This window comes from Paroedura picta, chromosome 6 (genome assembly GCF_049243985.1).
Source record: "Paroedura picta isolate Pp20150507F chromosome 6, Ppicta_v3.0, whole genome shotgun sequence".
Taxonomy (NCBI): Eukaryota; Metazoa; Chordata; class Lepidosauria; order Squamata; family Gekkonidae; genus Paroedura; species Paroedura picta.
In genome coordinates this window covers 66,317,613-66,461,791 of record NC_135374.1, presented here as the reverse complement: position 1 = coordinate 66,461,791, position 144,179 = coordinate 66,317,613, and the positions used below count along the sequence as shown (strand labels likewise).

At 42.3% G+C, this 144,179-nt stretch overlaps 3 protein-coding genes across 6 annotated transcripts; 1 reads left to right on the top strand and 2 right to left on the bottom strand.

The window, feature by feature from the left end:
* Window positions 1-51,693: 51,693 nt before the first annotated feature.
* ATP6AP2 (ATPase H+ transporting accessory protein 2) lies at window positions 51,694-66,407 on the top strand. The gene is made up of 9 exons (XM_077342906.1): window positions 51,694-51,861; window positions 54,886-55,016; window positions 55,597-55,725; window positions 57,879-57,974; window positions 58,164-58,301; window positions 58,753-58,806; window positions 60,889-61,038; window positions 63,016-63,132; window positions 63,928-66,407. The coding sequence occupies exons 1-9, from the start codon at window positions 51,807-51,809 to the stop codon at window positions 64,120-64,122; spliced, it is 1,065 nt and encodes a 354-aa protein (XP_077199021.1). The 5' UTR covers window positions 51,694-51,806; the 3' UTR covers window positions 64,123-66,407.
* Window positions 66,408-68,284: 1,877 nt separating this feature from the next.
* On the bottom strand, window positions 68,285-83,906 carry C6HXorf38 (chromosome 6 CXorf38 homolog). 3 transcript variants are annotated; one of them, XM_077342909.1, is made up of 7 exons: window positions 83,359-83,906; window positions 81,015-81,149; window positions 78,848-78,961; window positions 74,686-74,835; window positions 71,789-71,956; window positions 69,998-70,166; window positions 68,285-68,835 (listed from the first exon to the last, which is right to left on the bottom strand). In XM_077342909.1, the coding sequence occupies exons 1-7, from the start codon at window positions 83,572-83,574 to the stop codon at window positions 68,795-68,797; spliced, it is 993 nt and encodes a 330-aa protein (XP_077199024.1). In that variant the 5' UTR covers window positions 83,575-83,906; the 3' UTR covers window positions 68,285-68,794. The 3 variants fall into 3 exon arrangements, with proteins under 3 accessions (XP_077199024.1, XP_077199023.1, XP_077199022.1); XM_077342908.1 differs by having other exon boundaries at window positions 68,285-68,829; window positions 78,839-78,961; window positions 83,359-83,903; XM_077342907.1 differs by having other exon boundaries at window positions 78,839-78,961; window positions 83,359-83,902.
* A 4,323-nt stretch (window positions 83,907-88,229) lies between these two features.
* Window positions 88,230-141,516, bottom strand: MED14 (mediator complex subunit 14). 2 transcript variants are annotated; one of them, XM_077342904.1, is made up of 31 exons: window positions 141,127-141,516; window positions 137,784-137,810; window positions 135,797-135,902; window positions 133,575-133,748; window positions 132,578-132,707; window positions 130,205-130,333; window positions 128,219-128,326; window positions 126,878-127,010; window positions 124,979-125,129; window positions 124,067-124,178; window positions 122,227-122,352; window positions 121,088-121,166; window positions 119,575-119,734; window positions 118,135-118,329; window positions 115,070-115,204; window positions 111,584-111,660; window positions 109,851-110,011; window positions 109,613-109,759; window positions 109,413-109,504; window positions 107,814-107,966; window positions 106,544-106,813; window positions 105,848-105,982; window positions 105,248-105,359; window positions 104,459-104,590; window positions 100,747-100,932; window positions 99,804-100,039; window positions 99,298-99,477; window positions 92,599-92,706; window positions 92,368-92,493; window positions 91,565-91,754; window positions 88,230-88,808 (listed from the first exon to the last, which is right to left on the bottom strand). In XM_077342904.1, the coding sequence occupies exons 1-31, from the start codon at window positions 141,306-141,308 to the stop codon at window positions 88,735-88,737; spliced, it is 4,326 nt and encodes a 1,441-aa protein (XP_077199019.1). In that variant the 5' UTR covers window positions 141,309-141,516; the 3' UTR covers window positions 88,230-88,734. The 2 variants fall into 2 exon arrangements, with proteins under 2 accessions (XP_077199019.1, XP_077199020.1); XM_077342905.1 differs by having other exon boundaries at window positions 105,248-105,344.
* Window positions 141,517-144,179: the final 2,663 nt, after the last annotated feature.

The following is a 144,179-nucleotide window of genomic DNA, read 5'->3' as shown; positions in this document are numbered from 1 at the left end:
GCCAGCAGTAAAGAATAGATGCTTCTTGCCCTTCATATTCTTTTGCAGGAAAACAGTAGCTGCACATTAATGGACTGAGCTGACGAACTTGCAGTGGTGATTCTTGTCTGAAATAATCTCTTTGGCACTACTTGTACGCCAGTCCATTCAATGCAATCAATACAGAGTTTTTGTGAGCCCAGTTGAATGGACACCTGTTTGAACCAGTTGCCTGAGCTCAATGCCTTACCTGCAAATACCTATGGTTGTGCCATCAGGAAACAATGTTACTGAGAGACTGCAGCTTTTGTGTTTCCATCCCAGCATTGCCCTTGATTCACTTCGTAAACTTTCGTGCAAAATGCCTTTGTGAATCTCTTCAAGAAACAAGGATGGCAGCCCTTTTCCAAGGATTCCTCTGCAGATCGTCTAACTTGTTTCCATTTGTTAATGCTTTGCTAAACACCATTGTTTTGAGAAGATGGATTGAATCCCTCAGTAATTCAAAACAAGTAGATTATTGGATGTATAAAGCCACGTTGTTTTTTTTTAAGGGACTGTTTATCGAACTGCAAATCAACCTGATCAGGTCGCGTGGGAATGTGCTCCGAAGTCCCACTGATTCCAATGTCTTGTTTCATAGGGATCCAGACAATGTGAGCTTTGACTCACAAAAGCTTAATACCCTGGAAAGTTTGTGGGTCCTGGGCTCAAATTAAGTCCCCTTTCACCTAATGAGGCTTGGGCCTATAACTTGGGAAGGAACTCTTCCTGCAAAGACAACACTTTCTAATTGTAACTTGGTAGTTTTCGGGTATTAGTATAATGCTATGATGTTCTATCGACGTATTTTATTTGTTTTTTTATTGAGTGTAAAGTGCCATGAGCCAGCTGTTCTGGGAGTGGCGGTATAAAAATAGAACAAATAAATAAATAACTAATATTGAAACTGCTTACTTCTAATTCACGCACGTTCTATTTCCTGGCATTTCGGCAGTTCACAGTGAGAAGGATGAAGAATATTTTCTCTTTGGGATTTCTGTCTATTTCTAGCCAGTGTTCTCATTGCAGCTTCCCTCCTCCAACTCCAGGAGACTAGAGACATCTAATGGGAAAGCTGCATATTGCAAGATTCAGGTATGTAGCCGTATTGGTCTGTTTCTGAAAAAAATTAAAGCGGTTAACCATGTTGCCCTGAAGCAGTAGAACAAATTGCTAGATTGCTAGAACAGCATGGAAAATTCTCTTCTCCGTTTCCTCTAGGCCAGTGGTCCCCAACCCCCGGTCCGGAGACCAGTACCAGTACTGGTCCGTAGATCAGTCAGTACCAGACCACGGCTCCTTCTCGTCCTCCTCCCCGGCTGCTGTCTCAGGGGCTGCCTTGGTACTCTGCCACTGGCTCAGCTTTGGTACTCTCCAGCGGCCGCCATGGCTGGGACTCCGCCTCGGCATGGCACTGCGCAGCTGCTGCTGGCAGCGCCCCCCAGCGGGCAGCGGGAAGTCAGGGGCACCAGCGGGAAAGCAAGTGAAACAGAGGCTCAGGTGGTGGCGGCGACGTCCCTCGGCAAAAGACTACCCCCCCCCGGACCTCAGTAAAATTGTCAAGCACTGACCGGTCCCCAGTGATAAAAAGGTTGGGGACCACTGCTCTAGGCCACTCCAAGGGACTTAAGCCTAAATGGGCAATTATAGGGAGCACAATAGGACCATTGCCCATCCCAGCCAGAACCATCAGACTGTCCAGGGAAGGGAGTCGTCCCCCCAGAACTAACCAGACTTCCATTTGCTCAATTCATTTCCTGTCTCCTCACCTTAAACTGTCTATTTGTTCAGTGTAGCTGCTGGCTAGCATAAGCTGCCCATCCGTCCTGAAGATCCCGGGACACACCCGCTTCCCTGGTCTTCACCCCGGGTTCCGTCCGGGTCCTCAAATGTCCCGCCAGTGGCCAGTCAGCCGGAGCTGACGCCACACAGGCGCACAAAAGGCGTGCAGGCATGCGGGAGGCTCAAGGGAGAGGCATGTGGGAAGTGAGGAGTGGCCAGAGAGAGAGAGGGAGGGAGGAGGCTGCTGCCGCCACCCCACATCGCCGCCGCACGCACCACGCTGCTGCCTCATGCACCACCGCCTCATGCACTGAGCTGCCGCACACACCGCACTGCTGCCACCGCATGCACCCTGCCGCTGCCGTGGCAGCGGTAGAGGCGGCAGCAGCAGCGCATCCTGCCTTACAGCCCCAAAATTTTGGTCACCTTAGGCTAACAGTATCTCATGCCCCCAAAGGATTCCTTTTGTGTTTTCCAAGAGTCTTTCCTGATTAAACAATACAAGGCCATTAAGACACATTCTTCAGATGAGATATGCTTCACAACTAGCCAAGGTATTGTTCAGTGTGATAGGCTTACGTGATACAACTCCATACCTCCCACTCTAGTGACCTCATATACCAACCACCCTATCAGATTCATCCATAGCTCATAACCAGTCACTTACATCATATCATACCGCCCTGAGAGCCAGACTGTGGGCTGGCCCGGGAATTTCAAACTATTTATCTGTCAGATCTGCTCAGTGTATGTGTGTTGACCTCTCCACACCTGGTGTCCTTTCCACCCCCACCCTCCCCATGTTGTCAGCCCCATTTCTTTGCTTCTTGGACTCACTCAGGTGCAGTATTTCCCTATTTAGCTAACCTTTCCCTCCTGTAGAATTTAGTGTGTATGTTTTTGTTTGTGTATGAATTTTGAATGTATCCCAATATTTTCCCCAAATAAATCCCCTCGAGTGTAAGTTTAATTATAATAATTATTTAAGAAGGGGTTCTCCTAGGGAACAGATCCCATAAAAATTGATAGATCTTGAGTTACCCAGCCTCTTGCAATATTCATATATCCCCATAATTCCCTTTGGGGGATCCTTTTTGGGTAATATTTCCATGACATTCTATCTGGGAAAGTGTGTGTGCACACAAAAGCTTATTGAATAAAACTTTGCATATTGCAAGTTGGTTATGATTCCAAATCTAGCTGTCCTCTCTATGGAACATGTTTCAGTCTTCAGGTCCTTTATTAAAATGTTCTAAGAGCAGTTCCACATTTCCTCCATATGTAAAGTGTGTCTCAACCTACACTGACTTAACTGAACAGTAGATCTCTCTTCTGCTCTTTTCTCTTCAACAATTGGTGAATGAACTACAGATCAAGACTGCCCATTTGGATATTTCCCATAAACGAAGTTCTCTTGCCTTTGCCATGAAATAGGCCACTGTTCTCGAGCAAACCAGTCCCTTGCAGTCTTAGCTCATCCTTTGGAATATGGGAACAATAATACTGATGTATATTGGAACAAAGATCCTAATTTTATGCTGTTGGGGTCTGAACTGACAGACACTAAAAGAGACTTTGCGGTTGTGGAAACCGCAATGAAACTATTGGCAGTGGTGAACAAGCAAACTTAATTATTATTGGGTAAAAAAGGTAAAGGTAAAGGTATCCCCTGTGCAAGCACCGAGTCATGTCTGACCCTTGGGGTGACGCCCTCTAGCGTTTTCATGGCAGACTCAATACGGGGTGGTTTGCCAGTGCCTTCCCCAGTCATTACCGTTTACCCCCCAGCAAGCTGGGTACTCATTTTACCGTCCTCGGAAGGATGGAAGGCTGAGTAAACCTTGAGCCAGCTGCTGGGATTGAACTCCCAGCCTCATGGGCAGACAGCTTCAGACAGCATTTCTGCTGCCTTACCACTCTGCGCCACAAGAAGCTCTTTATTATTGGGTAGGTGACAGAAAATAAAATGTCCAATATTGTATTGCCCTTGTATAGAGGTATGGTGCATCCTCATTTGGAATACTGTGCACATTTCTTGGTGCCATATCTTCACAAGATTCTCAAAAAGGATATGGCAGATCTGGAAAAAGTTGAAAAAATGGCAACTAGGATGATTAGGAGGTTTCCTGTTGGAACAGACTGGAGTATCCGGGACTAAAGTCTAGAATTAAGATGGGTAAGGGAAAACATGATAGAGGCTTATACAATTATGCTTTAGGTGAGGAAAGTAGTTAGAGGGAGCTTTTTCTCTCTCTTCCATAATACTAAAACCCCAGGACACACAATGGAATTGCTGGGAAATAGGTCCAGGACCTAGTGGAGGCCCTCCTGGCCTCCACTAGGGCACCTCTGTCCTTCTAAGTGTACTGCATCTTTGCAACCATCCAGTCTAGGAAAAGGCACTTCAGTGCCTCCCATGGACACATCCCACCTCCTGTGCTTGCCTAGGCCCTCGCATGGAGTTGTGCCCCTGCTAGGAACAGGGTGCATTATAGAGTTGGGGGTGGAGTGTTCCAATGGGCCTCCATTTGGAGGGATGAGTTTGTCAGGAATCAGTGTGCTTGGCACAAACAGTAAACAGGAATTGACAACAATGTGATTACAACTGCTACAAATCTGACCAACCCACTGATAGCTAGTTTGGTATAGTGGTTAGGAGCGTGGGCTTCTAATCTGGTTAGCCGGGTTCAATTCTGCGCTCCCCCACATGCAACTAGGTGGGTGACCTTGGGCTTGCCACGGTGCTGATAAAGCTGTTCTGACTGAGCAGTGATATCAGGGCTCTCTCAGCCTCACCCACCTCACAGGGTGTCTGTTGTGGGGAGAGGAAAGGGAAGGCGACTGTAAGCTGTTTTGAGACTCCTTCAGGGAGAGAAAAGCAGCATATAAGAACCAACTCTTCTTCTTCTTCTTCTTCTTCTTCTGGGTCTCAGTAAGAGTTGAGCTGAGGCTCCTTGCAGTTTAATGTTATTATTGTTATTATGTTAATGTTATTGTTGTTATCACCTTGTAACTATAAATGATGTTACCTGTATCATTTTCCTGTACATTTCATGTAAACTGCCGCGAGCCTTCAGGGAGGGCGGTGAATGAATGAATGAATGAATGAATGAATAATGTTTCAAGGGGAAGATGGTGATTTTCAGAATGGAAAAAAGGTTAGAAAACAATGACAGCCTATTCAGAGCAAGCTGCCAGCCTGCGGGAAGGGGAGGCTGAGTGGGAGCCTGGTTTTCAGGGCAAGGGGGAAGTGTTCCTTGGCAGCAATGAAGCTTCTCTGGGGGCATGAAATTGACCAGAGGTGAGAAAGAGCACAGTGAAGCAGGTCTGTATGGTGGAGAGGCCAGCTGTCAAGTGTGTGTTTGTGGGGGGGGGGGATAATGTGGCGGTAACTGTAGATTTCCAGTTGGCTAAGAAAATATTAAAAACTTTTAATACATTTTTGCCAATAATGGGGAGGAGAAAGGCTGTTGGTGCGGGGGTGAAAGATTGATGAAAATTCAATCTCTTTGGAGATGGGCTAGTTTGAAAAGAAAGTCTGTCAGCATTGTGGAGGGGAATTTTTCTTGTTGGCAATACAGCATTGAAAGTATTCCTTGGAGGAGACTGAGCGGTTAGATATCGTAAGTATTAATGGCTGTGTTACCATAAAGGTGGTCCATAATGGAAGGGTGCCTCACACAGAGACACCTTCATGCACAGAAGCCCTTGACTGGACCCTGAGCAGGTTGGTACACACAGAAACCAGCCTGGCAGAGACTGCCTATGGCAGGGGTAGTCAAACTGCGGCCCTCCAGATGTCCATGGACTACAATTCCCAGGAGCCCCTGCCAGCAAATGCTGGCAGGGGCTTCTGGGAATTGTAGTCCATGGACATCTGGAGGGCCGCAGTTTGACTACCCCTAGCCTATGGAGTCAGTAGGGCCCCTTAACAAACCTAGGAAGCCAGGCCAGGTCTCCATCTTGTTTTGGCTTCACTAGCTTTCTTTCTCTTGCCTAGAAAAGCCAGGCCAGATTTCCATCTGGTTTGAGCTGGACTAGAACCTTTTCTTCCATTTTCTGCTTGCCCAACTGACTGAGCTAAATGTGCATATTATCCAAATCACCCCCTCCCAGCCAAAGACCATTAGACTATCAATAGGAAAGGATTGTCCATTCCAGGTACTAACTGCAACTTCTTTTGTCTCTTTTGTCCATTGCAATTTCTGCCTAGCAGCATCTCTTACCCCTAAATGTCTCCCATTGGACTCTCCCCAGAGCCCTTCCTGATTAAACAAGACAAGGCCATTGGTGACACATTACACCCAGCCAAGGCAGTATTTTGCTTGATGAGCTTACTCCATACCTCCCACTCTAGTGACCTCACAGTTCAAACTCACTTATCAGGTACTCAAGATATCAGAAACCAATCATCAATCACATACCTCCTAGTGGGCAGTCACTGGGGCTGGCCCGGGTATTTTAAATTCTGTATCAAACCTTGCACACACCCGAATGTGTGTGTGTGTTGTGCTGATCCTTCCACACCCAGCATCCTGTCCACCACCGGATCTCATCAACCCTGTGTCTTGGCTGCTTGGATTCAAGTATCTTGAACTTTCCACCCTGTAGAACTCATTGTATGCATGTTTTTGCTTCTGTGTGTGTTTTGAATGTACACCAATATTGCCCCCCAAATAAGCGTAAGCTTAATTGTTGTCTTCATATAAGAAGGGTTTCTTCCAGGAAATGGACCCTGTAAAAATTGGTAGAAAAGATCCTGCAATACCTAGCCTCTTGCTATATTCAGGATTCCCCAGTGATTTGGGTAACAGCTGGTCATTATACATGTGTATACACAAACCCAAAAGGAAAGAGCCCATCAGCCCATTCCTTATTGTTTTGGATATTTGGGTTGTTGGTTTAGATCAAATTATCAGGGAGGAGACTCCGAGGTCCTTGAGGAAAATGGCCCTCCAGTTGACTCCTCCCAGAGGTGGCCTCTGGCATGATTGATGGAGGAGTTGCCCTCCATTCCTTCACACTCTTTGCATGCATCACTGTCATTAGATACAGTTTAATAGACTCCATCTTTTATTGCTAGGCCTGTACCTAGTTGGCTTGAGGGGAAATGAATCAATTTTTACCCAGATGGGCCTACATAAGTCAAAGCAGGAAACAGTATATGAGTATGATCTCTGTGGATACACAAATACTGGGGAATCCTCTGCTCAATAAGCAGCATACCAAAGAATGGGTGCCAAGCAGAGGAGTTTTCAAAATTTGCCACCTTCCAACTAGCCTCAGGCACCTATACTTTTAAGACAAAGAGATTTCAGTCAGGGACTCTTCCCTAAGAGATTGCCTTGGGCTATGTGCAGATGACAGGTTTTCAGAGACTTGGAAGTGATGTTGTAGGGCAGCCATTGCCTGAGGTACATACATTCCCTTTTCACATTCTGCCATGGTCACCGGTCAAAACGATTGTGGAGGTTTTCATAGGACTTCAGGCTGCATCCTGCAAAAGGTGAAGATGGCCTTCTCCTGATACATAACCAATGCCACAGCAACAGACTTGTGTACCTTTTGGTTTGACTGTAAGGAATGTTCTCCTGTATGTGCAAAGTACATCTCAACTGGTGTGCATGGTGCTTTCACTTTTCAGAATGTGCAGCTTGCTGCTGTGTTGAGAGAACCTGGGCTCCCTGTTGCTGCTTGCCAGGGGGAGTGAGTAGGTTCCAGCCAGGGTTGAGTAAGGCCAGCCATTCTGCCTTGCCCTCCACTATGCCGGAATTATTATAAGGATTCTTGCTATTGCTGATTCCATAGGAAGATTTTTTATTATAAGTTTCATTGTGGGGTCATGCCTGCTGGATGCGACTTCTTATGAGCCACCCTGGGTCTTGCTTGATGGGAGAAAGAGAGGATAGCAGCACTTTAAAATAAAAGCTATAAAAGTTAATATTCTCAGGAACTCAAATGCTGCATTAGATGGCCCATTCTTTGCAGATTTCCTTGGATGCAGAATCACTGAATAGCAGCACGGATCGCAGCCCCTTGAGTCTTCTTAAGTGTGTGAATGCTTTGAGAAGTCTCCTTTCCTCTTTCCAGTTCAATTGATTTTACATGCAACACTTGACATACATTTCTACTTTGAAAAACAACAATTAATGCTTAAACAGTTGTGAGGACATCCTTTTTGGTACACAGAGAAAATGTTTAGGCCAAAGGTATTACTATTGATTCAGAAGTGAACACACCAGAATTAACTGACAACATAACTCAAGTTTTAAAGGTCTAACTCTGCCTGCAATGCCATCCCTTTAAGTCTGGCAGCCATCTCTAGGTACTGCTGCATACAAATAAGGAAATAATGCGATCCCTCCCCGTGACAGTTCTCTTACTGGTGGCTACGCAGGAGAAGAATAATTCCACTCAGTGTTCTATACAGTCAGTGAAAACAAGACCAGGAGCTGATTGTGGTTCAGATCATAAGCTTCTTGTTGCAAAATTTAGGCTCAAATTGAAGAAAGTAGGGAAAAGCACTAGGCCACTCAGGTATGAACTAAATCATATCCCTGATGAATATACAGTTGAGGTGACAAATAGATTTAAGGAATTAGATCTGATAGACAGAGTGCCTGAAGAACTATGGACGGAGGTTCGCGACATTGTACAAGAGGTAGCAACTAAAACCATCCCAAAGAAAAAGAAATGCAAGAAAGCAAAATGGCTGTCTGAGAAAGCTTTACAAATAGCTAAGGAGAGGAGGGAAGCGAAAGGCAAGGGAGAAAGAGAAAGATACACCCAACTGAATGCAGAATTCCAGGGAATAGCTAGAAGAGATAAGAATGCCTTCTTAAATGAACAGTGCAAACAAATAGAAGAAAACAATAGAATGGGGAAGACCGGAGATCTTTTCAAGAAAATTGGAGATTTGCTTGAAGACTGACAGTGAGGGGGAGTTCACCACCTCCTTAGGCAGCCTATTCCACTGCTGAACAACTATGACTGTGAAAAATCTTTTCCTGATATCTAGCCTATATCATTTGTACTTGTAGTTTAAACCCATTACTGCATGTCCTCTCCTCTGCAGCCAACAGAAACAGCATCCTGCCCTCCTCCAAGTGACAACCTTTCAAATACTTAAAGAGGGCTATCATGTCCCCTCTCAACCTCCTTTTCTCCACGTTGAAGATTCCCAAGTCCCTCAACCTATCTTCATAGGGCTTGGTCCCTTGGCCCCAGATTATCTTTGTCGCTCTCCTCTGTACCCTTTCAATTTTATCTATGTCCTTCTTGAAGTGAGGCCTCCAGAACTGCACACAGTACTCCAGGTGTGGTCTGACCAGTGCCGTATACAATGGGACTATGACATCTTGTGATTTTGATGTGATGCCCCTGTTGATACAGCCCAAAATGGCATTCGCCTTTTTTACCGCTGCATCACACTGCCTGCTCATGTTTAGTTTACAATCCACAAGTACCCCAAGGTCTCGTTCACACACAGTGTTACCTAGAAGCGTATCCCCCATCCAGTAGGCATGCTTTTCATTTTTCTGACCCAGATGCAGAACTTTACACTTATCTTTATTAAATTGCATCTTGTTCTCATTTGCCCATTTTCCATTGTTCCATTGTGAGAAGGGCGAGGTTAGATGAGTCACAAATTGGGATCAAGATTGCAGGGAGAAATATCAACAACCTTAGATATGCAGATGATACCACTCTAATGGCAGAAAGTGAAGAGGAACTAAAGAGCCTTTTGATGTGGGTGAAAACTAAGATCATGGCATTCGGCCCTCTCAATTACTGGCAAATAGATGGGGAAGAATTGAAGGTAGTGACAGATTTCATTTTCCTGGGCTCCAAGATCACTGCGGAAGGGGAATGTAGCAAAGAAATTAAAAGACTTGCTCCTGGGGAGGAAAGCTATGGCAAATCTAGACAGCATCCTAAAAGGCAGAGACATCACCCTGCCAACAAAAGTGCGTCTAGTCAAGGCTATAGTATTCCCAGTTGCAATGTATGGCTGTGAAAGTTGGACCATAAGGAAGGCTGAACGTCAAAGAATTGAGGCTTTTGAACTCTGGTGCTGGAGAAGACTCTTGCGAGTCCCTTGGACTGCAAGGCGAACAAACCGGTCAGTCCTAGAGGAGATCAGCCCAGACTGCTCCTTAGAAGGCCAGATCCTGAAGATGAAACTCAAATACTTTGGCCACCTCATGAGAAGGAAGGACTCCCTGGAGAAGAGCCTAATGCTGGGAGCGATCGAGGGCAAAAGAAGAAGGGGACGACAGAGAATGAGGTGGCTGGATGGAGACACTGAGGCAGTAGGTGCAAACTTAAATGGACTCCGGGGAATGGTAGAGGACAGGAAGGCCTGGAGGATCATTGTCCATGGGGTTGCAATGTGTCCGACACGACTTCACACCTAACAACCCTAGATGGTGAATTGCTATGACTCTAATCCAGCCTTTCCCAACTTTTTAATGTTTCAGAAATCCCTGAAATATTTTTCAGGCTTTGGGAAACCTCCAGAGTGGTGCAGTCGTGCAGAATACAGTTAGGAAGCATAGTTGTGCACATGCCGACCTGGAGCCCCACCCCTTCCCACATCCTTCAGGTCCATCATTGGCCATTTTGGGAGGGGAGGGCAGGTAAACATGACCATATATGGTAATTTCACCTGATCAATGTTTAACACATTTCAAAAATATATTAAAATTAACTCATTCAGGAAACCCTTTCGAGGTCATTAAGAAACCTCAGGGCTTCACAAAACCCTGGTCAAGAAAACCTACCTAATCTAAGCAGGATGGTTCCTTGCCTACTCTCAAATCAAAATCCTAATATAACTGCAGATATTGCAAAGATTTTTTTTTATTCCTTTTGACTTTTGGGAAATACATGGAGAGTATAAATGAAATTTCAGATAGTTACACTGCTCAAAGCCCTGAGCCACAGAGCTTTTATTGGGAAAAGGAAAGAAACAGTCCAAAGAAAGCCACAGGTTTTCTCCAGCCCTACTGTCCAAGACCCTTTCAATGGAAATGCCAGAGATCTGCCAACCTGGGACCTCATGCTTATGAATCATGTGCCCTGCATTCCCATCCTTCAGGGCTGTCATGTATTTGATCTTCAACTGATAGAGGAATCTGAATAAACAAGTAAGTCGCTAAATAACCTGAGGTACACATCCTTAAATATATCTCTAAAACAAACAATGAGCAGCAAAAGTGGCTTTCTGAGAGCTGTTTCACCTTGGACAAAAGTATTTTGGATGAAGGCTTTTAGGTAGCTTGTATGATACATGTGAGCAGAGAGGCACTGAAACAGTCTTACATATTCACAAGAGAGTAAAGATGGCAAAGGATCCTGGTAAAACAAATATTTTATAAACAACTATATATATACTAAGAACAAAGAGGGACCAAGATCTCAGCAGCTGCAGACTTAAGGCCAAGAATCAAGTATGTAAATACTACAATCTGTATTCCATAAATTAGGTGGGCTTATATTACTTCAAGAGCCTCTTGTGGCGCAGAGTGGTAAGGCAGCAGTCTGAAAGCTTTGCCCATGAGGCTGGGAGTTCGATCCCAGCAGCCGGCTCAAGGTTGACTCAGCCTTCCATCCTTCCGAGGTCGGTAAAATGAGTACCCAGCTTGCTGGGGGGTAAACGGTGATGACTGGGGAAGGCACTGGCAAACCACCCCGTATTGAGTCTGCCATGAAAACGCTGGAGGGCGTCACCCCAAGGGTCAGACATGACCCAGTGCTTGCACAGGGGATACCTTTACCTTTACCTTTTATATTACTTCATTTTTATTGTACAAAGTCACTTCCAAGTTATATTCAAAACTTGATGTGTGGCAGGGTTCATCTTTAGAAGACTTGAAATAATACTGAAAAGATAATACCCTTGTGCATTTTCAAAGCACATTATTATATTTATATTTATATTTATATTTATATTTATATTTATATTTATATTTATATTTATATTTATATTTATATTTATATTTATATTTATATTTATATTTATATTTATATTTATATTTATATCTATATCTATATCTATATCTATATCTATATCTATATCATCTATATCATCTATATCTATATCTATATCTATATCTATATCTATATTTATATTTATATTTATATTTATACCCCGCCTCCCCCCGAAGGCTCGAGGCGGCTCATTTCTCTGAGTAGCCAATACTCATTTCTAGAGATCAGCTGCTGGGGTAAAGTTTTTGAGGTCAGAAAATATGGCGCCCTAGCAGCATCCCTTATCTTAGAAGTTAAGCAACGGTGATATGTCCAAGGCATCATAAATCTGGAAAACCTGCTGTGATACCAGATGTACAGCAGGCTACAGCATACATGTAATTTTTTGGGAAATGGTATTCTCTGCATGTATCTTGTTGAATGATAAAGAACTACAATTTCATCTTTATTCTTTCAAATGGCATATTTAAGCTAGTAGAGAGCCAATGATGTCTTCTGCAGTTTTCAAGGTGATGGCCCTCCAGTACTTCCTTTGGGGGCTGTCTACAGGGCCACTGAGACCAGAGACTGGGGAGCAACACACTGAGGGACATAGCAGCTTTGGAGGGTAGACATCCACACTGAACTCCACCCTGCCGAAGCACTGCCCCAAATCTCAAGGAATTTATGAAGCCAGAGTTGGCAACTGTAGGAGCCAGGGGAATCATGCAGTTTGTTTTCACATGATACTTGGTTTAGATCTGGATGGTGTGAAGGGATGGAATTTTCATCTTGGGACCCAAAGTGCCTCTCAGCTGCCTTGCTTGTCAACTTCCAGATCTCGTTCTGTACACCGGCATTCTGATGATGACGCTATCTGGTTTTGGAATCAGAAAAGCTTCTTAGCCCACAATTGCTTTCTCAAACTGCAGAGGGAAATTAAACCTGTGGTTAGAATGCAAGAAGAGATTTTTATAACATGGAAAAGCCCTGAGCAGGAACAATTTCAGCGTCACTTCAATAATAGAGTATGGGGGACTAGGGGGAAACTTACAATGAAAATAAACAAAGCATGCATTACATATTTCCCTAGGCTTCTAGGAAGGGGAGAAACACCAACAGGCTTCCCCACCCACACACATGCATTTCCATAAAACGTTCTTGTGGGATGGCCAGGAGGACTGGCTCCTGCTTAATTGTGCGTCATCATTGCACCACAAGAACTCATTGAGATGGGAAGTTTGACTATTGGTTTTTAATTCTGATGTTGTTTTTCATCCTGATGGCTCTTTTGCCTGACACTAAATTACCTTCCTGCAAATTAAATACAATAAAATTGCTAATAAGCCTATTAGAAGATGCTGACAGCGTGGAATCTGCTAGACGGAGAATGCTAGTCCCCTCCAATGCCTTTTGCACTAAACCTGTTTGATAAAATCAATGTATTTGTAAACATGAACACACATGTGGATGTGAACAGCCAGATCATCTACTACATAATACTACATACAGACTTGGTCAAAAAGATCTGTACCTACAGATTGATATACTACTCTCAAACTGGTTCAAATTCTCCTATAAAGAACCTTGAGAATGTTAATTTTAGGAGGTTGCAGATGTTATTTCTTCATGGAATACTTTGATCTACAGAACTGTGGCTTCTTGAGTTTTGGGGAATCATAACAGTTGAGCCAATCTGAAAATGTTTGAAATGTGTACTGGAGAGCTGTTCTAACCAAGTACCTATAAGGAAGAAGGATGTGCTTAGAATGATAATTCCCATAATTCTAGATGTAATGTTAGTTGTGCACTTGAAAAATGTTGGTATTTTTAAACTTCAGATTTTGGGAAAGGGTTCTTTATTGGTATTCCAAAGTATTCTCCATACCATTTCAGAATTCAGATTTTGTTAAAAACAATTTTAATCATTTGTTTTGAATTCTGAAATTTTTCAGTTATATTATTCAAGGAAACCAGAGTAGTTGTTTTTCAAGCAAATAACACCACTAAATATCTCACAAGTTTCAAGAAAATTATATCAAGGGTTCTAATTCAAGAAGCATCTGAACAAGGTGTCCTCCAGTCACCCCACTTGTCATCAATGCTTCCCATAGGGAAAAATTCCAAGCTTTCTTCAGGGTAAAGAGGCCAATAGCCAAACACAAGAGCAAACACAAACAAAACCAATAAAACCAAAGAACCAACATCAACAGAGAATAACAGCAGAACCACATGTCAGGGTGGCAAGTCCAACAGAACCAATGCAAATCAGGAAATACTGTCAAGTCTCCAGGCCTGGCAGGAAGAGATGGACAAGCAGCCAGCAGTCCTGAAGGGAGTATGAAAAGCATGGTCACAGAAACCAAGGTCAATAGCCAGAAAAACTAACATCACAAGTCAAATCCAATCAGGGCAAGAAGAAGATCTGTAGTCCGGAGTCAAGACGAAGGTCAGTCAGGGAAGGAGGATCCACAAAGTCCAAAAACAGGATCTGGGGATGCAAGTCTAGTAGGAAAGATGTTTCCAGCACGATTGACCTCTGCCTTCCACCTTTTAAAAAGTATAAAGGTAAAGGTAAAGGTATCCCCTGTGCAAGCACCGAGTCATGTCTGACCCTTGGGGTGACGCCCTCTAGCGTTTTCATGGCAGACTCAATGCGGGGTGGTTTGCCAGTGCCTTCCCCAATCATTACCGTTTACCCCCCAGCAAGCTGGGTACTCATTTTACCGACCTCCGAAGGATGGAAGGCTGAGTCAACCTTGAGCCGGCTGCTGGGATCAAACTCCCAACCTCATGGGCAGACAGCTTCAGACAGCAATTCTGCCGCTTACCACTCTGCGCTACAAGAGGCTCTTGTGTAATGCACAGCTGTCCCATCCTTCCAACTGGACTCTGAGATCAGTTCTGTTTTGTGCAGTTAGCCTTGCATTCCTGCCCCTTTCCTGAAAGACAAAGTGCTACTTCCTGTGCCACTGTTCTTCCAGCTTGGGAGACAAGGGTGGGGAGCAAGCTGCTGCCAGGGTTTCTACCGTAGGGTTGGTGTGTAAAGGCTGGAGGTGCTGGGTGCTTATGCCCGGTTGTGGTTCGGGTTCTGGGCTGGGTTTCCTAGGCCGTTCTGGGGCTTCTGAGTCTGTTGGCATTGGCTGAAACTCAGGGGCTGATCCTGGCAAGACTCACAAATCTGTCTCTTCCTCAGAGTCAGACACAGTTGCAGCTGGCTAGGGCCTGATAAATCTAATCATCATGACTGGGCAGGTAGGTCTAGCACTCTTCCTAACCGCTGATCCTGGGAGAGCTGCCTCCCTCTCCTGCTCCTTCCCATTTCCTGGGAAATCTGTGAAATGGGGAGGGGGAAACAGGCCTGGAAGGCTTAAAATGCCTACCTCAAATATTTCTGGGAATATTCAATATTTAGATATTGATATCCTGAGAATCCTGAATACTAGTGCAGATACATGAATATACCTGAAAAATACTTAGAAGTTATTTTTGGATGCATGTGTATTTCTACTGGAAATATATGAACACACATTCCTAGTTGGTTGTACTCACTGATTTGGGCTCATGCAAAATGAGGCACTCTTTTTATCATTCAAGTCTTCCAAGGATGAGCCCTAGCACCAAAATAAGTTCTTTATTCTTCCATAATTTTTACTCTCATGGCACAAATAAGTGCAGTTCAGTAAAATGACCTTCAGATGCTATCACTATAATTATTACCTCTCCCGATCTTTAGTCACACATTTAAAATGTGGAATAGCAACATTTAGCAATTTCTTAGCTACTGAAAAAGATAATGAACTTTGAATGTAAAAGCCGACCTCCAGTTTAACTCAGCAAGCAGAGAGTCTCTTTTGTGATGGGAGGACTGTGGCTCTCATCTTCTTTTCCCCTTCTGCAAAGACAAGCTAATTGGCAAACAATAATTCCTGTAGTCACAAGTAGTCAGTCTCTATCTGTAGTAACCAGAGATCCTCTGATATGACAGGCCAAATAATAATGCATTATCAAGGTGCTTTTAAAATTATTTGAAAAAATCCCCTTGATAAATGACATTTTAATGACGTTATTAGTGGAAAAAACATAATGCAGCCTGGGGAACTTACATCCAACCCATATGTCATTAATATTCCTAAAATAGCCAAGAGTAAGGAGCAGAAGTCTTAAAGATATTTTATAGGGCATTTTGCTATGTATGTATCAATGTCTTACTATTATTCTAAATAGCAGGAATACCAACTCAGTGGAACTATGGCTGTTTTCAGATGCCTGTTATTGACCAAAACTCAACATGTAAGGTTGGATTTTTTGGAACCACTCTGCTAATTGAGGTGCTTCCTAATTCACTTCTAGAGGACGTGGTGATGGCCAAAGGCATAGCTAGCTTTAAAAGGGGATTGGATAGAATCATTGAGAATAGTCTATCAGCAACTACTAGCCATGGTGACTAAAGAGAACCTCCCAACTCAGAGGAAATGAACCAGAGGAAGGCCTCAGCCTTGGCCTCTATGCCATTATTGGACCTCCAGAGAAACTGGCTAATAAAGGCTTAGTGGGCAATGACTTATTTATTTATCTTATTAATCTTCATGCCATTAAAAACTTCAGCTCTGCATTTCCATTAATTAAACCTCAATTAAAGAGACAGGACATTTTCTTCCAGGCCTGTTAACAACTCTACAAAGAGGTCCATGCAGAGCAGTCTAATATGCTGAAACTATATCTGTGTTTCTCCTTAGCCTAAGTACATGTCACATATCTGCTTATGAAAAGCAGCATGCATGTTTAAAAAAAATAAAAATAAACTAGAGCTCCCCCCCCCACCCTTATTCTTGAAGAGCACTTTCTGAAGCGCCATACAGGCTGCCCTTCTTGTCAGGAGCTCAGAATGAGATTTTGGCAGCACAGCAATCCTATAATAAGGTCTTCAACAGAGGGACATTGACTTTCCCAAGGCCAAATCAATCAATCAATCAATTATATTTATATACTGCCCTCAGGGCAGTTTACATTGAAACTTTCATAATGTGGTACAATATAATGTTTTGATTTGAATACATTGATTTGAATACATTTTTAACAGTGAGAACAATAAAAAACAGTAAGATAACACAATGTAATATAGGACATCTTACTATTGTTGCTCCAGATTGACACTGAACAATGAATATTTGATTCAGTTTTGCTTCACTGTGGGTTTTGTTCTTCTTTTGTGGATGCAGTTGATGGTGGGAGAGGCCTCTGGACTCTGCTGGTGGTAGGTTCATTTGCCTCGATTGAAAGCCTGGCGGAAGAGCTCCATTTTGCAGACCCTGCAGAATTGTTTTAGGCCCAGCAGGGCCCTGATGTCATCTGGGACCTCCTTCCACCAGGTGGGAGCCAGGACAGAGAAAGCTCTGGCTCTGGTCGAGGTCAAATGAGCTTCCCTAGGGCCAGGGATCACCAGCTTGTTGATGTTAACTGAGCGTAATGCTCTCTGGGGGGCATAGGTAGAGAGGCGGCCCCTCAGGTATTCAGGGCCCAGACTGTGTATGGTCTTGGAGGTTATTACCAGAACCCTAAGCCTGATCCGGTAGTCAACTGGTAGCCAGTGCAGCTTCAGCTTCGGAATCATAGATGTGCATATATTTGAAGCTTAGCTTCCTGTATCCTCTTTCATATGAACTGTTTTGTATACTGAAAATAATATTGTGTCTCTCAGTTCAGAATTTGGGTGGTTGCAGGGTTCTCCAACATGGAGTCCTTGGGCACCATATCACCTGTCAGTGCCTCCCCTGGTCCCCACCAAGCTTTGCAGAAACTGGGTAGGGCCAATGTAAAGCAGAGCTTGCTACTGGCTATTCTCTTTCAGATTAAACGATTCCCCACTACAGTGACAGAGGATCTAGAAGAGTGGTAAGCACCAATTCTCCTCCAGTCTTTCTTTTTAATTTTTATTATTCTGCCTTCTCTTTCTCCACCAGGCTTTCCTTCATTCACCAGATCAGTGAAGCCCAAAACTGCCTACTTCTGTGGGATGTTGCAGGGGGGAGGTTCACCTGGCTTGTTTAATGGAAACATGGCTTGAAGAAAACAACATGGTGCGTCTTTCCCAACTAACACTCCCTAGATATCTTGTCTTCCACCAACTCTGTTCAACTGGCCAAGAGGGAAGTGTGGCTAGTATTCTCCATGAGTCATTCAACTTTTACAGACTTACAGTGCAAACTATTGCTGGCATTGACTATGTACTCAGAAGAAGAAGAAGAAGAAGAGTTGGTTCTTATATGCCTCTTTTCTCTATCCGAAGGAGTCTCAAAGCAACTTTCCTCTCCCCACAATAGACACCCTGTGAGGGAGGTGAGGCTGAGAGAACCCTGATATTACTGCTTGGTCAGAAGATTTTTATCAGTGCTGTGGTGAGCCCAAGGTCTCCCAGCTGGTTGCAAGTGGGGGAGCGCGGAATCAAACTCGGCTCGCAAGATTAGAAGTCCGCACTTTAGACTAGGGATTCTTCTTTAGACTACTGGCCTTCCCAGGGGTACCATCTGTGAGTTAGCAGAAATAGTGTCAGATATTGTATTGGAGACTCCTAGACTGATTATTCTGGGATATACTTTAATAATATCTTTGTAAGATAGGCTCTGGATTTTAAAGCCTTTTTGACTGCTTTGGTCCTCTATCAATTTGTGATGAGCTCAACACATGAAAGATGCCAAACATTAAATTAAATTGTTGCATTGAGAATTTAAAGGAAGGCCTGGTTTCAGGATTAGAAATTCAACCTGCAGCGTGATCTGACCACTACTTACTTAAAGCCAATGTGAATGAGGCTCTGTTATCCCATATGAGAGGGGACCCAGTAAAAATGATCTGCCCATAGAGGCTTATGAATCATAGTGAATTCTAGAATGCTCTGAGGGATTTTGTTGGAATATGCAAGATCTATGATCTGCATGATTCAACAGCATCTGAAAAATACCCTACAGTGGGCATTGGAAGAGATGTGTAGTTTGCCTGTTTAGTCTAGGAACTTCCTGGTATTTTCAAAACATCTCCTGTGTCCTAATTCAGGGGTCGTCAACCCCCAATCTGTGGCCCGCTACCGCCAGCGGCTGTGTCTACCTCTCCCCCCCCCCCCCGCAGAGAGAAGCTCACCAGGCCACTCGCGGCTTGGCTAGCTTTTTTGCTGTGAGGGCGGAAGAGGTAGACACGGCCGCCGGCACACCAGCGGGCACAAACGCACATGCACGGAGCTAATTCAGGGGTCGTCAACCCCCAATCTGTGGCCCGCTACCGCCAGCGGCTGTGTCTACCTCTCCCCCCCCCCCCCGCAGAGAGAAGCTCACCAGGCCACTCGCGGCTTGGCTAGCTTTTTTGCTGTGAGGGCGGAAGAGGTAGACACGGCCGCCGGCACACCAGCGGGCACAAACGCACATGCACGGAGCTTCTGCGCATGCGTGTTAGCGCCCTCTGGTGGTGAAAATGCGCATGCACGGTAGCTCAACGCATGCACGCTTTCACCACCAGGGGGCGCTGACGCACATGCGCGGCACCCGGGCCACCGGCTCTTCGCCACCCCCGGGGGTGGTCCTCAACCTTAAAAAGGTTGGGGACCGCTATCCTAACTGACTCAACTGGAGACTTCTTTCTGTTTTGAGCACACCTCTTCCCTGATTGCATCCAGAAGAATAGGCTTTCTCAACCAGGGTGTCATGAAACTCTGGGTTTTTTTTGATGACCTTGAAAGCATTTCCCAAATGGGTGAGAGTTAATTAATTTTTACTACATTTCTTAGGTGATATCAGTAAACCTTATAAAACCCAAACTGATGTTACCCACTCTTAACCCTCATCCAGGAATGGTCAGCCCAGGTAATTTAGACCCAATCAGGAATCAGCACTCAGCCGGGAAGCTTAATAAGGGTTCAGCTCTCCATCTCCAACTTCCTGCCGGTCTCAGAAGTTTGCTTGATGGAAGAGGAGCCATCCTCAGAGAATGTCCTGCTGCCATGAAGTTCTCCTGGTCTCTTTCAACTTGGAGGACATGGGGGATCTGGGGCAGCCTCTGTGGGCTTTCTAGAGGTGGGGGTCTGCAGAAGGCCCAGAAACAACCCCCAGCCAGCCCTCTAGGATCCAAGGTTCTGCAGTCTTCCCAAGACCATCAAAACAAAGCAGATTTGAGACCAATGGCATGGAAGATGGGGAAAATGTAGAGGGGGCACAAAAGCACCATGAGGCCATGGGGCTATGTAGAGAGGGGAGACACTGGGCCATTCTGAACTTCTAAAAACATAGTGTTAAGCCAGCGCAATTGCTTAACGCTATTAAAAATTGCACCCCCACCATTTCTCACCTCCTCGCTCTCTCACGTTCTTCTCCCAGCTTCCCATCCTTCCAGGCACTCTGCACGGCTGATTAAAATGGCTACAGAGAGGGACTCGCAATACCATTGAGTTTCCCCCCTGCCTGTTAATCATGGCAGCCAGCCAATCAGCTTTCTCCTAGCTTTAAAGAGAAAGCAACCTTTTTTTTTTAAGTAGAAATTCTCAGTTGCTATGCCACCCCGTTTTGGAATTATGAAGCTTGAAAATCCACAAAAGTAATTTTTCCCCTGATTTTGGAGGGGGGGGGGGTTGAGAGGCATGCTTTGTGCAGCAATTGGTGGGTTGAAATGTATTTTACTCTGCCTGGCTTAAGCAACGCATATTCATTGCTCCAGGCATCTTGCTACAAAATATTTTTAAAAGCCCCATTCCAGGGAGAAGGGAAAGGGAGGCGGTGACGAGGGTGGGCGCTGGAGAAGAAAACTGCGCTACTTCTGGCCACTTTGGTTACGCACAGCTATTTCGCTAGTGGTTGCTGGTTGCTCTCCTTCTGTTCACACTGCAAGGCTGGGGGAATCCAGTTTTGTGGATTCCCCAGCTAGCGCTTTAAAATGGATGATGTAGCTGCCAGTTAGCTGCTGTAACAATAAATGCTGATGGCGTCATGTAAATTCTAAACATAAAAAAAAAAAGCATCTGCAAGAGGCAACCCTTTCACTTCATTTTCTGGGTGCGGAATGGGCCACTGTTTCCCAGTAGGAACTTCCCAGTAGCACCTTCTCAGTAGAAAAGTTGTTTTTTATACCCTGCTTTTCATTGCCTAAAAGTGTCTCAGTGGCTTATAATTGCCTTCCCATCCATTCCCCACAACAAACACCCTGTGAGGTAGGTGGGGCTGAGAGAAACTGCTCTGTGAGAACAGAGGAATATTTTTGTCTTCTGTATTACCTTGGTGTGTATATGGAGGGGAGTGCCACGCAGCCCCCATCCCCATCCCAAGCAGCCCTTTCCTCCAGGGGAACTGATCTCTGCAATCTGGAGAGGACCTGGAGATCCCACTTCTGGGGTTTCTTGAAACCTACGCCAGAGGAGTAGAAGCCTCAAGGGTTTCTCAATGGTAAAAAAGTTGAGAAAAGTTGACATAGAGGCAGTAATTGAGAAATCCTCTGTAAGTTCTTTGCCAACCAATGTTTTCATGTTTGATTGTAACATACAACTGTTTTTATTTACTCTGATATTGAACTGAAGAACATACTGAATGAAAGGTGTTCAGTTCTTTAAGCAAATGTTGCTAGCAATTAAATATTTTCAAAAAAGGAAGAAATTGTGACAAGTTTATGAATTATTTGATGTTTATTGTTATTAGCAATTACTGCCACCCACCATTTCTTTTTGTTTCCCACCTCCAAAACAGCCATTTTCCCCTGGGGAGCTGATCTCTATAGTCTAGTTCCAGATTTCCAGGCCACAGCTGGAGGTTGGTGACCCCTGGGTCAGGAATGTTCCTTGAGGATTGGAGGCAAGGCCTCAAGAGTCAAAGAGTGGGCAGCTTTTGCCATGTAGCCAGACCCCAGGAAGGCCACAGTACAGGTTTGCATCCTCGTGCCCATTATATTCCTGGGTACTACGGACTTTGCCTCTAGTGACTATATATGGTCATGTCAACCTCCCTTCTCCTCCTGCTATTAACTAATGATGGGCCAGAAGGGGAGGGGAGCCAGTTTTGCCCACTCAACCGGAAGTGGCATAATGGCATTTGCAGAGATGTTCCCCCTATTTTTCCTTCCTGCTGCTCCATAGAGTGAGGACAGGAGCCAGAGTATGAGGACAGGCAACCTGGAAGCTGTATCTCCATAACATTCTTAAAGCAATGCACAGAAATATACAAAATTTGAAAGCAGCTAAAAATAACAAACTTCATCAGCACAGCAGACTCAAATCACCAATGGCAGAATATAACAATCCACATCCTTAATTTGTCTCTGAAAGGGTAAGATAAATCTCCAATGGAAGGCCATTCAAGAATTCTGGGGCTGTGATAGAAAAGCCCAGTATTCAATCCAACTTCCATATTTATTTATGGTCTGTTTTTTTCACTTGGATGGAGGATTACACAGTGTGAGTCAATATAACGGACAGATGGGACATTCAGTAAACAATGCAACAGAATAAGGGTTGCAGAACCAACCAGAAATCTAAAAACAGAACTGAAACAAAGCATAAATATTTACATATTTATCCATGAAGCAAAATTCTATAGTAGGAACCTATGCACAGTAGTATAGACCATAATCCCTTAATATTTTTCCCTGTAATTCTGTAAATCATTTAGCACAATGTAACCACTGTTGTGTAGAAAAGTCCTCTTGGATAATTCAGCATTGCATAGTTTGGAGAAAGCCAGAGGAGTAGAAGCCTCCCTGACTTCCTCAGCCTGTTCATCAGGGAAGAGGTGCCTGAGGTGGATTTGAAAGGCTGTGGCCAATGGCTAAGTGAGGAGCTGGACCTCTCTGGGGCAGAATAAACTGTCCTCCCTTTGCTAGAAGCCTTGAGCCCAACCACAGTTTCTTCTTCCTCATGTCCTTGGCACCTAAAAGAAAGCAATGTAGGCACTAGGCAAGCCTCAAGGAGAAGAGCTTTCCTCAGAGATGGAACATTACTGGAAAAAAATCTGTCTTTAGTTGCCATCCACCTTGCTTCTATGGGAGCAGACAGTCCTTCGAGTACCCTGGCCCAAGCCCTTCAGGATTTCAACAGTAAGATCCTGCCTTTTGAATTGTGCTCAGAAACAAATGACCAGCTGATTCAGGTTTGAGTGCTGCTGGGGTGCACTGGGCTGCCCCTTGGAGGGTGTGAAAACACCACACGCTGCCCCAGCCCGGGTGGTACCAGTATTCACAGGCCTCTCTCAGGGCCACCCCGGCACTGGCTGGGGCGTTGCATGCCATTTGCAGAGCCTCTGAGGGTCGCCCCAGGGCACAGCAGCCCTTGGAGAAGCCTGTGAATGCCAGCGCTGCTTCGGTCAGGGAAGCACACGGCATTTAAGGGGCCTTCCCCCCCGCTCGGGGTGGGTGGTGCCAAGGCCTGTACAGGTCGCAGCTGGACCATTCAGGCTACGGGAGGGCAGTTGCGGAGCCTTCCTGGGTCCCCTAAAGCAGTGGTCCCCAACCTTTTTATCACCGGGGACCACTCAATGCTTGACAATTTTACTGAGGCCCGGTGGGGGGGGGGGTAGTTTACTCCTCTACTCTCAACCACTGCCCTAACGCTCTCTGATCGCTATGGTAATGTTTAAACATCCCTTCAAAATAAGATACAGACACGCCACAACAATGAACATAAGGAACATTTTATTTTCATGGAAATTTTAACTCATGACAATGACAAATCAATGGGAACCCTGAGCTTGTTTCTCTGCAACGAGATAGTCCCATCTGGGAGTCATGGGAGACAATGACACCCGAAGTGTAAAGGGCCGGGGGGGGGGGGGGAGAAGGCGTCCTTCGCGGCCCACCTCCAATTAGTCGATGGACCACATGTGGTCCGCAGCCCACAGGTTGGGGATCACTACCCTAAAGTCATGGGCCTTGCCCAGGCCACTGTGGGCTGTATTCTGCTGGTGGGTAGCCAATTCCTGTCCTCCTGCCCCCAGCCCCAGAATCTAGGCCAGACAGATGGCCTTAAAGGCCGCACTGGCCTCCCTGGGGCTGGCCTGCAACCCAGCCTCTTCTTCCCAGCCACCGCTTGGGCCATCTGACTTACAGCTGCTGACTCTTTGTGCAGGTGGTAGGAGGAGGTCGGGGCCTCCCCTACACAAATGGTCCTCCAGTGTGAGTGATACATCGGAGAGCCAAGGAGGAGGCAGAGGCAGTTGGAGACAATGCACACCCCACCTGATTAATCCTTCGAGGTGAGTGATGTCCCCGAGGGCCAATCAGGTAGGCTGTGAGTCATCTGAGCTTATCTTTTTTTCCTTCTTTATTATGTTTTATTATTTGGCAAGATGCCAATGAACACACTTCTGGACTTGGACCGGAGAGTCTTGGATCCCAATGCCTTCCTTCTTGGGCACAAACTGAACACAGGCTTAACAGCTATGTTTCTCAGCTGAGTTGCCCCCCATTTGCAAACACTGACGTGCCTCCAAACTACCTCCTTGCTTGCTCTGCGAACAAACAACATGCAATTTGCCATACATTATAAACAGCAACTGAAGGTGACTCAGGTTTTGATTTGCATCCAGAGTGAAAATGTGTTTGCCAAGAATCAACCCAATGAGCTTTCCAGCAGCCGATATATTAAATGCACCAAAACAAAAACATCATAGGAATGCTGACAGGTTTTTAATTATTGCTCTGTGTGGGGGCAGTAATATAATTTCTGAGGGAATTGTATGTCGTGTCTTTCTTTTTGAAAAAAAACTGATGAAATCTTCAATAACATCCTTTTGAGGTCCTTCTCTCTTCACTTTTTAAAACATTTTTATTTCTGCACGAACTAAATTGCAGAACTCCTATCCCTCAATCTCCCTATATGTAATGCTATCCTTTAGACAAGGATTTTCACTGCAAGTCATGGGCTTATTCCAGTTCTTGTTTATGAATGCTTTCTCCTGACTACTGTGTGAGTTGTGGTAGATGCTTTTAAAAAACCGCAGATATTGGGGGCCTGATGGATTCTGCAGCCACCACGTCACCCTCCTATAACGGGTAGGAGGAATCCTCATTAAGGAAGAGTCACGGCTGAGGCAGAGCTTCAGGCTCTCCCATAGCTGTGCCTTTGATAGGGTCAGCTGGCGTCCCAGCAGAAGAGCCATCTGAATGGGGCACAGATGCTCCCGCTTCCCATGCCCAGATGCTCTACAGACAGACACCACACACTCAGTATTTCTCCCCCTGCAAAGGGAAATAATGTAAAGTTCCAGAAACTCAGTGGATTGCTGCAGATTTTGACTAACGTAGCCTCTTTGTTCAGGGAGCATGAGGAAGAGGAGGATAATCACCCAGATAATTTCTGCCATTCAGTATGAGCTCAGCAGCAGAAGTTAAACAGGATCTGCAGATAGTCTGACCCCATCATCTCTGGGGCACGGAAAACAAGACGCTTGTCAAAGGCATGTATTTAATTGGACTCCCGTCTTGCAGATTGACACGTCAACACTTGCTCCAGGCAGTTATTCTCTTGCAGGAAATGCCTTCCCTGCCTGCCATTATATTACGTCTTTGCGTCCCAAGTCACTGACTTATTGCTGCCTTTTGAAGGTTGATGAAATCATTCCCAACTTCTACTACACTCCATGCACCCATTCTGCTAATCAGTGCAATATGGTTTTTAAAAACATGGCACCAATGGATTCTACTTGCCTCTTCGGGCCTGTTAATTAAAGCTGCCCTGTGTTCAGGCTCCATGTATGCAGCTCATGGCATTATGGTGGTAACAAGAGTAGACTTTGGGCAAGAAGTTGGTACAAGCATTCCAGGCAGCTCTCTAGTTCTAAACAAAGCCCCCTCCCTTAAGACAAAGCAGTGTTTCAGTAGTACAGAAAGGATCTTTCATTGAGACAGAGGGGCAGGGACATGAATAAGAGGCAGGAGAGTCCAACTGGGGGAGGGAATTTATACCCTAAGGGTGTGTAGCAAATCAGTTATGTACCACTCACTTCTTGCCCATGATGTTGCTGTAGTGAGACTTACTGCTACTGCCACACTATATATGTCTGTTCTTAGTGGAAAGGAACATGTCATTTCATTCATATATGTATAAATACAGGGCTCTAAACCAGCTTCTTTTGCAGTTGTAACCAGTTCTTCTTTGGGCAAAATAGAGATCTATAGTTTGGTGCTGCTCAAGTCCAAACCCACCCAGCTTTGATGACTCCTGTTGTAGGACAGCCAGTTGCCTCCTATTGGTATTCATGCTGTAGCGGCTAGATTACTTTGGACCTAAATGTCCATTGAAACAAACAATCCATGTTCTTTAGACATGATGACTAATGACTTCCATGGGAAGTTGGAGAGCTCATTACAACGTAAAGCATGTCATAACTATATCTAAGGTTTATGTCAGCTTTTCAGCCTTGTCATTATCTTATTTCATGGGAAAAGACACATGTACGTATTTCTCAGCACATTGCAAATACAATACTATGAAGCACTTTTTAAAATCCAATATCCTAGAACTATGACTATACTTGGTAAGATCTGGAAGAGGTGAGAATTAAGAATGAGCAAGAAGGATATAGTAAAAGAGGAAAAAATGAGTGTAAGACAAAGGTGAATCAAGAAAGGCATCATGAAGGAAGCAAATCTTGATCAGGAACAAGAGCTGATCTGTATGTGGTTCATCCCTTTGATAAGTTGCCTCTGCATCACCATCAACACAGGATTGCAAGATGGATCCCCCAAGTTTTGTGGAGAATGTTTATGCCAACAACAGCAATCTCTAGAACACCCAGAACCAATGATGGCATGGAAATGTGCCATGTGATCAGGAGATTTATTTATCTATTTATCGTATGACATGTGTAATGTAGCCAGGAGCTCCAAGGATTGTCTGGCAACCAGGCAAGGGCATTTGGAGATGGTTTACCATTGCCTGCCTCCACATCATGACCTCTAGTGTTCCTTGGAGGAACTACTGTCCAAATCTTTGGAGGTCTCCCACCCAAATACTAGCCAGGGTTGACCATGCTCAGCTTCCCAGATCTGATGGGATCAGGACTATTCAGGACAGGGCATTCATCAGGAGAATCTTCATGGCACACCACACAAATGTAACAGGAATGGAAGCAGAGTTGACATGCAGACCATTCCTTTCAAAGGAGTGAAGGAATTGAAAAGTATAAAGGAATTCTAGGTTACAAGAATAGCATAGAGATGGGAAGTTAGAGGACAAGACAAAAGTGCAAGAGGGATAGATGATGGATAACTATTGATTATGTATATAGTCATTTCTTTCATAGTCCAAGAGTGCTTTAAATTTTAATATTTGTCTATGTCTGCAATAATCTGCAAGGAAGGTCAGCATTAGCAGTTGACATTTTGCAGATGGGGAACACAAACGAAGTTACACATGCCAAAGGGCATCTGAGGAGTTTAAACAGAGATTTAGATGGAGGCCTTGAATATTTAACATGTTGTGCACCTGACAAGACTGACTCTCAGATGATATGTCACAGTGTAGTAAAACAGCTTGTTAATACTGACTTCATTTCACAGAATGAAATCATGAACATAAGAAAATCCAGCCATAACGTGATTATTATGCACAATTGATACTAACTCTACATCCGTATTATAAGGACTGAGTATGTCAGTGAACAATAATAAAAGATATTAATGCTATTAATATGGGACAAGTAGGAAGCAACAAACACATAATTTATAATGTTGATTTCTTTAGACCTCTTCTACTGTTAGTTTTTCACTCCAAAAATTCATGATTAGCTAGCAAGACTGTAGCAGGCACTGGGGAACCATTTAACCCACCAAAAGAGAAATACGTAACTTCATAAGTAGTGGGGTATAGAAGTAATAGTAAACAAATGGGCTTTGGATAACTTTGCATAGGGAGTAACCTAGGAGTATGCTTGAACAGATGACATGAAAATTTTTATATAGAACCAATGATGTATTTTTAGGTATGTTTGGAAAGATATAACAGTTAATATCAGATATTTTTCAGGGGGAAGGTTATACATTTATTATATATCTCATATTTAATGGGAAATACATACATTTTAATAATTTGATTAATTTACTCTTGCAGCATTTTTTTTTCCAAAATGTGTTTAGACACAAAGTCAGTTTCCACATTCTTGTTCACAGTGATTTAGTACTCATGGTTTTGGGACTGAATTTACGAACTTTCTCCATGGAAAAGCACCGTGTCTATATTGCCAAGAGGTAACGTAAAACTGGCACTGTGTAGTGGTTTAGAGTGCTGGACTAGGGTCTGGAAATTCCCCATGGCACTACAGAAGCTTGATGGGTCTCCTTGGGCCAGTCATACATTCCTAGCCTAACCTGATGAACGAATGCTTTCACCTTGAGGGACCAATTGTCTGTTTCAGTATGGAGTAGTCTCATGTATAATTCACACCCCATTGCTTTTAATGGGGTTTAGCCACAATTATTTTTTGTTGGGTTAGACCTTGGTCTTTTACAGTGTGTTGTAAAAATATATATTTGACAACTTTTTAAAAATCCATATTAAAAATGAAATAAAATAGGACAATAAGACAGATGTCCATTTCATGCTGAAATGTGTTGGCAGAGTTTGAATATGCAGAGTGTGCAAAGCACCAGGCTGCTTAAAGAATAAAATAGTTTTTATTCAGAAGAGAAACAACTATATCAAGAAAGAAACAGAGAGAGACCTACAGTATAACTGAGGTCCATTCCGCACAGCGCTAATGCTGCCGAAGTGTTACCATTGTGTAACGCTATTTACTTTGCGTTATTCACGATGTTGTACACAATCTGCAACACTCCCGCAAAAATTGCTTAATTGTAGCAATTTTGGGGAATCCATAAAAGTGGATTCCCCCTTAAATAAACCACTTTTGAGAACAACCTGCAATACATCTGAAAAAGACATGTGCGTTCTTAAAACAGCCGTAGCAAGCATGTCCCTCCCTAATCTCTCGCACCCAAGCTTCCGGCACCCCGGTCGCCATTTTTTCCCCTTAAGCCGGCCAAAGCAACGAATCAGCGATGCTTCTATGGCTGAAATCCCTCCACAAGCAATTGTCCGTAAAATTTCCGAGCACAATACAGCCCCCTGTTCGACACTGCACTAATTTCGGCCAGAAATAGCACTCAGGGGGGGATTTTTTTTTAAATTTCAGAATGTGTAAACGAATAAGCGCCAGCTCCTAAGCCAGCAAAAAAGGTCTTTCCGATACATTGAATGAATGAATATGCGTTGCTACTGGTCTTTTTGTGTTTTTAAAAAACGTTTTTAAAGGGAAACACGAACACAACAGTTAATTGGCTGCTCTCTTTGATTGACCGCCAGGGGAGGGAGGAAGCGCGGAAAAATATCACCTTCTTTGTTGCGATTTCGGCGAGACCAGAAACTTGTGCGTTACGATAGCAGTGCTAGTGGGAGAACCTTTTTTTCGATTGAACTGGCTGTGTGCGTTACTGAGACCTGCCGCTTTTGCTTCCAGCGCTTTTCAATAGCGCTCAGACTTAGCGAAATGGCCCGTTGTGCGGAATTGCCCTGACTGTTGTCTGCAGTCAGTCTGTTGTTCCACTGTTGTTCTGGAGGCTGGCGGGGCGGGGTGGGTGGGAAGTATGCTAAAAAAGCAGGAAGACTGTTGAGTCAATAAGGACTGGAGGAAATAATTTTTAAATCATCTGTAAATTCCTATCCTATCTAAGCTACTTGTTTCCTCTGACGCCCCCTGCAGGACACTGTGTTCTGCTCAGTCATGCATATTCCAACAAAATCATGGCACAGAAGCACACAGAAACTGCAGATAAAGTTACTGACAAAGGCAGGAGAACGGCTTCTCTCCTATAGCTGCCAAGGTGAGTAAAGGTAATCTCTAAGGTAGCCAAAGGAGGTAAAATGTGAAAAGTGTTATTGACAGTGGGTGGGAAGATAAGGGAATTGCTAATGGCCAAAGTGGCTGGTTGATATCCAGCCTGGAGAGGCAATGACAGCCAGCACTGCAGTAACTGCCTTGCCACTGAGATGGAAACAAGCACAAGCGTCATCGTGCATCTTGCTGCATCAAGCCAAAATACCTTGGCCAGGAATCCTCTCACCTTTAGGCAAGTGGAACAGGAAGGACTGTCATTTGCCACAGATTCATACATTAAAAGATTTTAAAACATGGTTATAAAACCAGCTGAACTCACTGCTTTGCAGGGCAAATGTAAAAAACACTGGGCATTATTTCCAGTTCTAAATTGAACATTACTGCAATGAAGATTTAAAATACAACAATTTAAACATCAAAACCTAACTTTAAAATTAAATCAAACTTAAAATCCCAGAGCCGAGAAAGAGAGAGAACTTTCAACATTTTCAAAGATCTTGTACAACAAATGTGTTTTCTTCTTTCTTCAGAGGAGCTATAAAGACAAGGGTGCCTCCTGGGAAAGAGAGTTCCATGGTTTGAGTCTAGCAATGAGAAGAGTGTTCCTTGGACCCCTGAGAAACAAACCTTTGAAAGAGCAGGTGCCCTCGACAAGAGTCACCTGGATGTTATCAAGACTGGATATGATCCATGTATTGCTGCATATTGTGCTCTTTAAAATTCCTTTTTTAGAACATTTCTGCATCACCTCTCTATGAAACCCAGAGATCAACTGTTTTCCTACTGGATCTTCCAGCATAACAGGAGGGCACTTCAGGAGATAAGTGATTGCAATAGCACAATATCCAAAGCTGCATGGATCCAGTGTTTGTTTGGCTTGTACAGATGTATACAGCGCAGAAACAGCAAATGCCAGAAGCCAAAATATAGTTGCTAAATCAAGTATTACATGTTCATGGAAATGGCCGTTTAGACTCTGGACTGGCACAGTTTGAACTTGCTGAAGAGCTCATAATAATCCTGTATCTAATGCTGAACCTGGCTCTGCTGCAGATCGATAGACCCACAGAATCAGGTCAGGTTCAAATAGGCAGTCTTTTCCTGCAGGTCAGGGTGACCACAGTTTTGCAGAAAAATATGCACCCCCACCCCAATGGAGGAGAGTTTAAATCCCCACAAAAGAGAAGCATATCATGTGTGCTTGTGCAGACACTGTAATGGACCACCCCTTTCTGGGTGGTTGTGGGGCAGGCAGAGAAGCAGGAGGCACTGTGTAAGCCACGCAGGCGAGAGAGAGGTTTCGAAATGTGCCAGGGAGGCAGGAGGAGAATGCTGGAGCCACCGTTATATACGGCAGGCAGGGGTGGCAGCACTGAGAAGAGGTGGAGGGAGGACAACAGAAGCAAGCTAGGTAGTCATTGGCAGTTGCTTTGGAGGCAGGTGGACTGGCCAGCAGGCGGGCAGCCCATAAAGGGAGGGGACAAAAAGGATGCAGGTTCCCATTTGTAGTAGTCTAATCTGGATATTATCACGTAGGTAACTCTTTCCCATACAGGCAATGACCCCCACGAGCTCCACATCCCTCACCTGTTTATTGAGGAGCCCTGGAGTACTTCTAGACTCCTGGGTCTTTCAGATGGGATTGCAAAGGAATGGCTGAATTACTGTACTGGCTTTGTTCCTGAATCACAGCACTTGCATCTTGTCTAGGTGCGTCATTTTTGTTCTACCTCATCCAGGCCTTCAAAAAATGGCTTTTTTCCATCATCTTCTTAGAATTAGATGGAAGGGGAGGGGAGATTGGTATGGTTTACATATTGAATTTGAGAATATAGAGAACTCAAAATATGTGTCACTAAAGAGAGGAAACTGTTGCTTACAAGAATAAGGATTTGTACTACTGCAGGAGAAGGAAGGGGTTTTCATATCTTCTAAGAAATGGGATTTTGGTTAAAGATGGAGGCCAGAAGCACAACACAAGAATTTAACTATGGGACACCTTATGCAGGCAGAACTTTACCCTCCGTGGCCTGAAACATGAGACTATCCATACAGTTTGTTGGACATAACCGTGATGTATAACATGGTGTTTATTCAGAAATCTTTTGGGCCTCAGAAACAGAAATTATTATCCAGAGCCACTACCATAGCTTATATGTACTTTCCCTTTTTCAACATAGTAAGATTAGAGCTTTCCCAACAGGACAATTTCATACAAATGTCCCCCAACACAAAAATAACGTGATAAAATCTTTGACTACGGATTTTACCACTTCAGCAACATGTGGATTGGGTTCTTTGTTAGCATTTATTCTCGGTATGATTTGCAGAGAGAGAGAGCGAGAACAATATAGCAGTAAAATATAGACAAGGTAATAGATTTGACCACTGTGTGTTAGATTTTAAAGCAAAGTACAATAGCCTGCTGTTTGGAAAGCTGCTCTTTCTTACTTCACTGAAAAGAATTTGGGTGTCAGTGCAGAAAAGCATTACTGTTACAAAGCTAGTATGGCCCAATGTAAAAAGGCCAGTATTCCAGGCAATTTGCTTATGTATTTATTTATAGCCCATCTTTCTTGCTAAAACCCAAGGCAGATTACAAAATTTAAAAAGAAGAGTTGGTTCTCATATGCCACTTTTCTCCACTCAAAGGAGTCGCAAAGAGGCTTACAGTCACCTTCCCTTTCCTCTCCCCACAACAGACATCCTGTGAGGTAGGTGAGGCTGAGAGAGCCTTGATATTACTGCTCAGTCAGAACAGCTTTATCAGTGCTGTGGCGAGCCCAAGGTCACCCAGCTGGCTGCATGTGGGGAGAGTGCAGAATCGAACCCGGCTCGCCAGATTAGAAGTCTGCACTCCTGACCACTACACCAAGCTAACAAATAGAGTCAGTATAAGAGATAAAATAAGCAATGTAATAAGATTCTGTTACAAAATTAGAAAGCAATGCAGTAAAAACAAGATAACACTTATAATAAACAGTGCCATAAACTACAGCTCTTGTCCCTGTTGTTTGGAAGCAGTGGCGGGATGGCTCAGGCAGAGTCACCTGAAACTCAACCCCTCCAAGACAGAGGTCTTGTGGCTGGATAGAAGGGGGGCAGGATCAGGAAGTGTGTCTTCGCTGCTTGGACAGTGTACAACTTACACTTGTGCCAGAGGCCAGGAATTCGGGGGTGCTCTTTAATGCCTCCCTGTCTTTGGAGGCTCAGATTACGAAAGCAGCCCTGACTGCACTTTTCCATCTATGCCAAGCACAGCTACTAGTGCCTTCCATGTCCTCAGAACACTTGGACACAGTTATCCATGCAACGGTCACTTCCAGCCTAGACTTCTGTAACTCACTCTACACAGGCCTACCCTTGACTTTGACCTGGAAATTGCAACTGGTACAAAATGCAGCTGCAAGGGCCCTCACCAGGTCATCGTGGAGGGTCCATATTCAGCTGGTGCTGCGCCAGCTGCATTGGTTGCTGGTTAGCTTCCGGATCAAGTTCAAAGTTTTGGTTTTGACCTTTAAGGCTATATGTGGCCTGGGTCCTACCTATCTGAGGGACCACTTATCTCCGTATGCCCCCCACAGTGCTCTTCACTCTGCAAGTATGAATTTGCAGGTTGTCCTGGGCCCCCGGAAGTTCACCTGGCCTCAACTAGTGCCAGGGCCTTTTTGATCCTGGCCCCAACCTGGTGGAATGAGGGCCCTGACAGAGCTCTCTGGGCTCCGCAGGGCCTGCAAGATGGAGCTCTTCTGCCAGGCATTTGGTTGAGACCGGGGTGAAGACCAGCGTTATTAGATCTTGGGTGCCCTCTGGCAATTTGCCCCCCTCCAGGCTAACATCGCCAGGGTCATCTATTGGAACAGCAACAATGACTGTGAGCAGCAGAGCTGAGGGCCTACAAGCTAGTTAGGTTGTTAACTATGCCGCCATTGATTGATTGTATTGACAGTAATGGGTTTTATATGTTTTATCTTCCAATGTGAACCACCACAAGGTGGCTGGGCCAATATAAGTCTAAGTAATAAATTAATGGATGGATGAATGGATGGATGGATGGAAGCATCCTCCTGATTGATTGCATTTTACTACACCCCTATTACTTTTTTTAAATGCCCTCTTGAACAATAACATTTTACCTGTGCCTCAAAATGATGCAAGTGTGAGATGATTCTTGACCTTCTTGGGTAGGCCATTCTACAAAGTGGAAACTGCAACAGTTAATGCCCAGGTACAAGCAGCTGCTTTTACCCATTTGCAGGTGATACCTTTGCTAGAAATTGCTCAGCTAAGCACAGCTGTCTCAGTGGGGTGTAATGTGAGAGATGGTCCTTTAGGTATGGGGTTCCAGGCTGTGAAGGGCTTTGATGGTGATAGTCAATACCTTGAATTGCTCCATTCATAGGATGATTCCCTATTCCCAGGTGTAAGGCAGGGTGTTACCTGAAATAGATCTGTCTCTTGAATTTATGATGGGGAATTAGCTATCACAGGGGACAAAGCTTTGCAAGAGGTACAATGACCAAAATTCTTCACCTTTGTATATTTCTGGCGTTTCAAGCCAGAAATCTCAGGCAGAGTCCGTTTTTAGACATTATTAGAAAGGATATTTATTAAAAACAAAATAAAAAGTCCCTAGCATAGAAACACACACATTTAAGCTATTGTATACACATAGAGGAATCAGAAGAACTGATAATTTGTGATAAGGGATTAAGAGATGGATCAGAGACAGTTGTAGATTAAAGAAAAATCAAGTTTATTGTACAGCCTTATGCCTTTACAAAGTACAAAAAGACAACCATAAGCAATAAAAGCAGGTCACTCGATACATACACTGGAATCCATACAACAGAATATCACAGATCATCAGAATCAGCCATCACCATCATCAGAATCAACCATCTTAGACTCTGTCTCACAGCTAGAGCAAACTGTATTATTATTATTATTATTATTATTATTATTATTATTATTATTATTAATTAGATTTATTTCCCGCCACTCCCCGTAGGCTCGTGGCGGGTCACAATAGTCTTATCCCCATTAAAATACCCATTAAAAGATTTTAAAAACAATCCCAACATGGCGGAAGCTCTCATTATTCCTATCCCCTGCTATCAGAGCGGCAGGGAGGGTGGGGAGGAGATCTAACTTACTAGGTTCGGGGGAGGGAATGCTGGCACTCATTCGCTGACCCCAGCCTCAACCAAAAACCTGGCGGAAGAGCTCCGTCTTGCAGGCCCTGCAGAAAACTGGTAAATCCTGCAGGGCCCGCAGCTCACCTGGGAGCTCATTCCACCAGGTAGGGGCCAGGACCGAAAAGGCCCTGGCCCTGGTTGAGGCCAGGCACACTTCTCTAGGGCCAGGAACGATCAGGAGGTTCTCCCCCACTGAGCGTAAAGCCCTGCGGGGGATATAGGGCGGTAGGCAGTCCCTCAGGTATGTGGGTCCCAACCCGCGTATAGCCTTAAAGGTCAAAACCAGAACCTTGAACCTGATCCGGGCAGCAATTGGCAACCAATGCAGCTGCCTCAGCACAGGCTGGATATGGGCCCTCCAAGGTGTACCAGTGAGGACCTGAGCAGCTGCGTTTTGCACTAGCTGGAGTTTCCGGATCAGAGACAAGGGTAGGCCGGCGTAGAGCGAGTTGCAGAAATCTATTCTGGAGGTGACTGTCGCATGGATCACTGTAGCCAAGTGGTCAGGGGACAGGTAGGGCGCTAGTAGTCGGGCCTAGCGAAGGTAGAAAATCGCCTGACCCGCTACTCTCGTGACCTGAGCCTCCATAGTCAGGGAGGTATCGACGGTCACCCCCAGATTCCTGGCCTGGGGCGCGATGGTAAATTGCGCTCCTGCCAGGGTGGGTAAGCATACTGCCTGGTCTGCCCTCTGCCTCCCAGCCACAGGATCTCCGTCTTGGAGGGGCTGAGTTTCAGGCGACTCTGCTCGAACCATTCAGTCACTGCTTCCAAACATCTGGCGAATGGTTCCGGGGGGGGGAGTCCAGGCGGCCATCCATGAGGAGATAGATCTGGGTGTCATCATCGTACTGGTGGCAACCCAATCCAAAACTCCGTACCAGTTGGGCCAGAGGGCGCATAAAGATGTTGAATAATATGGGGGAGAGGACTGCGCCCTGCGGCACCCCACAAGGGAGTCCGTAGGGACACGAGAACTCTTCCCCCACTGCAACCCTCTGGGTCCGGTTCTGGAGAAAGGAGCGTATCCAGTGCAAGGCTGTGCTCCGTATCCCCGTGCCGGCGAGGCGATGGATCAGAAGGTCGTGATCCATGATGTCAAAGGCCGTCGATAGGTCCAAAAGGACCAACACAGCCAACCCACCTCTGTCCAGCTGGCGACGGAGATCATCCAAAAGGGCGACCAACACCGTCTCCACCCCGTGGCCAGGACAGAAGCCCGACTGATATGGATCGAGTGCCGAAATTTCCTCCAAGAATGCCGAGAGCTGGTCAGCCGCAGCCCTCTCCACCACCTTGCCCAGGAACGGCAGATGTGATACTGGGCAGTAGTTGGCAGGGTCCTGTGGTTCCAGCATTGATTTTTTTTAGGAGAGGGCGAACCACTGCCCCCTTTAGCCGCTCAGGAAACTCCCCCGAACTTAGGGAGGAGTTGATGATGTCTCTGAGCTGGCCTCCTATCCCCTGGCCGCCTCCCTTGAGGAGCCAGGAAGGGCAGGGATCAAGGGGGCAAGTGGTCGCCCTGACCGAGCTCAGCAACTTGTCCACTTCGGGAAGAGAGAGCCGCCTGTGTGACCCTAAGAGAAATGTATGGATCAAAAGTTACTTTACTGGCCTCAATCATAGGCCTGGTGGAAGAATTCTGTTTTACAGGCCCTGAAGACCTTGGTAAGCTCCAGCAGGACCTTGATATTTTTTGGGAGCCAGAGTTGAAAGGCCCTGGCTCTGGTCAAGGTTGGCTGAATTTCCTTGGGCCAGGGGACCACTAGCTTGTTTGTATTGGTTAAGTGAAAGGCTCTTCTTGCATCCTTCTTGTGATAGCCAGAAATTCTCTTGGATGAGACTGACTTCACATAGAGCCAGTGTTGGCCTATTTCTGATATACAAGGCTTTCTGGGTAGGCTCCCTGGCCTAACCATTCTTGCTTAAAGTGAAACAGAAATAAAGTTGGAGCTTTGCAGCCACATTCCTTCTTGCACAGCAAGGGATATACTTGGGGCCTAGCAGGGGATTTCATTTCATGTCTTCCTGTGAGTGGAATGCCCCCCCCCCCCCGCTTAGAGTGAAGCCCCTGAGCCCCTGGCTAACTACAAGCCACAGAACAAGAGCCTTTTGACTCTCACCCCAGGCAACTATCAAAGGATCATGCCCTTTTGACTTTCCTTAACGGGTATGTAAAGGGAGATACTTTGACAGATATACCAGCCTTTATTCATTTCAGCCACCTGACTGGTGTGTTTTCATTTCATGTTCCTACATGACATCACCCACTGTTTGTGCACAGATTGTTAGCAGCCCATTTTTCCATTAATATTTTGCTATATTTTGCCCCTGTTGCCTGGACAGGATGCTATTAGTACAAGCGGTTTGTTGGCTCTGAAGGGGAAAGAATGTAATAGTAACTGAAGGATGCCAGTGAAGTGCCAGCGAGTTACTCTAGCTATTCGTTTTCTCTACCCATATGTAATGGGAGAGGATATTCTGCTTCATGGTATCTGAAAACATATACTTTGAATAGAACTTTGTTCTATTGCTTCATACCAACACATACCAATAAATATTTTTAAAGTTGTTAAAGATACTGTTGTTACCCATGTTTATAATTTATAAAAAAACAGAGACTCACCTGCTCAAACTGCTTTTTTTTTAAAGGGGGGGGGGGGGTTCTTAAGTGTCTGCAAATACATGGAAGACTTTTTAAAAACTTCTTTTAAAGTTTTGTTATTTCTATGCTCCTTTAAAAAATGTAAACAGGGCTGAATCTGCATGGAGCTTTTTCCACCCTGCTTTCGATCCTGCTGAATTCAGATGAATTTGAACCTTGTGCTCCCCCGCCCCAACTTGAAACAGAAACCCATCTGCATGAGGCTGCGAGTGGGTAAGCAGGTGGGGGGGGGCAGGCAGGAGGGAGCAGAGACAAGCAGAGATGAGGACCCCCTGATTTCATCCTCCAGAATTAAGAGAACTGCCTCCCATTCTGATCCACAGCCTGTCCTACCTCACAGGGCTAAATCTGCAAACAGGCAGGCGGGCAGGCGAGTGAGGGGGCATTTTTTGGAGGGGGGGAGCCGAGACAAGCAGCAGCAACTTACAGAATGAAGCAAATCTCTGCTGTGAGAAGTATGGATTCTGGAGCACAGTCACCTTTAAAAATATAAATCTTGCAACCAGGAACTAGGAATTCTTTGAATTGGTGCCCAGCCAATCAGGGACAGACTGCTTTGTTATGGCATTGGAGCCATGAGGCAGCAACAACTTATTTCGGGGAAAGCAGACAGCTGCACTCATGCAGATTTTTCAAATACTGAGGTTTATATCCACTCCATGATATCATGGCGGAAAGGTAGGGTCACTCCAGATCAATCATGTTTGTTGCAGATGAAAAATTTAAATTGGCCAGAATCAAAATGGAAATTGCATTCAGTGTAGATGGCAGGGATTGAATCGGCCTGGGATTAGAATAAAAGCTCAGTGCAGATTCAGCCCTGTTGAGCAAAGAATTTTGAGACATGTGTGAATATCACTGCTTGAGCGCATACCAGGTATGACAGGAAAACCACAGGTAAAACAGAGGCTGGAATGTTGCAAGCTACAATCTTCCTTTCCTCTCCTCACAACAGACACCCTATGATAGCGATCCCCAACCTGTGGGCCACGGACCACATGTGGTCCTTCGACTAATTGGAGGTGGGCCCCAAAGGACGCCTTCTCCCCCTCCCCCCTGGCCCTTTACAACACACTTCATTGTTGTGGCGTGTCTGTATCTTATTTTGAAGGGATGTTTAAACATTACCATAGCGATCAGAGAGCGCTAGGGCAGTGGTTGAAAGTAAACTACCCCCCCCCACCAGGCCTCAGTAAAAGGCGTTGAGTGGTCCCCGGTGATAAAAAGGTTGGGGACCACTGCCCTATGAGGTAGGTGAGGTTGAGAGAGTTCTAACAGAACTGCTCTGTGGCTGCATGTGGAGGACTGGAGAATCAAATCCAGCTCTGCCAAGCTGTCTCTCAAACTGGTGTGGAATAATCCTGAAGAGAATCACATACACAAATGCCTTTTTAGTACAAAACTCAAAACAGTTCAACTATTCTTTGGCAAGGTAGTCAGAAAGGCATAAAAGTACAACCTGGGTTTTTTAAAGAGAGCATAGATTGTTCTTTAATACTGAAGTTCCGTTCCAAATAAAGGGCAAGTGGAGAGGGATTTCCTTAAAATTTCTAGTGACATTTATTTTTGGTAAAATATCAATATTTAATGTCATGGTGATTAGCTTCCCTCCAGTTGCTAAGCAACATAATATATTTAGAGGGAATTATAGGGGAATAAATTCTGTGTAAACATTGCCATACTTTTCTTCACCTAAATGAAAACCAAAGTCTGTCACATTGACTTCTGCTATATAATGTATTTACTTTGGGGGATCACTTGCTGAAAAAGTCAAGGAAGAATTGAGACTTCTATTTCTTTTCTTCTTCTAAAAAGGGTATGATGCAACTTCAAACCAGTTACACTAAATACTTCCAAATCTAATATAAAGTACAAGCCTATGCAGAGTTATTTCAGTGTAAGCCCTATTTTATTGTACGCCTAAAAACTCTTTTCTGGGAGGAAAGGCCTGAGCAGTGTTCTGAGTTGACTGTAGATCTGCAGCATAACCTGAACAAGATGCAGAGGTCTTTCCATTTTGGCCTAAAAACATCTCTTTCCCTCCACCATTTTTTATACACAAAACCTACTAAAGCGCTCTGGAGAGCCTATTGTTTTGTAATATTTTGGATGGTCCCAATAAAAGGTATGTGACTTTGTTTTGGAATGTATTTTTTGGACCAGCATACTCCCTACCTACAACAGCTATTTTGCGGACAAAATCTCGTCTCTCCGCCACGATCTTCCCGCCACAGTTAATACGGTAAATGAACTGGAGGCCTGTTGGCCGCCTTTGGAGGTGACGTTTGATGGCTTCAGACGGCTCTCTTTATCCGAAGTGAACAAGTTGCTAGGCTCAGTTAGGGCGACCACTTGCCCCCTTGACCCCTGTCCATCATGGCTCCTCAAAGGAGGCGGCCAGAAGATAGGAGGCCAGCTCAGGGACATTATCAACCTCTCCCTGGAGTCCGGGGAGTTCCCTGAGCAGCTGAAGGGGGCAGTGGTTCACCCTCTCCTGAAGAAATCTACGCTGGATCCGCGGGACCCCGCCAGCTATCGCCCAGTGTCGCACTTGGGGTTCCTGGGCAAGATGGTTGAAAGGGCCGCGGCAGACCAGCTCCTGGCATTCTTGGAAGAAACTTCGGCATTCGATCCATATCAGTCTGGCTTTCGACCTGGCCACGGGGTGGAGACGGTGCTGGTCGCCCTGTTGGATGACCTCCGTCGCCAGCTGGATAAGGGCGGGTCGGCAGTGCTGGTTCTTCTGGACCTGTCGGCCGCTTTTGACATCGTGGACCACAAGCTGTTGGTCCACCGCCTTGCCGGCACGGGGATACAGGGCACAGCGTTACGCTGGATACGCTCCTTTCTCCAGGACCGGACCCAGAGGGTTGCAGTGGGAGATGAGTTCTCGCATTCCTATAGACTCCCTTGTGGGGTCCCTTAGGGTGCGGTCCTGTCCCCCACATTATTCAACATCTTTATGCGCCCTCTGGCCCAGCTGGTACGGAGTTTTGGACTGGGTTGCCACCAGTACGCTGATGACACCCAGCTCTATCTCCTCATGGACGGCCGCCCGGACTCCCCCCCCGGAACCATTCGCCAGATGTTTGGAAGCAGTGACAGAATGGTTCGAGCAGAGTCGCCTGAAACTCAACCCCTCCAAGACGGAGATCCTGTGGCTGGGACGTAGGGGGCAGGACCAGGAAGCGCGCTTACCCACCCTGGCAGGAACGCAACTCACCATCACGTCCCAGGCCAGGAACTTGGGTGTGGCCATTGATGCCTCCCTGACTTTGGAGGCGCAGGTCAAAAAAGTAGCGGGCCAGGAGTTTTTCCACCTTCGCCAGGCCCGACTATTAGCGCCCTACCTGTCCCCCGAACACTTAGCCACAGTGATCCATGCAACGGTCACCTCCAGAATAGATTTCTGTAACTCGCTCTACGCGGGCCTTCCCTTGTCCTTGATCCGGAAACTTCAGCTAGTGCAAAACGCAGCTGCTAGGGTCCTCACTGGCACATCTTGGAGGGCCCACATCCAGCCAGTGTTGAGGCAGCTGCACTGGTTGCCAATTGCTGCCCGGATCTGGTTCAAGGTTCTGGTTCTAACCTTCAAGGCTTTACGCGAGTTGGGACCCACATACCTGAGGGACCGCCTATCGCCCTATGCCCCTCGCAGGGCCTTGCGCTCTGTGGGTGAAAACCTGTTGGTCGTTCCCGGCCCTAGGGAAGCACGCCTGGCCTCGACCAGGGCCAGGGCCTTTTCGGTCCTGGCCCCGACCTGGTGGAATGAGCTCCCGGGAGAGCTGCGGGCCCTGCGGGATCTTTCAACATTCCGCAGGGCCTGCAAGACGGAGCTCTTCCGCCAGGTTTATGGTTGAGGCCGGGGCTGATAATAGATCTATGCCTCCCCCGGGGACTCGGGTTCTGGACCCGAAGCAAAACATCATCAGGACCTCCTCTCCACCCGCTAGTAGTGGGAGGGAGGGGGGGGAGTTGAGCTGCCATTCTTGCCATGCCGGTAATATTGGCAATGTTATTATTGTTTTATGGGGTTTTAATGGGGAATTGCGATATTGTTACCCGCCACGAGCCGCAAGGGAGTGGCGGGCTATAAATCTAATAATAATAATAATAATAATAATAATAATAATAATAATCTATTTGGGAAATATCAAATTCAGTCAGATGACTGGGATTCCTTAACTGGAAGATGATGTGGAATGGGACTTTGTTTCTGGAAGATCTATTGCATTCCTATAGTCCAGCGGTCCTCAACCCCCAGTCCGGCGACCGGGACCGGTTTGTGGATCAGTCGGTACCGGGCCGCGGCTCCTCCTTGTCCTCCTCCCTGGCTGCTGCCTCAGGGGCTGCCCTGCCATTCTGCCGCCAGCTCACCTTTGGTGATCTCCTGTGGCCCCCATGGCTGGGGCTCCCCTCGGCGTGGCACTGCACATATGCTGCTGGCAGCACCCCCCAGCAGGAAAGCAAGCGGAGCAGGGGCTCAGGCAGTGGCAGCAACATCCCTCGGCAAAAGACTAAACCCCCCCCCACGGAGATCAGTAAAATTGGCAAGCGTTGACCGGTTCCCGGTGATAAAAAGGTTGGGGACCACTGCTATAGTCCATTCTGACTTCCTCTATACCAAGTATCATTAAAATTTATCTCCAGGTTTCTTTATACTAGAATTTCCATATTTTCCCTCTACCCTTGACCTTTTATGGGATCTCTGTGTTGTGTTTGGTGCTGAAAAGGTATTTAATTAGCTATTGGCTTTTATTGTCTCAAATACTGTAATTTTCTTCTTCTTTTTCCATGAGGTTTTGGTATGCCTTTAAATCAGTCAAACCAAGGACTTTTAATTGAATTAACTCTGCAAGATATCCTGTACAAACTGCAAACCAGAGGCCTTTCTGGCATGATCTTTGTTTTTTATCCCCTCCTTTTTTGTGTTTTGTAACAACCAGGCTGGGAGAGCTCTAAAGCTTGCACCCTGTTTGTGATATTTCAATTGCTCTTAAAAAAAATACTACTTCCTTACAAAATAAAAATCTGTCTCATGTATAAAATGTAATCAGAGCAATTAATACATTTTCTAAATTGAGCAGTAACATACAAAGACTCAATAGTATTTCTGACTCACAATTCTAATAAAAAGTATGGACGGAATCCATAAACAAAGGGTGGTTCCTCTATATATTTGTGAAACAGCCTGGGGGTGGAATGTGTCTGGCTGTCCAAGTTGGAATAGGGCCAATCAGGGTGTAGCCAGCTTTGGCCCTGCCTCTGCAGCTCCTGCCCTCCATCCCTGGACTCTAGCCTCTTTGCTCTCAGATGCGCCTCAGTGCCTGGAGCCAGCAGCAGGTAAGGGGAGAGGGCCCTGGGCAAAGGGTCATGGTGGAGAGCCTGCTATGGTGGCCTGCTAATGAGGGCCTCTTGGCCTGCTGACTGCCTGCTAAGGAGCTCTGTCCTGGGTGTGCTAACGAGCTGGCCAGCCGCCACCTGCCCCACTTGATCCAGCTGTGAGCTGTGGCCCAAAGCCAGCTTAAACTGCCTGGCAGGGGGCCAGGGGAGGGCACCCTTTCAAGGCCCATTCTTAGGAACGGGCTTTGCAGCTAGTATTTATATAAAACAAGGAAATGGAGTACTTTCCCCCTGTAATCTTAAGGACCACTGCTGCAGTGGTAGCCAGCTGCTGACACCAAAGCAACACTATTTGTCTGTTCTCTGTGAATGTTCTACAGGAAGAAGTAGGGCTCAGATGGCAGAGCAAGCATGCTGGAGTCCACAACAATCCTGGTAATCAGACAACAGCAGACTATAATGCCTCCATGAGTGATACACACAGGTGCAGCCAATCTCGTCACTGCCCCTCAACACCACTTCCCCAAACCCATTGGGAACCAGCAGACAAGGAGGAACAACTCAACAACAGCAGAACCCCAAAAGAGGAGTGTAAATGTCCTAGCCTGCGGGGGGAGGGGAACGACGACAAGATACCCATGCCTTCCATGGCAAGGACAGCAACAGTGCTGCCCACACACCACCATCCTTGCTGTAAGCCACCTGTCCACTCCCAAGAAAAAGAAAATGAAGATTAAAGAAACCAAACAAACAAACCAGAGGTCAGGCCCAAACCCACAGCCCTCAAACCCAAGACCAGCATCCTAACTATTGTATCAAGAGGGCAGATTCAAAGTATTAGGCACTCCACTGCAGCTCAGACATCACCACCAGCCACATGAGGGCAGGAGGAACCACTGCACAGACAGACATGGCTCAGTTAAAAGGTACAGCAATAGCATGGCCGGGACTCTTAATTTGATCCTGACATGGAGATGCCACAAGAGCCAATATTCCCCTTGCAAACTAGAAGAGAGAGAACAGGATGGACCATCCTATGGACCTCTGGAAATCCATCATTATGGCAGAGAGGTTGCTCCCATAACCCCTCTATGTTGCACCTATAGCAGCAGCTCCCTAGGGGATGGTTCAGAAAAACATATCTTCTAGGAATAAAATTCTGTAATGAACTTTTCACCACATTCATGGACAATTCTCTCTCCAAAAGGGATGCTAGTTGCTACAAAAACATATGTAAACTCTGCAGAGGCAGCTTCTCGTATGCATGCTGTCTCTTACTAGATTGACTTTGGCTGCTGAAAACTTCAGGAAGCAAAAGTGAGATCAAAGGCTAGTAGTCTTTCAGCTGCTTTCTGGGGCACACTGGGAAGGGTTGTGCTAAGGAGCAAAAATGTTTTGGCTGCTAATGCAGTAACCAGAATGGGAGGGAGAACTTAGAAGTGTTCTGTGAGGGCTCCACATGTTTCAGAAGATCAGAAAAACTGTACAAAAAAGTGTGTGAGGGCTTGCTTTGCCAGATTGCAAGGGCATCAGTCGCATCTTGTACTTCTTGGAGATTCTGAAACAGACCAACTTTGATAACTGAAAATCCTATTAGGAGAGAGTATGTGGTGAGCATGGCAAAATTCAAAAGGGAAAACAGTACAAACAAAATTCATACTAATATGGTTGCAGAAAAAAACTATATCACTATAAAATGGCATAACCCATGGCCATCTTTAAAATAACCAGTTTCCTGTGATCTGTTTTTTGTACAAAACTGAAATAATGGTGTCCTTTTCTCTATATTTAGCATTTCTGTTCTCATGCAGGAAATCAATAATGACAAAGCTGAAACAGAATTCACAGGAGTAAGGCAATACTTAGGGTTGCTGGGTTCCCCCTGACCACGGGCAGGGGACATGGCAGTAGGGTTGTCAGATCCAGGTTAGGAAAGTCCTAGAGATTATTGGATGCAGCCTGGGGAAGACAGAAACCTCAGTGGGGCACAATGCCATAGAGTCCACACACTAAAGCATCGTTTGCTCTATAAAAGGAACTCTCTGAGCCATTCCGCACAGCGCTAATGTTGCTGAAGTCTAACTGTTGAGTAAGGCTATTTTTTTGTAACATTATGCACGACGTCGTACACAATCCGCAACACTCCTGCAACACTCCTGGAAAAAGCGCTTCGATGTAGCGCTTTTCGGAGAATTGTAAAATGTGGATTCCCCCTTAAAAAAATGCTTCACTCCTGAGAATAACCTGTAAGACATCCAAAAAAGACATGTGCATTCTTAATATAGCGGCAGAAAGAATGTCCCTCCCTAGCTCTCACCCTTGAACTTCCGGAGATGCGATCTCCATTCCCCCCCCCCTTAAAAAGCAAAAGCAACGAATAAGCAAGACTTCTTCAGCTGAAGTCCCTCCACAGAAATGCTTAACAATAAAACAAAGCTTCCTTCTTCAATTGTCTTTAAACTTTCCGAGCACAATACAGCCCCTGTTCGACACTGCCTGTTATTTTCAGCCAGAAACTGCACCCATTGGGGGAGAAAAATGTTGTTGTTTTTTACTTGAAGAGCGTGTAAACGATTAAGCGCCAGCACCTACACCAGCGAAAAAGGTCTTTCTGAAACATCGAATGAACAAATATTCGTTGCTACTGGTGTTTTTGGGTTTTTAAAAAACAGATTTTAAAGGGAAAGAGGCTTTCTGGGAGCATGAACACAACAGTTTATTGGCTGTTCTGTTTGACTGATGGCCAGAGGCGGGAAGAAGCGTGGAAAAATATCACCTCCTTTGTTGTGATTCCGGTGAGACCGGAAACTTGTGGGTAAGAAAACAGTGCTAGTGGGAGAGCCTTTTTTCCACTAGAAACAGCTGTGTGCGTTGTCAAGACCTGCTGCTATTAATTGTAGAACTCTACAATAGTGATTACATTTAGCTACATTGGTGGTTGTGCGGAATGGCCCGCTCTAGTCTGGAGATGAGCTGTAATTCGGGGGGGGGGGGGTCTCACCTAGAGGCTGGCATCCCTAACACTAGATCTTGCACATTCTAAGGTAATGGGAGTTTAGTCTTTGAAATCAGGCACAGCAAAATCTGACCCCAACATAAGTAGTGCTAGAGCCTAAATACTCAAGTATAATCTAAAAATATTCTCAAATGTAAATCTAGATCAAAATGTAAGAAGCAGGGCTGAGTAATTCCCAGTCACAATGACCAGAACAATAGTCTACACTCTATGCAGAGGACTGTGAAAGTAGAAGAAATCAGAGCTATAGCTTGGTCTAATTACTTATTATGCAGTTGGATGCCACATTAACTAGTCAGAAAGTGTTAAATAAAATATTGGCTTAAAAGCTTAGGATTTTCCCCTGAACTTTCATCACAAAATAATAATGGCATGGATTTTAGCTCAATTAATATTCCTATCTTATTTTCACATTCTATACAACAAAGGATTATTAAGAACCGGCCTTCTCATAATTTTGTAAGTGATTTGATTGCTATAGACATTTTGGGAGGCTGTCCTTTGCTACGTCTTTAAACCGCTCAGGGAGCGGTATAAATAATTGGTTAAGGGCTAAGTGGGCGGAGAGTGGGGAGGGCCGATCTGAGTGAGGGCCCGATTGGGCCCTCACCAGGACAGGGCAGGCACGACAGCGTGAGTACAGAGGGAGGACTTCCCCCTGGGCCCAGAAGCACACCCAGGGCCTTAAAGAGGCCCCAGGTGTGCTTCTAGGCTCGGCGGGAAGTCCACGCTGTGGCCGGGGGGAGGATAATAATATTAATATTATTATTAATAATAATAATAATGTAAACCTCACAAAACTCTGGGAAGTATAGTAGGCTTGAGAATCTGTCAGCCACACACATTCAAGCCTAATATACCTCCCAGAGTTTTTGTGAGGACACAATGGAAAAGGAAAGCATATTATAAATCACTTTCCATCTCTAAGGTAGAGAAAAGTGGGCTACTCATTAAGTAAATAAATAATATCACAATTGTCCTCATTCTCATGCACATAAAAGTCCAAACTCAAGCTGAGGCTGACTTGGAAGTACACATATAATTGGGTTTCAGTTCCCAACCCCTTCCTTAATTACTTAGTTTTTATTATTTATTTATTTGATTTATATCCTGCCCCTTACTCAGCATCTCGGGGTGGCTAACAAACATAGTTAAAATACAGCATAACTGATGTTAAGAACATTATAAAGCCACAGGTTAATATAAAGTGTGACAGACCATAAAACTAGGATTAATAAATCTTCAATTACCGAATAGCCATGGTCATAATTAGCCCAACAAATGTCACAATTAACATTAAGCTAATTATAAGTCATGTATTCCATTGGTTTCAATGGGATTTTGTCACCACAGACATGAACTAGAGGCTCCGACATCCAGTTAACTTCAGCTGGTCAGTGGAGCAAGCTACTCAATACTGACTTATGCATAAAATTTCCTGTTTCCATTAAACCATTGTGTCCAAATTATAGAAAGTCCTTTTCGAGACAACAAAATTTTGTGTTTGTGTGTGTATCACATACACCCCCTCTACTTCTTGGTTGAGCATATAAGCCATCTACCAATCTATTATAAAACTTTCTTGAGCTGGCTTCAATTACATCAAGTGACACAGTACAGTACTCTTCATTTACCTTGTACTTTGCCTGACACTCAGATTGCTTTTGCGTTCTGCTGATGTGGAATATCTCCGTCTGCTTCATTAACTGTAAAACGTTTTTTGTTTTCCTAGTGCCTCCCAGGATATGTGGTTCTTTTTCAAATGGCCTCTAACTTTTTAGGAAACTTGCTGCCTAATTTAATCCAAAAGAACTTTCATACTATTCACTGTGCCTGAATGCTTACTGCATAAAAAGTTCCAGTACATGATTCAAATATATTTAAGCATGAAATGGCTACCTTCAAATGTGGCAGATATTCCAGCATGAATTCCTAATATCACAGATGCTTTATAGGTAGATGCCTCCAAAAGACTCACAAAAGACATTATTGCCTTGTTCATATACTTGAAGGCCTTCCAGAAAGGCTGTAAGAAGCTAAACAGTATTTTGAAAACCAGCTTGGCCATATAAGCTGTCAGAAAAGTTTCACTAACAGTGAAAAGGGAATCCCATTTATGGAAGTCTTGTGAAACATTAATGAAGTTTTATAGTGTTATAACCTTTCATGTACTGGATTCCACTCACCATTTGATTCAGCATAAGGCAGGGCCAATTTGAAGTTGTTGTTATTTTGTTGTGTTTTTTTTGCCCAAAGCAAATTTATCCCTTCCTGTTTTGATGTTGCTAGTACCCAGCCAACAGTGGTGCAGGCCTAGGGGTGCTGCCAGTCACCATGACACCAATCAGTTGGGGGAACAAGCAGACACCTCAACACCGCTCACTTTGCCCCCCTAAGCAGTTGCTTGGCTGACTTGGCCACAGAACTGGCCCTAAAGCAGGGGAATGTTATAAGAACTAGAATTCAGCCCTCTTGCTTCCCATGTGTAAATGGAAGTTGCAGCGTTGCTCTTCTCATATCATCTCAAAGGATTCTCCCTTTGAAGAGGTCTTTTCAGAGTGGTGCAAGAGGTTGCTAAAGCAAAAGGATGAGCAGAAAGTCCTGTTACACAGATGTAAGCCAGAGGCAAGGCTTTTTCCTAATGGTGGGATCATCAGTGGAATGTCCCTTCCCTTGAAACTCACCTGGCACCTGTAGCTAAATACTAGAGCATCAACCAGATGTTACTGGCACAATGGCATCACTTCCTGTGTTATACCAGTGACAAGGCTTAGGCCTTCTTTCTTCTCCTGGTAAGTTCCCTCTTACCAGCTGGCTGATAGGGGGACTCCCATCTCTACCAGGGGACTGGCAACCCTAAGGCTATCTCAAGCAGGTTGCCAGAAGAGGCAACATTGAACTACAATCAATCCATCCATCAATCCATCAATCCATCCATCCATCCCCTTCTTCAGGTTTCCCCAGTAAAAAAGAATTAGAGAGCAATTATGCTACTGCACAGTAGAATAAAATCAATGGTATCTTCCCCTCACCCCTTGAAAGGCAATAATATACAGACTGACATCAGCTATCAGAGCATGCTTAATTCTCCTCCTCTCAGAATCCCATAGAATGCAAATGAGGATTCTGAGTTGGGATATGAGTGCACAGAAAATTATCCATGTTGCAAATAACATGAACATTTGGTCTCAAGCACTGCTTTTGGCATGATAGGAACCTTTTCATTTTTGCATTTCTAGACTTATATGTTGATGTAGACCTAATGGCCTAGGGTTTTTAAATTAATTATTTTATTTATTTATTTATATGCCACCTTTCTCACAGGGACATAGTGAGTCAGTATCAGTATCAGTACAGTCAATAAAATGGAACATTCAATAACCAATGCATTAGGGTTTTACAACTCTGGAACCACCAGAAAGAACCGAAATCATTGATCCAGATAAATTTGTGAACCATTTTGTACAGAGCAACCCTTTTACCTGCAGAGAAAAACCCTCTTGAAGAGTTCAGTTTTGCATAATTTGTAAGAGGCCAGAAAAGTGTGAGCTTTCTGGAACTCTTCAGACAGGACATTCCAAAAGCTGGGAATCACAACGACGAAAGCATGCAAATGGACAATTGTTGATTTTGCCTATTTGCAGGTCAGCACCTGCAGAATCCCCTGCTGACATGGGCATGCTGTATTTGGGGAAAGAAAGACCCAAATGTTTGCAGGGCTATTCATTTGAACTTTCATTTGTATTATGCAAGTATTTTCTAAAACCTAATTTTGTAGGTTAGCTTTAGTGCTGTTTTTGATCTACTTAATTTGCTTCAAGAAAGTAAAACATATATTTAGAATACACATGAACACAGCATGCAAGAAATTTCATTACTCATCATTTGCATAGCCCTTGGTAAATGTGTAAGTATTTCCCAGGCCTTAAATGATTCATTCTCCGTGCCACATGCACATCAACACCTGATTGAGGCACTGGCTCATTCTGGGTATTAACCTCTACTTCCCTCCTCTTATTCATAAAATAAAAGCAATGTATACTGTCATGGAAGACTCGGCATTTCCAAGTGTTCTCTGTGCATGTGTAATTAGTATGATGATTATTTTATTGAACACCAAGAAACAACTTTTCCCAGTTTTCACTTACCTTTATATGAAAATTGTTTGCTTGAGGGGCTGTGCTTTCACTACATAGATTTTCATATCTCTTCTGGTATTAAAAATGCAACTGCATGACTAGGACTACCTGTTCTAGTCATGTCATTTAGAAAGCAATAGATTAAATGTCTGTACAATGTAAATCATAAAATAAGATAAACACGTATTGTGCATAATTTATTAGATTAAGGAATTAAAAACATACACAATACCTGTAAACTATCCATAGAAAAACATAATATGCACCCTAACGCTTTCACATACGCACTGGCTTCATGGATACACAGTGGAACTTCCATGCTTGAGAGGATAGGCAGGGGCCAGAAGGCCAAGATCTCAGTTAATTGCTGTCAGCAACTGATTTGTTATTTGCCCATTATCCTCTTAATGTGGCATATTTATTCTATGCCAAATGTTTCCCATGTAATTCAGTCTCAAGTGAACACAAATCCAAATTGCTGTTTTCCTATTTATCTCTGGAATCTGTTAACCATTTTCTTTATGCTGTATATTTATTTATACTCTCACTCTCTACCTATACATTTGAACTGATTACTTCCATTCCATGACATTGTATTTGAAGTGTGCATGCACATGAAAGCTCATACCTTGAATAAAACTTGGTTGGCCTTAAAGGTGCCATTGGACTCTACATTTGTTCTACTGGAACTTTCAAACAGCTTGAGAGATGGGAAACCATTGTTATGTATGTAGACCTGCCGAGGACCTGAGCTTGAGGTCTGAGGCAGGATCATAACCCTGCAAATGTAATTGGCCAACATGCAGCTGGATCTCAACTGCTGGATCCAATCAGTACAAAGTGTAACTGACCAATAGCATGCACTGGCAGGAATCTATTGTCTCTCGCTGTATATATTTGGGGTGTTTTGTGAGGTTTTCTTCAGTTCAGTTTTGGTCCTCTGTACTATAGAGCTGGGGTCAATAAAGAGCTGAAATGAACTCCCAGGGTCCTGGTCTCTGAACCCACAAATCTAACAACTATTATCTGATAAACAGACATTTTCGATCATTTCCATCATAATTGATTTTGCCATTCTAAAAAATAAGTTCCATAATGTTGTGTATCTTATTGAGCAAAGAAATCCCTCCCACCATTCAGGAGCCCACCCACCCCCGGTAATCATCCCGGTCCTTTTCAAGCTCTGTAATTACGCTGGAACACACGGCTGACCTCCAGACTTTCACTGGGCCATTCATTTGTCAATTACCCACAGAACCCGCCCATCTCTTTCTCTTCAGCCTCTGCAAAGAAAAAGAAATCCACGTGAGAACCGGATGAAGGGGGGGGGGGTCGGAGATCGAGCGAGATAAATGGATCCCTTGCATTCTGATTGGTAAATTTTCCTGTCATTGTGGCCCCTCCTGCCGTCAACCACTTCCCACGAGCACATCCACGCATGCCTGACATTCTCTCGCCAAACAGAGCGTTACAAAGATGGGTCAAGAGATTGTGTCATTTCTGAATGGCTAATGTAGCTATCACTCAAGATGAAGCCCTGCCTTCCACGAGGGACAGCTTCTCTTCAAGTGAATCCCATGACTCTAGTCAGCGCGAACCTGGGGGATGCTATTTGCATGGCGTTATCATTGGTCAGGGCGCCTGGCCTCTCACATTGTCGCCACGCCTCTTTTCCCCAGTTCCTCACTGTTCGCATTGTGAATGGCCAGTCGTCCTGTCACTTAGGGCTGGAGGCGGGCTGAAGTGGACCGTGGGGCCGGTTGCTCGAGACTTCCTCTTTCCTCGGGCTTCGTCTTCGCTGGGCTTGCAGCAAGGATGGGGTCGCGGCGGGCCGGGCTGGCGCTTTGGGTGGCAGCGTCGTTGGTGGCAGGTAACGCTCCGGGCGCCCCGCCGTAGGGAGGGATTGCTGCTGCTGCTGCTGCTGCTGGCTCAGTCGTCTCCGCTAGACCTTTTCCCGCAAGCGGGTGGAGGAAGGAAGGAAGGAAGGAAGGGCGGAGATGGGTCCATCTGGATGAGGAGCGGTGGTCGAGCCGGTGCGGAAGCTGAGATGGGCTCTCTTCACGGGGGAGGGGAGTGCGGCGCCCTCCTGGTGGTAGGAGAGAGGCCGATAAGCAGGACCTTAAATGCTGAGGAAGGAGGAGGAGCGGGAGAGGGAAGAGAAGGGCTGGTATATGATGAAACCATTTTGTACTCAAGGTCGGTCGTCGTTCACATTCGTATCTTTGAGTTGTAGAATTTAATTTGTGTTGCTCATGGAGGCATTAACAATTGTAAGCTGAGCCATTTTGGGTACTTGCAACCACTATGGCATCTACAACAGAGCTTTTACCTATGGAATTGTATAGAACTGTGTAGAGTTGTTAATAAAGGAATCATTGAACTTACAGTGCTAATAAGTATATTTCGTCCCTGCACATTCCAGTCCTACTCCCTATAGTCTCTCCTTGCACTAATGCAGAATGCTGAGAAGGATAGCTGAATTCCTACTAGGTTAGCTAGAGGTCAAGGTAGCTATTATGTGGCAAGTACATGTCAATCTCATTTTAATTTTTTTTTAATGGAACGATGGTCAGCTGCAAATTTTGTTGACTTTATTTTGCAAATTACTGTCAAAGTGAGACAACAGTTAAATCCTTCGGTTAATTTATTCCTATGCTCTAAACACCAGTGTGAATTCAGGTTACCATAAATCTCATCGGAACACAACAGAGGATATAATCTGTTCCCTTTCCTTGTCATACTGTGAAAGCTAGTAATTTCAATGGGATGACTCCTGCCTCTTTCTATGACTCCTCTGAACCAAGCATTTATTTGTTAAACTTTTTGCACGCCATCTTACCTTTTGGCTCAGGCTTAAAGCCTTCCTCCAACTTAATTGGCTCTCCGGTTGGACAAGGGCATGGGAGTGAAAGCTATTCTCATCATTGGTGATCAGCTGATAGTTGGTCAAGAAGGCAGCTGCTGGAACAGATTGCTCCTCAGGATAAAGCAGGAAGTGCTGTCTGTTTTACAGTAAATCGGAGGGAGGATTTTGCTGTCTCTGAGTATAGTGATGAGGAAATGCGTTCTGCTCAAGTTTCTGCATGCTGAGTTGATATTACATTAAATATTTTGGTGGGATTACGTTGGAAAACTTGTGGATACAGCAGAACGTGTTCAAATCCATTACTGTCCTGAAGTAACAAGATTCGGGTAGAGCATCTGGATTTGTCAGCTTGTCTTTGAAAGCACCTGGCCCTGACAGTTTGAAAATAAATCTGAACATGTGCTGCAAATGCTGTAGGACAATATTGAAATACCATGTTGGCTCCTCTCTTGGTCTTACAACAGCTAGTCATGCTCCTCTATTGGTTGCTCTTACCTTTAACTCTTCTCTCACAGTTACATTAGCACAATTAGTCACAATCTACCTCATCAACAGCCTACTTACAAGTGCATCCTAAATGCTATACTTGAGCTAGGCTGTCCTGGGTCATCTGCAGTTCGTAGATGTTCATAAATAAATAAGCCGTAGGTCCCAAACTGTTAATCTGGTTGACTGTTGAGTGTGCCCCCTCTCCCCTTTAGAGAGAAGCTGCACCCAAGCAAGATTGCAGCTTTAGGAAAATAACTACTTCCTTCATTTACATTCTATGACTTCATGGGTAGGAAATATTTACAGATGCCATACTGGTGGTATAAACATAGAATGGCACATGTTTACTGTCAATATCTGCTTTGTTTTTATATAACCTTGAATGTGGTTTAACCCTGCCTTCAAGGTTGATTTGCAGAGAACAAATGAAGCAGACTGTTGGAGAACAGAGCCTTGTAAGCCACTTGTTAGTCTGGTGTAATTCCGCCTTCAGAATTCTATGTCGAATACAAACTTTTTGGAGTTGCTAGCTCCCAGTTGCCAGTATTGAGGCTAATGAGTACAAGAGTACCTAATCCTAATATAAAGACAGATGTTCAATCATCATATAAATACAAGGTAAAAAGTACAAATTATATCCACAAGAACCAATTTCAAATGTGTTTTGGCTAAAAGCCCTCCTCAGTGGTAGAATTCAAACTTCGTAATTTTACATTTTAACAAAAATATACATAAAGCTCATCATACACAGAATGGACCTAAAATAAGGGGGGGGGAGAAAATAATTATATTTTATTATTATTAAAATAATCTATAAAGCAGCAACAATTTTTAAAATTTAAATATTTTGAAATGTATGTGACAGGGATAACTACTTTACTTACACTGAGATGCTCACTCGTGGAGTGAATGGTGATAAATATTCTTGCGGTACAACTAGGATGGGAGGAGAGATCCTTTCCTACCACCCAATCCATGTATTTAGTGCAAGGTACATTCAGTGACCTTGTGCCAATGCAGCCTTTCTAGGCTTTGATAGAAATGAGCCTGAAGATGATTTGAGATTAGATTCATCCACTTCCATATTTTGTAATCTATTCAGGTTGCTTTCCATACCACTAGTTCTTGCTTTAGTAGTAGTGTACTATAATTTTGTAGGTAAAAGAATTAAAGTTCAAACTGTTTTCTTTAAATAAACCTTGTCTAACTATGCATCAGAATGACATAGTAAAATGTCAGGTGTTAGAATGGATTGAATAAGTTCAGAATAGAGATCAGAAACTGATCTTTTTTTTAATGCCTTTGTATTTTAATCTTACCTTACTATAAATAAACATAACAGGCAACAACTATTTATCTCTGAAGTTTTTTATTCTCTGCAGGAAGATTAATTTATTGAAAGTTGGTGTTCCTCACCTGTAATCTGAAGTGGTAGCCTCAGATTGTCTCAGTCTACTGCTTGTTGAAGATCAGCAAAAGGGTTGTGTGTGTACTGTTGCTTAAAGAAGTAACTTTACCAGTTTTGTCTTTCTGTTTCAGGTATTGTTGCTAATGAATTCAGTGTATTACGATCTCCTGAGTCGATCATATTCCATCAAGGAAGCTGGCCAATACCTGGAGAACGAATTCCAGATCTGGCTGCATTAACCATGGGCTTCTCTGTTGAGGAAGTATGTAATTCATTGTGTTTCTCTGCAATCAGTAACTGTCACTACTTTCTGATGATTTAAATGTAGGCTTAACGGAGACAGTTATGTGTCTTACGGTTCCCTGCTATTTGGGGATTTTTAACAAAAGCACAAGACAGAAAACCAGATAATGTTTATGTAAGCCATGCTTAGTCAAATCATATTTTTATTTTATTATAGTTTTATCTTTTCTTGCAACTGAAATTGGTCTCCAGAGTATTTGCTATACATAGGATTACAATTTATCCTCACAACTGCCCTCTGAGGTTGGTTAGACTGAGTATGTAATTGGCCCAAAGTCACCCAACATGTTTCATGGTTGAGTAGGGATTTGAACCCAGGCCTTAGTCTTACATTCCAACCACTGTACCACAACAGCTTTCTCAGTGTTGTTGAGATGTGTTACTTTTTAAATGTACATGGTTCCAATATGAAGAGCTCTTTATCTCTTTAATGAATGTCCCAAATTAAGTTTTTTTTTTTGCCTAACTTGCATTGTTTCTTTCCCCCCTGACATTTCTTTTAAAAAGCTTAACTGGAAAATCAACCTGTTCAATTGCAGGACCTCTCCTGGCCTGGACTTGGAATAGGTGATCTCTTCCGGCGTCCTCGAGCTACAGTTCTGATCACAGTAACAGGAATAGACAAGTTGACACTACCTCAGCATGGTATCTCTTACCCAGTTGAGAATGTAAGTACTAAAATGCTGTAGAACAGTGGTCCCCAACCCCCAGTCCGGGGACCGGGACCAGTCCGCGGCTCCTCATCCTCCTCCCTGGCTACTGCCTCGGGGGCTGCCCTGCCACTCTGCCACCAGCTCACCTTTGGTGCTCTCTGGTAGCCACCATGGCCGGGGCTCCCCCTCAGCGTGGCACTGCACAGCTGCTGCTAGCAGTGCCACCCAGTGGGTGGCGGGAAGTAAGGGGCGCTGGCAGGAAAGAAAGCGGAGCAGGGGCTCGGGTGGTGGTGGCGACATCCCTTGACAAAAGACCGGACCTCAGTAAAATTGTCCCCCGGGCCTCAGTAAAATTGTCAAGCGTTGACTGGTCCCCGGTGGGGACCACTGCTGTAGAAGGTCACTTTTCCATTTCATAGCTAAATGTCAGACATTGGTAGAAAACCAGAAGGCACTGGGGTCCATCCGTTTCTGGAGTGCTTGGTGTTTCAGTAAATCTATACTGAATGACAGCTATGTACAAGGGCACTGTGAGGCTTTGCAATAAGAACAATCTGTATGTAAAAACTACTTGGGATGGAAAGTACGTAACATTTCCCTTTTGTGTCCAGTCACCACTACAAGGACTCCAGAAGGAATATTTTATTCATGCTTCTCTATTTATCCTCTGCTTGTCTGTTTGGTACAATGGGAAAGTACATTTTATTTCAAATGGCTTCTAACCCCTGTGTGTTTCACTTTGAGCCTTCAGTGTTCTGTGGAATATAAAAGCAATACTTCTTCCACTAAACCAGCTTTTTCCTCGAGGCTGGAATAAGATCCCCGCCCACCCAACTATTCCATTGTTTTTTTCTTTCTCTCTTTGCTCCATTTGGTGCGGCCCTCAATTTTCTTCTTGCAGTAATATTTGAGAAAGCAAAGAAAATCTGTAGTGCCTCCAGTTCTTTATAAAGTGTCAGAATTCTTAAAAACAATGACAGGAGCAATCCCGTCCCTTCCCTGTACACTGCTGTGCTTAATGTATTCCCTTAGCCTTAACAGAGCTTGTTTCTTTGTATGCCCTCCTTGTGTGCAAATTTGTGCACACCATCTCAATCCCGCATAGAAGCTCCTTATGATCCAGATGTAGAAGTGTAAGGGCTAGATGGGGATACAGGCAGCCTGCATGCATAGCATGACCATTTACCCTCGTTACTTCTGTCTCTGTCTGTGTGCCATCCTTTAGGAGAAGTGATAAACAGGGCTTTGCTTAAGTTAATGGGAAGCCTTGGCTTATGTGTGCTACTCTAGCAGTAGGCTCTGTTGCATTCTGTATTTGATGTGTTTAATTTTTTTATATTTAGTTTACAAATTCAAATAGAGGTACAGAATTATTAGGCACATTAGGCATATGACAGCAAAAGGTACAGGAGTAAAACTTAGTCCCTATCAGTTTGCTCTGCATACCATCAAAAAGTGTTTGGGGTTTTTTTAATTTAAAAAAAATCATTAAAAAAATTAAGTACTTGTTATGTTTATTTCAAAGAATCCTTTATTAGTTAGGGACGTAAATCAGCACAGAGCGTCAGTAGCTGAGTTTATTTAAAGCTTTTCAATGTAGTCATCGAAGTCGGAAATACCTTGGGTGAAAGTATCAAAATGATGTGCCCACAAAACACAAACATGGAGCATTTCAGCCTTGAAAAGCCTTATGGAAAGTTGCGTGGGCTGACGAGAGCTATGAATTGCAATAAAATCACTAAAATTCACCTATTCATTGAAATTCATTGAAGTCTAAAGAATAATGGCATAGTCTAAGCCTACAGTTTTATCCAATACTAATATATTAAACTGTGTATCAATGTTAGGTACAGCTTTGTTTTTATTAAGCTGCCTGAAAGGTCCAAAGTCTTCAATGAAGCAAAGTGCTGAGATGATTCTAAGAATCGCATTTGGATACGTCTTAATTTGTTAAGAAGCTCTTTTAACAGTAATTGTAGAACTGCATGTTTTTGTAAATCTGGGGGAACTAGTTAGTATAGTGACTGCATACATATAGCCTTACTACAATGAATGCAGAATCAGTTACTCATAAGTAGCTAATGCTTGAATTGCATATAATGCACAGACAATTAGAAAGATGTACAATGTTCTCATTTATATAAACCAGAATTTTTATATTGATCTAGGCAGTTCCTTTCAACCTGGATGGAGTTGCAAATGCTATTCATACTTTGTTTTCGGAGGAAACCCCTGTAGTAGTACAGCTTGCTCCTAGTGAAGAGGTAGGTTTCTTAATTTGTTTCTGAAAGCACTTGACATGAGTTAAAATTGCTCTCTGTGTAGGCTTCCAGATACAACACAAATTTGTATAAAAGTTACATTGTTAGAAAAAAGTTACTTGATCTGAATGTCTGTCCTCAAAGCAATTCAGTATTAATTCACTCCTGTATTGAATAATTATGTTTTTTCAGAGAGTATATATGGTGGGAAAGGCAAACTCTGTATTTGAGGACCTTTCAGTCACACTAAGACAACTTCGAAATCGATTATTCCAGGATAATTCCATTTTGGCTTCTCTTCCCCTGAATTCTCTAAGCAGAAACAATGAGGTAAGACCTGACTAGGTGTTGGAAATGATTTTTTTTTTAAAATGTCCTCCCATTTTTTGTGTACGGCTCTTATCCCTGTTCTCTTTTTTGCAGAACGAAATGTTCAGAGTAATTTTCTGACTTCACTGTGGGGACCATTTGGCATTATTAGCATGGATAGCTGGTTAACCTCTGGCTACGAAGAGTGCAAAGCATTCACACACACATTTAATTTAGTCAACTTTTCAGACTTGATGAATTTAAGACATGATTTAATCTTAACTGAAATCCATTTATCACTGAGCTAAGTGATCAAATGATTAGTTGGTCAGCAGAAGTGTGATGATATTGGTTCAAATGACAGATGTGAGAATTAGTGTACTTATATATAAAGTGACTTGGGCTCTTCACCATGAATTAAATGTTATAATTTGATTCCTGTTAAAAATAATTAAGTATATTCTTTCCTTAGGTTGATCTACTGTTTCTGTCAGAATTACAAGTCCTGCATGATATCACTAGCTTGGTAAGCAGAGTGTCTGTTGTTTTTTCAAACAAACATTTAACTGTGGGTTGGCAACTGGCACTCATTGGCAGAATCTGGATAAAAGAAAGCTGCTAATTGGACCTAGGCCCAGTAGCAGCAGACAGTATATAATTTTCCAGCCATGTTAACCTTTCAGCTGATTTGATGCCAGCTGGTTGAGAACTTTGAACTGGAAAGGAAACAACTTGAGCAAATGGCATTTCCAAACAAACAGCTGTAGAATGCAGGCTGGTAGGCAGATAGAACAGAGATCCTGGTCAGCCTGTCAAGTGGCAAAATTATTTTATCTGTTATTAATAATCTGCTTTTTCCACTGCGACTCAACATAGATTACACAATATAAATCAATGCAATAGAAGTAGGACTAGAAATGACAGAAATCTGAAATGGAGCTGTAGTCTGAACAAAGCAAAAACATGAAATGTTGAACAATGCAGAATGGTACAGAATGGTTGAACAATGCAGAATCAGTAGAAACAGTGCATTCTCCTGGATTGATCTGTTATGGGCTAACTCTTATTATTTTTATTCTCTGACCTGGATAACCCAGGCTAGCCTGATCTTGTCAGAAACTAAGAGGGTTGACCCTGGCAAGTTATTTGGATTGGAGACCACCTAGCAATACAGAGGTCATGATGTGGAAGCAGGCAATGACAAACCACTTATTAGAAGATCATAGTGTTCCTCTCGGGGTATACTGGGAAAGGGGGGCTCTCAAATATACAGGGCCCAGACCATGTAAGGCCTTGGAGGTTATAACCAAGACCTTAAACTTGATCCAGAATTCCACTGACAACCAATGCAACTGCTGGAGGATGGGTTGAATATGGGCCTTCCACAGTGTCCAGGTTAAGGGCAGGCCAGCATAGAGCGAGTTACAGTAATTTAACCTAGAGGTGACTGTTTTATGGATCACTATGGCTAGGTTTTCTGGTGTCAGATAGGATGTTAGTAGCTTCTCCAGGCGAAGTTGGAAAAATGGCTTAAATGCTACCCTCGTGATCTGTGCATCCATTGAAAGGGAGGCATCAAAGATCACCTCCAAGTTTCTGATGGCACACAGTGTACTTTGTGAAGACAGGGGAGCTGTGCTTCCTCTTCCAGTCCCTTCCTCCCCACCACAGGACCTTGTTTCATGGGGTTCTCTATGATCATGGGCCTTTTCTGAAGTTTCTAGCAAGATCTGTCTTCATGGTCCCAGTCTCCAAATTTTAAATATCAACAGATAGGACTGTTGAGCATTAGTGGTAATGATGATTATACGTTCTTGCACTCTCTGCAACATGCCCAACACCCTGAAAAATAGTTTAATATGCAGATCTATCCATTAAGAGCAGAACTAACAATATAACTAGTTGGCAAACCTACTCAAAGGTGGTAATTTTTACCATCATCGATGCCTCAAACAGATCATATTTTCCCATTTTCCCTTTCATATTAGTATGCAAAAGAAATGCAGATAATTTCATACTGTGAGGCATAATTCCTACTTTTCATTTTAAAACAAAATTAATTTAGTCATGAGGTACTTTTGTATAATGTAGAAAATAATTATTAAATTGAAAATGCACCTTTTCACTGACTATCTTTTTCCCTCAAAAATAGAGTCCAATAGCGCCTTTAAGACCAACAAAGATTTATTCAAGGCGTGAACTTTTGAGTGCAGGCACTCTTCCTCAGACTAATGAACTAGCATCATAACAGTGGAGATATAAGGCAAAAGCTAATTATGGTAAATTATTAAACTGTGTCACGACATCCAAATTAAGCCTTACGATGCCATGTGATAATTCTTTGCTAAAACAGCTAATCAGACCTTTTTAGTTCAGTTGTGGTTCACAAAAACATTGAAGAAATAGAACTGTCCACATTGGTAATTAATGACAAACACTTTCCTGCTGGCCCCATCCATCTCCACCCAAGTGTGGAACCATCCCTGCAAGTGACAACTATCTTGTCCTGAGACCAGAGAGTTAAATTCATAATGACATTACATATTACTAAGATCACATTACAGTCATGTTGTCACAAATAAAATCTTTTTTCCTGTTGCTTTACAAGCTTTCCAGGCACAAGCATTTAGCAAAGGATCATTCACCAGACTTGTACTCTCTAGAACTTTCTGGGTTGGAAGAAATTGGTAAACGGTATGGAGAAGATTCACAGCAGTTCAAGGATGCCTCTCAGATTCTTGCAGACTCACTGCAAAAAGTAAGAGAAACAGGGTTAAATGAATTTATTGAGGGACAGATGTACTAGTCCAGTGCAGGAGGATGTTTTCCTTTACCCACAACTTGACTGAATGCTTCTTTCCTCATTAATAGATTACAGAACAGTGGGTTGGATCACACATTTCTGCTTGTGAAAAGGAAGTGTTCTTTGACTATCCACAGGATCTGACAAAACAACATGGAATGGGGTGGTAAATAAGGAGCATTAGTGAATAATTGTAGAATTAGAGTTTATAGTCAAACCAGAATCTGTAGTCCTATTGGGCCCTAATAATGCATTTGTAAGTGACTGGTAGATCAGTATTATTTGATGAAGAAAAAATGATGTAGACTCAATTCTGGAAGGATCTGTTTTTGTATCCTTAGGTATTTAGATAATAAAGATAAGTGTAGAAGAAGAAGAGTTGGTTCTTATATGCTGCTTTTCCCTACCTGAAGGAGGCTCAAAGCGGCTTACAGTCGCCTTCCCTTTCCTCTCCCCACAACAGACACCCTGTGAGGTGGGTGAGGCTAAGAGAGCCCTGATATCACTGCCCGGTCAGAGCAGCTTTATCAGTGCTGTGGCGAGCCCAAGGTCACCCAGCTGGCTGCATGTGGGGGAGCGCAGAATCAAACCCGGCATGCCAGATTAGAAGTCCACACTCCTAACCACTACAGCAAACTGGCTCTCTGCATCTGGGTCAGAAAAATGAAAAGCATGCCTACTGGATGGGGGATACGCTTCTAGGTAACACTGTGTGTGAACGAGACCTTGGGGTACTTGTGGATTGTAAACTAAACATGAGCAGGCAGTGTGATGTAGCGGTAAAAAAGGCAAATGCCATTTTGGGCTGTATCAACAGAGGCATCACATCAAAACCACAAGATGTCATAGTTCCATTGTATACGGCACTGTTCAGACCACACCTGGAGTACTGTGTGCAGTTCTGGAGGCCTCACTTCAAGAAGGACGTAGATAAAATTGAAAGGGTACAAAGGAGAGCGACGAAGATGATCTGGGGCCAAGGGACCAAGCCCTATGAAGATAGGTTGAGGGACTTGGGAATGTTCAGCCTGGAGAAAAGGAGGTTGAGAGGGGACATGATAGCCCTCTAAGTATTTGAAAGGTTGTCACTTGGAGGAGGGCAGGATGCTGTTTCTGTTGGCTGCAGAGGAGAGGACACACAGTAATGGGTTTAAACTACAATTACAACGATATAGGCTAGATATCAGGAAAAAAAATTCACAATCAGAGTAGTTCAGCAGTGGAATAGGCTGCCTAAGGAGGTGGGGAGCTCCCCCTCACTGGCAGTCTTCAAGCAAAGGTTGGATGCACACTTTTCTTGGATGCTTTAAGATGCTTAGGGCTGATCCTGCGTTGAACAGGGGGTTGGACTAGATGGCCTGTATGGCCCCTTCCAACTCTATGATTCTAGAAATTAACAATTGCAAGCATCAAAATGTATGATCAGATTACTTTGGGTACATGTTTTTGTGAAGGAATGTTGTAGCCACATGCTCAGAAGTGAAAAGGACAGCAATATGCACCTGCTTGTGTAACAAAGATCCCTTTTGAAAAACTCTGCAGTAGGGAAGAAAATGATTTCCTTTAAAAGAAATCCAAAAAACTGAGACAACACCTTGAAACTTCTCTGCACTTTTTGCTTAATATCTGGCATTACAAGTGGGCCTCTTAAAATTGAAACAATTTTCCTGTGATTCCACTGAAAACAAAGTGAACTTTATTCTTCAAATATTCTCATGATTGCAGTGGTGGCCTATCTTGCTGTAATGGAGCCAAGGTTTTAGACCTGTTGTGCAGACTGCACCTACACGTTGCTAGGGCATATTAACCAATCTAAAAGTGAGGTTAAGAGGGTGCCACTCTTTTGTTGCCAGTTTCAACTTAAATGGTATGCCACATGATCTGTCTTCCATTAATGCTTTACTGTTGTACAAAGTTTTGAACATTTTTCAGTTTGCAGATGAAATGTACAGCCTTTATGGTGGCAATGCAGTAGTAGAGGTGGTGACTGTGAAGACATATGACACACCCTTTGTGAGGAAGTCACGATCTATCTTGGAAATCTCACAGGTTTGTGTAAATAGTTAATCTTAATGGACTACCAATACAGCTTTACACCTCAATTCAAAGTGCAGTTATTTGTGAACTTTGTGGATTTTAAATGCCTATCCAAGCAAGTTATTTGAAATGCAATCAGACACCAATGAAGCTCCTATGATTCCTTGAGCTTTATTATTTGGTCCCCCCACAAGCCTTACTTGTAAGAAATGAATGGAAATTATTTTGAAGACACCTGAAGGTAATTGCTTCCATTTTAATGTGGAATAAGGATCAGTAAGTTGTGCAGAGCAATGGCTTTGCCATAAATTTCATGAGGCGACAGGCTATCCCATCTAATCTACTGACACTTTTATGGACCTACAAGCACACAATTGTAGTACATGGACACAATGCACTTGTCATGCAACTTTTTCTAAAAGTAAATTTCAAGTGGAAATTTTGAGCCAGCTATCGTTCTCTGAAGTGTGAAATAAAAACTTCTAGAACAATACATTTGGGCTAACTTAACTTTGAAACTCTTCTTGCTATTGTATTTCCGAACTTCTTCTATGATGACTAGAAACTTCTTTCAAAAGTAGCCAGAAATTTCAGAATACTAATTCCTGAAATACGCACCAACATGCTTCAGGCCTATTGCTGAAGAGTTGTTTCATTAAATTTCTATAGGTTACAAAGCACAGTTTGCATTCTGTGCCTTACATGTACTTCCCCAGAATATCTCTTGTGTTCCCTGGGGGAAATATGTATTTTTCATTTGAATACTAAAGAACAGTTTGTTTTTTATATTTTCTTCTCTTGCTATAGAACATCCTTGACAATCAGTATAATCTAGGATATCCATACAACTTTAACTATGCTGTGGTCTTCAACATAATTCTGTGGATGATGATAGTCCTCATCATAGCTGTGATTGTTATTTCCTACAACCTCTGGAATATGGATCCAGGCTATGACAGCATCATTTACAGAATGACCAACCAGAAGATCAGGATGGATTAAACACCACTTAATTGAAACCTAAAGAAGAGTCAATCTTCCAGTGCAACTATCACCATGGTTTTCTGCTTGTTAATGTGAAGATATATTTAAGACTAGTGGTGGACAGTCAGTTTGCTCAGCTGGAATGTGCAATGGTTGTAAAATTATGATCTAACCTATACACACATTTATGTAAAGGATCCTCATGCTCCTTTTGTGCCCATGCAGTATGAATTCAATTTCAGAGCTCCTCCTCTTGCTGGTTAGTAAACAATGCACTGAAGAAAAGTAGCAGCTTGTTTTGCATTAAATCCTTTTTTCACTGGAAGACTAGAATGTTGGTTGAGGTAGTGTTAGGTACTGAATCAGTTGTAACTTTAATGTAAATAATTCAGGCTGTTTGTAGGGGTGTAGTCGTGGTTATGTTGGATATTTAGTATCAAAGCTTATTAATTCTGAGTCCAGTGTTAACTTGTGAGCCACTGTACAGACTTTGAATAAAGCAAATTGTGTGAAAATGTCCCAGAATAAAGAAAAAGATAAACAGTGATACATGTTGTAGAGATGTAGGGCTTGTCGTTGCTATGAATTATTTCAGAAAAGATCCCTTTAGTAACCACAGCTTTATTAATTTAGTGAGAGTGTACAGAGTATAATCTTAGACCAGATGAACTCTGACTATTTCATGGAAATACAGGTGTGAATACACAATCATTGAGGTGCATGGTGTTTGTGGCGGGCACAACTATTGTGGGGTGGAAAGTACAGTGACAGTTGCACATATCTATAGAAGTGAGTGTATGTGCAAATCATTTTTCCTATGTTGGTAAGTGTGGGGACTGGCCCAGCCTGATCTTAGAAGCCAAGCAGGGTCAGCTCTGGTTTGTGTGTGTGTGAGACCACCAGGGCAATAGCAACCCACCTTTTGCCTTGAAAACCCTCCTGGGTCACCCCAAGTCACATGTGATTTGATGTATTTTACACACATAGGGTGACCAAAATAGATTTTCAAATAGGTCCATCTCAGGGCTGTAAAGCAGCATAGTTCCTTCTAATATTGTCAACTGCATAGCTACATTGTGCATTGATAGTCATCTGATAATAGGTGTGATTTTTTTCTGTTCTGTTCAACACAGTCTATGTTAATTTGACCTGTACAAAATAGGTGGATACGAGCAACTTCAGTGAGTAATCTAGAATGTAATTGTTTATATTCCATATTGTGGGAATTGCCATGCATGAATATGAACACTTTCAGGTATCTTATGCTTTGGCTTGGTTTAAACTATATTAGCAGTAGTGAATGGTGAGGGACTGCTTGAATTAACAGAAATGCCACCCTTGTTCTCAGCTTCATTGACCAAGTGACCTACTTGAAATACCTGAACTTTTCCTGGTTTCAGTGTGGCTGATTTAGTATCCCTGTTCCGATATCGAAAGTATTTACTTTGCAAGTCTATTCAATAATGCTGTATTTATATACTACTTTATCCTGTTAGCACGCCCAGCTAACATTTTTTTAAAAAACACATGAAGACATGGGTTTTTCAGGCAGGGAGACCAATATCCCAAGGTGGTGTTTTTGGGCCTCTGCTCAGGCCTGGCAGAACAGCTCCATTTTGCAGGCCTCTAGAATTGTTTAAGATCCCAGAGGGCCCTGATCTCTTCAGGCAGAACATTCCACCAGGCTGGGGCCAGGGTTGGTTTTACTTCTTTTTTTCTAGTATGCTTACACTCTCATTTGTGTAGCAGTAATGGATAGGATTCCATTTTCTGATTTGCTGGACATAAAAATTAAACCTGGGATTTCTAACAAAGATTCTTCTCTGCCTTTAAGCTGATGCAGCCCTCCTCTGAGATCAGAGGGAAGAACTTGATAAAAGAACATAACATTATAAGATGCACGGAAGGACCTGCCACAATATATAACTACCCACAATGAAAATATCTACAAAATCAAAAGTAAATGTGTAAAATGACCATTAAATGTTAAGTGAAGTTAATAAACAATCTCCAGATTGTGCCTCTGGTATACAAGGTAGCTCTATGGAAGATCAGATACTCTATTAGGATAAGTCAAGGTGGCTGGCTTGAGTCTTAAGCACAACCAATAACAAAATAACAAGCTGTAGTTATATCATAGACCATCAACTATACTGCTGAAAACGTTTGGACATATTAAGAGCATGCTTATTCTGTGTCTTTGAGAGTTAATCTTAAATAATTTTATGTGCCTGGTCCCCATTCACAATGCATTATAAAATGTCTAATTTATGTGCAATAAAATGTGTGTAAACTTTTCATAATCTGTGCTACCTGGACCTGGTGATTCTAAGTAACTACTTTTAGTCCTTGGTTTTATTCCTAGAGAATTGAAGATAGTTGTTTTTAGACAACAAATTATGTGATTATAGTGAAGAGATCATAAGCTCTTAAGTAGAGCAAGACACCATCCAACCTTTGCTATGGCCTCTAGTTATGAGGTAGAGTAGCTGAAGTGTCTGAACATTTTCCTGAAACAAGGGCAGCTGAGTTAAAGTCTCGATCCTGATATGTTCTTCAGACAGTAAAAGAACATTCTAATTCTGCATGTTAGCCATTGTGCTATAGGAAAGTTGAGGGAGACAGGAATTTGTATCTTTTTGCAGGAAATTTGCTGGATACCTCAAAAGCATTTGCAAGGACTGAAGGTAAGAGAATGTTCACTGTAAGCTCAAAACCAATATGTAAAGATTTGCACACTTTCAATATGCACAGTTGTAAGAGTCTATTGCCGGGGGGGAGAACAACCACTTTCCCCTAAGAGGGGCAATATAGGGCTTTTCCCCCTTGGATATGCAGGGTTGCCACCTGGAGATAGGTACATTCTTTTATGAGGCATTACAAAATTGACCAGTTGGCTTCTGTGGCAGTTAGCTTTGGCAGGAGCGATTTGCGGCAGGCTGTCTCGATTTAGACTAGAGGCTGGTCTTCCCTCCTAGGGACTTATTTCTCTGCTATGTCCCAGGAGTAAGGACTGCCCCACTGAGGACCACAAGAGAACATATTTGTTTCACTTACCATGAATTTTCTTTCCTTAGTCCGAAGGCAGGGGCAGTTCATATTTCCTGCACTGGTTCTATAAGCAGGACATGGTTTCATAAACAGTATAATTTGGACTGGTTGAGCCTTTACCCTGCTGCTGTAGTTAATGGTTAGTTATGTCTAGTTCTGATGATTCTTGGTTTTGCCATCACTCAGTATGGGCACCAGGGGTTTGACGATGTGTGAGATTGATGTTTTTTTGATGGGGGGAGAGATAGTTTTCCCATTATGATTGCTTTTGGACCAGACTAGGGCAGTTGGGAGAACACTTTCTCCTAGTGGAGTCACAAGATTGGCAATCCTGCCTATGAGGAGTCAGAGCTACATCCCAAGAGTGAGGACTGCCCCCCCTCTTGGGCGATCAAGAAGGAAGATTCTATGGTTAAGTGAAACAAATCTTCCAGTCATTCCATGCCTGCCTACTTCTTGCCTATAGCTGCAGCAGGCAAGATTGAGTGTTCCTGATTATTAAATGAGCCAACCCAGAGATTTATAACTATTATGACTAAACTAGATGACTGCTAACTCCCTCAGTGTACTTGTGCTTAAAGGAAATTAAAAAGATTCTTGGATAAGGTTTTGCACTGACGTGCCTCTGAGCCCTTCCTCACTGGGTCAGAGGAAGTGCTGAAGGGAACATAGGGCAACTCTTCAAAGGTAGCTTGGTTCCCAAGACATTTCTATAGAAAACAGACATGAGTAAAATGGAGAAGGGGTAATGGGTCCCCAGAGGGGAGATAAGGATTTAAATTAAGAAACTTTCCATCACTGTACCATTACGATAGGAATCACTAGAAAGACCGCAATGGTTGGAGAAGCTGAAGGCAGCAGGAAAGAGGAAGACTCAACATGAGATGGGCTGACTCAAAGAACCCACAATCCTTCATTTACAAGATCTGAGCAAGGCTGTTTAATCATAAGATGTTTTGGAGGTCATTGATTCATAAGGGTCACCATAAGTCAGAAGCAACTTGATGGCATTTAACACAGAGAGAAAACATGACCACAATTTTACTGTTGCTGATCAACCTCCATTATGTCCCAAACACACATTATTGACTTCAATGTAAGAAAACAAAACACACCAGACACAAACAAAAAAGATTCTTGGCAGGGTTTATTTTTTTAGTAATGTTTTCTTTAGTATATGGGGTTATATCCTACCATTCTGCTCAGCTAAAGATGGTGCATTCTGCCAGTGGAAGTGTTGCTTGCACAGGCAGAACATGTTGCTATTAGCTGAGCAGTAGGTTTATAACCCTTTGTCTAATGCAGAAGAAGGAAAGAACAATTACAAATAGATTGCTGCATTCTGCTAGGATTTCCACAGATGGTCCTGATAAGTATTACTGATAGAAACACAGAATGTCAAACAATTTGCACAGAAATGTAGTGTGGGCAATTGCCTCCATGTGCAAAGAGCACAGTGCTAAACTTCTGAAAGCATCTACTGTACAGCAGCAGGATGTTCTGAATGTTTTCAAAGTAAATGTAATGACAACATGCCCTTGGAAATCTCAACATACATAATCCCTCAGGAATACTTAAAGAGATCACTCCATCGCAAGATTTGCTTGTGTTAAAACTGTTCATAGTATAGTCAAGCTCTTCATAGCACATGCTTCCTTTTTTGTAAAGGACAACCTAAAACTTAAGCAAAAACATCAATAAGGTTAATCTCATAGTGATTTTTAGGTCATTTCAGTATTAATACCCACCTGGTAAAATTCAGTGAAAACAAAACACGTCACTAAAGCACACCATAACATATCTGAGGCTTTAGGACCACTGACAGGACTACTGGAGCAAATCCCCCCAAATGGATCACACACTTCAGTCCAGACAGGCAACAGCATACTTGCCACCTATAGCTTCTGCGCAGTCTTTCAGGGCAATTCCATTTAAAGTGTACTGCAGTAATCTAATCTGGTTGTTACCAGGGCACACAATACTGTGGCAAGACATTTCTTGTCTGGAAAGGCTGCAACTGTCTCACCAGTTGAAACTGCTGAAAACCATCCCTGGCCACCAATGCCACCTGTTTATCCATCAGGAGTCCTGGGTCCAAGAAACACGTCTAACCTATGGATCCAGAATTTCCACCCAGAACAGGGGAAACCTATTTCCCAGGTCAAACTTTCCCCCTACCAACAGCACCTCCATTTTTTGGTTTATGTTTCAGCTAATAAGCCCTCAGTTATTCCAGATCTGCCTCCTGGCACCTGTTTCTTGGGATCTGCTGGTAATGCAAGACAGAACTGAGTGTCATCTGCACATTGGTGACAGCTCAGCCCAAATCTCCAGATGACATGTCCTAGCAGCTTTCCAGAGATGCTGAAAAGCATGAGGGAGAAGACAGAACCTTGGGAAACCCCACAGGCCAAAGGCACCACACTGAAACCTATCCTCCAAATAGGACTGGAAACACCACAGAACAATGCCTCCCAGTCCAGAAAGGCAATCCAGAAGGATACCTTGACCAATGGTATCAAAGTTGAAGGAATGGGGAAATGTGGACCAATGACTCTGTAGATTAAAGCATTGCAAAGGCTGCATTCTGCTTTTAAGAATTACAGAGAAAAGAAATTTCGCACACTGATTCAAACTAACCAACCAGTAGTTTCAAAATAATATTTGACGAGTACTAAATTTGCCTCTTAGTGTTGACATTAAAAAAATCAGAACTGTATCTTCTGATGTAATGAAATTTTCTTGACAGTATATTTCTAGGCATTTTATAAATGTCAGAAGTGTAAAGCAGTCTGTAGTGGAGTTATAAAGATATGATTACATTTTAAACCTATACACTTGCCTTCATCTTTTTCTAGTTCATAATTCACTTCTTGAGTCTCTTTTATGGATTGCTTTTGGCTGTACAATTGCACCAGGACTTCTAGATTCTGTATGTCTGCTTCCAAGGTTCTTTGAAGATCATGGTTGTCTTTTAAGAAGTTCTTTAAAATCTGTATTTTATTTTCATCCTAAAACAGAAAATACCATGTTTACAATCTGAAATAAGCCCTCATTTGAACCCCACCCTTTCTCTAAGAAGTTTGTCTCAAAAGTTTACAGAAGATTAAACCAGAGACTCATTCAAGGCCACTGAGCACTTCACAATGGCACAGGGGTTTTCAACTTGCACTTCTTATTTGCAGTCCCCAACTCTATAGGCACTATACTTCATCAGTCTCTTTAATGCTTCTTGTAAGGTCCTGGGTTGCTGATTTCAAAAGATTTCCACAAACTAATGGGAAAGTGCTTGCATTTTCTGCCAAGAAAAAAAGTCCCTCCTGTTTTTGAACTGCTTTTGAGCCTTATGCACAGCTTCAGAAGTTGTCATTTGGACCGTGTATGCACTGGAGGTTTCATGCCAGGCTGCAGGCTGGAATTTTAGTCGTGGTAGGTTGCTCTACCTCTTCCTGCACCCACACGGGAGAGCATTTGGCCTGGTGCACCTCATCCAGCCCCGATTTGTGCTCCTGCATGGGAGCTGGGGCAGTAAAGTTCCCAGTGCATAATCGGTCTTGGTGTGGGCTAAAAAGTATACAGTGTGCACAACATGCCTTTCATTTGTACAGCTGAAACTAGGATGCTAATATAAGAAAAAGCCAAGACTATTTGACAGTAAATCAAAGGGTGAAATGAATAATGTCCAGTGTCTCCCAGAAGCACAGGAAAAATAAATCATGCCACAATTTCTGAAAGCACAACCATTTGCTGACTTTACTGTAAACTGTATGAGAGATGAAAGGCAGACCAAGGAGGCTCTAAAACTTTATTCCAAGGAAGCAGGCTAAGGTTTTTTTAAAGGAAGGGGTAGCTCAAGATATGAAGAAACATAGTACACAAGACTTTGCCAACGGGCAGCTAAGTAACATAAAATATTAAATTAGTTTTTGTTTTTCTAATTCTAACAGTGTAGGTTTTGTTTTTCTAATTCCAGACTGTTATGGTGACTTCCTGTGCAGCTGACATTCCATCCTCTGATGTCTCTACCTGTAGAAACTCAATTATAATGGGAGAAAAGTGACTTGGAAACACCTTTCTCTCTACATGCTGAAATTCAGTGGTTCAGATACTGGATGGTCTCCAATTCTTACCTTCTTTTGAAAACAATTTGAAGTAGAAACTAAAGAGTGACTAAACTCCCTTAATTCTAATAAATTTCTGCTCTGTATGTCTAGTTGTCTCATGTATCTTTGGGAAATGTCTAGGATCCAAAAATACACTTGTACAAGTAGACAGGACTTCTACTTACACAATGAGGGAATGAGTCAATTTTCACTGATTTCCCTTTTCTGCTACAGTCCCCTATGCATCATCCCACACTGTTTTAGAACAACCCTTGGGACTGGCTTTTCAGGGGCAGGCACAGAAACCTAGAATGGGAAGGAGATAAGGAAGCCCTATTCTGTCAGTAGAATTCTGTGTATGGTTTGTTGGAGCTCAGACTGTATCTATGTAGTCCTTTAAAAATAAGCTTCATTATGTTAACCAACATTCTAGTACATATGGATGTAAAATAAACTATTTATGATATAGGATTCAAATTAAAAATCTAGCATGAGTGCACGCTTGCCCTGATGTTTTACATTTTAGTTACCTCGTCCGACATCATTCCTTGTACTTCCAGTGAGAGGTTGATCTCATAAAGTCTCTCTTTTATCAACTCTGCTTCTATTTCACTGATCTGACTCTGACTCATTTCACCTTCCAGTCCATCAAACTGATCTTCTCCTGGTACGTGAACAGCCCAGTCAGATGACAGAAGCTATTTGATTGGTGAGAAAAATTGGTGAGAAGCTGTTTTGGTAAGAAGATTCCTTAAGGGATTTGATTTAAAGTTCCAGGGCCATAGGCTATATATGTTATTATTGCCTTAATATTCATAGTGCAATATTTGATACTCAAGCAAAATACAACTTCTTTGTATCGTAACTACTGTGTTGAACGTAGTTATGTGAATATTCTAAAGCAACTTATAAACAAGCAGGACCCAAATATGTTCAGGGACCTGGGTACATCCAATGGGATTTTTTATTCCCTCCCCCTGGCCATGAATAGTAGAACCTCCTCCCTCTGGCCACATCAAGTTACAATCAAAACCAATTTCAAAAATGGTTTGCCATCTGGCTGTGTTGCTGTTAAGCATAAAAACAGAACTGGTTACATAGCTCTCAGAAGAGACAATTCTACCATACATTCTGCCAAGTTGTTCATGGATCATAACAAGATGACTAGTAGCTCCACAGCAATGACCCTCCCATGTTCAGAATATTTTTTAAAGACCTACTTTTACTTTTCTTATTCTGCAACTTTTAGAATCCACTGCCATGGCTTTGGACACACCTGAAGTAGGGCTTTGGCTAGTGGATTTTGTATTCTCTCATAAACGTGCCACTCCAACCAGGGTTTTTTAAATGTGTCAAACAGCATTAACATATGCCACTCAACAGCAAGACTATCTTCCCTGCAGGAACTTTATCCTGCGATCGATTACATATAGATAGAATGTAAAATCGTTTACAATGAAAAGTAATTACTTTGGAAGTAAAACTGTAATAGTTAAGTTGTATCAGTCTATGCAAATCCCCTGGGGGAAAAATAACCTTCTGATATGCCTCAGGTACCTTGACCAAATAATTACACAGTTAAGACATCCAATTTCATATTCTGCCATTTTTAAAATTTTCTACCATGAAAAATAATAAATTAGCCATAAATAAAAACAGCCAAAGCTACAAGCAATGGTCTTAAAAATAATGATTCTTTCAAAATAAAACTTTTTATTTGGGAATCTCCTGGCTGAAATTTCTGAAAATATGTTAAAAGAGTGGCAGGTATTATTAAATATAGGCATTTAAGATTTTTAAAAAATCCTTGGTATATAATGCAGCAACATGTATGATAATGAAATGGTGGCTTTAAGATACGCAAACTTAAAATATATTACCATGCTGTCAGGGTAAGTATCAAATATTTCCATAAATAAACCAACCTTTATAGAACAATCCTTGAAATCCAGAAACCTCTGAAAAGGGAACAGAAGGGGAGAGGGCCCTGGGTGGGTCCCCATGCTTCCCAACTATATTCTGCAAGATTAAGTCACTTCTGTGGTTCTTGAAGCCTGGAGAATGTTTCGAGAGTTTCTCAACAGAAAAAAAGTTGAGAAAGGCTGCCATATAGTAATATTAAGGATTTCTTAAGCCTAGTATTTCAGAAGTTATTTATGTGAAGTAATTTAAAATATGCTATTTTCTCATGTTTACATGTCCATGCTTTATTTGAGATTTTGAATTCTTGTAACTACTTTTTGTAAATTTAATTTTTCATACATTAACTTTTTATCATCCTCTTTTAACTCTATGTTTGGTGTACTTGTACTGTATAATTCTTGATAGTACTCAGTGAAGACCTTAATAATACTTAATGCAATTGATCCATTCCTTATTTTTATTCCAACAATTTTTTCTTTAGCTTGTTTCTTGCTTAACTGAACCAGCTTTGTCACAGTTTTCACAGAATCTTTGTTTTGTACAGAGCAATTTTTTTTACAGAAGGAGAGCACATCAATTTGATCAAGTTAGTCCTTTTATAACTTAATCACTTTCAAGAGGTTTTCCTGTTGATATTCCTTATCTGACTTTCCAGAAAGGATATTTTTGGATATAATTATTCCTTTCTTTCTAATTTTATTGATGCAAAGCTTATGACAATCCCTCTAAAATATGCCTTAGCTACTTCCCAGATATAAATGAGGAGCTTCCAGGTTGTATATTTATTTTAAAGAAAAACTCTGAATCTTTACAAAGGCTCTCCCTAGTTTTGAGGGTTTTCATTAATTCTTTAATTAAATGCCATTATTTTACTATTATTTTACTAATAAACTAAATAAATTGGGGAATGGTGTGCATAAATAACATTTCCCACTGCAATTTTAAGACCTATAACAAAGTTTGAGGAACTGCTACTAGCAGATGGTAAAAGTTTTATTTCCATTATTATGTATTCTAGTATATTGAAAACAATGCTCAAATCTGATTAAAACTTCCACATCAGGTGACCAAAAAACTTAGATAACAACTTGGATTATTCAAAGTAGAAATTTATCTTCACTCATGGTCCTACCTTTACCATTTGCCTCTTCTTTAGAGAAAACCTACTGAAAATGAATTACAGGTGACATTCACTCCTTTAAGGCTGGTTGATGAAAATAAAGGAGATCTACTTGGGTGAAATTAACCATTTATCAGAAAAATAGAGATACATCTTCTATGAGTAGAGTAAACCTTCCATGGTCAAGAATGGAACAGACAACTATATAATTGGAAATAGTAGTAAAATTGACTACTGCTGCATGGAGGCAGGGCATGATGGCATTTAAATTGGCAATGTATCTTATGTAATTTCCTATTTATGTATATATCTTTGTTTTTAAATAACATTTTACAACCCCCCCCCAAGAAAACCCCACAAGCAAGGGAAAGTGGCAAGTGTTACCTTCTTTATCCTTGTACAAGCTCCCTCGGCCTCTGGAACATGCTGGAATTCTTTTAGCAAATTCTGAACATGATTTCCAAATATTTCCAGCCAGGAAGAAGAGACTTTCATATCTGAAGAATGCATTAGTTCATTCCGGCACTTAATCACCTAGAGATGTTAATATGAGCAAAACAGCTTAACCTATTAGAGGCAAATTGTGAACCATTTCTCAAATTACAGCTCTACCTTGGAGGCTAGCAACTGAGTTTTCATGGCAGAATCACACATAGTTGCTACTAGAATGAAAATACTTGATGGGATAAACGTCTTGTAAATATTATGGTTCCTGAGTATAGGTACTATTACCTGATAACATATTACAGACTATCATGATGTATTTTTGCATTTGTATGCATACACAATACTTAAATAAACAAAATAGTACTTTGAAAGGGATTCTGACTTTTCTGGAATTATGATCAATTCATTCATTTAGAAAGCTGTTCAATGCTACTGTTAAGTATGACAAAACTGGCCTAATAACTTCAGGTATGTCTTCTTCATTTGAAATTACACGATGAAGAAGGGAAAGAGCAATTTACAAATCACTTTTAGTATGTACTCAAAACATCAGAAGTCATATAAATGCAAAAGCATTTAGACTAAAGGTAAAGGTAAAGGTAAAGGTATCCCCTGTGCAAGCACCGAGTCATGTCTGACCCTTGGGGTGACGCCCTCCAGCGTTTTCATGGCAGACTCAATACGGGGTGGTTTGCCAGTGCCTTCCTCAGTCATTACCGTTTACCCCCCAGCAAGCTGGGTACTCATTTTACTCATTTTACTGACCTCGGAAGGATGGAAGGCTGAGTCAACCTTGAGCCGGCTGCTGGGATTGAACTCCCAGCCTCATGGGCAAAGCTTTCAGACGGCTCCCTTACCACTCTGCACCACAAGAGGCTCCATTTAGACTACATTTGCCAATATTACAAAGCAAACGATCACACAACTGATATTCACAGTACAAAAAACTAGACAAAAATACATGAAGTCAGAACCAGCAATCCCTTTGTTAAAGGGTCACAGATCTCCCTCTCTTTTTCCTCCCCCCAACAGCCCCTCCGATCCCAACAAAGTTGATTAGCAGGGTCACTGGATCTGTATGGACATGAGCAATGCCTAACCCCATTTCCACTGTAGTCCATAACCCTGTTACAGAGTTTTATCCCTGTATTAATATTAAAATTAATATTAAAAAAGGCATGGAGAAACTAAGATGCTCTTTGTCTATTCTAAAGCAATGCACTAACTTCTAAATCACAAGGCTGTATTAGATTACTATTCTCTCTAACAATCAACCCCTGATGGATAAGAAGTCTTCAGACTGAAAAGATGCCAGAAATTTTATTTATTCCTGTCTCAGGAGAAAGCCTTGTATCTCAGCCAAGAATCACACAAGATAGTCTTTTAACATTTTTATTTAAAATGAGCAAAAAAGCCCATTGTGGAAAAAATACAGGTGCTAGCCCCCTTCCCCGGGCAGGTGCTGCCAAGACCTGAGGAGGCTGCGGCAGGGCTGTCCCAAGCGGGAGGCATACATGGGGCCTTCTCTCACATTAGACTGTGGAAATATCATTCTAATAACTCTGGAAATCACAATGCTACAAGAAATACTAGCTTCAGCCAATTAGATTAGAAATAAAAGGCATACATATCAATCCTTATCCTATCTTAAATTTTTAAAATAAAATACTATTTATAAGATTCTTACGTTTTCACCTAAAAGTTAGTCTCACTGCAACCCAACTTTGAGAGATTCAGTAGTCTTGGCTATCTTCTATCTGCCCAATTATGTGCACCTCAATTCTCTTTATTAAACCATCTAATTTGTTCGCTCTGAAGTTATGATGTAAGACACCTTTGAGCATCTTACATAATAACTTCAGAGGGAATACGTGTCAAGGAATATTTGTTTCAAACTGTTCTGATTATTCTGTTCTTGGCCATCCTTACGATAAGTTCTTCTTAATTATTCTGAAAGAGCCAGCTGGACGTCCCTGTCCGGGTGGTGTCTGGACCCTGTCTGGGATCCCAGAACCGCCAGTCTGGCTAGCTCTTCTGTTCCAGTGGACCAAGTCAGAGACGTGTCCGGATTGGCCCAGCCCCTGGAGCGCCCGCCTCCATGAGCCAAGCGCGAGCCTCTCACCCAGCCTCGCAGACAGAAGGTTCCTGGCCGGCGAGGAGGGCACTTTGACGGCTCACACCCTTCCCAGAGGCTCAGCCCGGCCGCCAACCACCAGCTCCAGAGGCGCGCACCTGATGGGGGGAGCTTTCTGACGCTGCTTGTCCCGCTGACACTGCTTGGCCCGCTGCTTGGCCCACTGGCACTGCTTTTTGACGCTGCCTGGCTTGCTGCTTCATGCTCCAACCGGCACCTCCTGTGGAGCGCGGCAGGTGGAAGGGGGCTTTCCCTCCCCACCTGGCCTGTGAAGGGCTCTCGCCGCACCTGCCAGCTCTTGAGGAGCATGACCAATGGGAGGGGGCTTTCCCTTCCCCCTTGACCTGTGAAGGGCTCTCACCGGGTCTGTGACAGGGCGAGAGCCCTTCGCGGCCCAACTGGCACCTCTGGAGGTGGCCTGCTGGTCTTCCAAGGCCCATTTTTTAAAATGGGCTTTTCTCTTACTTTACTCATAAATCATCTTTCTCAAGTGAGAACAAAACTGAGACTGTAAGAAGCAATAAATGTTTACAGGTTTGAAAACCAAAAATCATATTCTTAGCCTTACTTTCTACACGGTTCTATACCATTTCTGTCAGAGTCCATGACAAACCCATATGTACGTAACCCAGGGGATCTATTTTCTGAGTCAGAAAGGGGAAACTGGAAGGGAAAAACTGGCAAGATCTGCAGCTGTTGGTGGCTTTCACCGATAGCTGGCTGGATACAAAATTCTTGTGACATCTTCAAGACTAACACATTTTTATTCCAGCATGAGCTTTTTGTGAAACTACACTAGTTCCTTCAGATGCAACCAGTGGATCCTCATTAATCCATCATGTTATGTAGATGTATACAAAATAAACAGCTGGGTCAAGAGACCAAGAAATGCAGGAGGTACATGGTGAAATACAATTATATGATATTCAAATCTAGGGAAGAAAAATATAGATGATATTTACTGATTATGCTAAGCTAGTTAACACCAGTAATGAGTGGGGGGTTCCAAGTTTGCGAAGATACTTAACAACAGTAATGAGCAAGAAATCCCAAGTCTTGTTCAAACCAGGGGTATGATTTTATCAAAAGACATGATCCCTCGGGGGAATTTAAGAAATTATCATCTAGACAAAAACAATTTACTATGCGTCAATTTCAAGGTGCTTAGTGGAAGTAATCCTGCATGATTCCACTGTAATGAACATCAAGCAGATCATTTCAATAACATCATCTGAAAGAGTGTAAAAAGATCTCATAGTTTTAAAATTAGGGTCCTTTCAATAATGTTTCATCCTACAAGTACTATGCAGTACTATGTAGGGGTGTTGGAATTAGGTTTTATTGGCTTTATTTTAATCTCTATTTTTGTATGGGTTTTATTGACTGATGTAAGCTGCCTTGAGATCATCTGGAGAGGGGCAACATATAAATCGAAATATAAATAAATGCACCCTGCCTCTCAAAGAATCATAATTACTTATGAAAAAAATGTTTTTATTTCCTGGCATTTTCTCTTGATGGGCAGAAACGTAACACTTTTGGTTTTCCAAGTAAAAATAGTGGGCACATGAGCCAGTAGAGAGTCCTGTTATCACTGATTTTTCTCATCTCATAGTTCTTCAACCTCAACCTGAATTACATTTTGTTAAGCCATACAGGATCATGAATTTCCCAGAAAGAAAAGCTAAGATGTTCATGTAAGTAATGCTAAGAGTCAGAAGCCCATAAGTTTGGGGTTGGTTTAATTGCCAGCCATTATTTGTGGTTATTCTTCAATGCCTCCTACTTTCTCCTCTAAAGCAAATTGAAGCCCCTTCTGAATTCTCCATGAATGACTTAAAACCTGGGGAAGAACAGTGTGTTTTCACATGGGACTTTGGCAGAAGTAGATGCAAGTTTTTTAGCAGAAGATCTGCTACAAATTAAAAGAAATGTCATTGTCCGTTGTTGGATTACCTCTCTTACTTTTGTCTGATCAATGCTGCTGAAATGATCACAGAAATTGAAAAGGTTTAACAGAGCTGATGCATCACACTTGTCTGGTCCAGAAATGTCTGTTTTCCCACGAGGCATATATGCCTGTACAATAAGGCAGAAAATAATAAGGCAGAAAATAAATAAGGCAGAAAACACGCAGTCAATGTCATCATTTATGTTTCAGAAACCAGCAACATGCTCTTTTAAAGTTAACTGATAGTTATGCCAGAACTCAAGTTCAGTGGAAAGAACAGAGGTCTTGCTATGATTTCTGCTTCTGATCCTAGCTTTATCATGGACTTAGAAAGCAGTTTTGAGCAGAGTTTAAAAGTAATTCGATTAGTTCTTTTCTACTTTATATTCTCATTTGATTGATATCCACTGTGTGCTTCTACTTGCATGCACAATAATATTTCATACTAAATACAAAGACACGTTCTGGACTTTTTTATCTTTTCTGTTACCAAATACTGTATAACTGGGAGTGGCGCACAAATAAATCACTTTTCATTTTCCAGAAACCAAGACTGCAAAATAAAGTTTTACACTAGATAGCATTCAACATACTTTTAAGCCATGGGTTTATTATAATGTACATATGCTAGGAGCCATGACTAAGCAGAGTTCTTAAGGCATAAACACTGGGGTAGATTCAGCCATGCTGATGAAAAGGGATGAAGTTTGCCCTCTGACCACCCGGAAAGGTGCATCATGCATGGACAAAAGCCTTTCCCAGAGCTGTTCTGGTCTTTGGGGAGGATTCATCAGGACCTGGCCCACTGTCAACCACTGGAAGACTTCCCACCACTCAACTTGCATGACTCAACCAGGCTTGGCTGCCACAACATGACAGTGAGTGTAATACAGTTGTCAGTTTCACTCTAGGATCTAAGGTAGCGGTCCCCAACCTTTTTCTGGTTGAGGACCGCCTCCGGGGTTGAGGGAAAGCTGCCGGCCCAGCCATGCGCATGCACGTTTTCGCCAGCAGGTGGCGCTAACACGCATGTGCATGTGCTAACAGGGGGCACTATTGCGCATGTGCAGCAGCTCCGCGCGCATGCGTTAGCGTCCGCTGGCATGCCAGAGGCCGCGCCTGCCTCTTCCCCCCACTCTCACAGCAAGAAGCTAGCCGGGCTGTGAGTGAAGCAGCCACTTTGGCGGCCGCTTCACTCGGGGCGAGCTTCTCACAGTGGGGGAGGAGAAGAGGCAGGTACGGTTGCTGGTGGCCCAGCACCGAGGCCTTCGCAGCCCGGTACCGGGCCGCAGACTGGAGGTTGGCGACCCCTGATCTAAGGGACCCAGGATGAAATCACCATTCTGCAGGATGAAATCACCATTCTGAAGCCCACTGGAGGACTTTGGATCAGTTACACATTCCTAGCCTAACATACTTCATGGTTGTTGTGAGAGTAAAATGGAAGGTAATGTTTTTGGTGCCCATTGTGGAGAAAACAGGGTGTAAATGAAACTAAAAAAATGTAGCTAAGGATGGGGGGGCAGATAAAATGTCAGTTGGTGGGTAGATGGGAAAGAGAAAAGGAAAATTGAGGATATGAAGGTTGCTAGGAGGAAAGGAAAATGAAGTGCTGCTTACAAACCCTTACAGGTTCTCCACTGCACAAGGGCATCATAGTTTTGTAGGTAAACCCTACCAAGGGGAGAGAAGGTTGTAAGATGAAAACGCAGGCTGGCTTGTGGATGGGGAAGAAAGAAAAAGGAGAGTATGGGAGCTTTTACTAATGGACAAGAGAAAATATTGAGAAGAAAATGAGATGCCTCTTCACAAGTCCTTGTGGATACCCTAAATTATGCTACCCTAATATACACTTTGTGTCAACAGATTACTGAAGAAGAGTTGGTTTTATACCCTGCATTTCACTACCCAAAAGAGTCTCAAAGTGGCTTGCAATCACCTTCCATTCTTTTCCCCACAACAGGCACTCTGTGAGGCAGGTGGGGCTGAGAGAGCTCTGGAAGAACTGCTCTGTGAGAACAGCTTTAAAAGAACTGCGACAAGCCCAAAGTCACCCAGATGGTTGTATGTGGAACAGCAAGAAATCAAACCTGGCTCTCCAGATTAGAAGCTGCTGCTCTTAACCATTACATCTGTGAAAACTGTAGTAGAATCTGTCTAATAAAGACCATCTGGTATTACCTTTGCAAACTCCCATGAGTTAGAAGGCCAAAGCCATGGTCTGCAGTTTCCCCAGTTAACTTCCCCATTCCTATGTGTGTGATGATTCAGAATCTCCTTCTTCCATTCTTTACATAAGGTACAGGCAGGTTGAAACTACAAAAGAAAAAGAAATGCCAGTATTGCAAATGACCTTATGATATGTAAGCTGAAATTTAAGGCAGTGATTTAAGCTTTTCACAAGAGGGAGATGTTTTATTTGTAGTTCTCTACATCCCAGTCTAACTGATGGGCCAGGTTGGGACTCTTCTCTGCTGACAAAATTTCTCTGTGTATTTTTATTTATTTATTTTTATACCCCACCTCTCATGGTGTGTGTGGGTTTTTGTGGGGGGGGGGGATAGACATATGGATGCTGAGATCTACAACTTTACTGATTCTCTACTGTGGCTCTTGGTCCCTGACTGCAGTTGATAAAATACCCCAGTGTATGACAGGAGTAACACAATAAACAAAAGTAAATATAAAATCTCAAATAAATCAGGAAGTGTTTTGAAATAAAGCTGCCTCTGATCATCCCAAAATTCTAGAGAAGGTGCAAGATATTTTTTTCCTTCTAGGAAGGATGCATACTTTTCTTTTCTGGCAGGGGTCTTGCACTGCACTTGTATCTAGCTGTTGTACTACAGACCAACACAGCAACCTTCTGAAGCAGTGAGGAAGGTCACACATGTTATAGTGTCTGCTTATAACACAAGAACATATGATATTTGATATATGTATGATATTTTTCACAACCTTCACAATAGGTAATCTTTTTAACCTGATATAAGATTGATGTATTATACATAGAATACAGTTCTTAAAATTTAAAAAGTTTTAGAAGCCCTGATCTGAAGTAAATTGGTAATTTTTGTATGTATTCTATAAAGAATAGACTTCCTTCATTGATGACAACTGGTTATCATCTACTGATGTGAACTTCAGGGCATTGTCAACTTCCTGATCTGCATCTCGCTGCAGCACTGTTTTTCCTGCCCTGAGGGCTGGGCCAGCATATTAAGTAACCAGATTACAACGAAAAGATCGTGTGACGACCGCAGAGATAATCTAAGGTCCTTAAAAGGACTACATAAAGATGTTACTCCTCCCAAAATAAATGTTGAGCCCAGTAGCATGTTTAAGAACATCAAAGTTTCATTCAAATTATGAGTTTCCGTGTGTACGCACTTCTTCAGATACAATGCTCCTCAGATGTGTGTACGAAAGCTCAATAAAACTTTGTTGGTCTTAAAGATGCTAAAGGTAAAGGTAAAGGTATCCCCTGTGCAAGCACCGGGTCATGTCTGACCCTTGGGGTGACGCCCTCTAGCGTTTTCATGGCAGACTCAATATGGAGTGGTTTGCCAGTGCCTTCCCCAGTCATTACCGTTTACCCCCCAGCAAGCTGGGTACTCATTTTACCGACCTCGGAAGGATGGAAGGCTGAGTCAACCTTGAGCCGGCTGCTGGGATTGAACTCACAGCCTCATGTGCAAAGCTTTCAGACGGCTGCCTTACCACTCTGCGCCACAAGAGGCTCTAAAAGATGCTACTGGACTCAAAATTTATTCTGCGGCTTCAGGCCGCTTGAATCACTCCTCCCAAAAATAAAGCCACGCGATAACTACACATCGCTGAGCTGTGCTGCCGCTGAGAGAGCTTTCCGACTGAACAGAACCAACACCGCTGAAATTAAACCGCTAGGAAAACACTCTCACACGCACTGTGCGCACATCCAGAGTGACCCCGCTCTCCCAAAATGGGGGGGGGGGGGGAGGAACGACGAAAAACAGTCGCAAAACTCTGGCTGAGCTCCTTCGAGCGCCTTAATCCTAAACGAAGCGCGACAGTCAGGCGCGGGTTCCTCTCCGCGGAAAGGATATTCTCCCCCCCTTTATTGGAGACGGTGAGTTTAAAGGGCGGGGAGAAAGCGGAGAAACGCCTGTCTCGTCTCCCCGCCTCTCCAATTGTTTCGTCGCCCCGGGAGTAAATATTCTCTCCACGCACACACACCACCCCGCCCCGGTTGTTTTTGAAAGGACATCGCGGAAAAGAGACGCAAAACGGTGTTTGTGTCAATTTATTGCCTCGCGCTTTTCACACAGGCGAAATAATGCAGTTTCGATACACCTCAGCGACCGGATTTGGCCATTTCCCAGCGGCCCGGAGCATTGAGGGCGGCCTGGCAGCGGCTCCTTCAGCATGTGTGAAAGGGGACCGGCAGAAGGCAGGCGGGGCGGCGGCCGCTGCGAGTGCGCGCTGGGTGCGGGAGGGCAGCGAAGACGCAGGGCTGCAGGAAGAGAAAGGCGGCGACGTGCCTCACCTGCCTGCCTCGAGGGGTGCAGCTCCCTCGGCAGCCGCGGCCTGGCGGGGCAAGGCGAGCTGCGCCGCGGGCGACGAGCTGGCGGTGGAAAGCGTGGACTTGCTCCCCGGCATAACGCTGCAGGGCGGATCGCAGCAGCAGCAGGCTATGGCCGGCCTTCACCCAGTTCTTGTACTCGGTGCAGTTAAGGCGAGCAGCCAATTCCGCCAGCGCCATGGCAAGGCAAGCTCCGCCTTGCGCGTCAGCCTGGCCTGGCCTAGACGCCGAAGCCCTCCTCCTCCTCCTGCCAGCGCGGGCGGCAAAAGCCGGAGCAGTGAGCGTCGCTAAGGCGCCCGGCCATAAAGCTCTTGTTGGCGTCCATCCAGCTGAACTACTATCCTTCCAGGCATGGCCCTTTTGCCCACTGATAGAACGTGGCTTACTTTAATTTGCTGCAAAGTTTCGTTTGCGTCAAAACCTGAAATTTGACGAAGTTATCTGCAACAGGAGAGGAAAAATGGAAAAGTGTGAGGAGCCACTGGATATAACTTCTTCTTTTTCTTGGTTGTATTTTGATACGCTGGTTGCTTGATAGCAGCGCTGACGTGGAGACGTGCGTCAAGTTTTCGTTTCTGAAGGGTAGCTCTACTGGTGTGTGTGTTGCAGTCCTTAAGGAGACACAGGACTCCTGTTTAAAGCAAGAAGCCAAAAAGATAAGCGTATAATCGATCAGATATTAATAAGCCCAGAATACTCCTTTTGGAGTACCTGACAGTAATAGGCATTCCCACTTAGGTAAAATTTCCTGTTCACAAAGAAAATTCAAACTGCTTGACTTGAAACATTCTTTAAAACACCAGTTTGGTAAAATATAGATGCCCTTGTCACCACATTTTAAAGAGGCATGGCCAATCTGACTTATCACACTGAACTGCTGCATCCTCTATTTGTTATTTATCTAAAAAGTGAGCATTATTAATTGGAATTCTTTACCAAGACAAAAATCTGCATTAGTATTTCTTCTCCAAAAAATGCTGCTTTCACTGGTCTTTTATAAATTATAGACTGATTACTGGTTGAAGAATGGCAAATAGAGGCTAAGAGTAAACAAGGAGGCAAGGAAGCAGAGACTACTGACATTAGCACTCCACAGTTATGAAGGGTCAGATAAGAGCAGTGAGATGTTTGCAAATGGCACCAAATTATTCAAGATGGTGAATACCACATAAACTCCAAACAGCTCCAATAGGATCTCTGCAATGAGTAAACTTTCAGAGAAATTGAACCTAATGTGAGGCTCAGGTCATGAGAGTAGTGCAGCTGGCATTCTGCCATCTTCACCAAGCCAAACTACTAGCTCCCTGCTTGGCTCCGGAACACCTAGCTAGAGTGATTCACACCACTGCCACCTCTAGATTGGACTTCTGCATCTCACTGTATGCAGGCCTGCCCTTAACCTTTATCTGGAAACTACAGAATGCTGCAGCCATTATCCTCACAGCAACACCTTGGCGGTCCCACATTCGGCCCATCCTTCAACAACTGTGCTGGCTTCCAGTCAAATTCTGGATCAGACTGAAGGTTCTGGTAATCACCTTTAAGGCGATATGAGGTCTGGGCCCAGTGTACCTGAAGGACTGCCTTTCTGCCTATACCCCTCAGAGCTCTTCTATTAGCCATTTGGTTGAGGTTGACCAGAACCATTACCTCCCTCCCTCCCATGTAAATTATCACATGATCCATCCAATCACAGGGCCATCAGTATACTGCCATTGAATTACTGTTCACTACTGTTCCATTATTCTACCATATTACTGTTTTATTGCTAAAGCAGCAGTAATTGAATTGCTCTCTCAATTAAAAACATTCCTATTATTACTAGGAAGTGGACTGGAAAAAAAAACTGCCAGCATCATCATGGCATAATCCATGGCAACACTGGGACTCTCCCAATTTGTGTTGAGTCCCATGCATCAGGCAGGCCACACACTGGACTTGATATTGTGCACAGGTTTGAATGTGGGTCCAATTCTGATAAAGGCTGAAGGCTGTTTGGGGTTCCCAACCTCCCACTGTCTGGGCAGAGAGCTAATTTATGCCCGCCCGGAGACTTATGAATCCAGAGGGTTTCCAGAATGCTCTGTGAGACATGAAACCCCCAGACACCTTCTTAGATGAGCAAATAGAGGACTGCAGTGTCTGTGTTGCCAGTGCCATCAACAAGGTTGCTCCCCAATATCATCTCCAGTTCCACATTAAACGAATCCCTTGGTATAACAAGGAGCTAAGGCATTGGAAGCGGGACCTGAGATCATATGAGGTGGCAATGAAAGCCACAAAGAAAGAGTACCTCTCTGCTTCCATTGTGAGTTCATATCTGATGCAATTATTATTTTGTATAATTTGGACACTAACATCCCTCCTGGAGAGAATGGTAAACAATTCTAATCAGGCCTTAAACTGTGAGACACTTGTATGTTATTATGGATAAATCATGTCACTATGCTATGACCTCCCCACTAATTTGGAAACAGTACAAAAACTGGAGGCCCCTTGGCCATCTTTAGATACAACTCTGGTAGAATTCAGTCAACTCTTGGAGGCCAATATTGATTGGTTGACGAGATCTGTGAGGCCTACCACTGTCTTTTCAATCCCTGAGCAAGCTTGTAAAGTCCAGCAAGGAGGAAATTGTGAACTCCCTGAGAGATATTGTGAATTAATTCTTGAGTACAGGGACATTTCTGAAGGGGCTGAAGGAGATGGTGATCTGTCCTCTTTTAAAACCACCATCTCTGGAGCCATTTGAAATAACTAATTACCAACCAGTATCCCAATTGCCATATTTGGGTAAGATAGTTGAGCAGGTGGTAGCAGCACAGCTGCATCAATTTCTGAAGGACATTTCAATCTTGTATTAATTCCGGTCTGGCTTCTGACTGGACCATGAGATGGAGATGATTTTGGTTGCCTTGGTAGATGATCTTCAGAGACAGCTGGATTGAAGTGGTTGTTTTAGATCTCAGCAACATTTGACATGGTCAATCACAGCCTGTTAGTCTACCCCATTTGCTGTGGTGGATATGGGAAACTGCCTTGTCATGGCTGACCTCATTTTCTGCAATCGGGAACAGAAAGTGGCACTGGGGGAGGCAACAATGTCTTACCATACATTGGTGTGTGGTGTCCCACAGGGGTCCAGACTCTCACCCATGTTGTTTAAAATCTTTATGCACCCTCTCGCATAGCTGATTCAGAGTTTTGGGCTCCAGGATGCTGATGATACTCAGCTCTGTCTCCTCATGAATGGCTGACCAGAATCTGTCCAGGGTAAATTGGCCCAATATCTAGAAGCTGTGGCTGGAAGGCTCCGACAGAGTCGATTGGAACTGAATCCAACAAAGATAGTCCTTTGGCTGAGTCATGAGGCTGGCCATCTCCCAATACTGGATGGAGTACAATTGACTTTGGCCCTGTCCATTAAGAGTTTGAGAGCGCTCCTGGATACTTCATTATTTATAGAAGTCCAGGTACTCCATTTGCACAAAATTAAACACTTGAAGCCATACCTGTTCCCTTCAGACCTGGCCACAGTGATCCATGCAAGGGTCACTTCCAGATTGGATTACTGTAATGCACTCAATGCAGGCTTGCCGTTGAATCTACTCTGGAAATATCCAGCTGATCCAGAATGCAGCAGTATGGGTTCTGACTGGGACCCTTTGCTTTGGTGCTTGCATTGGCTACCAGTGGAATACCAGAGTGCATTCAAGATTTTTTGACCTTTAAAGCCTTACATGGTTTGCAGCCATCATACTTGTTAGACCACATCCAGCTGGCTGCATGTGGGGGAGTGGGGAATCAAATCTGGCTCTCCAGATTAGAAGTCGCTGCTCCTAACCACTACAACCAAGCTGGCTCTTGCAGATGGCCATTAGCCCATGTGTTGGCCAGGACAGCTGAAGAAAGGTAAGGTAATGGGAAGTCTGTAGACATCTATAATACCCTGAGCCAGCCTTTTTCAACTTTTTGACCATGGAGGAAAGCCTGAAATAATTTTTCAGACTTTGAGGAGCCCCAGAAGTGATGTCAGCCAGCCACACACCCCACATCCCAGAAGTGACATCACTACCTACACCCATAATCTTCCTTTTGATTCCCCCCCTTTACTACTTACTACTATGGCAGCTCTGCCTCATGTAGGCTGAAAAAAATAGGAGCTGCGAAGACAGCCTAGACCCCCACCTGCTATATCATGCCACTTTAGAGCTCCTGCAGACCCCTTGTTGGGAATCCCTGCCCTGTGCTAAAAAGCTTGTCTTATAACATCTGATAAGACATGTAGAGAGAGGGGGGGGGAAACAGGAATTACATTTTATCAGTTTCTTTCGAATCCCTTTGCTCAGGCTGGGGCTGTGCTAAAAGTATGCTTGTGAACAAGACCTCATATCTGAGAAAGGAATCAGGAAGTCCTGACCCTCCCAGCAGGCAGTTCCTACAAATGATGGTGGCAGGTTATCTGAGAAATAAAGACAAGCTTTTTCAGGTATTAAGAAAATTGAAAGGCTGGGGTGAAACAGGCCCATTCTACCACAGGATATGGCTTTAAATAGGTAATAATTGATTGCTTGGTACATGGGACCAGTTTTATAGCTCTGCAACCTACTACATTATAACAACTATGGGCAAAGCATGCCATGTTACCAGGACTGGCAAAACATACATATATCTTCTCCCTTGTCTTTCATAAGGAACCCCACTCTTTAATATGGTGTCCTGAAAGTATCTTTAAGCAGTGATAAACCACCCACAAAAGGCTTGGCATAGCTCCATAATTAGCTATGTTAAGTCTCTTTCCGTTATGTAGTTAAGTATACAACAGAAAACTCACAATTTTTTAAATCTAGTTTATTAAATATTGCTTTTGTGGGGACATGTTTGCAACAAGCCCACTTTTTAAATGTAAGGATTCAAAGCAGTCATATTAAAATACAGATTCAATAGAAAGTTTGTCACAGTCATACAGTATTCAAAAAAGACAGACCTGCTTTTTAAAAAAAGACTATTACACCAAGACATAAGAAAAACATTTAAATAAACAAGTTTGGCATTTTCATAATCTTTGTAGTATAAAACAGAATATTAACTCTATTTACTGGCAAGCGGATACATAAATCTATTACTAGTTTGAAATGTTTTCTTAAAACATTATATAGAGCACTGTACAAAAAAAATCTGATGAAAGTGCATCCCTGAAAGTAGACCAATCCACTGTATTAGCGCTTTTAAAAATGTGACACGCAAAAATGTCTCTTCCACTTTATGTAATTGAAGGCTTTATTTCAGAGAAATTATTTTGTCGCTTCATCTCATTTTTACCCTTTGTTTAAAAATAGCCTATGGACGCCCACCAGGGGGCAGTGTAAGGTTAGCCATTAAATCACGAACAGCTGCAAAGATTGTACATTCACCTAGAACAAGGGAAAGAAACACAAGTTAGCTGCTGAGGTTTGGCAGTGATAAATTTAATCATAGATGCTTCAAACTGAAACTAGCGTACTACAAGGGCAATTTTTCCAAAGATGTAATTATACTCGGGTGCACCTCTAAATAGGTAACTTAAGTGCAGCTGCTAACAGAAACTGTTCAGCCAGTCAGTGTGAAAACAAAAAACTACATGTGAACAAAGCACGGGTTTCCTCACATTACAATAACTGGCCTGGTTTCTGTGCCCCAAATCCAGCAAAGAGCATTCTCTGGCCCATTCCCCCAGTGACCTCTGCACAGTGGACTTTTACCCATATGGCTCTTGGGCACCTGCCTGTTTCTTGACCTATAGATAAGCTTGCATTGTTTTCTGAGGATATCACACCACCTCAGTTTGTGTTGTGTGAAAGTATTTGGAGGAAGGGATACAAATGTAAGCAACCCCATAACAGATTTATAAAGTATATGTCGATACTTGCCTATTCCTGAGCATCTTAGTACCCAAGGTGGGTACAATAGAAAAGCAAATACATAATTATATATGTACTAGGTACTGCTGGAGAAGAACACTCATCATTAAAAAAGAACCATACAATGGGTCACAATTAATAATGGCCCTCTGCTTTAAGTACAATTCTCAGACAATATATATAAAAGAAAGTTATTTGCAGCTGCTGTTAGATGTTATATTGTTATATTTTTAAGGGTATTGTTAGGGGATTTTATTGTGTTTTATTGATTTCTATAAACTGCCACGAGACATTTGTGAGCCATGGTACAGAAATATACTTATTAAATAAATAAATAACATAAGTAAGCCTGGCCTTTATTAAAGGTAATACTGCTATTGATGGCACAAGGTAAACACTTGCCCCCAGACCCCACCCCCCAATATTATTTGGTAGTCCTCTTACTAACAAAGCTAGTATTCAAAGTTACTGGAATATTCAAACCAGAAACAGATACTTCTGATGTCACTGGCATTAAGAAATCAACTTCTGCTATACCACAAAAGCAGTAATGAAACTCTTGAAGGTAAAGAATGAAAGACAGAGATCAGCCACCACTGCAAATTAACCAGCTCAGCCAAAATGATTTGTTGAGTTAAAAAAAAATCACAAGCCACACAACTGGTTTTGGAGTGTGATTTTTCTAGGTGTTCTTTTTAAAGATTATGAATCTGTGAGGATTAGATTACATGGGAATGTTTCTAACAAACATTTAAACACGTATTGTGCTCCATTTTCTATTTTTTTGTAGATAAGGAAGCAGTGAAAAATAGCCATGGAATCTTCATCAAGCTTCAATTTAGGATCTTGGTGGCCATGCATTTTAGGATAACAGGAAATATAGACAAACGCCAAGTGCCAATTCCAAGAATCCTCTACAACTTGTAGAGACACATGATGAATGCCTCACTGGTCAAGAAAACATTCGTTCAATTAAATATAGTACCCAGAACTGTATTTTTCTTCCAAGTATTTTCACTCCTTAAGCATCCTTAAACATCCATAAATATCAGGAAGCCTTTTGGGTGGTTTCCCCCCCCCCCAGCTCATGCATGAATGATGAACAGCATGCACAATATTCAGTTGCCAGTGAGTAAAGCATGGATTTTGAATAACTCACCTTGAAACTCTTATACCCAGGTGGAAACACATGGCTAACCCTCCCAAAAATCAGTTACTTCATGATGATCAGGAGGGGATTCAGGATTGTGTTTACCAAAAGCAAAGGCAAGCATTTGAAGAGGCATTATCCATACCAGCTTAATCCTATAAGCTGTTCCAGTGCAGTCAAATGGTATGTGCCATCCACACAATGCAGTTTTAGAATCAAGTCCATGTCCTAATACTATACTGGGAATATATGACTTTGTACAACTTAAGGCCTCTATAATGGTTGTAACGATTATACTGACAAGTAGTTAACAATAAGGGCATCCAGCAGGGGAGGGGAGAGAGAATCTTCTGTGAAGTTAACTGTTTCAGCTAAAGCCATACGTCAGCCAGCTTTAAAAAATTCATACCCAAGAATAAAACTATTTCTCCAAAAATCACTTTTAAAAAGTTTCTAACACTTTTATTAAAAGAAAAGTGAAACTGGATACAAAAGAGTTTCTCAAGGAAACAAAGCAGGCAGCACAAGATAGAAGATACAGTCATGATGAGATGTTAGTCATGAGATACAGAAAGAATAAGCCAGGGCTGTGATGTGTTACTTTATGATGTTACTTTATGAAGTAATTTATAAGTAGTAGTTCCATCTTCCTGGCCCCAGGTTTTCCTCAGTGGAGTGCAATTAAGAACAAGACAAGTAGTAAAATCTTGTAACAATTAAAATTACAAGAAACAGGAAGACATATTCCTACAGTGGAAGATGACTAACAAGCACTAGTTTTCACAGAAATATATACATAGGGCTCATGTAACAGTGCTAAAAGTAGCAAAGTTATTACAGTAGTAGGAGCCAAGTTTAAGCATTATGCTTCCTTAGTCAATGTTGAAGTCCGTGTTGCACCAATAACAATTCTTCTGGTACCACAAAGAGGTATACTGAACAATATATCACTACATGCAATAATCTCTTTCCCCCTCCCCCTCCCCCCTCCCAGGTCTTATCATTTTAAATTAAACCAATCAAACCAACACTCAAGGTAAATTGCAATTTAAAAACTATAAAAGTGGGACTTTGTCCATTCAAGCATGCAGAAGATTACCCTACTGGACATGTACAGTACCTGGCCGTGGTGAATTCAGTTCTGCAAACCTCTTTAGAATATTGCTAACCATCATAGGAGCAGCAACTGAAGAGTTCTGTTGTCTGGGAATGTCTGCCTGTTGTGTGGTACCTGAAGCCATATCATATATGATGGGGACAATTATGCTTACAGCTTCCTGTGAAACTGTGGTTTTCTGTGTAAGCTGAAGCTGTGAACAGAATAAAACCCAAAGAGTGAAAAAAGCAGTTTTGCAACACAACCATGCATAAAATTACCGTAGTGATAAAGTGCTTTTTAGCTCAGTTCTAGAATTAGGCCCATTTCTTTATTACTACTCTCCCTTATTTTCACTCTTCTTTTCTTAGCTTAATAGAAAACCAGAGCTGCTGGTAAAGAGTAGTTGCCCAAATCTGAAATGAGGATATCTTTAAGCCTAAAGATTTGGTTACTGGGTACCTACTGCTACAATTTACATTTTGTCTTCTGAATGAACATATGAATATCATGAATATCATTTTTATATTCTATACTGCATGATATAGAGAAACTGAAAATACAGGAACAAATTGAGTTAACTATTTTCTGACTACATTGGACATTATAAAACTCATGGTAATTAAACCAAACTAAGTTAATGTTTACCATTCATCCAGTCTCAAGTTTCTAAAGTCTAATATTAAGATTAAAACTGGATAACCTCACTTAAAGGGGGTCCAATGCTACCAATCATTATTTTAACTGACAACCATTGTGATCACTTATAGTTTTCCTAACGGCAACAAACATAAAACAATGCAAGCCGAATCAGTTGTTATACTTACAAAGAACAACATTTTGGATTTCAGCACGACAGCAGGTGTTCCTGGTGGTGCAATTGGTGGAGCGCTTGGGGGAATTGTTAGACAGAACTGTACATTCCATTTCAGCTGGCTTGCCTGATCAGGGAACTGTTTTAATGAAACATACCAAGGACCTTTGGTTAGTCTACCATAAATAAAGCAGTCTGTGTGTAAGTTTTTTAAAAATTACAATGAGATAAAAAATCAGCTTACCAGCTCGAGCTTCATAATGTGTACACAGTCTCGGAGAATATGTGGAGGTGCACCTAACAACTTTGTAAAAGCTATTAAAGTGTTGGCTTTGAAGGGTGGTCCAGCAACCTACAAAAAAAAAGTATGTTATTACAATGTTTTTTGATGACTGATTATGACAGCGTTTAGTCATTCTCTGATACTCTAATTCATACTGTGACAAGCTTTTTCTACCAACTGAGGAGACACATATAAACGCCAATGACATTGAAGGAAGTCATTTCTTTTATAGCACGCTGCAAACTTTCCCCTCAGTTGCCAAGTGTTCTAAAGGTAGCAGGTGTGTAGGCTTTGAATTTGCTGCAATGAGGTAAGTTTTGTGGAGGCAGGAACTGTATATAAACAAAGATTTATTTATTTACAGGTTGGTTTCAAAGAACAGATCAGCAGCACAGGTCTCCAGATAGAGGGAAAACCTGGCAGAGGCACATATATTTAATCTAGTTATGGCTTCAGAGTTTGGTGTACACTTACACGTATCAACAGAAGAAGAAGAAGAGTTGGTTCTTATATGCCACTTTTCTCTCCCCAAAGGAGTCAAAGTCGCTTGCAGTCGCCTTTCCCTTTCCTCTCCCCACAACAGACACCCTGTGAGGTGGGTGAGGCTGAGAGAGACCTGATATCACTGCTCGGTCAGAACAGCTTTATCAGCGCCATGGTGAGGCCAAAATCACCCAGCTGGCTGCATGCGGGGGAATGCAGAATTGAACCCGGCTCACCAGATTAGAAGTCAGAACTCCTAACCATTATACCAAACTGGCTTTTACTGACTTGGAAGGGAACTCCAGGGTCATCTAATCCAACCCCCTGCACAATGCAGGAACTAACAATTATCTGCCCAGCACAATGACCCCAATTTCATGCCCAAGTGATCGTCCCAGGAAAAATCTCTGGATCCAGCTTGGCCTGGAGGAAGTTCACCTACCATCCCACAATGGTGATCAGCAATTCCCTGGGTATGCAAGGAAGGGCCACAAGAGACAAACACTGACACATCCCTTCCTGCCCACCCACTTACAATCTGCCTAAGTTCATAAAATCAGCATTTCTGTCAGATGACTATCTCTGTCAAAAGGAGGAGACCTTACCACCTCCCAAGGAAGCCTCTTCCACTGAGGAACTACTCTAACAGCTAGGAACTTCTTCTGGATATTTAGTTGAAAATTCTTTCAAATTAATTTCAACACAATGGTTCAACCCACTGGTTTCCCCTCTGGGGCAACAGAAAATAACTCTGCTCCATCTTCTATATGACAGCCCTTGAAGTTTTTGAAGATGGATATCATATCACCAAGAGCCTCTTGTGGCGCAGAGTGGTAAGGCAGCCGTCTGAAAGCTTTGCCCATAAGGCTGGGAGTTCAATCCCAGCAGCCGGCTCAAGGTTGACTCAGCCTTCCATCCTTCCGAGGTCGGTAAAATGAGTACCCAGCTTGCTGGGGGGTAAACGGTCATGACTGGGGAAGGCACTGGCAAACCACCCCGTATTGAGTCTGCCATGAAAACGCTAGAGGGCGTCACCCCAAGGGTCAGACATGACTCGGTGCTTGCACAGGGGATACCTTTACCTTTACCTTATCATATCACCTCCTAGTCGTCTTCTTTCCAGACTAAACAGACCAAGCTCCCTCAGCCTTTCCTCATACAACTGGGTCTCCAAACCCCTCTTTGTAGCCCTTCCCTGGACATGCTCCAGTTTGTCTACATCCTTCTTCAGTTGTGGTACCCAAAACTGAACACAGTACTCTGAGGTCTAGCCAGAGCAGAGTAAAGCGGTAACATCAACTTGCGTGATCTGGACATTATACTTCCTTTAATATAGCCCAAAATCCAGTTTGCCTTTTTAGCCACCGAGTAACACTCCTGACTGATGTTCAGTGTATGGTCTAGTAAGACCCCCCAGATCGTTTTCACACATACTACTACCAAGACAAGTCTCACCCATCGTATAGTGATACATATTATTTTTCCTACCTAAATGAAGAACTTAACATTTATTGAAATTCATTTTATTCTTTTTAGCCCAGTTTTCTAGCCTGTCAAGATCATCCTGTATTCTGATTCTGTCTTCTGCTGTGTTTGCTACCCCTCCCAGTTTAGTTTTATCTGCAAATTTAATAAGCACCCCCTCTATTACTTCATCCAAATCATTTATAAATATATAGAACAACAAACACAGGACCCAGGACAGATCCCTGAGGCACTCCATCACTCCTCTCCAAGAAGATGCCGAACCATTTACAAACACCCTTTGGGTGCAATCCGTCAGCTAGTTCTCGATCCATCTAACAGTATTTTACCAACTTGTCAAGAAGAATATCACTGAAATCAAGGTGAACTATATCCACAGCATTCCCCTGATCTAGCAAGGTAGTAACTTTCTCAAAAAAAAGAGATAAGGTCTGACATGTCTTGTTCTTGAGAAAGCTATGCTCAGTCTTAGTAATTACAGCCATCCACTCTAGATGCTTAAGGACCAACTGTTTGGTTATTCATTCTAAATTTTTGCCAGCAAGAGACATCAAGCTGGCAGGTCAGTAGTTACCCGGATCCTTTTTCCCTTTCTTGAAGATGGGGACAGCATTTGCCCACCTCCAATCATCACCTGTTCTCCAAGAATTGTCAAAAATAATGGACAGAGGCTCAGAAATTACATCTGTTCTTTTAGTACCCTTGGATGCAATTCATCTGGCCCCAAGGATCTGGTTTTATTTTTAAAAACCAGGTGATCCTAGGCCACAACTCCCATCCTTCATCAGGTCAAATGATTTCGCTACACTGAGCACGATTCCACTTGCAAGAGAAGACTGAGAAGTAGGAATTGAGAAGTTCAGTCCTCTCTTCAGAGGACTGGAAGAGAGCAAATGTTATTCCGATCTTCAAAAAAGGGAGGAAGGATGACCCGGGAAACTATAGACCAGTGAGTCTGACCTCTGTTGTGGGGAAGATAATGGAGCAGATATTAAAGGGAGCGATCTGCAAACATCTGGAGGACAATTTAGTGATCCAAGGAAGTCAGCATGGATTTGTCTCCAACAGGTCCTGCCAGACCAACCTGGTTTCCTTTTTTGACCAAGTAACAGGTTTGCTGGATCGGGGAAATTCGGTTGATGTCATTTACTTGGATTTTAGTAAAGCTTTTGACAAGGTTCCCCATGATGTTCTGATGGATAAATTGAAGGACTGCAATCTGGATTTTCAGATAGTCAGGTGGATAGGGAATTGGTTAGAGAACCGCACTCAAAGAGTTGTTGTCAATGGTGTTTCATCAGACTGGAGAGAGGTGAGTAGAGACAGAGTTCAACAAGATCTGAACACAATGGAAAAATGGGCAAATGAGAACAAGATGCAATTTAATAAAGATAAGTGTAAAGTTATGCATCTGGGTCAGAAAAATGAAAAGCATGCCTACTGGATGGGGGATACACTTCTAGGTAACACTGTGTGTGAACAAGACCTTGGGGTACTTGTGGATTGTAAACTAAACATGAGCAGGCAGTGTGATGCATTCGCAGTAAAAAAGGCGAATGCCATTTTGGGCTGTATCAACAGAGGCATCACATCAAAATCACAAGATGTCATAGTCCCATTGTATACGGCACTGGTCAGACCACACTTGGAGTACTGTGTGCAGTTCTGGAGGCCTCACTTCAAGAAGGACGTAGATAAAATTGAAAGGGTACAGAGGAGAGCGACGAAGATGATCTGGGGCCAAGGGACCAAGCCCTATGAAGATAGGTTGAGGGACTTGGGAATGTTCAGCCTGGAGAAAAGGAGGTTGAGAGGGGACATGATAGCCCTCTTTAAGTATTTGAAAGGTTGTCACTTGGAGGAGGGCAGGATGCTGTTTCTGTTGGCTGCAGAGGAGAGGACACGCAGTAATGGGTTTAAACTTCAAGTACAACGATATAGGCTAGATATCAGGGGAAAAAATTTCACAGTCAGAGTAGTTCAGCAGTGGAATAGGCTGCCTAAGGAGGTGGTGAGCTCCCCCTCACTGGCAGTCTTCAAGCAAAGGTTGGATACACACTTTTCTTGGATGCTTTAGGATGCTTAGGGCTAATCCTGCGTTGAGCAGGGGGTTGGACTAGATGGCTTGAATGGCCCCTTCCAACTCTATGATTCTATGATTCATCACCTGTTACAATGTCACTTTCTTGCCCCACAATGGTCCTACTTTGCCCCTATTCTTTTTCTTTGAATATAACTAAAGAACCCTTTTTTGTTGTTTTCAGGATTTCTTGCTAACCTAAGCTCATACTGAGCTTTAGCTTTTCTAACACTCTCCCTAGAAGCCTTGGTTATTTGTTTATATTACTCCTTGGTTATAAGGTCCTCCTTCCATTTCCTAAATGAGTCTTTTTAATTATTCAATTCTTTTGAAAGCTGTTTATGGTGCCACCCTGGTTTCTTTAGGTTCCTTCCAGTTTTCCTTCCCAAGGGAATTGTCTGCAATTGTGCCTTCAATATTTCATTTCTGAAAAACTCCCAATCTTCTTTGACTTCCATCTCCTTAAGTTTTTCAGACCCTAGGATTCTACCCAACATAATTTTAAGTTTGTTAACATTTGCTGTCCTGAAGTCCAGCCTGTATGTGTGACTACATGCAGCTTTTCTATTCCGCAAGATCATAGTCTTATGTCTGGCCTGGTGGCCTATAGCAGACCCCTACAATAGCATTATTATGTCCTACTCTTTTTATTTTTACCCAAAGACTCTTCGCTCATGCTCAGACACATGTAGTTCCTCACAAGTATATATATTCTTAACTTATAGTGCTACTCCTCACTCCTTTATTTGTCTGTCCCCTTTAAATATGTTGTACCCCTCAATTTTATTATTCCAGTTATCCCACCAGTTTCTGTGATGCCTATCAGACCATAGTCCCCTTCCTTTATTAGGACTTCTAGTTCTTCCTGCTTGTTTCCCATACTCTGTGCATTAGTGTAGAGACATCGTAATCCTTCATACAAGTACCCCAGGGTTTAGTATTTGAACTTTCCTGTAAGTTAATAGTTCCCTGCATATGTGCCATTCCCATTAACTCAAGTATAAAACCATGGATTCCTCAATGTGGACTCTGAAGAAAAAAGGAAATCACAAGGCACAATGATGTAGTAGTCTTCTCTATATTTATAAGTGAACTTTGGGCACTTTATGAAATCCCCAGACAATTATGAGCATTTTGCCAATGTGATGCTATGATTACTATTATGACAGTATATTGGAAGAGCAACCACTGACGAAGATAGAACAGAAAGCGGGTTACTTTACCTAGGATCCCGTTTTGGTTGACTCTTTATGTTTGATCCTATGTTTGACCATTTAGATTTTATGTTATAACCTTTTCACTTATAAATATAGAGAAGACAACTACATCATTGTGCCTCGTGATGTCCTTTTTTCTTCCAATCCCATTAACTCTGCAGTGTTCCTATCTACAGTTATCGTCATCAAACTAGGCTTTGAATCATCTAGCTACCCCTTTGGACTTAGTTTAAAGCCCTCCTCAGCAGATCTGCAAGACTCTTTGCAAAGACATTTTCCCTCTCCCACCCCCCACAGTAAGAAGCTTGCTGGGCCGCAAGCTTGCAGCCTGGAAAGTTTCTTACTGCGGGGTTGGGCGGGGAGAGGGAACCGCGGCCTGGCACTGGGCCGGGCCGCGGCCCGGTGGTTGGGGACCACCGCTCTACACTGTAAGAAAGAAAGCAATACTCACCAGTAGCTCCTGAGCTCACTCTTTCTCCGTCTCCCTGCACAGCTGCTTGCACTAGGTTAGATCCTGTCACATGCACAGGATTCCACCCACACCAGTATGCCCTTTCCTAAGAGTCAGACTAAATGGTACATTACCAGAAAAAGGCCTGATACTTTGGTATTCTAGTCACTCACAGAGGTATAGCTAAACCACCCTGCCACACTTCCAAGCAGAGCTACCTTTCACTCTTCTACTCTTTTTCTGAGGCACACCTCAGCTATCACTGCTTGCCCATCCCACCCACCACATCTGAAAGACATCTGGATGTTGGAGCAGCACTCCCATAGGTTCAACCAGGTGGCTATTTTCCCTTCAGGAGCAGGACAGCCTCCTGTTTGTCATACATTCCCCCAAGGCCCACTGAAATAAAGAGTACAAGGATGTTTGTTGTTTGGCAATTCCCGCAAAATCTTGGAATTCTGAGGTTTAATTTAATGTCTATGTCCATGCTTGTAGGAACAATGCTGAAAGTACTGTAGTGACCCAGCTCATGAGTGATTCAAGCAGTGCAGGCCCATCCCACTTTAGTCCAGTAGCACAGAACGTACAGGAATAAAACAGAAGAGTGGGCGGATCATTAGGGGCAGCAGGTCACAGGCAACTGTTGCACTAGCATGCCCTCTGATGTTTCTCTTTCTGACTGCTCAAGAAACTTACAGAACTTTCTCTGGTCAAAGACACAAACGGAAGTCCACAGGCTCGTGCCTATTAGCACTTTAACAGCCTCTGCAATTTTTCTGTATTATTATTAAAAAATATATTTATTATTGGATTTTTATACCACCCTACTCCCATAATGGCTCAAGGTAGTATATTTTGCTAATTTCTATAACTAATTCCCTCCACATTTAAGGAAAACCAAGCATTTATTTAATTAATTAGTATTTAAAAAACAAAATACATACTCTAGTTTCAAAGAATTTTTCCAAAACTTGCAATTCCTCTTGTTTCCACTGCCCGGCATTTTCAGGTGCTACTTTTAATTGCAAAGTCTGGTTGGTCTTCGGGTTCAGGGCAACTCTACATTTCAAGGCATCTGTCTTGAACATTATCACACCAGGTTCATTGGAGTTGATTAGTAGTAGCTGTTGGAGAAGCAAAAACATCCCATTGGAACCTTTGCTAAATCTTGTTACATTCTGAACACATTATCCCAATATTTCTTGTGGTTTGATGACATATTTTGAACCAGGATCCTCTGTGCCATTCCAAAAAACCAAATTCACACAAATTCTATCTGCCTAAAGTTAGGAACAATTGATGGATTTGTAAAAGTTTCCACTGAATGTTTGCTTCTTTAAAGCAGTGTGCCCACTAGAGACAACGTGCTCTATGTCACCAAGTTTCCCCTCATCCCCCCCTGTCCCAGTCTGCTGTTTTAACTACTGTAATACAAGACTAGCTTAGGTACCGTTTCCTGCTGGATAATCCTCTGAAGATGTCTTCTCATAATAACTGATCCAAGGAAACGTTCAAGTGGAGAGCAGAGATAGCTTCCAGCCAGTCCTGGCATAAGTCCAGGAGTCGGAGAGGGCAGTAGCAGAATGTTCAAGGCACCGTGAGTGAGAATTGTGGGTATGGATGCAGCCCAAGAACGGTGAGGTAGTTTACGAGGTGGTGGCATGTTTGTTGGCATTGCTTGGGAACCTAGTAGAAATAAGTACACCTTACTCTTCCTATTGAGGAATACGTGATTATTTATACAATCAAAATGCTAGGGAAATTCCAGGAAGATTTGGGACACGGACCAATAACAAAACCTTTAAGGGAGTTGCCCACAACGAATAAGTTCTTAAGTTCTGAGTGAGCTGAAGAATATTCTAATCCTTATAATTTAAGAGTTTTATGTTGCTCTATAATTTGCCTTCTTATTTTACGTGGCTTTTCTCCTCAATGAGATTTGCAATCCTGATTGTATTTTGTGTAATATATTATTTTACTCTTTCGAAAATTCTCCTTACAGCAAAAAACAGAAGCCATATCAGCAACTTTTAAAATGCTGTGGCCAGAAATAAGAGAAAATGACACTTTATAGCTGAACAAACAAATGTTATCAACCAGCCCTGACACTGGTTGGACCTAAAGCATCACCAACAGAATGAAGTTGCTGGGGCAGGCCTTTGGAATACTTAGCATACTTTAGAGTGAGAGGACTGATTAATGCGCTTCGATTTAGTTCTTCTATATCAGAGTTAATCCATGATTAATACATTTTTGCCTACTTTTAAAACTAAACTGGCATGCTATATGTTAAAAGGAGTTTGCATAAAAATACTGAAGGTTCAGAACAACCACTGTCTACCTGCTCTACAAACACCACTCCCACCCCCAAACACCCTGCCAGTATTGCTCACTTGTTCCAGCTCGTGGGGAATGAGAAACATCTGGTACTGGTGAATGTAAGGAAGGGTTGGCTGGTGACATTCCAGTCATACGTGTTGTTGCTGGAGAGGGACCAGACACTTGAGGTGAGCCTGGCCAATTTCCTGCACGTTGACTGGGGGACATCATGGTATATGGAGAACTAGGATCTATTGTACCTAAGAGAGAAAAAATTGAAAACTTTTGTCTCCAGCAGTAGAATTACTATGAAGTTTCATGTCGTATTCCAGGATGATCCAGATCCATAGCAGTAGAAAAGAACAAGAGTTCAGTAGCATAAAATTTGTGTCAGGATATCAATTTTCATAAGTCACTACTCACTCACAGAAGCTCAAACCCTACCACAAATTTTGTTAGTCTTTTAGGAGCTACTGGACTCATACACTTTATTGCAGACTGACTAAAGCGGATACCCATCATGATCAGATCCATATTTAGCTTTCTTATTACACTACCTAGTGAAAATCTGAAGGAACATACTGAATACGGCCTAGTCATTTTAGAAACTATGTTATTCTTGCAAATCAAGACAGGCTTGCTAACCTAAGGACACAATTATCAGTCTGAAAACAGTCTGGAAACAGGTTTCAGGACTAGCAATATTGTACAGCAAACCACTCCTGCAGGTTCTTTGAAATTAAGTTATTAGAATGGCAAGCTAAACTTAATATTTATTTATGTGTTTATGATTCTGTTACGTAATTTTGGACCACTTAATGTGTGATGTTAATAGGTTGTGCTTCAGTTCTAGATTCCTGGTTGATTCCAGACTTCTGCAGTGCTAACATCTTGATTATTTGAATGTCCCTTTATGTTGACTATATTGACTGACTCTGTGTCCCTATCTTGAGTCTCTGTCAGAAAGATAGACTAGAAATAAAACATAAATATACACAATAGTATAGACCACAGTCTCTAATAATTTATCTAAGGCAGTCTCAGAACAAATTTGTACAGTGCAACCTTATTATCTGTGCAAAAAGCCCTCTTGAGTAATTTAGTTTTGCAGTTTGTGGAAAGCAAGGCAAGTAGAAGTCTTCTTGACCTGTCAGAGAGTTGGAAAATGTAGTAATGAAGAAAGCATGAGTAGAGACAGTTGCTGATTTTGCCATTTGCAGGTTGCCATTAGCAGAAGATCCTGCTGTCATGAGTCAAGTTGTTATGGAGATGAATGGGGGCCAGGTGGTTCCACAGATAAGAGGGACCAAGACTGTATGTGATAGTCAGTACATTAAACTGAGCCAATGGGCAGCCACTGGAGTGTCTGCAGAATTGAAGTAATATGCAATAACTCCCTTTAGTAACTGTGCATGCTATCCTGCACCAACTCAAGTTTCCAAGTTAATTTTAAGGGGAGACCAATGTACAATGTGTTACAATAGGCCAAAATCCCATTTATTCCAATTGGTGGGAATGTGGGCAAGAGACAGTGCTAAAAATGGCTTCCAAATTCACCATCTGTCGAAGCCTTAGAGGTAACCCAGTATTAGAATTGCTAACCCTGAAAGTAAGATATAATAAATTTATTACATGTTACATGATAAAGAAACCTATATTTAGGAGTAACTTTGTAGAAAGTATCATATTATCACAAGGCTGACTAAAGAGTCGGGTTGTACAGAATTATTAGAGGACCAACTGAATAATTTGTAGTAGTTTTCTTGATTTACACTTGGTTGGCAAAACCCTAAGGGAGAGTCAACAGTATCTATCATTCCAGAGAATAACTGTTGTTGTTGTTAGGTGCGAGGTCGTGTCCGACCCATCGTGCCCCCATGGACAATGATCCTCCAGACCTTCCTGTCCTCTACCATTCCCCGGAGTCCATTTAAGTTTGTACCTACTGCTTCAGTGACTCCATCCAGCCACCTCGTTCTTTGTCGTCCCCTTCTTCTTTTGCCCTCGATCGCTCCCAGCATTAGGCTCTTCTCCAGGGAGTCCTTCCTTCTCATGACGTGGCCAAAGTATTTGAGTTTCATCTTCAGGATCTGGCCTTCTAAGGAGCAGTCTGGGCTGATCTCCTCTAGGACTGACCGGTTTTTCACCTTGCAGTCCAAGGGACTCACAAGAGTCTTCTCCAGCACCAGAGTTCAAAACCCTCAATTCTTTGACGCTCAGCATTCCTTATGGTCCAACTTTCACAGCCATACATTGCAACTGGGAATACCATAGCCTTGACTAAACGCACTTTTGTTGGCAGGGTGATGTCTCTGCTTTTTAGGATGCTGTCTAGATTTGCCATAGCTTTCCTCCCCAGGAGCAAGCGTCTTTTAATTTCTTTGCTGCAGTTCCCATCTGCAGTGATCTTGGAGCCCAGGAAAATAAAATCTGTCACTATTTCCATTTCTTCCCCATCTATTTGCCAGGAACTGAGAGGGCCGGATGCCATGATCTTTGTTTTCTTGATGTTGAGTTTCAAGCCAACTTTTGTACTCTCCTCCTTCACCTGCATCAACAGGCTCTTTAGTTCCTCTTCACTATCTGCCAGTAGAGTGGTATCATCTGTATATCTGAGGTTGTTGATATTTCTCCCTGCAATCTTGATCCCATGTGACTGCTCTAATCCCGCCTTTCTCATGATGTGCTCCACATACAAGTTAAATAGGCAAGGCTACAGTATACAGCCTTGCTGAACTCCTTTCTCAATTTTGAACCAATCAGTGATTCCATGTTCAGTTCTCACTGTTGCTTCTTGACCTGCATATAAGTTTCTCAAGAGACAAATAAGATGCTCTGGTATTCCCATCTCTTTAAGAACTTGCCACAATTTGTTGTGCTCCACACAATCAAAGGCTTTAGCATAGTCAACAAAGCAGAAGTAAATGTTCTTCTGGAACTCCCTAGCTTTCTCCATGATCCAGCGTATGTTGGCAATTTGATCTCTAGTTCCTCTGCCTCTTCGAAATCCTGCTTGTACTTCTGGAAGTTCTCGGTCCACATATTGCTGGAGCCTAGCTTGTAAAATTTTGAACATAACTTTGCTAGCATGAGAAATGAGTGCAATGGTGCGGTAGTTTGAATATTCTTTGGCATTGCCCTTCTTTGGGATTGGAATGTAAACTGACCTTTTTCAATCCTGTGGCCATTGTTGAGTTTTCCAAATTTGCTGGCATATTGAGTGTAGCACTTTTACTGCATCGTCTTTTAGAGAATAACTGTGCAAACCCATATTTCAAATTTGTCTAAGAGTACTACAATTCTAACACATAAGAAAACTGACTTTCAGAATCACACATATTAACTGAAGCTGCTGGAAGAATATTTTGGGGAAAAAAAGAGAAGCTTGAATTGATACGGCAAAAGCTGCTCAGGTCTGGGGAGGGAAACACACTACAAAGAATGAATAACTGCAGCCTTCCTACAGGAAGCCAAGAGGTCCCCTACCTGTACATGCGAACAGGCTACCTTGGGAGGGACTGACATTATTAAAGTCTGAACATTAGCAACAGGCCCAGCAGTTGGAAAGCCAAAATATTGTAGAGACCTAGGAAAGAACTTCAGCTAAAAAAGCAGCAGGCCCGCCTATGTAGGAATATGGAGACTGGTATACTGGAAAACTGGTTGCTATGGCTTCAGGATCTGCATCCTAGTCAAGAACAGCACAGTAACCTTCCCCAGAGACAGAAAAGAAACAGTCAGTTAAGTGTTTTTTAAAGTTTCTATTGCTATCAGTCACAGACTTACCATGGGGGCTGGTAAAGTTTGCACTTTGGCCCATTGTGATTCCAAGAGATGAAGGAGAAGGTGTTGGGCCAAATGATGCTGGTGATGGTGCTCTTAAAGCACCACTTGGAGAGTTTGCAGCATGCAGTGTTCCTAAACATGACATAAAAAACAGCACTCAGTATTTATGTATCTAATTTATATGTAAATTAGTGTTTCATGTGTCTAATTTCCAAACTGGCTCCACTCTGAAAATTACAGAAAATTGCATAATGTATCCACACATGGTAGAACCTGTTAGATTTGCAGAAAAATTGAATTGGGGGAGAGGGGGGGTTAAAGTCCCATTAAAGTAAAAAGAGATGGCTCTGCAGGAAAAAAAATACAACACTTGCATAGTATTTCAGAGTGCTGCAGCAATCCAAAATGGTGGCCCACAGTCCATGTCCCCAAACCAGGAGGCAAGGGAAGAGGGACAGAGAAAGCTTGGGTGCAGGAGAATAAAAAAAGGTTAAATGGTAGCAGGGGGAAGGATGGAGAAAGGAAAGAAGCCATGCAGGGGATGAGGAGAAGAGAAGGGAGAAAACAGAATAGCAGGGAAAGGTGAGAACCTTTGGAAATTCCCCAGCTTTCTAATTACTGTTCCTAAAGCTCAAAGAAAATTCTTTTTTTTTACCAACCCTATATAGCTATATGAAAACACAGCTAATTTTTGTCACACAAAATCATATTTAAACATATAATTTATAAAGTACCATAAGAACTATGAATGGCTATAAGTTCTGTTACCAATATGAAAAGGAATTTTACCTGGAGACTGAGTGAGCATCATTGAAGGCGATGGGGTGACCGTACTATGGTAAGATGTGGGGGGTGATGTCAAAGGATAAGCACCAGGTGCTCCTGTCTGTTTTGAAGATTGCTGAAACAAAGTTACTATTAGGCATAGTAAAACATGTATGTTGACAATATTACTCCTTTAGAAGCTAGTATGTGGAGAGGCACTTGATTTTCCCAAAATATTTCCGATCAAATGGACAGAGCAATTAGTCATTAACAATAACGTCACATGCATTCCCATTTCTAGAGAATATTTCCTTTCTCACCCTCAATCATGGATAATTTCTCAAATATTTCTTCACATCCATCTCTCTAAATCAGCCCTCAAACTCTTGGTTAGGCCTTTGCTTCTGAGAGCCATTGCTGCTTTTTATTCTTTGCCTGTAATATACTGGTTTGAGACAGCAGTTAAGGGTGGCAGCTCGCACATTAACATTCGACTGTACACACTGAAATACAATAAACTCCCATATGGCTCTGTTCATGCATTACTACTTTGTTACTGTCAATTTTCCAGAATATATAAAGCATAGCAATGTGAGCATTTATGAATGTACATATAGATACAACCTGCTGTTGAGGCTGAAGCTGTGATATTAATGAATCCATCATATCCCCTCCAATTGGAGATGGTGGATTATCATCTTCATTGACAGATCGTCTTCGTGCATCCTGATTGCTGTCCACAAACATGTTCAGGAATGTCTGAAGAGGGATTATTCAGATCAATATGAGTTCCCATTAGATATATAGAATGAATGTGCTAGAACTACAGAACCATATTAACTTTTTAGCTTTGCTAAAGCAATATCTCTGTACATTTCCTCAGAATAAAAATATAAGTATACCGAATTTATAAGATAGTTACCTTCATGGACCTTTGATACTAATAGACCCATGTTATATTGCTTAAAATATAAAATATAAGATATGAAATATAAGGTTGTGTGTTGAAGACTTTGTTAGTATCCTTGAAAAAAGACCAATTAAGAAATAAGTTCACTGATGAAGTAAAATATGAAAACAAGGTTTTATACCTAGGAACTTGTTTGAATACAGTTTTTGCCATCGCCAACAGTGAGCATAATCCAACACTCCTCAGGGACAATGTTGTACCTTCAGAAGTGACTGTTTTTCTCAATAACAAATTAAGTTGTCTAAAATTTAAATGTGTTAGAACAGACCAACAGTAAAGTTATCCTAATGGAAGCCCACCTACACCTCTCCTCAATTTTACAGTAGAATAAAGATAAAAAGAATAATCACCTTTAGACCAGGGGCAGGATAAAACCCTTCAACAATTTTACTGTTGTCAAAAAGACTATATGCGCCATCACGAATTGCAACAACCCCACGACTCTGGCAGTAAATGTCAATGCAATACATGTTCCTAAAGGCCAGTCTAATGTGGGTGGGTGACTGAGGCAGAATTGAGAAACACTGGTAGGCAGTGTTGGTGCGTTGCGTCAATCCCAGCATTGGCACAGTTGGGAGCTTATTGATAGCATTTAGCGGAGCCTGAGTATCATATAAAACCTGCAAATGAACACAAAAGTTGTTTAGTTCCACAACAGCCCACCACAATTACTGAGTCTTCAGACACACACAGCCATTGTAAATACAGCTTTAAGGTTATTTTTATCTCCAATACTCCTCCACTGGCTCATTTGTTATCAAATGTTCATGTCATTCATTTTTTTAATGAGGGGTTTTGGATCAAAAGCAACCCTGCAGAAGTTTTCCCTTCAGTAGCCCCACTTCTCATTGCCTCTTGGCAAAAAGATACAAAGCATCTAGAGTGACAATCGATTCTTTGGTTTTTTTCTGTATTTCAGTGGCATGATATAATGGATAAGCCATGTTTTTGGCACTGATATATTAATAAGCCTGGGGAAAATCTCAAGCTTATTCAGTTCCCTCTAGCACATTATGAGTCAACTGGATGCTTTCTGGGTTTTGGTGCACAATTCACCATAACTTCTGAAACTGGCAGATTATACTTCAGCCTTACTTAACTAAGACTCCAAACTGGGGACAGACTGTCATTTACAATCCTGGCATACAGGGCAATGGCAAACCATGGCTTGTGAATTCAGATGCAACAGCTAACTATGGCTTGACAGAAGGAAAGCTGAGGTTCCCTTCAGGATCATTCATACTGTATTATACCATTATTTGGTTTTATATGTAAACCAAGCCATTAAACCTCTCTTCTTTGAAAGAATGAGCTTCTGAGTACTATTGGACATATCAGTTGAGGCTTGTCTGGCACCTAATTACTTGTCCTTTAGACAGGCTAAAATATTTTTTCTTTACCCAGTATTCCAAATTAAACATTCCATCTTCATTAGTAGGTTTATTTTTAAATGGTTCTAGCACAAGGGATGCTTTATGGATTAGGCTTCTAAATGTTTGTGCCTTGTTTTATGCTTTGTTTTAATTTTGATAAATTTTGTTGTTTTTTATGATTTTCTGAGCTGCCTCTGGAAAGGCGGTAAATCAATTTTCAGGGAGGGGGGGAGAAATACATACATACTTGTAAAAGTTGGACTACATTTGGTGTTTTATTGAACATTTCCTGAAGCTGATGCAGGATAGTATTGTGACAGTTACTACATCCTGAGTTTGGTCCAACAGTTCCCAGTGATATGTGGAATTTGTGATGTACAGAATTCCACTGTATGCTGATCTGTAAATATAGAAAGGCGTTTAGAAATACAAATTAAAAAAAAACAATGGTTTCATAACATTTCATATATACTAACAAAATTTTTCAAATAAATTCTGTACTAATACCCATAAAACACAATACCCATAAAACAAAAAATGATATATTTTGAAGAAATAAGTAACAGAATAAATGTTAACTATTGTGATAGAACCACTATACTGCCCTGTAAATGCAAGAATACTTTCCCCCTGCCTATCCTATCCAGCTCACAGTCCAGTCAGGAGCTGGGGCAGAAATTGGCTTCTTGACCCTCCTTTCTGTTAGCATGCTCCATTCCAGGTAAAAATCATCCCTCCAGATGTCACCCAAGGTTGTATTTCTTTAGCATGCAAAGTGGCAAGGCAGTGTGCAGACTCTTTAGTTAAACAATATCATTCCTACGAGGCACAAATTCAGAATAGATACAAGACACAGGTTGTAGATATAGCTAGCAAAAAAAAACGTTACTGGCTCATTTCTTATCAATCCCTGGAGCATCTGTCTTCTCAGGCTGCATGGTGCCCCACCCCAGCTGTACCTAAAAGCATCCTCTAGTGTCAATCCCATCTACCATCCCTAACTACCAACGTACACATTTCTGCTGCTTTCAAAAACAACCATAAAACACAATTATACAGTTGTTTTTGCAACTTAGTGTTTAGTATTTAGTAAATACTAAAAATAGGTCCTGAACCTTGGAACAGCAGGATTGTATCCTACAAATGTTCTGCTGATGGAACTCTCCTTTGCTTCCCTTGCTTCCCTTTTTCCAACAACCTATGACCTCTGAAAAGGAGCTGGTGAGGAGTCAGGAGACCCTTGTAGGCTAAAAGCCATATGAGTCAGGGAGCTGCAGTGAGGAGGGGAATGGAGCAAGATTCTCTTCAGCCAGTAGGACGTCAATGGAATGCAAACCTATATTTTTCTATCAATACAAGACTCAATACTTGTACTTCAGTCCTTTTCAATATAAATCAATATGAAGTCCCATCATTTGTGGCATGTTTTGGGACGGCTTCACATACATATTAAATCAAAAGATATCAAAGGCACAACACCTCTTTTCAACTGCTTCTGCTCCAGTAACAGTCTAACAGGTGAACCAAATTATGCAAATAACCTTAGGGCTAGAGCATCCTTCTGCAAACAATTTTCCATAAAGAAAACAGTTTACAACATACACAACAAAATTTGAGTCCAATGGCACCTTTAAGACCATCAAAGATTTATTCAAGTTGTGAGCTTTCACGTGCATGCACACTTCCTCCAAAGTGTTTACAAGGTGGTATCAGAGAGCTCTTCAATGCCCAGTACAATAAAAGGAGCAGAAAAATGAGAATAAACACTTCTAGTAAGGTACCATACCACAGAAATAGCACAAAACATAACTACCTGGCACACATTCATATTTAAAGCTGTACTTACAGAACTTCCCTTTGTAGTGCCGTAACAAAGAATTAATTTCCGATAATTGTAGATACGGACCTCTGAGAAAATATTTAGGTGGCTGGGTATTTCTTCACAGGTGAAAACGTTGAGGGAAGGGTAAATTGAAAAAAAAAACAAGGTCAATTGTTTTAATAGAGTATATACAAACAAAGTACAAAAATAAAACATCTTTATACCTGGCAAGGACCGTGCAAACTCCAATACACATTCGTATAATCGAGCAATGCTGTTCCAGTCATTGAGGAACATATCAACTACTTTTCGGCCACCAACTGGTTCAGACAATTGACTTTCATATGTCAGGTAAACATGTCGAGTTGGGCCTAAAAGATTAAACAGGGTGGTCATGTTATTCTGATGTACAAAAGATGTAAGCAGAAAGTGGGAAACATGCAAGAGAATTGTGAGACCAACCTTGCTCCCTAGAAGAGGTGCTAAGAAGTGGACAATTTGCAAATACTAGTTCGGCCACCCATGTGCGGTTGTTTCTGCCTTGCAATCGGAAAGTGCAGTCAAGAAGGCAACGGTCCAGAGCCTTCTGCGTTTCCTCACTTGTACCTTTACACGGCGGAATTCTGTTGGACAAGAGGAAGGCTTAGCACCCCTGTATCAGTCTCATGCTTGCACCATTCAGCATCTTACATTCCACACTTTTAAGCAGATACTTCAATTTTACAATGGAATGTCCTTCTGAGAAAATGTGAAAGGATAGAAAATATTAAAGCCAATATATGCCCTTTTCCAATTTATGAAACGGACCTGACATTGTCTAGTGACTAAAACCAAGTAGAATATTGTAATGTGGCTATGGCACTCATCATGCTTTTCTTGACCAATAAAAGCTAATCAAGAATTAGGAGATAAAGCAGAGTTTCCAAATTAATGAGATACCATTACAACTCCCTTTCAGTATCAATTTCATTCTTCGTTAAAGTGAGATCCGGCAACAGATTCAAACAGCCTAAGTTCCGTTGACTCAGCACAGTGGCCTTTATTCAAATCACAAACATAATTTGTGTCAGTTTCAGAACACACATTCTTAGGTAATAGAGGTCTGAGGAAGATTTTGTTTGATTGTTTATTTATTTTCTTCGATTTTTATACCACCCTCCCAATATGGCTCTGGGAGGCTTGCATGGAACGTTATGAGGTACATTGAACACCAAAGATATAAACAACAGTTATTACAGAACACAACACGAACAGTTTCAACAAGGATATAAGTTAACTATTTCTGTAACTGGTCCAATTGAACAATATCAGTAACTGACACATATTGTAACACTTGGGGTTTGCACAAGAAACTGCATCCTGGCTTTAGGTTCATGAGCCTATAGCAAAAAAAAGAGTCCAAAACCATGAAATTTGAAAAAGAAGAACTAGATTTAGATTTTCACATTCCATTCTCATTGTACTGGAACAATATATTTGTGGTCTTATATGGAGCACTGAGAATAATATTCAGATTTTAGTTCAATACAGAGTTCTGAAAACAGATCACTGAAGATTTCTTTAGTGCAAAATACCTACGGTGCTATATAGAATATAGATGTGGCAGATTTCCTTCTCAGGCAACATGCTGCATGGAAAAGCTGGAGGACTACTAAACAAAATTAGTTCCTGGAAATATGCACCATCATGACTTTTAAAATGTACCACAGAAGAAGCTTCTCAGTTAGTGTAATATGTGAAGAAGATTCTTGTTAGTCTCTTTTGACAACTCCTACCAGAGGTGAATTTGGCCAGGTACTTTACCAGGCAAAATCCCAGAGGGTTCCGCCTTGGGGCTATCCAAGCCCACCTAACTCCCACTGGCATGGACAGCAAGAAAGGCCCCTAGGCCAAACAGGGTCCATTGTGGCTGGCAAGGAAAAACATACCAGTGGCACCTCTCTCTCCAACTGTCTCTTCAGGTCTCCATCAGAGGAGGGCCGTGGTAACAAGGCAATTTTGGCTTCCCAGTTCACACCGAGCCCTACTCCTTAACAACATACCTTCACTCAACTCATCATGCAAATGAATGCAAAAGTTCTACAGTCTTTGTTCAGGGATGCACAGTAGCTTTGTTTAATTCCGTAACATATTACATACATCCCCTTCCACCACTCATGCAATACTGCACATATTAATGAAAGTATAGTCCTTACCTTAACAAACGAATTGCATGACTGAAGCCATCTCCTTCAACTTGGAGCCCTTGATGTGGAATTTCCATACTGGATAACTGGGAAAGAAAAAGCCGTGACTTCTTCAGGAAAGAAAAACCATACACAAGATTCTCGATTTTTTAAAATCTCACTGCAAAATAAAGGCCTCTGCTAAACAGTACCTTGCTACAACTGTTAGTGATAGTGAGTATCTATGGCGTGATCCTCTTCAAGCCCTAGCTTTACTTTCCTTTAAGCATCAAACTAAAATATTCCTTTTAAAACAGGCTTTAACTAAAGAGTTTAAGCTGCTGTATGGTCTGCCCCTAAACTGATTCTAGACTTCTCCATGTTGTGCTTTTTGCTTGTACTGAACATTTTTACTGGTATATTTTTAATTGTTGACCTGGATTATTTGATACTAGGGGCAAAGCCCGTTGTATCCAAGAATACAACGGGTGCTAGGGTTTGGCAGTGGGAAGAGGAAGGGGAGGAGTTGTCCATCTGTAAGGGCATGGGGTTGAATGTGTGTGTTGTGTGAGAGGTTGTGGTGGCGTAGTGGCAAATGAGGGCATGGGTGTGGAGATATGGGTGTCAAGAACCTTTGGTGTGGAGTGTTCGTTGAGTGTGGGAGAGGACTGACCTTTGGGAATTGTGGCATAGTGGTTACAGATGAGCTTTCCAGAGCCATGTCTTCAGATATGTGAAAGGAAAATCAGACTAGAGACTCTTCTTAGGGGAAGATTACATGGCAACCAATTCCCCACACATCTGCGTCATTTCCCTTCTTGTGGGAATTAGGCCACAGACACAGAAATGCCCCTCTGCCCTAATACACATGGGGTAGTCACAGTACACATGTGTCCACCCTGTTCCTTCTTCTCCATTTTTTTCACTGTTGATAAAATGTTATGTGCCCACATGCTTTTTTCATGGTTGCTCCTTAGAAGAAAAACAGATTTTTGTATCCTGTTGTTTACCACCCAAAGGAGTCTCAAAGCGGTTTACAAACACCTTTTTCCATTCGTCTCCCCACAATAGTCAACCGTTGAGGTATGTAGGGCTGTGAGAGGTCTGAGAGAACTGGGAATGGGCCGCAGTGACCCAGCAGGCCTAAGGTGTCTCAAAGCATTTTCCAATCATCTTCCCTTCCTCTCCCTCTCCCTCTCCCTCTCACTATTTACAGTTTCAGGCTGTAAGTATTTATTTACATCTTCCTGCACTTTCCAAACTCATAGGACTGATGCTGGTCTGCCTGTCTGCTCCCCAGAATACAAACAGTTGCTGGTAAGGGCTGGCCATAGCCCATAGCCCAGGAGGGACACACCTGCACCACTCCCTCCCAACTGCAGGCAAAAATGGCTCCTTTGAAGGCTGGAATCTGAGGCATTGTACAATTATGAAGTCCCACCTCCAAACCTCCAGGAATATTTCCAACCCAGGGGTAGCTAACCTCCAGGTGGAGCCTGGAGAGCTCCTGGAATTACAGCTCACCTGCAGAGTATAAAGATCAGCTCCCCAGGCAGAAAGGGCTACTTTGGAAAGGGTTGTGGTAGAGAAGAAACATTTAAGGCCTCCCACACAGGTTGTTGTTGTTGAATTGAAAGACTTGAAGCCTACTGCACAGGGTTGTTGTGCAGATGAAACAGGAGACAAAACAGTTTCCTCTGCAGAATAACACTGTGCAGTGGCCTCAAATCTGCAGAGAGTTGCAAGGAAGAAAGACACATGGCTTGGCTGTGTCTAACCCCCGGCCAGAGCAGTATTTTAAGTGAGAAGGGGCTTTTCTGTGGCCTCCCTGTCAGGCAACTGTTTGGCAGAAGGGGAAAGTCCCCCCCTCAAAAGGAAGGCCCTCAGGCTCCCCTGCGTTGCTCTTGGAAAGGCCTCCCTCCCCTCAGTCAGGGCCTGTCAGAGGCTCCTTCCCAGCAGGCCTGAAGGGAGGGAGGGGGAGGGGGAGCACTCTGCAGCCTCCTGCTAGCTCTGTCAGGGTTCTGAGGCAATTAACAGTTGGACATGGCAGTTAGGACAGCCATGAGGTGAAAAGGGCTGGCGCAGGCTCTGTTCTCATCCTCCTTGGCAGCCCTACTGACCTCCTCTCCCTTTGGTGGTCAGGAGCAGACTGGCAGCCACTTCTCCAGATTGCCCCTGGCTGGATGGAATTTTGGTCTGTTCTGGTAAGGGGCCAATCAGAAGGCGCTTTGCCCCTTCCAATTGGCCCCTCCGCTTGTCAGTCCAGGGCCATGGGACCAATTGTTGCCCCTCCCCATCATGGACTGAGCCCACCCTAACACCCCTTACTGTTTTATTAAGAGGGAAAAGATGAGCAAATGATCCCAGATGTTTTTATTGGTTTGTTGTATGCGTGATTTTGTGCTATTGTTACAGAGGTCTGGACAAGAGTCTCCTAGATAATTAAATATGGCAGGATATTGGAAATCCAGTGAGGCAATGGCTGATCTTGTTTCTCTAGTCTAGAAGGTAAAAAGGCTACCTTCTTCTGCATGAGATAAAGTCAGTTCCTGTTCATTAAATTATTCTTTTACTAAATCATCATCATGCTTGTTGTGGGGGTGTGCATGCCTCTTAGATCAATTAATCATAAGCAACCCCATAAAATGAGAGTAACTGACACATACCACAGCTGCTAAAAATTAGCATTTCCAATAACATATTTTCATGAGTAGTATGCAGCAGCCTTCACACAAGATAATGCAGTGAGCCAATCTACATGATCAGCCATACCCCCAATTACGACTCATCTGAAGCAACATCATGCTGGAAAAGCTTGGCTGTTCCATGAGATGACAAAGGGATAAGGGGCTGTGGTTAGCCTTGCAGACAGCAAATGCCCTGTGTCATTTTACAGACTGAAGCATAGATTTGTGTGCCCACAAGCTCATTCCCACTTCCCAAATCCTTCCTTCACCAGTGAGCAACTTTATTCCCAACTTCAGACAGGCCTCCTTCCTTTATAATACTTCCAGTTGCGTTCACTCAAAGTATTGTCAGATAATGCCACAAATTCTTTATTTGCCAAGTTACAAGGCTTTTCAGTGAGATCATGACAAACCAAACTAATTAAATGTTAACCATTAATGGATATTTATACATATCATTGTGGTTTAGAACAGGGGTAGTCAACCTGTGGTCCTCCAGATGCTCATGGACTACAATTCCCATGAGCCCCTGCCAGCATTCACTGGCAGGGGCTCATGGGAATTGTAGTCCATGGATATCTGGAGGATCACAGGTTGACTACCCCTGGTTTAGAAGATGATTTATCAGTTCCATAGCACACAGTTTATTTTCAGTAAAATATGTTCACTCTAGTAAATTGCATGATACATGCAGCAGTTCCAAATATGAAGTACATCCTCTTAAGCACTCTCATGGACAACCTTTCTCCTTCTTCTTAAATTCTTACAAAGTTGCTAATTAAAAGGAATAGGAGTATAACCAAACCAATGGAAAACTCCTGTTACCTACCTCCATTCGAAGTCCTATAAATGGCATATTTGTATCACACATTGCTACAATGTGAGCTAGAACTTTATTGAAGGCACAGATCTCTCCAGACCGTTTTGGTTTCTTGGGCTCGGTGGTACATGGGTCACCAGACAGCTAGAAAACAACATCTTTTCAGTAAGGTGCCATTTCTATCATCTGCAAAACCAGACCACTATTCTAAATTTAAGACTAAGAGCATGAGGAACAAAACATGAAAACTACCTGTTTTGAGTGAACTATGAAAGCGGCCCTTCCACCAAGGAGCTCAGAGCAGCTTATATGGCTCCTTCCTCTTTCATTTTATTTTCACAACAACCCTGTGAGATAGGATAGGCTGAGTGGTCCAAGGTTGGCAGTTACTTTTACAGCAGAGTAGAGATTTGAACCCAGGTTTTCCTGATGCTAACGCAGTATTCTAACCCCACAAAACTATTCAGTATTAGCTATTAGATGATCATCTGTAAGTCCAGGGAACCTTGATAGCAAGAGCAAGATTAAACGGCTTCTGGCAACCTTATAAAAGTCACAGTATAATATAATGTGGGCAATCGATTCAATTACACCTGAATTGCAAGGGCATAATGGGTCCTCTATAGGCACACGCTGCAGTCTTACACTTAGCAGTGCTGATGGAAATGCATTGAACTGGTCCCTCGAAAAAGACCATCGAAATTTAGTAAAGGTGAAGTATGTTAGATATGGTGCAATAGAAGAAGAAGAAGAAGAAGAGTTGTTTCTTATATGCCACTTTTCCCTACCCGAAGGAGGCTCAAAGCGGCTTACAGTCGCCTTCCCATTCCTCTCCCCACAACAGACACCCTGTGGGGTGGGTGAGGCTGAGAGAGTCCTGATATCACTGCCCAGTCAGAACAATTTTATCAGTGCCGTGGCGAGCCCAAGGTCACCCAGCTGGTTGCATGTGGAGGAGTGCAGAATCGAACCTGGCATGCCAGATTAGAAGTCCGCACTCCTAACCACTACACCAAACTGGCTCTCTAGAAAATCCCTCCCAGGACTTTAGTAACCTATATGGGCTTGGGAGTAGGGCCATCTCATTTTGCAGCTCAATATCCATAAGTCGTTGATAGACCAGATGTTTTGCTTGCTTGTGCCCCGTTTCTAATAGATGATCAGGAGCTAAACCAATTTTAAGAAGTTTGTTAATTATTTCTGTACACCAGGTGGGTTGTGGGTTAACTGACAAGAAGGAAGGAATAAGGCCTGCAGGTTGAAGATGAATTTTTAGCCAATAGTTAATTATTGTTATCCATGCCCTGGTCTCTTCTTTTATCAACCCTGCCTCCTGCTGGAGAACTACATTAGCTGTACACCTTGGAACATTAAAGAGGGCTCTTAGACATTTAGCTATTAGACATTTAGCATTTAACTGGCTGTCAGGGATTGCATCATACCAAATATCCAAGTGATATAACAAGAAATTACATATACTACTGAAGGATTGTATGTATCATTTAATTGTACTCTTCTGGCCTACCATTTTATTCTTTATTTTTCATTATGCCAATAAAGGTATTTTCTCTCTTTCATCCTTATCATTGGGACTTTCCCAATAAGCTGGGTACTCCATCTTGTTCCCAAACCCACACATTTCTAGACACCTGTATCATTTTGGAGAGCAAACATGAAATTTAGCCACAAGCCTAAACATGGAAGATAATAAACCCTTGAAATTACTTATGGATTGACACCAGCATTTTAAACATCAAGACTTTTTCTATAGTCCACTGCCTGAATCAGTGCATGTTATAGTGAACTAAGAGAAAGAAGGGCTTTGAAACCACTTATAAGGCTCAGAAGATGGCTGTCATCTAGACACAATAGATTCCATGATTGCTCAACTCAATAACCTCACTCTAGGGTCTGAGAACTGCACATATAAAACTCAGGATAAACAATATATTGTGTTATATATCCAAATTGGTGTCCCAGATCTGATGCACAGTAGGTATCTTATCCATGGTGCCTATATATATTTGTGAAACGCCCCTGTGGGTGGAGCGTGCCCGGCCCGCTGAGACTGTCTGGACTCGAATCCGGGTCAATCAGGGTGTAGCCAGCATTGATTGGGCCAGCCCCTACAGAGACCGCCCCCCCAGGAGGCCACTCGCCTCTCCAGCAGCCTGGCCACAGACAAGCCTGGCTGCCATGGCTGGCGCATATGCGATGCTCCACCCGGGCAGTAGTGGCCAACCAGGAGGAGGCAGTGGCTGCCAAGCTGCCGGGGAGCCAGCGGTGGCAGGTGGCGGCACGGAGGCAGCAGGCAAAGTCGTACAGAGCACATGACCAGGAGCAAGAGCCCAGCGAGAAGCCTCCAGCTGCACTGCTAGGGACGTGGCGACGGGAAAGCTGAAGGTAATTGGCCAGGTAGCACCAGCAATCCCGGGGCCCACCAGCCCCAAGGCCAACTCATATTCCCCCCCCCCACCTTGGGAGGGGGAGGGGGCAGGGGAGTGCCAGCCCTCTCCGCACCTTGCCATCACTGTCCCCCCCCACCTGCCATTCCGCTAGCACCCATGGCTTTTCAGCCTGCAGTGGGCTTTCTACTAGTTATGGATAAAAAGACTTGTTTTTAAAAAGTAGCTTTATAAATACTGAACAATATTTTCTAATTTTTTTAATCAGATAAAAGTTTTATACTGAAATGCCATTTTAGTCAATCTTTTGGATTAATTGAACATTTGAAGTGTGGAAAACAAAAAGCACTTCCAACAAAAGCCAACATGATGGAAGAAAACCATTCAGAGGGAGAATGTTGCTGATAAAACTTAAGAAATTCCTGACCATTTATCCTCATGCTCCCAAAAGACAGTTATTTTTCCTGTTTTCAGGGAGTATGAGGATATGCTTCACTAAATTCTTCTTTCCACACACAAATACCTACACATATGAATAGCATGAGTTCTTTCAAAACAATGTGACAGAAACTGAATCAAACAGGTTACTTACTACCTGAGAACAAGTTAGTACTTTCAGTAAAAAGTAATCTTAAAAAAAAAAATCAGAGCCTTCTGTCAGCTTCATACCTTGCGTTTTGTGCCACTTTTTGCTTGCCTCCTGCTTTTTGTGTCTAAAACCAGTTCTTCAATATTTGGTTTGAACTGCTGCAGCAGAACTGCAGTCACAGGGTTGTCATCTCCTTCAGGATAGCTCACAGAGAGAAAGTAATACTTGTATTCCAACTGTGTGGGGTTGCTGGGAACATCAAACATTTCCACTACCTATATTGTGAGGAAAGAAATGGCACTCTGTTTGAAAAATGAAGAATTCTCTACTTGCCATACCACCAGCTGCAAAGAAGACAATCTGGAAATACCACGAGGACAAAGTTCACAAGTTTACATGCTCTAACACCAATTGTGCATTGTTTGTATTATTTTCACAAACTATGGCAGAGGTCAAACTGCAACTGACAAAATATAACCATTCTAAAATTATTCCAAACATGTAAAAAATAAAAAAGAATCATTTTGAAACATGAAGTGAAAATGTTTTACATTAAGGATTTTGGAAACATGAGAGTCCAAATATGTGATATCAAACAAGAGTTAAAACTTGTGTTTCTTGAACAGCCGTCCCTCACCAGCCGTCCCTCACTTTTTGAGCAGTGTTTCAACTGCAGAGGGCAACAGTGTTGAGGGGATTTATTTAGACTACTGCACATACAAATCTAATTTTTCATATCCCAGCCAATGAATTGTGAGATTTTAGTTGATTAGTTTCTTATCCCATGGACCAATGATTCTTAATATGGCAAAATGAAAATTAAAAATTAAATACAGGTGAAATCAAATAAAAATAACAGGGAACTTGGAGCTGCTCCCTACCATTCAACTGACAAGCGAAGCACTGAGCTCATCCCAGTGGACATCTCACAAAAATGTGCACTCAGTTTGATCTTAGACAGACTTTTTTGCATATCATGGATTGGAAACCTTTCCCGGTAGCTACACAGGATGGCCTGAAATGGAAAACAAGCAGCATCTCTTCTCTAAAGTAGAGAACTAACCCTGGCCTTCCTCCATGTCCTTGATGCTGGAGACCTTTGTACCTGCAGGTAATATCTGTTTGGATGCAGCTGTGTGTACAGCACAAGACATCTGTTTTGGAACCTCCCAACAACTTGTGACTGGCCTCTCTCCAAGGCAGTCACTACTCTTCCTCGAAATTCCAAGTGTCCACAAATTTAATGAAGTTGTAAACCCCTGCCTTAGATAATGTAGCAAGTCAGATCAGGTTCCAAAAAAAAAAATGTCAGTTTGCTGGACAAGGAAAAAAGAGGAGACCGTGACTTGCTAAAAATGGATGCTTTGCTATGTGCTGGCAACTCAAAGTTGTTAAGCTAATGATCAAAGCAGTAATTACAACTAGCTTCTTTTCATTCATCTTCCATTTGACAAAAAGGCCCATTTTGCTTGCATCATTCCAGAAACAAAGTTCACACGAAGATTTGCACTATCACTTACAATGTAGTACTGTGGAAGTCGGGTGAGCTTGATGAAGAGCTTTTGATTGGAGAGAAGTCCCACGGGGTGAGCAGCATAATTAGCTAGCTGTAGCGTTTCACTGCTGACGGTAGGCAAATGTTTTATTGATTGTTTGCAACGCTGCTGCCCAAGCCAAAACCTTAACAGGAGGAAGGAGAGATGAAAGACACAAAAACTCTGATATTCATACACAACCTTATTGCCACCTATCATCATATTTTTGACTAATCATACAGAAACCAGCTTTAACTGACAAATAATCATCTCATGCACCCTTCTTACAGATTGTGATTCAATATGCATACCTAAGGTATTTTATGCATACACAAAATGTGAAGTGTGATTGTGACAGATGTGTTTGTGTAAACTGATTCAGGTATTCAGGTATACTTGTCACAGAGTCAAGGCTGCCTACTGCTGCCTGTGCAGTGTACACTTGACTGATCAATGTAATTCACTTAAGTCGGAATTGACACACATACATTACACCCACGCGTGTATAACACAGTCACAAAGTCCTTGCTTTTCTATGTGTACATAGTCATTGGATTAGATCCAGAGGAGTACAGAGCAAGAGGACAAAATGGTTATTGGTGCAAGAGGTTTTGCTGGCAAGAGCAACAGGGGAAAGATTACACCTGACTTTACCCATAGCACTGTAGTTCCCCTGGGCTATGTAGCCTTTTGCTTAAGTGGGTCCCATGATAACTGCTTCATCTTTTCAGAGATCTTCCGAGCTGCCATGGGAACTGGGAAAGATCCTCTTCTGCTGAAGCTTCTCTGAACCAAAACTTTCCATTTACAAGAGTATAACTCACTTATGCTAGAGATTCAGTGGATCCAACTCTTCAAATTTGCAAGAGTACAATTTTCTTCTTTGGACTACATAATTTAGATGGGAGCTAAAGATATTTTAGAAACACTCAAGTCCTTATCCAAAACAGCTTACAATCTAAGAATTTCAAAAAACAGACTTGATCAAATGGAATGGCACAGTCTAGGATGTTTATAACAAGCTCAATAGTATGTAGGTCACATCAAATGGTATCAAAGCTATTTGCCAATCATGCACAAAAATCAATAGGTGTGATTCTGATTAAACGCCTTACAGGCACATTATACCTTAACATGTAACTATTTTTCACTATCTTGGAATCTAGGTATCTAATCTTGTTGACAAAAGATACATTCAGGAAGATGCAACCTGTACAATGACTTTGTCTGCAACCCTGACCAGACCCAAGGAAAGCACTTCAGAAACATAATCTTATCCTACCAGGGTTGCAAGAGAGCAATGTGAGGAAGAAAAAAAGCCCTAGCTAGTTGTTAAGTTAGTATATGTTTGGCGGGGCAACATCATCCTGTAACTACAACAGAGATTGTTACTGGAATTCATAGCTTCATAATACTGGAAGAGTGTTCAGAAGGCACAGCAATACAAAATACATATTGATGCACAGTTAAAAATTTGGAATAAATGCAGCTTGCTTACTTGAGTTGCTGAAGCCAAGTAATGATTCGCTTCATGTCATCATTGACAGACTTCTCTATGTCATCCAGTGTTTGCTGGTCTACAGGAAAATTCACTTAGTGACCACTCAAAAGCAATGTCATTTACATTTATTTGAAAACATGATATTAGGACTTTCAAACAGAAAGGTATCATTTACATTCAAATATTTGGAAGGAAATCATATTGTGTTGGATCCAAAGGTTTGATTTGACTCAGTGAAACTTCTCCAACACAAGAAGACTTGGTACATTCCACTGATGGAAGTTTCCACTGTCAGAAGAACAAACCCTATGGGTCCATCTCCCATCATTTTTAGAATGACACACAAAACCCGAATATTTCATATTTCTTCCGCTTTGGTCACTGAAGCTAACTTGTGTTTCCTGTTATAGTGCTGTACCACTATGGTGGTCCATCCATCAAGGAAAAGGAAAGTAAGGGCAAACTACCTCTGCTTCTCACTGCATTGACAACCCCTTGCAGGGGTAACTATGTCAGTTGTAACTTGAAAGTACTTACATGCAGTGGGTCCACATGAACAAAACAGTAATTCTGGAAAGTATCTCTTTGGTGCTACAGAAACGCATGCCTTTTACAATTCAAGGAGTATTACAAGAACCACTTCACTGAGGTAGACTAGTAACCCATTCATGCAGCCCTAAATATAATTTCTAGTAGTAATTTTAACCTTACAATATTTAATTCCCTGCATTTTTAACACTTCTCTCTCAGCAACTAAGCACTAAGATGCATAATTCAAGCATTTTAATGACAAAAGCTTCCTATTCCCACCTTGTAAAATCCATTCCCCGCAATGGCTTCTGTTAAGATGTTGGTCATCCCTACATGTGCTGGCAGAAAACCCTACAAATCATTTTGCCTTTTTATACCTATAATTTTACTGGAATTCCTGTGAATCTAATCCCCCTCCCCGCAAAAATAAATCATCCAATTTAACACAGCATTACCAGCCAAGATTATTTCATTTAATTAGAAGGCCATGGAAACATAGGTAAATTGTACAACCCCACCCCCCCACACACACACATACATACTGAACTTTGTCATCATAGTTAGAAGAATGCACCTACCATGGAGGTAAGTCCTCATTTACTTACCAAGTCCATAAAGCATTAGTTGAAACATTCCAGAATGAAGGTCTACAAAAATGTGTAGACACTCAGAGCGACCACATGGCTCCAGAATAGGGATGACAAGTGTTGGGAGAGCTGTTTCTATAAAAGCTAGAGAGAGAGATCAAAAGTTCATACACTGATATATATATAGTTCAGTCTGATTTAATCAAGCAAACAAATCTACCAATGCTAACACTGTCTTTATAGGAATTCTTCTTTAATTGTAAGATAAATATTTCTGAATGAAAGCTATTTTATAGGATCAATATTAAGTAATTACACATCAATCAATACAGCAAATAAAACAGTAAAAACAGTTACCACATTTTGCACATTTTCATTTGTTTTGTCTGGTAATGCCTTTGCTCATTCATTTGAAAATACATTCATTGAAAAAAGCTTAAATATCAGTCAATACGCCCTTAACTAATAAATCCTGCTGCTTTTCCACATGATCTATAAAAACCTGGCATTTTTGTTTGGGGGTGTATGTTTGGGTCTGGTAAAAGAAGCAGTTTCATACATAAAAGCATTTTATATGTAACAGTTTTAGGGCACACTCCCAAGTTCCATTAAATACAAGTGAAGTGAAAGAAGAACTTCTAAAAACCCACCATGGCCAGTAATTGTATTAGTCTAATTTCATTGAAATTAGAGCCTCTTGTGGCGCAGAGTGGTAAGGCAGCCGAAATGCAGTCTGAAAGCTCTGCCCATGAGGCTGGGAGTTCGATCCCAGCAGTTGGCTCAAGGTTGACTCAGCCTTCCATCCTTCCGAGGTTGGTAAAATGAGTACCCAGCTTGCTGGGGGGTAAACGGTAATGACTGGGGAAGGCACTGGCAAACCACCCCGTATTGTCTGCCATGAAAACGCTAGAGGGCGTCACCCCAAGGGTCAGACATGACCCGGTGCTTGCACAGAGGGGATACCTTTAATTTCATTGAACCGCCTTTCCCAATATGTTCCCTGAAGAGCATTATAGTCTACAAATACCAACTTGCTGGTTATCCCTGGCCCCAAAGATGTTCGCCTTATTTTGACCAGAGCCAGGACCCTTTTGGTCCTGGCACCAACCTGGTGGAACAAGTTGCCAGCCAAGATACAGGCCCTGACAGATATGTTGAAGTTCTGCAATGCCTGTAAAATGGCAGTCTTCTGACAGAGCTATGGTTGAGACCACAGCTGTTCAGTGTTTCACAGACCTCCCTCCACTGTCTTTCCTTGGTTCTCCCCTACCTATTCATTCATAATGCTATCTCCAGCTAGGTAGATGGCAGAGGGAGCTAAGAGAGCGAAGGGAGGATTGGGTTTTTAACTGGTTTAGTAGTGTATATTTTTATAATTATTTTCCGGTGAACTGCCCTGAGCTCATATGGGGATGGGCAGTATAGAAGTTTAATAATCATTAAAAAAATAGTTATTAAAATTGTTATCTAGACCAAGGAAAGACAATTCTAGTTATAGTATATACACAGCAGGGTTCCATTTCCTTCATGAAAAGTTAAAATGTCTGCTATTAATTTACTTTTTTAATAAAGCAATTTTTTTCCTGTGAGGTATCAAAGTAATGTAAATCAAATATACCCCTCGATTCAAACAAGACATTCATAGTGCAGGTGGAAGAGTCTACTCCCACCAATGCTGTCAATTTGAACCTTGTACAGAAAAGTAAATTTGGTGAGGCAGAAGAAAGTTGGCATTCAACACCTTTGCTCACTACAATACTTATGCCATGTATATTAAGGAATGCAGAAAGGTACTAGCAAAGTGTAAAACAGAGCCACCACATTAAGAACAAATCAATGTATTTCAAAGGCTACTTACAATTATCATGGGCATTGTAACCCTTAAGAATGGCTTTCAATTCCTGGAGTTTCTGATGCGCTCTTGCATGGACACTGTCTATTAGGAGCTTCTCTACAGATAAGTGATCGATCTGAAAAACAGAAGATAAAAAATCAACTGCATTACTATTACCAAACCTAAATGTATTTATTTATTTTATTAAATTTGTATACTGCCCTCCCCTAAGACTCAAGGCAGTTCACAAAGAACATAACAGAACAATATATTAAACTGACTGAATATAATAAATAAAGGTAACATGGCAATAACAATAAACAGAGAGTAACATACTAAGAGTGAACAATCTAACAGGCCCATTGCTGGTCAGATCCATTGCATGAGTTCAAGGGAGGTGGGTTTGGGGCCCAGTGGGTGTTGTTTAGTTTTGGTCGACCTCAACCAAATGCCTGGTGGAGGAGCTCCCTTTTATAGATCCTGCAGAACTGTTTTAGTTCCGTTAGGGCCTTGATCTCCCTCTGGGAGCTCATTCCACTAGGTGGGGCCAGGACAGAAAAGGCTCTGACCCTGGTTGAGATTAAGCGGACTTCCTTGGGGCCAGGGATCACTAGCAGGTTGGAGGTGGCGTAGCAGAGCTCTTTGAGGGGTGTAGGCAGAGAGACAGTTCTTCAGGTACACTGGGCCCAGACCGCGTATGGCGGTCTAAGCTCATAGTTGTAAGTTAAGATTTCCACAGAAGTGTAGAGAAGCATTAGTGATCTTAATTTTTTGAGTTTTTAATTATTCATAATACAATTTCAAACATTTACTGTATTTAAGTCTTCTGTTATTAATGTAGGTAATCCTGAGCATGTTTTAATGCTAAATAAAATAAATACATTTTCTTCAAAAACAACTGGTTAATACAGTTATATGTCAACAACTCATATTTACCTTCATAGCTCTTTCAATTAGTTTGGAATTGCAAGTTGGAAGTGGAGGTTCGTGGGAAATTTGCAAAGGTTTTGACACATCACTCTCATCAATCTTGATGGTGACCTTATGAAGAGATGCAGTTCCTGTTTTTCTCCCAACCACCTGTTGGCTTAAGACAGAGATATGTTGACTAAGTTGTTAAGAGCCCTAAAAATACTCTTTGGGAATCTGAAACATTTCAGTACTATGTCAGCCAGTTTAACTGCTTTGTAAACAATGGTCTAAATGTCTAGATAGGGCATCAACTTCTGTTTTTTTTCTGTGCCTGTATGAAAGACTGCCTTATGCTTATCTCATAGATATACCACAGCTCCCTATATATAATTGCACGCTATCTCTACTTGCAATTTCCAATTCCTGAGAATTTTAATGAATGAGGCGCTGCTAGTCTTGCAGGTCACCATTCTCTGCATTGGCAAGATATGTCTCCCAAGCCGGGCTGAGAAATGCAGCAGGATGAGGTTGGAAGAGGTTGCAGAGAACCATGGTGGAAGAACAGACAGTATCACATCACAATTCAGATGAAGGATTACATTTTTCAGAAATCCCCTAACTTAGCAACCCTCTATAAATGGAAAACTAGAACAGCATGTGACATGCTACTATAAATACACTATAACATTCCCTCCATCAAGTTTTTATTTTGAAAGTTTTTTTTTTACATGGGAAAATACTTGTAACCTGCCACGAGCCTTTGGGGAGTGGCCGGAAATTAGTAGTAGTAGTAGTAGTAGTAGTAGTAGTAGTAATAGTAGTAGTAGAAGAAGAAGTAGAAGTAGAAGAAGTAGAAGTAGAAGAAGTAGAAGTAGAAGAAGTAGTAGTAGTAGTAGAAGTAGAAGAAGAAGAAGTAGTAGAAGAAGAAGTAGAAGAAGAAGAAGAAGAAGAAGTGGTACTACTTATACTACCAGCTCATGAGTCTACCAATCCATTCAGTCGCATGCAGAGACCAGGCCCTATTATATAGGGGGAGGATCTATGGCTCAGTGGTAGAGCATTTACTTGCCATGCACAAGGTCTGCGGTTCATGACCTGGCCTCTACAGATGAAAGGACCAGGTAGTAAGTGATGTGAAAGACTGCTGCCTGAAAACCTTCAAAGCCACTGCCAACCTGCACAGATAATACTGACCCTTAATGGAACCAGGGTCGTGTTTGGTATAAGGCAGCTTCCTGTGTTCATATAGCCATTTCATTTAATAATGCAACTCATGCAGTGTTTATCTTCTTAACAAAATCTTAATTATTAGCTCTAACACTTGCTGTTAGCAGAATGTAAGCATTGGTTCCAGCTCACAGTTTTTTAAGTATTTAAATATAAGGGCAATTAGAGCCTATTTGATTTAGCATAGCCTGGTTATTTATATTACTGTCTTTATGACATTTTTGATAAATATATCAAAGTTTTCCACTAGCAGATTTTTTGCTGATTCCATTGCAACTTCACCCCAAACCAGTATTTGTAACAATGACTTTGGTTATGCAACAGAACTAGCTTGAATGAATGAGACTGCAAGGAGTACTGTTTTAAGCTATACTCAATATAGCTAAGTCAGTCATTAATCAGAACACTGTTGACAATCATACTGGTTGAGTAGCAGGATTAACAGTTTGATAATACTATTAAGAAATTGCGACGATCAAAATAGCTACATTCTAGAAATTATTAGTGCATGGTCTCATTTCACTAAGCTCTAGAAGCACTTCCACTAAGTTCAACAGGTTAATATAGTAAGGTAATAAAATAATCTAATATTGTAGTTCTTAAAGTTTCAGGACTTGAATTGTACATTTTTATTCCAACAGTTATATTTTGGTCAGCTGGATGACGTATTGGGAGCTAAGCAACTCTTTTACTTACTTCCAAACAGAGAGGGACAGACATTTGCCTGCATGGTAGCGCTCCACTTGCACAAGGTCACCCCAACGTTCTCGGATCAACATTAAAGTCTGTGAATGTAGAACTTCCAACTGCAGTGACAAGCAGAACGAGTCTACAGAATTCAAGTTAAGTTAATGTATTGCCACAACTTGCAATAATTTTCAGTGAAATATTTGTGCATATATTTCTGAAAAGATTTCTTGTTCTTTGAATTGCTTTCATCACAAAGCAACTTTAACAGCAGCAAATGTTTTAAAGCTATATTTATCTAACACATCACAAGCAGTTTCCTATCTCCTGTATTTTTGTGAACTGCATTTTTAAAAGATCTAAACACAAAAGTGGTATATCATATATATCTGAAATGTTTCCATAAAGGCTGATCAACATGGTAAACTTTGGGGAGTATGAAAACCTCCATAGCTTATATATCAACATTTTACTTAGAGAAATAGTCCTTTATTTATAGCTGTAAGATATGCTTTTTCTTCAAGTGAGCCCTACATTTGGTGGATATTTACCAAATATATATGCTGCCTTTCAGAGATCTTTTCAAGGTGGCTCATAGAACAAAAATTAGCATGATAAAATTACTTTTTTAAAACCCTATCATAAACATCAACATTAATTAAAGCAAATTATAAAAGACAACATGAAACAATGTAAAATGTTTCATAAAACAGCCCTCAAGCTACAGCAATACCATAAAACGAGATAGAATCTCTTCAGTTAAAAATTGGGGCACGGTGAGGGTCTCTTGGTGCCTCCTCTTGGTTCCCCGATTCCAGATTCAACTTTCAACTGATAACAGAGAAAGCAGAAAAGCAGACGTCCCACTGTACTGTGCCTGAAATCAAGCTCAGCTGCATGTCCCTCTCCATAGAAAATGTTTACCGGACTTCAGAAGCATTTGTACTTTAATTCCTGAAAGCAAACGGCAATGAAAATCCAGTCAAAATTGTTTAAAAAGAAATTAATGTATATTTCTAACCCCTCTTGACAGTCAAAGAAAGGGACTGATAGATGATCTTTACCATCCAGAATGCTAGCTGTCTATTCAGGCATCCAGTTAAGGTAAAGTCATCTTTACTGATGTTCTCTTCAACTCTGCCTGAAAAGTAGCCCCAGCTTGGAAAAAGCCAGGAATCAGCTAAAACATCAGCAACGGCTGCAGTTTCTGCAAGCTTCCACAAGCTGTTCACCCAGCTATTCAAACAAGCCCTGTCATCTGCATCCCCGTTTTACCCGTCTTATTTTGGGAACCAGTTCTAAGAGAAAGGCTTTGGATGTCAATTCATAACAGATTTTTAGAAAGGATACGTAGGCAGTTGTACATGTCCTGCAATGGCTTCTCATCAGCAAAGAGACGAGACTGGACTAATTGATGAATGAAGCTGACTTGCATACTGTGAACCAAGGCACGACCATCTGACATGAAAATAGAACAGATTAATAATTTAATGCATCTTAACATTGCTACATTTTTATCCCACCTTTCCCTTAAGCAGCTCCAGACAGAAATCATGGATCTGTTCCATTCCCCGGTGCATCCACAGAACAACACTCTGACGCAGATTAGGTAAAGAGACAGATGAACATTGGGGTCCCTGTCAAGAGACCTGGCTTCTTCATAATCTCATGATCAGATCCAAAACTTTGATTCAGACATGAGGCATGCAGAACACCTGCTGCCTGAGCACCAAGGCCCAACTGAGAATGGTGGATGGAGGCAGTTCACAGGTGTAAAGAGTATCATCAACCCTAAAATGTTAAGAGGCCTGCACGTTCCGTCTACTTAATGCAGGATTTCTTGATCAGAGTTTTGTGAAACCCTGGGGTTTCTTGATAGCTCTGGAAGGGTTACCTGAACAGGTGGGAGTTAAGTAATCTTTAATATATTTTTAAAATTTGTTAGATATTCATCGGGTGATACGATCATATTCAATCATGTAGACCTGCCCCCCCCCCAATAAAGTGATGGGCCTGGAGGGAGTGGGCCTGGAGGGAGTGGGAAGGGGAGGGGCCCTGGGTGAGTGTGTACACAGCTATACTTCACAACTATATTCCGCACAATCGCACCACTTCTGAGTTTCTCAAATCCTGAAAAGTGTTTCAGGGATTTCTCAAGAGTAAAAAAAGTTGAGAAAGGCTGAATTAATGCAAGGATTTATCATAGCTAGTTATTGCATCTGATGTAACTGCAAAGCACTAAAGTCAGCATGGTGCAACTGTTAGGAGCAGCAGCTTCTAATCTGGTGAGCTGGGTTTGATTCCCTCCTCCTCTATGTGCACCGAGCTGGGTGATCTTGGGCTAGTCACAGTCCTGATAGTGCTGTTCTCAACCTTCCTAATGCCATGACCCTTTAATACAGTTCCTCGTGTTGTGGTGACCCCCAACCATAAAATTATGCAAGTGGTCTTTCACAGAAATTAAACTGAAACTGACCAATGGCATGAATCTCCATTGTTCATGATTGTATATAATTCTTTTTCTGGGGGTTCTCAGTTCAGTTCTGCCTCTTGTCCCACCATGATGATCTCGCACTTTTCCACTGCTCCGGACTGACGAACGCCTCGATCTACCCCTCAAGGCTGTTGTGTAAGTAAGATCCTTCATTCTAGTTTCATGTGCTTAGCTGTAACTTGGAGTTCTTGCCACAGCCTGAAGGCTTGGCTCAGCCTTCTCACTGGAGTGGGCAAGGATGACATTAAGTACCCTCTGGATAACAGATTAATTGTTTTATAAGTATCTAGGACTAGTTATATAGCTTTTGTTATTTTATTCTTACTGTTCTTTGCTCTTCTTTGTATATTTCTGCACATCCTTTTAAATAAAGCACACTCATAGTATTTTGGTGTTTTTTGCATCTGGGTGGTTTCAATCCGATTCCGGTTACCCTGGCTAGAGCGGCTACAGGTATTGAAGTAACTTGTGTGTGAGTTTTCTTTGTGACTCACTCAGTCTTGTGTTTCCTTGACAGCCCCCAGTTCTAATCCAATGCCTCTCCAATTACTTATTGTACTTCAGTGGCTCTTATAATATTGACAATGTTTAAAAGGCTTGTTCAAAGCCACATAGATAGTAGAACATAGAAAGTTTCTTTCTGAATATGTGGAAAGGTGGTATTGATCATGTACAGTTTGAAAACACACAGCAAAATGATAAAAAAAAGGTATCTATTAAGGGGGCTCCCAGAAACAACACAAATTACTTTAATAAAAGCGTTAGTGGAATCTATCAGTTTGGGGCCAGCACTCAAATATAAAGCAGCTTTAGATCCATAATAATCTGACTTCTGACATTACCTCCAGTCTCTTTGTCCTCAACCAGAATTTCCAGTTTCAAAAGGCGCCATGGGACATCAGGGTCATCACCCATCACTGTTAAGGTAGCTTCAAATTCACCCTCAACACGAAACTTTACACGGCCATTAGCTAGGAACAGACAAAGATTCTTTTAGAATGTTTACGCAGAGGTCTTGTTTCAGGAATAAGAATGACTCTCAATATACAGCAATTTTAATGTGTGTGCATATCAATCCCTCCCTCCTTAAAAACTAACATTAGCTTTGTTGAAACCACATTCAATCACAAAGTAGGGCATAAGGATATAGAACGTCTACAGAAAACATTTACAATTATCTTGCATAACAGCACAATCACAGCCAGGACATATTGTTATCCAGAAAACTACCCGTTTTAAGCCTGACAAAAGTAAGATGTCTTCACAAGATACTTAAATATGTGCAGTGAAGCACCTTACTTAGCTTCCGGAGAGAGAGTGTCCCCTATCTAAGGCCCCACAGCTAAGAAGGTCAACTTGCGGATGCTCACTCCTTAGCAAGTTTACATGCAATGACCTTCAAATCTAGGAGCCACATATGGAAGAAGACAGTTCCCTAACAGAAACAGGATCAGATTGTGAAGGACTTCAAAAATAAAAGCCAGCATCTTTAATTGAGCCCAGAAGCCAAACAGTATGTTGGCTCAAATGCAGCTCAACCACATTAGGCAAAGTATGTTCTCTATGCCAGGGGTAGTCAACCTGTGGTCCTCCAGGTGTCCAAGGACTACAATTCCCTTGAGCTCCTGCCAGTGTGTGCTGGCAGGAGCTGATGGGAATTGTAGTCCATGAACATCAGGAGGACCACAGGTTGACTACCCCTGCATGCCTCAGCTCTATTCAGATGGGCAGCTACATTTTGTACTAGCTGGAGCTTCTACATGGCAGCCCCAAATAAAGCACATCACAGTGCCCTAGGTAAGAGCTAACCAAAATAACAATGACCAAGACAATGGCTTTCCTCCAGACAACAGCACAGATGGCCTTACAGATAGAATTGACCAATATATCGAGGACCATAGCTAGATCCAGTACTATGCACTGACTGCCAACTCTATGCACAGACTACACATGCCTACCTCTCTAAAGCCACAGTTACTATCAACTATTTTATTTTTATTTATATATTATATATTATATATATGGCTTGCATGTGTTTGCTCTCATTCAGTCTGAAATAGGACCTAAACAAGCTTCACAGACTCCAGGCCACACGTAGATTCAAAGAACACCTAAAAAAGATGCCATGAAGCCAGGCAGAAGTCACTCACAACTTCTCTCTCCATATGTGCCAATTTGTAGGGTTCATTTGTTTTTGTGCTGACATGGCTACTGTGAGAGCACACTCTCCTGGCCTGTGCACAGTGCATGATCATCTCCTGATGTCTGACCTTTAAACATTAGACAATAGGATTTGTAGTTAACAATGTATCAGCATACAAATTACGCAAAAAGCAGCCTTATAACTATGCACATGCCCAATGATAATTTTTATGCTTCAATAAAAACCGAGCTCTTGAGGGGATCGAGAGAGTTGGCTGAACCAACTCCATGTACATGTGTGTCATTCCAACACCAATGGGATAATAAGTATGTGCAAAGATCTACAAGACATGCCTAAATAAAAATCTTATTCAGCCATAGCCAAGGCTATCAAACCTCCTTAGGATAATCTTTTGAATTTGATCCTATGAGCAGAATTCCCCATCCTACCCCCAACACATTTACATTAGTAGCTGCGCTTTAATTTCCTGGGCATTCAACAACAATTTAGCATGCAGGAGGAAGGGCTGCTGTTTGGGTAAAATATCAGCATGCACGCATATGCACACCCCACACCCCAATTGTATGAAGTTGGCCATGCAGATATCTAGACAGGGGTACAGTATTGAACTCCCTTTTAATTAATGTAAGTACACAGTTCCTAGTGATGAAAGACCAAAGCTTCTGTGCCTTCACCCACTACTATTCTATTAACATGCTATAGTTCCTCATCATGAGTGACCTACAACTCCTTCTGCCATTTATTGTGTGTGTGAAAGGGTATACATGAGAAAATTAAAAATTTACAACTAGATTAGACTAAGAAAGCCAGAAAATAAGTAGTATGCACCAAGGTAGGATCTCATAACACAAAATGAGATAAAGACAGGAGTAGATGAAAGTTCCTACACCTCTAGCAATAATTATCCATCTTTCTGGTTGCCAGAATAGAATTTTTAGAAAAGTCAGAGAATGCGGATGTTTGCCCAAGGGGTCTAAATCCTTACTTCAATCTATACAGGAAACACTGATTAGCCTGAAGCAAAAATGACTGCAGTAACTTCAATACTTACCAACTGTAAGATTTGCCAGCTGTGGTGGTAGATCTGTTGTCACCAGTCGATGGCGAAGAATCTGATTTAACTGATGAAGTGTTGTCTGTTTCTCAATTTTTGTTATTGGATCAGGAGGAATTATTTTATCCTGTTAAAAAACAAACACATTTATTAATTTTTGTTCAGGTTTATTCTGCATTTCACTCAAACCATAATAAGATGTGGGAACCAATCTCACAATCCATGTTATGGGTTACATAGCAACCAGTCAAATGGCTGCTTGGGTTTATGCATGGGTCTTCAGTAGTTCTGTGGAACTTTCTGACATTTTAAAAACAGCTGAGCCTCCTTCCATGGAATAAGTTGTTTTTACAATAGCAAGAGACTTTCCAAAGCAGTTTCCCGTGTGGTTGCACAAGGAAGATACAAGGAGAAATAACACTTCTGGAACTAGTTTCACAATTCTTTGGATACTGGCCAATTCATTTAAACACAGAGAGAGACTCACACACAAAAAGAACAGCAAAATTTATTAGAGTATTCTTAAATCTGTTTGTTCCCAATGTAAATCCACTGTTTTACAAAATTAACCACAATTTTGTGTGGGCTTAGAAGATGAGGGGGAAGATATCAAGGTTATGGCCACTGGAAAGAAAAGGTGTTAAACACCTGGGCATGAGTGTACATAGCCTTTTCCATCAATGTTGCACACAAGAAATTTTTCACAGCCTTTGAGTGCTGCAGTTAACTCATATCTTTGGTCAGTACAACACGCCAGCTAATCAGGCCTTCAACCCGTATTGATCAAAACACAGAGATTAAATACTTGGTATTTATCAAAAAAGATGGAACACCTTCTCTTGATGATCATGCATGCAAATTGTCTTCTTCCCACCAAGGTAAGATAGTCTGACTTAAAAAATTTTTTTTAACATGGCCTCATCAGAAATGAAACTGGGGAAAAACAGGCATTTAAGACAGTATATTGCATAAATTATATTACAAAGCAATGTACCCTGATGCAAGTAGGTAGTCGTGGATATGACCCAGTTGTCAGCACATCAATAGCATAAGGGATAGCAAAGCTGGGCAGGCGAGCATGAACTAAAGCATCTCTGGCTAGTGATGCTAAACGATCCGCAGTGTCAACAAATAAAATAGCTTGTTGATCCAGAACACTTGATATCATCTGTAAAACACACACACACAAGAACTCATCAAACTTCTTCAAGTTTTATGACTGACTAAAATGTTTCTGTGCAACCTACTAATCCACATATTTTTAACATGGCTTACAAAACAATCCAGTAGCAATGTTTTTTTTAAACATACCATTAAAGTACGGCAATCAAAACTATATGATATAGATATTAAACAAAAGCAAAACCACGTTAGCAAGCTAAAATAAGCAGAAAGCAAAAGCCACTTTGAATCTTAATAGAAGTCGGGATAAGAACATTTTCTTAAGCTTTTTTCTTAAGAACATTTTCTGAAGCCTAGTAACTTATGTGCCAGACAAATGAGTAGGGCAAGTCCATACATAAGGTACCACAGTAGAAAATATCAGGCCCCTTATAGTCAGTTCTTCATCCTTAACTCCTTGCCAAATTTCTAAGTGCAAATCAACACCCTGCTCAAAATGAAAAGTCTTTGGTGCAGTGGTTCCTCAAAACAGGATTTAACCACATAGGTAAAACACAGATTTCAACCTACATATGAACATAAGATTGTCTTTCTTAAAGATGAAGAACAGATTCTCTTACAAGAAATTACTTCAAAAATATATGAAGATGAAAAACAAAATTACCACAAGGCAACCTGGTGCTGGAAGTAATATGAAAAATTAAGTGACACAAGAAAGAGTTTGAGAAAGGAAGGTGAGTGTATCCAACAGATCAAAACCTGTGATGTGCCACTACAAGATGATATGCCCAAGGTCACACTCTGTCCCTTCCACATATTGATAGCAGTACTGCGCAGGAGATGCAGAAGGCCGTGCCATACAGTGGGAGACCAAAAGCTCACTGCTCAGATAGTCAGAATAATGGGGAAATCCACATCAAGTACTTTCTGATCTTTCCAAGGTAGCTGAGTGCCATTGGCAGAAGTCAAGTCCACTTACCTGAAATGCTGTCTGGCTAAAGTGAGAGCTGGGGAAGAGTGAGGGGAAGAGAAAAAAAGAGTAGCATAGGACGATAGTAGGACAGAGATTAAACCAGAAAGGCAAAGATCACAGTCTGGCCTGGCCAACATTTTTGCAATGAATATAAATTATTAACCTGAGTCTAAAAATAGTAGAGATGATCCTGGCTGAAATTCACAAATCTTAAGCCAGTATACATCCACTTACAGGTTCATTTCTACAAGCTTCAAAGGAGCCAAGCAATGGTAAAACACTGCACTTCTGCAATGGGCCCTACTACCATTCTACTCCCAAAAGCAAGGAAATGATGTGGGGGGAAAGCTAACCACACACATTCCCCAGTACCATGATCCATGGAGACTCTCCACAATTGCTTTTTAGGATGAAAATCACCTAACATCAGCATTACATGCAGTCTGACACTACATATCCAGCAGACAGTGCCATCTCTACAGTACTCTGAAGTAGCAAGAATGAGAAGAGTCATGGACAGTAACAGGATTTTCTGAAAAAATGCCATATCATTGTGTTCACCATACTAAAATACTTGCAGTAATGAAAGACTCATCACTGTTTAAAACAAACCTACACTACAGTGTTTTGGCTCAAAGTATTTTAATTTTATAGTTACATAGTTATCTATTTTACATGGCAACAGGTTGGATACAAAGGCACCTTTGAGCAAGAGGAAGGCAGATCTGTTCATAGAAAGATGGGATCAGGGATTTTTAAGAGGCCTTGAAATATCTCTGGATTTCTCTCTCACATTGCAGCCTTATATACTATGCTGATCCCAAAAGTCTTTCAACACTCAGCAGAACCTTCCAGGAGGTTGATGAAAACATGAGGAATAGGAAAAGATCTGTTCTACAACTCAGTTGCAGGGCTTCCACAATCTGCACACTGTGAAGAGATTGCTTGGCTAACTAGAAGCAAAATGAAAGTATTTTTAACATTCTTTATTTAGAATTTTTATTAATTATCACAATTGTTTAAATGTTGATAGACAAGACTCACAGTTATCTCAATTAATGGAATACAGCAGCCACTGGCTCCCATCACTTTAATCTGCAAACTTTTACTCTCAAGCTTACCGCACATTTCTCCACCTTTCCAGCATTATTTGCCCATTTCACCAAGGCTAATAGTCGAACGAAAAGCTGTCGGGTGCGACTTGCAAACTGCACTATTTCTATTTTTCTGTAGAGAAAACGAAGAGCATTTAGAAAACCTACAGAAATATACAAAGCTTAAACAAGTACCGCAGTTACTTTAGAATGCAATAACAGACTAACATAGCAAGCAGATACCTCAGTAAAAAAAGTTGATTACAGAGCAGTCTCATTCACTGAGCTAATATGTAGCCGTAATTATGCCAGGTTTGAGTATGGACAACACACCTGGTGAAACTCACCCCGATTGACCCTCAGTGAGGGACAGGCACCCCGTAGGGAAAGGGCACTCCCCACACACACTGAGGGGCCAATTGCAGGTCTTACCCACCCCCATCCTCCTCCTCCTCCTCTTTTGTGTTGCTTCTGGGCACCTGAGAGGAAGAAGAGCCAGCAGAAGGTGAGCTGGGGAAAAGGCAGGCTGGCCACCAGGGAGTGATAGGAGGCCAGCCAGTCACACCTCACCACAGGCAGTGGGGGAAGAGGAAGGTGGGCAGCCATGCTCTATCACACGCCCAGCAAGTGGCTGGGCCATCATGCTCTGTAGGAGCCCTCATGCTTCCTGCCCCTTTAACAGGTGGGCTTTGATCCTAGTATAAATATATTCACTGGTGCATGGACTTGAGGGCTTGATTCTAAATTATAGTTCCTTTTAATTACATACGAAAAATTTTCTTTACTATTCTCTCAAATTCTGCTTATTGACCAGGAAGCATGCTTACCCTCCTGGATGGGGTGCAGCTAACAGTTGTACTATCTGCCAGGAATCTAGGGGTGATCTCTGATGTCTCAGAGATCTATCTATCTATGGAGGCTCAGACTCAAAAGTAGCCCAAGTGGTGTTTTACCATCTTTGCCAACCAAGGCTACTAGCACCCAATCTGCCCCCAGAATACCTAGCCACCATGATTCATGCAACAGTCACTTCCAGACTAGACTTCTGTAACTTGATCTATGTGAGCCTTCCCTTATCTGCAACTGGTCCAGAATGCAGCTGCTAGGGTCCTCATGAAGTGATCTTGGAAGGCCCATATCCAGTCGGAGCTGAGGCAGCTGCACTGCTCATCAATTAGCTTATGGATCAAGTTTAAGGTTTCAGTTCTTACCTTTAAGACCATTCGCGGCCTGTGCCACACATACCTGAGGGACCTCTTGTCTCCCCCCAGAGCCCTCCCCTCTGTAGGTTTGAATCTATTAGTGGTCCCTGGTCCCTGGGAGGCACGCCTGGCCCTGACCTGGTGGAATGAGCTCCCAGAGGAGTTGTGGGAACTATCAGAGTTCCACAGGTCCTGTAAGATGGAGTTCTTCTGCCAGGCATTTGTTTGAGGCCAGGCTAGGAGTATCAGGTCCCTCCCTTCTAATCTGGCAAACTGGGTTTGATTCTGCGCTCCCCCACATGCAACCAGCTGGGTGACCTTGGGCTCGACAAAGCACTGATAAAGCTGCTCTGACCAAGCAGTAATATCAGGGCTCTCTCAGCCTCACCTACCTCACAGGGTGTCTGTTGTGGGGAGAGGTAAGGGAAGGCAACTGTAAACTGCTTTGAGACTCCTTCGGGTAGAGAAAAGTGGCATATAAGAACCAACTCTTTTTCTATATAGACCCTATTTGCCAGTCACCTGGGATGAAGTTATCTCCCGAGACAGTGGTTGGGGGCTGTGGATGACTGTGGTCGGGTGGACGAGGAAGGGAGGGGAGGATTATACTAGTTTTTATCGCCAGTTGTGTGGGATTATATATTTGAATATGTTTTATGTGGTTTTATCATTTCACTGTAAACTGCCACAAGCCGGCAGGGCTCAGGAGTGGGAGTCAACAAATATAACTATAAATAAATAAGTTACATTTGATTAAAGTTAATTGTAAACATACCTTGTTTTTAAAAAAGACCAGCTTAGTGATTACTCACCTTTCCATATCAGTCTTTCTTGGTAATCTATTTTTTAAAAAGAAGAAAAAGACAAGCTATGATGTTGTGAAAAAGACTGTGGTACTGTTAAAACTATAGTTTACAAGCAGGTGCACAATTCATATCCTATCAATTATGCATTATGTTTAACACAATAAACCACAGTCAATTACTCTCTTATAAGCCATTCTATTTTGAAACTAATCTTTTGTTACCTTAAGGTTTGGCATTTGAAGTTTCTGCTCTTCAGAATTAGTGATCTGTTTACATTAATTGTTAGTATTTAATGTTCAAAAGGTTTAATAAAGTACAGACACCTAAAACACGGAATTTAAATAACTGAGTCACATTTCACAGGTGGGAAATAATTTACAACTATGTTCTCTAAAACAGTGGTCCCCAACCTTTTTATCACCGGGGACCACTCAACACCAGGGACCACTCACCGAGGACCACTCAACGCCCGGTGGGGGGGGGGGTAGTTTACTCCTCTACTCTCAACCACTGCCTAACGCTCTCTGATCACTATGGTAATGTTTAAACATCCCTTCAAAATACGATACAGACACAACAATGAACATAAGGAACATTTTATTTTCATGGAAATTTTAACTCATGACAATGACAAATCAATGGGAACCCTCAGCTTGTTTCTCTGAAACGAGATAGTCCCATCTGGGAGTGATGGGAGACAATGACACCCAAAGTGTGTTGTAAAGGGCCAGGGGGGGGGGGATGAAGTAAAGGGGCGGGGGGGCGGGGGAGAAGCCGTCCTTTGGGGCCCACCTCCAATTAGTTGAAGGACCACATGTGGTCCATAGCCCACGTGGTTGGGGATCACTACTCTAAAACACCTAACTATTAAGGGGACCCATGCACTTTCAGATACCTAATGGACAGATGGTTACCTCTAGTTCCTTAGTATTCTGAAATGCATGCCTTCCTTTTATTTCACATGCTTCCCAAGAACAGTACCATAACTATGGTAAACAATCTGCTACTGTAAGCAGTGGATTAGCTGTCATTCAGTTTCACCATTCTAAATTTCAGTAATCCGAATTACCTTTACTAATAATATTATAAAGTGCACATAAACTCCATCTCACAGAATTTTTAAAAATTCTTAGGAGTGTTTAGATTCAACACAAGTAAAATTACATGTTCTGCTCCATCATTAGGAGGAGTACAAGGAACTATATATTTCTATTTAGGAAGTTTATGTGCCTCCTTTCAAAGTTTTCCAAACATTTTTTAAAGTTTTAAAAAAGTCTGCTGCTGTGACCACAAAAAAGCTAATATTTTTTTAATTATATTTTTTTACCGCCCTCCCCGAAGGCTCAGGGCGGTTTACAGGAAACAGGAAAAAGAAACAGATAACATATGGTAATGACAGGTGATAACAGTAATAACATTATTGACAACAATAACCTTAACATGATCACAACAATAACATTAGAGAATGATGAAACTGCAAAAGAGCCTCAGTTCAACTCTTACTGGGACCCAGTGGGTTGGGCAGATTAGTGGCAATCATAGTGGGGGGGGGCTTGGGGGCCAATGGGAAGCAAAGGTTTGTGTTGACCTCAACTGATTCACTGAAATAATGCAGTTTAACACAACATGACTCATAACAATAGGTTTGGGGTAAGGCCACAGATGTAATTAGCTTGCAAGAGAAAGTGCCATGGAAGTGTAAAAACTAACTGGCTTATCATGGAAAACAATAAACTATTGTAAATGTGTACTTCGTGGTATTGCTGAAAGAGTTGCCATGCATGCCTTAGTACAGTCAATTTTAATGAACGAAAATACCTATGTGTAGAATCTCATTTGACCCGATCTGCATATTAACTACTTAAGCTGTTTCATACAATACTCTAGAAGCCAAGTTATATAACTGTCATATACTTCTACATATGAGCCTCTTGTGGCGCAGAGTGGTAAGGCAGCCGTCTGAAAGCTTTGCCCATGAGGCTGGGAGTTCAATCCCAGCAGCCGGCTCAAGGTCGACTCAGCCTTCCATCCTTCCGAGGTCGGTAAAATGAGCACCCAGCTTGCTGGGGGGTAAACGGTAATGACTGGGGAAGGCACTGGCAAACCACCCCGTATTGAGTCTGCCATGAAAACGCTGGAGGGCGTCACCCCAAGGGTCAGACATGACTCGGTGCTTGCACAGGGGATACCTTTACCTTTACCTATACTTCTACATACACCTTGTAGCTTCAGGGAGTGGTCTGTCCAGAATTTAAGTCCTTAAAAGCATTCTGAACCATCCCTGATGAGGTACACAACACCATTTAAGCTACTATTAAAATAAGGAAAATACCCCATAAATATAGCCAAAATAGGAAGTGAGTGACTATCCCCCCAAAACAGTGCCATAAGTGAACAGGTGAAGGGATGCTTTCGGAACTAAAGTACAATATCCTGCTGGGTTATAGCTTTCTAGCTGCATGCTGATATATATTTTAACCCAACAAACAATCTTTTCTCAGCCAGTTTAAGTAATGCTATTGTGGCAAATATAATTACATTTACCATTAAACAGCACAAAAACAGCCTCTGACACTAAAAATATATCCAAATCTGCAGCTGCTCTACTTCTCTAACAAATGCACCATTCAGATGTTTTCCATGCTAGCTTGCCTTCTTTCATTTTACATTTTCAGGGATACATTTAAATCTTAGGCATCCACCTGAAATCACAGGGCATGGAAACACCTGGGATATTGCTGAAACCAAAAGAAGCCCTTTATCATCAACACCATGCTCCTTTCCCACAGACTGTTCAGTGGTTGATATGGGATGCTGTCATGGGAGAATCAAAATAAGGCAGCCTGCACCCCTGAGAACAAACCAAGGGGTCAGAAATTAACTTAAGACTTTCAGCATACAGGCTTTATTAAGGATTATCATCCTGAAGACTGCAAGAGCAGATCACATAACAGAATACAGAATCCTTCCATTATAGAATAAAGTAGGTTAAAGGTCAAAGTCCAGAATTTCACAGAGAGTTCATCAATTCTGTTCCCAAGCATAGTGCTCTCTATCCTATTTAGAATACATTCTACAATCAAAAAAGACACACCATGAAACTCTTCCTTGGCACCAACCCTTGACTGAGATAATGTTGTTAAAGGAACAGAGGTCCACAGTACAGATCTATAATGCTGGGGATGGTCAGGCAGGAACACAACATTTCTAAAATTTGGAACACCAACACAGACTCATAATTACAACACCTCACCCCAGATGCTGAACATGGGAGGGGAATCTCGGGAAGACAAGGCGGCGGCGAGAGGTAAAGAAATGTGAGGAAGGGGAAGAGATCTAAGGAACTCACAAGTCTGCGAGCACGGTGAGTTCTGCGTAAGTGCGATGCAGCAGGAAGTCTATGAGAGTGCTGAGTCGGTAGCCGGGACTGGCTGCAGTTGCCGCCGCCCCTGGCGGTGGTGGAGCCGGGGCTGAGGCAGGCCCACCTCCAGCCGGGACCAGCTGGTGGCTTTCCAACTGCACCGGCGCCATCGCTGCGACTGTAGACACGGAAACCGAACAGCGAGCTGCAGGAAGCCCTCAGAGGCTAGTCGGCCCGCGGGCGACGGCGAGGAGAATCCAGAGACGCGACAGAAGGGCTCACAAGGCGCATCTTGGCACAAAAAGCCCCGTCGCTTCTCCAACTGCGGCTGCTGCCACGACCGCCATTGCCAGGCGAGGGCATCACACAGGAAGTGATTCTTGGTAGCGGCGGACCGGAAAGAGAGCTCTTCCGGCAGCCTGTACGTCGAGCGACGGGGGCGGGGCGAGGGGCGTCCGGCTGTCTGCGGCGCTCGTGGGCGGAGTCCTCGGCGGGCGCCAGAGATGCGGCGGCGGCGGCAGCTGAGGGAGGATGCCGGTGCTCGTTAGGACGGAGTGTAAAAAGAGTTTGGGTTTTTCACTACTTTGGCAAGGCTTTATTTTATTGTTTCGTAAAATTCGTCTACTTGTTCGTATCTGACAACATACATTTTCAGCCAGGCTGGATTCTGCGGGGGATCACTTCGGCATGAAATTGGGATGTCTCGGCATGAAATTGGGATGAAATTGGGATGTGGGCAGATAGTTGTGAGATCCTGCTTTGTATAGGGGTTAGACTGGATGACCCTGGAAGTCCCTTCCAACTGTATGAGTCTATGATCTAGTCATATTACTAAGGATTCAATTTTATTTTGCTGTCCAGATACATTTGCCGTCCAAAGCTATTGGGATGCTGGGCTGCAAACTCTTGACCCTTTACTCAATACAGAGTATCCCTGTCAATTCTATGTGTCCATAGCACCCCAGTGAGCTGGGGTGGTGCAGTGCCTACCAGTGCTTGCTGAAAGCTCTTGTATACTTTGGCCTCAGCCAAGATAAGCATCTACCTGAACTATGGGATAATAATACTAGTCTATGGTATAGGGTTGGTTGTAAGAATTAACTAGATAATGTATTTCAAAATTATAAAGCAATCTATTAGTGCTTAAGTATCTGAATTGATTTATACTACAGATTTATATTTATACATCTATCATACTACAGAAACATCAAATTGTGTATGAATGACAGTAGCAAAAAAAGAGTAATATTTCACTTTCCTTCCAACAGGAAGCAGAATTACAAGGTCGGTTTCCTTTAAAGGAGAGTACTTGAGATTGGTGTTTGCTGAATCTGTATATCTATAGATTATAGATATTCAGTTGTATAGGTATTATGAAAATGTAGTAGAAGCCAACACACAGCAGACAGTAACAATTTCATAGTATCTTTAGCCCCGGCTTTTGCAGCTTTTGCCATCCAGTTCTTAGAATGAGGATCTGCTTTTCTCTGTCCCTGGCCCATCCTTAAATGGCACATCATTTCTAGGCCTATGTGTCACATCACACAGAGAGACTTAAACCATGCAAGTGAGCAAGGTGATACTTAGTGAGGCAACGTGGGGAAGTGTGGGTTAAGCCCCAATGTCTTGTTTCTGCTGCCACTTTTTCATTCAGTTCCTTTCTCCTGATGCTGGCCAATGTTTATTTTTTACAAATTATTATGTTTCAGTTGTATACATGTTCATGTTCTGTGCAGACAGCCTTGTATTTCCAGTTAGTGTGCTTTAGGAATGAGGTACCAAATTGTTAAATATTGATAGTTTGGTTCAGTAATTTATGTGGGGTTCTTTACCACAATGGATTTCTTTAAAGAAGTGTCAACTTTCTTTCAGTGAAAGCAGGTTTGGTGTCCCTGATCTTTGTTTATTTGTTAATTTGTACTAATTATCAGGATTGTTCCTTGCAATTGGGCTGTCCACAATGGGGTTTTTTTCCAATTCATTTTCTCTGGTTTGTCTCGCTAAATTTAATGCATTGGACTCTTCTTATGCTCAAGTGGATCCACCATACCCAGTGGTGTAATGGCATAACATTATTTTATATTATTATTATTATTATTATCATCATTATTATTTGGATTTATTGCCCACCACTCCTGGCAGAGCCAGTTCGTGGCGGGTTACAAATAAATGAATAAAACAATCCCCTAAAAACTCTTTAAAATATAACAATTCAGAGCAACCCAAACAAGGATGGCAACGACCAACCCTTCACCCACCCATGCCGGGAACCCAGGGGACTGCTGACCATCATTGTTAACATAGGAGGAGACTCCTTCTTACTCCTCCTTACAGCTCCTTTGTCCTCCTTCATCCTCCTTTAGGGGATATCACTTTGATCTATTTTCAAATTCTAAGTTAACACTATAGGCCATTCCAGATCTAAAACTTTGGAAGAAATCTCTTTTGTGGAAGGCTTGAGCTGCTTCACAAAGGATCAGTTGATAGATTATGAAGATGAATTTTTGTTATTTTCTCAGGTAAGGTCTAGATATGATTTTTGTCAATATCTGTAGACTTATAGTTGCAACATTTGTTGGTATCTGAATATGGCCCTGTGATGTCTTAGAATCTTAAAATACCCTTTGCTCCTGGAAACTCTAATCAAATAAAGGCAGAAAATAAAATAGACAATATTTGTTTATAAACAGTTGATGTCAGTTAACAAATAAGGTATGCAGAGTCGTAGAAATTAATATAATCATTAGGAATTATATTACTCTGTATTGGCAAAGCAATGAGATATGTCCTTAAAGTCTATGCCTACAATCACTATGGATCTTGAGACTTATTCTGCAAAAATTATGTTTAGGATACACTGGATATCACAGAAGCTCTTTAGTGAAGGACTGAATAAAGTGTATGCTGCTTAGCAGGATAAACATGGCACTGAGATGCAGTCCAAGGTTGGGGCAAGCAGCAGTCAGGAGCATAGTCAGAATTCAGTCCAAGGTTGGGGCAGGCAGCAATCAGGAGTGTGGCTGGAGACTGGACCTAACATT

What these genes read in the sequence shown, in the direction of transcription:
- ATP6AP2 (XM_077342906.1), top strand. Translation starts at nt 51,807, where the DNA reads ATGGGGTCGCGGCGGGCCGGGCTGGCGCTTTGGGTGGCAGCGTCGTTG. An exon ending in TCTCTTACCCAGTTGAGAAT is followed by an intron (nt 55,726 to 57,878) that starts GTAAGTACTAAA and finishes ATATTGATCTAG; the next exon opens with GCAGTTCCTTTCAACCTGGA. An exon ending in AGCTTGCTCCTAGTGAAGAG is followed by an intron (nt 57,975 to 58,163) that starts GTAGGTTTCTTA and finishes ATGTTTTTTCAG; the next exon opens with AGAGTATATATGGTGGGAAA.
- C6HXorf38 (XM_077342907.1), bottom strand. Translation starts at nt 83,574, where the DNA reads ATGGCGCTGGCGGAATTGGCTGCTCGCCTTAACTGCACCGAGTACAAG. An exon ending in CTTGTACAAGGATAAAGAAG is followed by an intron (nt 71,957 to 74,685) that starts GTAACACTTGCC and finishes CCAATCAAATAG; the next exon opens with CTTCTGTCATCTGACTGGGC. An exon ending in TGAACTAGAAAAAGATGAAG is followed by an intron (nt 68,836 to 69,997) that starts GCAAGTGTATAG and finishes TTTTTGCTTAAG; the next exon opens with TTTTAGGTTGTCCTTTACAA.
- MED14 (XM_077342904.1), bottom strand. Translation starts at nt 141,308, where the DNA reads ATGGCGCCGGTGCAGTTGGAAAGCCACCAGCTGGTCCCGGCTGGAGGT. An exon ending in GCTGGCAAATCTTACAGTTG is followed by an intron (nt 130,334 to 132,577) that starts GTAAGTATTGAA and finishes GTCTGTTCCTAG; the next exon opens with CTAATGGCCGTGTAAAGTTT. An exon ending in TTCCCCACGAGCTGGAACAA is followed by an intron (nt 100,040 to 100,746) that starts GTGAGCAATACT and finishes TATTTCTACTAG; the next exon opens with GTTCCCAAGCAATGCCAACA.